The sequence below is a fragment of the Spodoptera frugiperda genome, chromosome 27 (genome assembly GCF_023101765.2).
Source record: "Spodoptera frugiperda isolate SF20-4 chromosome 27, AGI-APGP_CSIRO_Sfru_2.0, whole genome shotgun sequence".
Classification (NCBI taxonomy): Eukaryota; Metazoa; Arthropoda; class Insecta; order Lepidoptera; family Noctuidae; genus Spodoptera; species Spodoptera frugiperda.
In genome coordinates this window covers 12,619,709-12,763,887 of record NC_064238.1, presented here as the reverse complement: position 1 = coordinate 12,763,887, position 144,179 = coordinate 12,619,709, and the positions used below count along the sequence as shown (strand labels likewise).

Genomic DNA, 144,179 nt, shown 5'->3' with positions numbered 1-144,179 from the left:
AGCTCATATACAGTGGGGTACATAAGCAAGTGTAATGTCTAAATGCCAATCACAATTTCAGCAAACTTAATTATTTACATAAACTTAGCATATTTTCTCAAAGAAGGAATCAGACTTAAAACCTCCTATAACTAGAAAATGAAATAATGTATTTATTTGGTAAATTGGCTACAAAAGAACATAGCAAAGAATTATACAGGTAAAACTATTTAAAAAAAATCTAGATGAGGTCGGCATTTCCTAAAAGACTACTCTGAGAAAAAAATCCCGAAAGAAACTCAGACTCAGAGGTCATTGTCCAGTCCAGACAAATATTTTTATTCAGCACTTACACTTCTATCTACTTATCACTAAACCTAAATACAATCTAACCTATATACCAAGTTCTCCCTACATAACCATGTATATAAACTTGATACCCAACGTCCTGACACGGCCGTGTTGCACGCATGCAGGCAGGCGTGCCCGCGTGTACTAGTTATGTTAGAAATGTACCGTGCGATGTTCCCTGTGTGCGACGCGGTGTAATGTGCACGGCTGTACATGACTAGCTGTACAGAGAAGCATTATATAGAGCTTGTACTGCGTATAGAGAATAGGAAGGAAGGAATTAACTGTGTTAATTGTGATTTGTAGAGGTGTTTGTGATGGTTCTTGAGTATGAAGATTTTTTACTAACCTTGTAGTGTTTTATTTTCTTTTCTTTTGTTTTAAAAAATGTTGCCCCACACTAGACTTTTCTCCTAATAAAATACACACGCGTTTACTAACATACAAGTTTATATACATACCCCGCCCAGACAGCAGAAGTAACAAAGAGTTGCTCCGTGTTTTTGAATTGAACCCGCGACACGATGCACGGCCGCCGGCTGTCTAACTACCGTACCAACTGTCCAATCAAACCGTATTAAGTGCGATCATCACGCGATCTACCACTAGTATTTTTTTTTATAGTATAAGCTGCAGACGGTTCCCCTGATAGTAAGCAATCGCCGCCATCCATGGACACCCAAAACACCAGAGGCGTTACAAGTTCGTGTCTGTCTTTTGGAGGTTAGGAATTTAAGGGTTGTTGGGGAATCGGGGATTGACAAGATTTGAAAGGGATAATTGGGCCTCCGGTAACATCACTCACAGACACAAGCGTTGTTTCACATATTTATATTATCTAAAGAAAATATGTTTTCATTTACTTAAAGAACACGTAGAAAAATGCTTCATAATCTTTGAGTTTACAAAGAAAATGTAGTTCCTTGGTTGCAATCTCGAATGGTGGCTGCAGTAACGGATCGAGTGGCCGTCACCTGCATTCAATAGTGATTCTTAACAACTTCATTATAAGACCTGAACCAAGAGTCACGTAGGGAACCTTTATGAAAACACGGCAAAATAAAGTACATATATACATAATATTACCTATACTTATAGCTACTACTAATTAAACTATAGTTGGAAGCACTCCTGTGAGAAATTGAAACACTATCCATATTAAAAAATAACATATATGCAACGTCACGCTTTGTATCCTCGAAGAGGTAGGCAGAGATGCACATTACATTACACGCGTTGTACAATGTACACCCAAGAAAAACACAAAATTATGTTTACGTATTAGACTATTCTGTTACAAAACGGTTTTTAATAAAAACAACTATTTATTTAACTCTGATTAACCATATATAACGATCTAAAAACGTAATGTCATACAAATATCACTAAACTAAATCTTTAAATGAGTCCCCTTCACACTATATCGTTATCACTAAAAAGAAAAATTTGACCAAAACACGTTCGAGTACTTCCATACCCCCTTAATTATCCAACACCAGATGTGTTTATTTTACATATGCAAAAATAAAAATCTGAATTTCAATATTGGGGTTGGGTAGCACCTGTTCGCCTTATATACATACTATCGACATAGATTATACTTTGAAATATGCAGAATTATGAACAAGCTATGTTGAGAATTCGTTGTTTATTTTTACGTAGAGAAAAGTTTATTTTAATATGATTTTTCAGCTTGAAATAAGTATCACAATCATAATTCAAAAGTTTGAAGATCTATGTTTTCTTAAAATTTCATAGAATTCTCTTTTGCCCTAGAATAAATCAAATGCTTAGGTTACGTTTACAGTTAAGCTTAACCGTTCATATTATCTGGCTTTGTTCTATCTATATCAAATTATCAAAACCCCATGGGAACAAAGTCGAGAGCTGTTGTACAGCGTGAAGAATTAAAGAAAATGCTTTTGTTGCCTTCTGGCAAACGATAAATTATTGTAATGCCTCTAGTGTTTCGGTTGTCCATGGGCGGCGGCGGTTGTTTACAATCAGGCGATCCGTCTGCTCATTTACCGGCTTATACTATAAAAAAGCAAAGCTAGTTTTGAGTTACTGTCGGTCTCGAATGCCGCTTTGGAGGCCGAGCTTCGGTCCACCAAGGCTGAGCTTGCTGCTTGCCGTAGAAGCCAGCTCCAACCTCCGGCGCAACCTCAGACGGAGCCCGATATGCTCGGGCTGATGCGAAGGGAGATGGCTGCTTTCCAGCAGCGCTATGACGTTCTGGAAAGTAGGCTCCTCCGTCCCCCGCTAGCGGCCTCGAGCACTTACGCGGCTGTTGCAGCTAGGCCGTCGTCCTCTCCGGGGCAGACTGGCCGTGGTGCTCAACCGCCGGCTAGGACACGAGCGGCCCCCCCAGTGAGGGCCCCAGCGCCTCCTCCGACGCAGGCACCAGCTGTACAGGCGACGAGTGCGTCAGCGGGACGCAGAAAAAGGAGAAGGGGCGCAGCGGCTCAGCAGGCAGCCCCAGCCACAGGTGTGCCTATCCCAACGGCAAGGGGTAGTGAGTGGCAAATAGTAGGCGAGGCGAGGAGGGTCGCCAAAGAAGCAAGGAAGCGCCGCAAGAAAGAGCAGCGGCAGCGGCGGCAGCAGCAGCGCAGAGAAAAGCGCGCTGCGGCCTTGCTTCTCGCCCCTAAGACCGCGGCTGTAGTTATAACGCTACAGCCTGATGCGGTCCAGAGAGGCGTGACGTATGGCGACGTCCTCGCCAAATTAAAGGGGGCGGTGACTCCAGCGGAGTTCGGGGCCCCTGACGGGTTCGCCATGAAGGTGACGGCAACTGGAGCCGTCTACTTGAGGTCCCCGGCGCGACCAGCGGTCCAACCGCTGACGCTCTAGCCGAAAGGATTAGGGCGTGTCTCGGTGCGGACGAGGCTCGCGTGTCCAGGCCCACCAAGTGCCTAGACTTGCGAATATTGGGTCTGGACGACTCCGTGACGGAGCATGAAGTGGTGGCCGCTGTCGCCAGGACGGGAGGGTGCCCTGTTGACCAAGTCAAAACAGGCACCATCCGTCCAGACAACTCGGGGCTGCGCTCGGTGGTAGTAAGCTGCCCCGTCACAGCGGCCAAAAAAATCAAAGAGGGCAAAAGACTCCTGGTGGGTTGGGTCTCGGCGCAGGTCAAGCTGCTCGAGGTCCGGCCTCTGAGGTGCTACCGCTGCCACGTGGGCGACCACGTGAGCGCCAAATGCACCTCGGAGGTTGACCGCAGCGACCGCTGCTTCCGTTGCGGTCAGCCCGGTCATAGGGCCGGCTCGTGCACCGCCCCGCTGCACTGCGACGCATGTGCGGCGGCTGGCAAGCCGGCCAACCATCGGGTCGGAAGCAAGGCCTGCTCCCCGCCTACCAAACCCAGGGGTAAGAGTAGGCCCTCCGCCGCCCCCGTCGTTCCCGCCGCCGCCACCGTGGCAGTCGCCACTGCCACCGCCGCCACGGCCACCGCCGGCTGTAATGCCGCCAGGGGGGAGGTTGTAATGGATTGCCATTAATGCATCCATTCCGCCTCCTCCAGGCGAACATTAACCACTGCGCCGCTGCTCAGGATCTCCTGCTCCAGAGCATGGCGCAGTGGTCGATCAATGTCGCCGTTGTCTCCGAGCCGTATTTCGTCCCGCCCAGGGATCACTGGGTGGCGGACTTAGACGGCTCGGTGACCATCATCTCGTCGGCCGCCGCCGGTACCCCGACTCTCGAGAGCGCTCGAAGAGGCCGGGGTTGTGTCGCAGCACGGTTCGGAGAGATCGCTGTGGTGGGCGTGTATTTCTCTCCGAACCGAACTCTCGCCGAGTTCCACAACTCCCTTAGGGAGTTGGTCGCCGTCGTCGTCGGGTTCCGTTCCCTCCCCGTGCTTGTCCTCGGGGACTTCAATGCCAAAAACTTGGCTTGGGGTTCCCGGTTCACGGACGTTCGGGGTAGGATGGTGGAAGACTGGGCTCTGGAGACAGGCCTAGTCGTCCTTAACCGGGGTTCTGTCCCCACGTGTGTGCGGATGCAGGGCGAATCGGTGGTGGACATCTCGTTTGCCAGCCCCGCTCTGTCACCGCGTGTCGTTGACTGGCGCGTTATGGAGGAGGTGGAGACGTTCTCAGACCACCGGTACATCCGGTTTGACGTCTCCGCCGAGTCCGCGGATCCGCCAGTCAGACAGGCCCCATGTGGCCCGCGTTGGGCGCTAAGACAGCTGGACCGGGAGCTTTTCCTGGAAGCCGCAATCGTGCAGGCCTGGGTGATACCACCAGACAGGCCTGCCGACATCGATGAGGAGGCAAGATGGCTCCAGGACGCCATGTCCAGAATATGTGACGTGGCGATGCCCCGGGTCCGGCCAGGTCAGCGCAAGCGCCAGGTGTACTGGTGGTCGCAAGAGCTGGCTGCTCTGCGCAGTGCGTGTGTTACTGCGCGACGCCAGTACACCAGGCACCGCAGGCTCCGTATCCGCCCTCCAGAGGCGGAGATTAGAGAGGCGGAGTTGTACGAGGGGTACAAGGTGGCGAAGGCCGCCCTCAAGGCGGAGATTTGGCGGGCTAAGGAGGAAGCCCGCCGGGAGATGCTGGAGACTCTGAACAGAGATCCATGGGGGCGCCCCTATCGGATGGTGCGTGATAAGCTCCGCACATGGGCTCCCCCGCTGACTCAGAGTCTCCGGCCAGAAGTCGTAGAGGAAGTAGTCGGCGCCTTGTTCCCCCATCCATGACTCCGCCCCCTGCGGTGCCCAATGCGGGCCACAGCGACGACGACGACGACATCGTTCCGGAGGTGACCGAGGCAGAAATGAGAGCGGCGGTGCGCCGGATGGGCGCCAAGAACACCGCCCCAGGACCCGATGGCCTGCATGGCAAGGCGTGGGTCCTGGCTTCGGAGGCTCTCGGGTCTCGATTAATCGGTCTCTACAGCGCATGCTTGGAGAGGGGCCAGTTCCCACTTCAGTGGAAGACGGGAAAACTGGTCCTCGTGAAGAAGCCGGGGCGCCCTGCGGACTCTCCGTCCGCGTACCGGCCCATTGTGCTGCTCGACGAGGTGGGAAAAGTCTTCGAAAGGATAATTTCGAACCGCCTCGTCGCGCACCTGTCCGGATCTGGGCCGGACCTCGCGGATGGCCAGTTCGGCTTCCGCAGAGGGCGCTCCACGGTGGACGCCATCATGCGCGTAAGAGACCTCACGACGGGGACTGCAGTGTCCAGGGGTAAGGTCGTAGTGGCGGTGTCTCTCGACATCGCCAACGCCTTCAACTCCCTACCCTGGAGCTGCATACTGGAGGCACTCCGGTATCACCGGGTGCCTACCTACCTCCGTCATATAATCGAGGCCTACCTGACAGACAGGTATGTCATATACCCCGGTCACCAGGGCGAATGGAAACGGCGAGAGATGTCGCGCGGTGTTCCACAGGGTTCGGTTTTGGGACCGCTCCTGTGGGATATCGGTTACGACTGGGTGCTGCGCACCGACCTCCCGAACGGCGTCGGCGTAATTTGTTATGCCGACGATACGCTAGTGTTAGCGCACGGGAGGTCGCACCAGGCGGCGGCCAACTTGATGGCGAGAGCGGTTGCGACAGTTGTTGATAGGATCCGGCAATTGGGACTCGAGGTGGCGCTCCACAAGTCCGAGGCCATGTGCTTTCATGGCCGCGGGAACGCGCCACCTCCGGGTGGGTCCCAAATAACGGCGGGAGGAGTTTCCATCGGCGTCGAGACGACGATGAAGTATCTAGGACTCGTCCTCGACAGTCGATGGAACTTCGTGGAACACTTCAGACGTTTGGCTCCAAAGTTGGAACGGACGGGGGCTGCGCTTAAGCGGCTCCTGCCAAACCTCGGGGGGCCAAATGCCTCCTGCCGGAGGTTGTACGCGGGGATCGTGCGGTCCATGGCCCTCTACGGCGCCCCGGTGTGGGCGCCGAACCTGATGCGGCGGCCAGCTCGGGCGCTGCTCACGTCTCAGAGGGTCATGGCCATCCGGGTGATCCGTGGATATCGCACGATCTCCGGGGAGGCGGCGAACCTCCTTGCCGGATTACCGCCGTGGGATTTGGAGGCGAAGGTGCTCGCGCGCGTGTTCAGTTTGCGCGCCGACGCGTGTCGCCGGGGCGAATCTCCACTACCGCGCCAGATCAGTGCGTGGCGGGACGAGCTCCGGCGCGATCTCATGGCGGAATGGCAGCAACGACTGTCGCAACCGAGGGCTGGGCTCGCTGTCATTGCAGCGGTAAGTCCCCTCTTTGAGGAGTGGCTAGAGAGGCGCCACGGCGTCCTCACCTACCGCCTGACGCAGGTGCTTACCGGACATGGGAGTTTCGGTAGGTTCCTGTTCCTTATTGGGCGGGAGGAAACGCCCGGGTGTCATCACTGCGAGGACCGCCCGGAGGACACTGTAGAACATACAGTGGCGGTGTGCCCTGCGTGGGCTGAGCACCGCCAAGTCCTCAGGGATGTGGTCGGCGACGGCGACCTCTCGCGCCCGGCACTGGTTCAAGCCATGGTGCGGAGCGAGAGGGACTGGGATGCCGTCTCCTCCTTCTGCGAAGCAGTCATGCTAGCTAAGGAGGAGGCGGGGCGCGTGAGGGAACAAACCTCCTCACGCCCCAGCCGTCGCGAGAGACACTCTGGGCGTCGGGGATCGCGTGACGATCTCCGGCCACCGTAAGTGCGGGTCTGCGGACGGTGAGCAAGGGTAGCTCATCGCCCGAACAGAACCAGACCCGTGCGTGCGGCGCGTCGCGTTCCGCGCGCGCCTCAAAGAGCCATCAGACCACCACAGATGGGGCCCAGTAGGGCTGATGCCTGATCCGGAGCTGCGGACTACCTAGCGGGTTTACCGGGGCTTCGGCTCGAAAAGCAGGAGAAGGAACGGGGTGGTTTTTAGTCAGTAAGAGTCTGACACTCCCTCTCGCCTCGCCCAAGGCGGGAGAAGTCATTGGATGATTTTCCCCCCTCAAAAAAAAAAAAAAAGTTTTGAGTTACAGAGGGACTCTTCCTCATGAGCAGCATACCTGGACGCGTCAACGTCGCGCCGAAGCGTATAGTAGACTCGAAATTATAAAGAGCTTTTCTCAGTGTATCTGCGTGACTAAACCGTTATTTTCAGTTAATACTCACACTCTCTGACAATCAAATAACTAGGTAAGTAGTGTATGTCACTCAATCAGTTCCTAGTCAAAGTGTCCCAGTATCAAATCAGTGCTTTATTAGTCCAATACACGGTGTAACATCTAAATTGCGTCGTGTTATAACTGGCTTAGCAAACGGCTGTGACTTCGCGGAATACATTAGGCCCGTAAACGGTGGATCGCGTAAGGTATGATACTCACTGTATGAGGAACGAAGTACTATTACATACTTGTACATATTCCTTGATTTATTAATTTTCCTATTCCTTAATTTCCTGACTAATTAGTAACATGCTTTATCCTGTATTTTTATGTGGCAGAATTTGAATCTAAACTAACTAACTCTAGTGACATTCATTTAAAGTTCATTATTAATTATTTTATACTCTACATTATGTTCTAAGTATGGTTCATGCTACATTCCACGTTATTCTAGTTTCGTTTTAACTTTAGATGTTCTCCATCCTTGCATGTGCTATAATCAGGTGCTTATAAGCATCCTATTTACCGAAAACTAGAAGACACTCATTTTATAACCCGCCTGAAAACAAAGATTCAAATTAAATTTTATTTCTTATCCTTATTTTTAAGATATTAATTTTTATCGATACCATAACATTTTCCCATAAAGGAAAGCTATACTGTGCCCACATTGTTGCAATTTTCAGAATTATAGCGATGACTATCTATCTATCTATACATATAATAAAATCGTAGAAAAGTGCTGTCTGTACATTGAAAATAAAAATTAAAAAAATAGCAGGGTTTATTGTTATGTCGATGTCGAACCCAAAAATGTAATTAACTTTTTTTTTGTCTGTTTGTCTGTTTGTCTGTTCGTCTGTGCGCGCTAATCTCAGTAACGGCTGATCCGCGTTTGATGCGGTTTTCACAAATATATTGTGGGATGCTTAAATTTACATTTAGTGTTTGTTTCATGTCAATCGGTTCATAAATAAAAAAGTTATGTCAAATTAAAGAATCACGTCGAACATTCTATGCTTATACCATTAATCTCCGCAACTATTTGACGGATTTGGTTGAAATTTGGTACAGATATAGTTTAGAACCTTAGAAAGGACATAGATATATTTTTATTTCAAAAATCAAAAAATAAAAATAAGAAATAAATTATTTATAAATAATTCTATGTCGATCGTTACACGACTTCGGTTCATGTTATTGTTTTAATTCATCGAAAAAAAGTAAATAAATAGTAAAAAGGTATGAAAAAAATAATATCAATATAATAAAACATTTAGTACAAAGAAAATGCTCTAACGGAGTATAGATAATTCTATGTCGATCGTTACACGACTTCGGTTCATGTTATTGTTTTAATTCATCGAAAAAAGTAAATAAATAGTAAAAAGGTATGAAAAAAATAATATCAATATAATTAAACTTTTAGTACAAAGAAAATGCCCGAACGGAGTATAAATAAATAATCCAAGTTGTCTTTATCCTCGATAGATGGCGTTGGGATCGAAATAGATCGCGCTATGGTTTCGTTACATTCATTTGGTTGGGTATCGGCCGAGCGCTTCGGTACTATCGTAGAAAAAGTGTATTATCAGTCGTATGATTATTTGTCTGTAGTGGTCCTGCTGTTTCGTATATTCTAAATTGGTTTCGTTGTATTTGTCAATTAATAAGTTTATTTGTTGGGTTTTCCTGGTTTTTTGGTTAAACTATTTAACGTAGGTTTAGTTTGATATCGATTATTAGTAGTTACTGTAGTTAGTTTTTTTAATAAAATTGTAAGTCTAATTTATAAATTAATTAGATTAGATTTAAGTCGTTTCTTTTAAATTATTTAGTTTAAGCTTGGTTATTATAGCATAGAGGATAGGTTGTAATATAGTTTTTTTTTAATTGTTATAAATTCGTAATTCGTAGCTTTCTTTAGTTTTAAGTTAGTTTAAGTCCGTTTTTAAACTATTTTTTCAATGCCCTAAGTGAGTATACATCTGATCATCTGTGATTTTTGAAGAGTTCCCTGGAATATCTTCCACATCTCATTTTTGAAGAGATCCCGCGAGATCGGGAACTATGTGGTTAAAACCAAAAATTTGCCGGAAGTCACTATTCCACGCGAACGAAGTCGCGGGCAAAAGCTAGTCTAAATATAAATATACAGTGATCTACCAACGCACAGCCCAAACTACTGAACGAATCGGGCGGAAATTTAGCTGAGACTTTGCATGCGTAAAGCTACTATGACGTAGACAGGTCAAAGGCTAGTTTTCAATAAAATATACAAATGCCCATCTCTGTAACAAAAATAATACAACACTACCCAATAAATCGGTATCCAATCAGAAGATACTCCGTTCCCTGTTACTCTACAATGTACACCCACGCTTACCCGCACACAATATTCATTGGTGACAAACACCAAACACGTCATTCACGAGATTCAATACTCCTGTGAAAATATTTGCTCACACTCACTGTGTAGGGTAAATTAGGGTAATTGTGTTGTTTGTACCCCCTATAGGAAATTCAGGGAATATTACCCTAAGTTCTAAGTAATGGTTCGTTGGTAACACCTCTATTTGTGGATCGTGTAGAATTGAGGATTGTAAAAAAAAGTTAAATAGTCACATTTTATTTCAAAAGTGATATAATCGAATTACTTATTATATGTCATACATATGTATGTATGTATTAGCAAATGGGATAAAATAAATTCTGAAGTTTAAACACTCTATTATGGACTTACTTTTATATAAGAGAAGTAGGTAGGTAGGCAGTTGATCACATTTCGACACCAGCAATTTATACTACGCTAACTCAAAAAGCGTACTTTACAGTAGAGGCGTTTAAAGGGAAAAACGTGATAACTTTTACATTAATTAAGATACTTTTTTGAAATTTGGTATGCTTAATATTTAATTTATTCATTGTAATATCTCATATTTATATTTCCTTAATTATTTCTATTTTTTGATTTAGCGCAAGTTAGCCGTATATAAACGTAATTCATCAAAAAAATGTTACATCTTATACACGTCTAACTAACGTTAGCGTAGTGTAGTACGGGTCGTCATAGTGCATGATCAATCATCTGATGCATATTTCAATATTTTATAAAGAACATGTACTTACTTACAAAAAGAATAGTCAACGTACCATTAATAAACTAATTAATACGTTAACACATAAGTATTTACTATGTAAAAGTCGCTAAGTCGTTCATTTTACAAACGAACAAGTATACACACGAACGCACTAAACTACGCTAACTATGAGTTAGTGCAGTGTTGCACAGACTTTGACCAAAGTGATCCGCGCGCACACTCCGCTAATAATAGTTGGCGTAATATAAATCGAGTGATTTCAAAAAGTACCTTTACTTAGCGTTTTATAAGATTTGTAACTTTCTTATTTTTGCATATTTCTTCTCAATTTTTTTATGACGTATGTAAACACACATTTTAAGCAACTTGGCATAAAAAAAGATTTTTCCAAATTTCGAGTTAGCGTAGTATAAATTGCTGGTGTCGATTTCAGTATTAAAATTGATACTGTAAAATTAGGTTTGTTTGATCCTAAGGGGTCATTTCACCTAAACTTTTAGACTAATGAAATACTAATATACACTTTGTTCTGGAGTCGTGTTGGTCTTAGAATTTGGATTACACAGTTACCCCAGTGAGTCAAAATAACTCGAACTTCCCCGATACGGTTATGACTCACTTAGTTTTCACATAATACAAGAATCAATAAAACAAACCTAAAACTAAATACTAACAACAAAAAACACACATACACCTCACTCATCTATCCAATATAACGTTTAAGATTAATTCGTAACTAAACAACCGATCGACGATAAAATAAGGCGAATAACATTTCTATTCCGTCTATAAAAGTGTTATATGCCCATAGAAAAGAAAAGGGGCGTTAAATAATACAAAAGAAGCGATATAAAGTGATATAGAACCTTGTTCTCAGTTTATGGTGTTCCTCGTAAAATTGTTACGGCGCCAGGTACGATTCTCAAGGGTCGAGACAATAAAAACAGTAAATGTATGCTTTTTATTTGATCATCGACTCATATTTTTTGTTGGCTATTTCATATGTTATAGTGTTCTTTAAATTAATGGCTTTTTTTTCTTTGTTTAATTGTATTGTTATTGGTGATTAGGTTTGGACATCGGACATAATAATTAGCTATTTGACAGTTGTAACAATAAAATATGAAACAAGTTTGATATGATAGCTTTAAGGTAGACAATCACTGTATAATTATTGGTTTGCATTAATATTAATTATAATATTTTATTTTTGAAATTTAAATTTGTGATATTTGAATCTGTGCATTACGAGACCAAAACGCAGCGCGGCCATGATTGTACGTCAAGTGACGTCACATTTTGTTAAACATTACCGCCGTACGTAAACAGTGACAGCAAAACTCCACCACTGTTTTGTGAAATGTGACGTCACGTTATGGAATGTCACGTGACACGCTGTTTTCGCGCGACAATTCAAATGAATGAAGAAAATATGTTATTTTTCTATTAAATAATTATATTTCGAGAAAATAAATTATTGTAAGACGTAAAAAAGAAACATCTGAATATAATACAAAACTTTTTCGAAAACTGTCAAGTAGCCAATTAACATATTATTTTGTAGGTACAATTTAATTCAAGAGTTTTACTCTGTAGTCGCTGGTGTGCAATGATTTTTTATTTATTTAAGTTTTGATTGTTACACAAAGTAAATGTATCTCTTAGGGTTATTTGATTAGGTATCCAGTTTTAATAAATCTTTGAGAAAGAAACCAAAAAAAATGCTTATGTGTCTAAATCTAATGCCTTTTTTCATGGATAAATTCAAAATTCTCAGTATTCATAATTTAGTCTCTGTGTAGAAATAGACCTACAATTACCTAATTTGAAAAGGGAAAATGTTTAATATTATAACATGATACGTGTCTTGAATCGAGATAAATGTTACAAATTCTCAGTAACATCCCTAATTAACTCTATATACATCAACATTTATGGTATAGAAACAACTACACAAAACCTACACACATAAGTCTCCTTGCACAAATACTTTTTAAAACTATTCTATTTTGGATTGTACAGGAACAATTTCACACAGAATACCTGAGTTCACACTCAATCTCAAAATCTGACATCAAAGAATACAATCTTCCGTGATCGTACAATTTTCGTCTATACTTCTATCACATGAGACAATATTCCGAATTGTTTGTAAAATAAACTGGACTGGTGCGAGCAGGGCCGTATTCCGTAAGGCTAACTAGACAAGTGCCTAAGGCGCCAGGTTACAAAGGGGCGCCGTGACACCACGAGACTCGCAAGCATTTTAAGTGTGGGAGAGACATGCTTCGGCACGAATGGGTCGGCTCGACCGGAGTGATACCACGGCCTCACAAAAAACCGACGTGAAACAACGCTTATGTTATGTTTCGTTGTGTGAGTCAGATTACCGGAAGCCCAATTAGCCCCGTTTCCAATCTCCCAATTCCCGAATCCCGAATAATCCTTAAATTCTTAACCCCCAAAAGGCCGGCAGCGCATTTATAACGCCTTTGGTGTTCGGGTGTCCACGTGCGGCGGCAATTGCTTACCATCAGGTGATCTGTCTGCTCATTTATCGATTTATACCATAAAAAAATGCTAATAGAGTGACGGGACGGCAACACCGCATATGAGATGTTTGCCTAGGGCGCTCTCTAGGTTAACTCCGCCTCTGTGTGCAAGGAGAATCTCGGTGTAATCCGAGCGAGCAACAGTCAGTATTCTTGGGAACTGCTAGTTTCAACTGAGATAGTATTTCATATCGCATTTGAAGTGTTAAAGTGCTTTTGTTTTGTTTTAGAATTGAAGGCTGAGTCGGATTTAAAAGTTTCTGGGAAATGCATCGTCGTTATTGTAATGTGTTTCAAATCGATGTGGTTGTTGAAGACATTAGTTGATCTTTGGCGATTTTTGATGGATGGCAATATTAAGTTACTAAACAATGTTAGCTGAGTAAATACGTCTGAAAAACTGGAGCAGTTAATAGGAAAATAGATATTTTTAGAAGAAGGATTCTGATAAAAATAAATTAATAAATTGGGTGGTGTCTAGACACTAGTCTTGTCATTTGTTAACTACTTAGAACTCAATCATAAATAGTAATGTCTACATAACATAAACATGTAAGTGTAAATATTTTATAAAGTGCCTCACTAACCTAATGGTTATATAATGTACCAGTAATGTTAGTTGTAAGAGTTGAAATAAATAAATAAATAAATAACTTTACAACACTCAAAAACCATACCACCAAGATACCAACACAAAGCCAATAAACCCACATCTTGGCACTTACACCAACAAAACGATGCACTCATATCATATCGATGTCCGAAATGACCCACAGGAATGAATAGCACTTAATGTTTGAGAAGCACTTGTGTTCCAATGATACATTACTTTTATTGCCACTCCCTAGACTGGTATCAATTCGTCTGCGGTGTGACTTTTACTGCCTGTATCGCTAAAGTACTTTAGTATAGTAGTTTAGAATTTGTTCGTTGTAGTGCTGATAAGTAAGGACAAAGTTATTTTTTGTTTTTATAGCTGTAAGCTGATCAGCGTCAGTGTAAGTTTCATCATCACACGTGAGCTCCCCATGAGTTTCAACTTGTACAGTCACTTATACTGCTCGGTTGGCGCGGTGGCTAGGTATCTGATGGCGCGCAACGTTTAGCGGGTTCGATTCAGCAGATCTTTGTGTGATCTACAAATTGTTGTTTCGGGTATCGATAAAGGCACCCACGATACAGTAACAAGTCCTAATGTGGCGCAACGATTAAAAAAAAATTACACTGTTATTTTTTTTAATGTGATCATGAATCATATGAACTGCTGAACGCAGACTTTCTCTGGTAAGACAAAGGATAGAAAAAAATATGACAAACAAACGTAGCTAATAAAAATATTAAACTTCCTAACCTCTATAAACTTGTACATTCTATAACAAAGTTACGTTAACAAATACCTCTAAAAACATTGAGTTAGTACCGAAACGTTTACCACACATATACAACACTCAACACACAAGAACTCACGAGTGAAGTATCAAAAACATAAACACTATACGAAACAATATTTGCACATAGAATTTCACCACCTTATAACATAACATATGAAATATGACAGAATATGACTATGACACTGTGGAACGATAATCATAATATTTTATTACAAACCGATAATATAGGGTTACAATGAGAACTGAAAACTTGGAAGGTTGTGGTGTAAAAGTGAACGATCAAGTCACTATTTTCTGTGTTGTATAGTACGCGTGGGACTATGTTGTGTGTAGTCGTGTGTGATAGGTTTTCGGTAATGTTCTGTTGTGTTTTGTTTTTATATTTTAGAGTGTGCTATTACTAGTATTGTTTTACTAGTTTCTATTAACTACTTCGAAAGGGAAACTTTAGATTAGTAGAAAAGAGTGTCAGAAAGGATTAAAATATCATCTTAAATTATAACAATTGACTTATAGAATGAATTTATGATTGATAATTTTAAACCTTTGAAGCTATGACTAATCATTTTAATTCAAGAGCATGTATAAGTATTTCAGCAGTCGACTTAATTTTAACTCTTTAATTGAACCTTGCATCCTCTAAACCGATGTTTATAATGAATCTCTTTTAACATAAACTACGCATTTAACATTTTCTACAACAGCCTAACTAAACTGAATATAATCAATTGACCCCAAACTAGATCCTCGTTTGGCTTTGTACAAAAAAGTGCGTGCAAAATTTTTCTGATACGCGTGAAAGTGATCCGTGGTCACCGAGTTGCGGTAAGCTAGCAGCCAATCAAGCCGAATGTTTTCCGAGGCAGTATAGAGACCCGGGTGGGCCCTTATTTCCTGTACAGTTATCGTGGCCCCTACTACTGGTTGTACTTAAATGTGAGATTTATCTTCGGGTTTTGTAATCGTGTATGTGGAAGTGTTTGTTTGGTCTTGTTATTATAATAATATAGAGAAAGTGAAATAAGTTTTTAAGAGTGTTTGAGTTATGCTTGTGATGGTGTGCAAACTGTATGAGTTTTGGATTCGGTCTTAAAGTCAGAGATTAAGAGGTAATCTATTTCGAAATTCACGGCAGAATCTGTTGTCGTATATACTATGCGTATTTAGTAAAAAAAACCTATTTTTTTCTTTCTTGGTACTCTGAGCTTGTTTCGGCATTTCTTCTCAGAGTAGCCAGTTAGGATATCCCGAAATGTCGGCCTCATCTAGTTATTTTCAAGATTGACGTGTAAAAGTATTGCCTTGTAAAAAAAAATATCATTTATTATTTGAATATATACACAATTCGTAATAGCTATAGAACATCTCTTACATTAATAGGTTATCAACAAAACTTTTGGAAAATTATTTCACACAACCAAACAATAAATCAGTTGAAAAAAATATAGCTTTCCAGACCAATGGTAGCGGCTAGCAGCACGCGGCGCGCCATTCAGTAACCCACGTCATCACCGACATTGTGCCTTACAACGATCCCGTCTCATCTTTGCCGTTCCTATAAAGCGGTTTTGTATTGAGAATTGAATTGATCTGTTCTTTTATCAGTTCTATATGTTTTGCTCCGATGGCCTCGCAGGAAATTGCCAGGATTTTCTCAACCGCCGCGTAATGAGTTCGTCTTATTTTGAAGTAACGCATGAACATCGATTGCTTTTACTTCTGTTTATGTAGGTTATTGGTATTGAATGTGTTTTTGTTTATTTGGATTTCAAGTTATTATTTCTTTTAAAGATTTTTTTAATCATTATAACAGTAGACGTTTCTTGTTTTTGCACTATCATATTATGGAATTTCTTGCTCACTCTTCTCCATTCGAAGGTACACTGTAACGAGCACCTAGATTCACTGACGGACAGCTTGATAGAATATTATTTTATTTCTTTCTTTGTTGACATTTCAAAAGTACCTATATAGCATAATTAGAATAAATTATTTGACTTTTGACTTTGACATAGAAAAGACACAATATATTTTTGCTATTACAATTCCTAATAACTCTTTGCTCCACATCAAGAACTAAAATAGGATCTTCTATATACTGCCATATCAAACTGAAAGAAGTTGCAGTTGCATTTACCCAACAGGACAGTCGTTAGCACCGCAATAAATTCTCAGAGCTAACATCAATCTTACGTTTTGCAAAAAAGCAACCATCTTGGTCCATACCATACATTGCATGACAATGAACTTTAATCGCTAAAGCAATTAGAACAGGCACTGAGCCATCCAATTAGGCCCTCATTAGGACAAAGAGCAAAGCGATCCAATTTACCGATTCAAATCAGTATGGATTGTAGATGAAAGCAATTTAGGTAATCTTGCTTCCCATATATTTTATTTTAATATCCAATCTGTCGACTGATGGTCGCTAACTGGGTATTTGATCTTTAGTTGCCACCCTTAAGCGTTGAGCAATGTTTAAATTGGTGTTAAATAAAAAAAATATTATTTTACATCAAAATAAAGATGTTAGTTAGAAGAGTTTAAATTAACTTTAATAACACGCTTAAACAATAGTGTTTTAAGTTGCCCTTAAAAATATTGTAGGCGTTATATTAATATTATTAAGTTACAATTCGCCACTGCTAGCGAAAACGAAAATAAATATAGCTCTGTAATTTTATTAAATTAGTACCAATTGTTTATTTTAAGGTTCTCTTCTATTAAATATGATTAGCCGTGACAAACCATTGCTGGACTAAGGGCCTCTTCCACATAAATTAAAAAAAAAAATCTTTTTTGAGAGAGGAAAATCATCTAATGATTTCTGCCCCCTAGAGAGGGAGTGTCAGACTTACTGACTAAAAACCACCCTGTTCTTACTCCTGCTCTCGGTTGTCCACTGCTCTGGGTTGGGCATCAGCCCTACTGAGTCCCATCTGTGATGGTCCGATGGCTCTGACACTCAGGGTGCATAGCAAGCGATTGCATTATCGGACTGCAGGATAAACAGATTCAGGTTTATAAAAAAGCGATATTGCTCAGTCTCTGTCAAATGAGTAGTCTATCAACAAGAATAGAAACGGTGGCAATCAATACGTTCTACTCTGTCATTCATTAAGTACCTATCACAGGGCTAAAATCGTCCCAGAAATAAAAGTACTAGAAATATAAGGTCAAGTCAATTTGGATTCTAAGTTCTAACGAATAAGTCAGTAATTCTAATTCTCAAAATCTTAAGTTAAAACAGAGGTAATTATTCCAAAGCGAAGTTACTGAGTGCAGTGTAAACTGACCTCAGTATGACCTCTTTAGGTATTTGAGTTAGGCATCAACAACTTAGTACTCAAAGCTTCAACTTTTCTCATAAACTCATCATCACATAGACTTGGATTGCGTTGAATAATTTGAATTTGTAATTGCATAAAAAGCCTTTAGCGCCTAAACGGTTTTGTGTTTGAATATTGTGCGTATGGAATGAATATTGCTCAATGTTTTTGTGTGTGTGCCTTCAAGGCTTACTAATATTATCAATAGAAAAGTTTGTGAGTTTATCTGTATGTGTGTATGTTTGTTGAAATTAAATATGGAACAGGGGTAGTTTGGGGTATAAAAAAATAATACATAGGATACTTTTTATCCCACGGAAAACGCAAAGCCGCTGGCAGAAACTAGTAATAAAATAATTTGAAATAGTGAAAAGGAAAAATTTTTTTTTTTTTTTCTAGTAAGTATAAACAGGATTTTAAACCAGTCATTAATCATTGAAATAGATAAATTTTAACCGCTATAATATTCAAAATAATACATACCTAATAACCACCTGATTGTGTTATTTAGAACACATTCATTTAACAAAAAAAAACAAAGTAAACCTAACTGTATAAACTAGTTTTTATCAACAACGAACTAACCCCATTTTTACAATTACATAAAAAAAAACAAAATTTACAAATAGATAGACACCGCTTGAATATAGCTAATTTACATAAAGTATTCAGAATTCAAGACGGTTCCACATTTGTGTATTATCCTTTAAATACATACAAATTAGACTTATTTTCCAAATTAAGCATTTAAAATTTTCGAAATTAAAGCGTATATTTTACAATGGTGGTTGTACAAAGAGTTACTATTGAAGACATATTGGCTAAATTCAGTTTGTTAAGTCCTTATTACCTGAAATTGTTCTCCGTGATCATTTTTGCTGCGGCGACGAATGCGTATTATAGTGTCAATTATGTGTTTGCTGCTTCAAATACTAATTACAGGTGGGTATTTTAGATAGAGTACTGATTTTTGTATACAGCTACATCGCCAAGCCGCATTGAGCAGGCGTGCTGCTTGGCATTGGTCATTAATGGTAAACCCATCTTAGTCAGTAGTGTTATACATCAACACCTTATGATTTGTGAAAATGCGAGCAGAGCGGAGATGACAGAAGTACAAGGCTTGGTGTGATCCTCAGCTCAGCAAAATTATAAATTTAAAAATGCTTATCCGTGTACCCTCACATATACCTACTATACTTATAACTGCTGCTGTCATTTACTATAGGTACTTATGACTATGATATTTGTCAACCTTGATTTCTATGCAAAACCAAGAAAATTGATGATAGTCATCGTGGTAGAAGTGAGTTCTTGTAGCTGCTTTAAGAAGTACTAAACACCTTCCATATTTATCTCCACAGATGTAAATACCCACAATGTGAAGATGCAGGACTTCCTAGCACATTGGAGCCTACGCTACAAGAATACAGGTGTTACCAATTACCATTGACATCCAACAATGGCACCTGTTCTTTGAGAAACGTTGACATATCCAGTAAAGAAGATTTAGAAGACTGTGATGAATTTGTTTATGAAGATGCTAATTCTTTTGTGGGAGAAGTATGTATCAGTCCTGTGGTTATCTTTAATATTTCTGACAGTAATTAGGTACTGTTTCTTGGTGTAATAAATTTTATTGTTCTAAATATCTCAATTATCAACTGATTAAATGTTTACCAAATATTCATACTCTATTCATCGCACATTAACAGCACATTATAAGTGACCACTGCTAACCAAATAATATTCTTCTTATCCGGAGAAAATTTGAGCATTAATCAGCACGCTTGCTCAATGCGGTTTGACGATTTCAAACTTATAATTACCTAACTACAAATTATAAGCCCAGGTTTCCTCACAATATTTTACTTCGCCTAAATAATCTTAGAAAGTAGATTCATATAACTCGAAAAAAATCATATTTGTACTTGTCGTTGGTAGGTTTCGAACCATGCATGCATGAGATGCAGACGTCTTTAACCTCCGGGCTACCACAACATACTACATACATACTCTATTAACTTGAGACAAACATCAATATGGCTGAAGGTGTAAAGTACGTTTATTCGTGTAAAATAGATGCTTCGTAATGTTTTTAAGGCTCTGGCATTAAACTGCTCCAGAACAATTACTTACTCCGACACTCATTTTTAGAACAACTTGGCCTGCGCAGACTGGAAGCGCACGTTCCCAGGAATGGTACATGTAGTATATTAGACGGTATGTTAATAATCCGTGATAATTGTATGTGAGGGTGTTTCAATAAAAGTCAGTGTTTAACCAACTTGCGTACGTTTCATTACATGGTGGCAGCGGTGGTGCTTTTTAACAGTATTAAATCGGTTAAAAAGATCCTTACTAATAATAAACTATTATTCGAAGTATCGTGGTGTACAGGAATAATAAAAATGGAACACGCACGTCCTCCAGCGGAATTATCGCTCGACGGTGGTCCGGCCGCGCGGTCCGACGCGTGGCATAAATGGCGGAAACAGTTCGAGGTATTTCTTAAAGCATCTGGAGTGAGCAAAGAGCCTAAGGAAGTTCAGGCTAGTTTGTTGGTTAACCTCATCGGATCAGCTGGTTATGAGGCTTTTACAACTTTTACGTTCGAAGGAGGTGAAAGTGAAGATGACATTCATTGCGTATTGAAGAAGTTCGATAAATATTTCGGCACGAAACCCAATATCACAGTGCGACGGTTTAAATTCTTTTCACGCAATCAAGAAGAGGGTGAAAACATAGATCAATATGTAACCGCATTGAGGGTATTGAGTCAGCAGTGCGAGTTCAGCGAATTGCACGAGAGCCTGTTGCGTGATAGGATTGTGTGTGGTATTGTGAACAATACGGTGAGAGATCGACTTCTTCGCACGGATGAGTTGTCGTTATCCAAAGCGATACAAATCTGCCAGGCGGCAGAGATGTCCAAGGAGGAAAGCAAGTGCATCGACGGTGCATCTGAGGTGGTGCAAGTGGATGCTGTGCAAGGCGGCCGCGGCGCACGAGGCGGGTGGCGCGCTAGAGGATGGTACGGAGCCGGCGGAGCACGAGCGGCGGGCACGCCGGCTACCGCCTGTGAGAAGTGCGGCAGCGTGCGGTGTCTCGGTAGCGAGCGATGTCCGGCGCGTGACGCAAAGTGTTATGTTTGTGAGAAAAAAAGTCATTTTTCGCGAGTGTGTAAACATAAAAAATCGATTCGCAAAGTGTTAAATCTCAGTGTAGAAACCTTAAGTAGTGATAGTGATGAAGACAGTAAGAAACAAAGGTTTTATGTAAACATCTTAGATGATAAGAAAAAACAATGTAAGTCGCCATTGGAATGGACAGAAATTATAAAATGTAAAGGTAAAAACATTTTATTAAAAATAGATACTGGTTCAATGATTAATGTTATCTCTAAAGTGAACTATATAAACTTAGGATTATCTATTACAGACCTTAAACCGTTCACAAAACGTGTATATTCGTTTACCGGCAATCAATTACCAATTATAGGTATTGCTAAGGTGTCTTTTATGTTTAGAAAAACGAGTTATTTGTTATCATTTGTTGTTGTAGATTTGTTTTGTCACAGTGTGCTCGGTTTAGAGGGATGTATTGCGTTAGGATTAATAAGTCAAATAAATACAATCAATATTGATAATTATAATGAATTGTTTCAAGGGTTGGGAAAATTACCTGGCAAATATAGTATCGTTATAGATAAAAACGTACAGCCAGTTATATGTCCAACTAGGAAAATTCCATTGGGCCTTAAGGATAAATTAAAGGAGGAATTATGTAGAATGGAAGGTTTGGGTGTAGTTAGAAAGGTTACTCATCCAACCTCATGGGTAAATGCAATAGTTTTAGTTGCGAAGAAAGATGGCAGCATTCGTGTATGTTTAGATCCGCGACCATTAAACCGTGCGGTGCGACGCGCGCAGTACTCGCTCCCGACGGTGCCGGAGCTGGCCGCGCGCCTGCGTGGTGCTACTGTGTTTAGCGTGCTAGACGCGCGCTGTGGTTTCTGGATGGTTCAAATAGACGACGCGAGCGCGGATCTCTGCACGTTTGGTACACCATTCGGTCGATACCAATTTCTGCGTTTACCGTATGGTATAAACTGTGCGCCAGAGGTGTTTCATGCAAAGCTTAGGCAGCATTTAGAAAATTTAGAAGGAGTTGAATCTTTTATTGATGACATAATTGTATGGGGCTGTACTAAAGACGAGCACGACCAGAGATTGGAGTGTCTTCTGCGACGTGCTAAAGATGTCGGTATAAAATTTAATCGCGAAAAATGTAAGTTTGGTGTATTGGAAATTACTTATTTAGGTCACAAGTTTGACGCCAATGGTATGCGGGCAGACGACTCGAAAGTAAAAGCCATAATGGATATGCCCTATCCTACTGATAGGAAGGCTCTCGAGAGGTTTTTAGGCATGGTAAATTATTTAGCTAAATTTATACCTAATTACTCTGAGAGTGTAAATGTGTTAAGATCGTTATTAAAGAAGGAATCAGAGTGGTCCTGGGAATCTCAACATTCAGAAGCAGTGGATAGGCTAAAGGCAAAGCTAGGTAGTGCACCGGTGCTAGCACTGTACAGCGACAGCGCGCCGCTGGTGGTGTCAGTGGACGCGTCAAGCGTCGCGCTGGGCGCTGTGCTGCTGCAGAATGATCGTCCGGTGGAGTTTGCCTCGCTTACGCTCACCGACACTCAGACGAGGTATGCGCAGATAGAAAAAGAAATGTTGGCTATTGTGTTTGGTGTTGAACGATTCAGGCAGTATATTTATGGCAGATCTGACGTCACCATAAACACCGACCATAAGCCACTGGAAGCATTATTTAACAAATCCCTGGTTTCGGTGCCAGCTAGGCTACAAAGAATGATGTTGAGATTGCAAGGATACGACTTTAAAGTAGTATATACTCCGGGCAAATATATGTATATCGCAGACACATTGTCGAGGGCACCTTTGAAGGAAAAAATGAATGATCAAGTATCCACAGAAGTGGAGATACAAACTTGTTTCATGTTAGAAAATGTACCTTTTAGTCAACCACGATTGGAGGCCATTCAAAAAGAAACGGAGTTAGATAGTGACTGTCGATGGTTGATTAAATACATAACCAAGGGCTGGCCTAAACATAGGCGCGATGTAAATGTGCGAGTGAACGTTTTCTGGCCGTATCGCGAAGAAATGCATTACATAAACGGGATCATTTTTAAAGGCGATTTAGTGTTTATTCCTCGTACTTTACGGGAAGATATGTTGTCACGAGTCCACGAAGGACATTTAGGCATAGAAAGATGTAAAAGGCGCGCACGCGACGTAATGTTTTGGCCGGGAATGTGCGACGACGTGGAACGCATCGTGCGCTCATGTGCGGCTTGCGCACTGCACGCGCCCCGCCCGCGACGTCAACCGCTTCTGCAGCATAGTGTGCCTGCGTTGCCATGGCACAAGCTAGCATCGGACACGTTCGAGTATAAAAAAAAGAGTTACATTGTTTTAGTTGACTACTTTTCTAACTATGTTGAGGTAGGGCAGTTAACGAGTATAAGCTCGAGACAAGTAATTTCTTTCATGAAAGAGCAGTTCGCAAGGCATGGTATACCAGCAGAATTAGTCAGTGATAACGGTCCGGCCTATAGCTCACAAGAATTTAAAAAGTTTATGCGTGAGTGGGAGGTACATCACACAACGTCATCGCCACATTACCCACAATCAAACGGAAAAAGCGAGAGGACAGTGCAAACGGTTAAAAATATGTTAAAGAAGTGTGTAGACTCGGGACAAGATTTCAATTTAGCATTGTTAAATTTTAGAACTACACCGCGGCATGACTTAGACTCACCTGCTCAAATTTTAATGGGTAGAAGGTTAAAAACTAGATTACCGGTCAGTGCTAAATTGTTAACGGAAAGAGTAGATAACGAGAAAAATTATAAAAATATAATGTCAAAGAGAGAGGTAATCAAAACAAATTACAATAAAACGGCAAACACCCTTAAGCGACTATATCAAGGGGACAGGGCAACTTTAGTTTGTAATGGCGAGAGGAAACCGGTGACTGTAGTGGCGCCAGCACCGCAACCACGCTCGTACATTGTAGAAGACGAACGTGGTGGACGGTATCGGCGAACTCGAAGTCAGTTGATAGCGCGTACGACCGGGTCAGCAGAAATAATTAGAGAGACTACGAGACTACCATCTGACACTGGTAGCAAGTCACCAAGTATGACAGCAATGACAGGGTTTCGTAGGCGTAGACGAAAGTTATCCATAGGGTCGCAAAACGCCGTGAGCACGGCGCGGGCGCAGGCAAGCCCAGCCAGCAGCGAGTCCGCTTTGCTCGATGTTAGCGGTGACTATGAGAGTCCAGTCAGCACTCGGGACCAGTCTTGTACGCCGTCACCTCACGAAATACCTATTGAACGGTCTAAAGAAAGAACTGCACGAATGCTGACTCATCTGTTTGACGACAATGAATAGATATAAGTTATAGATGTAAGAAAGGTATAATTAGTTTATAATTTGTTCATTAGAATAACTAGTTTATAAGATTAGATAAGAACAATTGTATTATTGTGTAAGTTAGTAATAAGTATAGCTATAAGTAGTTGTAAGTAATCTTTGGGCATTGCTTTCCGAAAGGGGAAAGATGTAGTATATTAGACGGTATGTTAATAATCCGTGATAATTGTATGTGAGGGTGTTTCAATAAAAGTCAGTGTTTAACCAACTTGCGTACGTTTCATTACAGTACACAGTTTCGGATACATGATTGGACTGCTCATGATGGGACCTCTCGCTGACAAGTAAGAACCTAGTTAGTTCATAACTTTTTCTGTCTGTTTTTAGTATTGAAATAATCGCTTTTTACAACATCTGTATGAAAATACATACGATACATACACCAACATATTTTTTTTTACAAGTTTTGTATGTCTATCTGTCAGAGTCTGTCGATCGCTTTGTTCTGCCTAATCTCCGAAATGGCTATACCAATTTTGAAGGGTCTTCTACCGGCAGCTAGCTGATGTACTGTACTTTTATTAGTTACAAAGTCCCTAATCCACGAAGGCATCAGCTAGTATTCATAATGTTCCCTCTAGAAATAAGTAAGTATCAAAATCTATGGTATAAATCGATATTATGATACTAATATTTTCCAGGATCGGCAGAAAGAAACTGATAATTTTGACGGGCACAATAGCAGCGTTGATGGGCCTTGGCAAGAGTATAGCACAAGCTTATTGGGTGTACTTAATTTTAGAGCTGGTCGAGGCTTTGTTTGGAGACACTTATTCATGCACTTTTATGTTAGGTAAGTAACCACACCAACTTAAGAGCAATTTGACGGCACAAAATGCCAACAGCTTTCTGATTCTATGAATAACCTAAATGCACCTATCTATAATAAATTTCATTTACTTATTTTTAACCGACTTCCCAAAAAGCAGGTACAATGAATTATAGTTTTTTTTAGTTTTTAGTTTAATGGTTTTGTTTTGGTTTTTCACAAGAAAAATAATATAAGATTTTTGAACAAAAAAATCATAATTACAACGCATTCACTAGACTGTAAACAGAATGACATAACATAAAAATCTTATACTTCATAATAAATCTTGAAGAAAAACATTTATTTAAATCATTGCTCCTCAAGAATACTCTTAATCCTCTTGTTTATTTACACGTACATATATAAATATAGGTACACAAGTATCAAGAATTTTAACTTAACATGAATACTTGTGTTGATTCATAAATATTTAAGAACACTTCAGAACGCGAGCTCAAGATTTATGATTTCACTTCAAAGTAAATGACAACGTCTGAAACTACTAAAAGCAAACATTTCTACATCTTTGCAGGTGTAGAAATGGTAACAAAGGCGAATCGAGTTTCATTCATCACGCTAATGACAGCAAGCACGTCGATAGCAGGGATATTGATGGCTCTCATAGCCTGGGCAGTTCCTTACTGGAGATATTTCCTCAGAGTAATTTATGCACCGTCCTTGCTATTTTTATTATTCGCTTTTCTGCTAGATGAGAGTCTCAGATGGTTATTAATCAAAGGGCGGAAGGCAGAAGCTAAGGATGTGATAGTCAAAGCAGCTAACGCATCGAATATTGATCTGAGTGAATTTGATTTAGATAGTATCGAGTGTGAGAAGGAGGTTGAAGCGACGAATTGGATAGATCTTCTTAAAATGACGTTTGGTTCGAAGAAGTTGGTGTTTCGGTTTGCAGCGTGTGTCTGCATGTGGGTCACTGGCCTGTTCAACAAGTACACTTTACTAATAAACTCAGTAGAACTAGAAGGGAATAAGTACATCAACTACGCTCTGACGTCGTTCTCTGAACTTCCAGCCAGTTTTGCTATAGTATTCCTGCTGAACAGATACAAGAGAAGAATACCTTTGATGTTTACTTTTCTGTTGACTGGTGTTTTTTGTATTGCGCAGTCTTTTGTGCCGAAAGGTAATTCTTGTTTTAATGGTAAACAACTATTTTATTTTTAGTGCACATATTTCATTTTGCCTACTCAAGACCAATTTTATTATTGTTGGTTTGCTAATAGAAGCCTATTGCACTCGAAAATATAAAAAAACAAAATCACTTCTCTTACTTTTAATTTGCAACAAAGTTAATATTATGTGAAGTAATTCCAAAAAAATTAGACCCCAGTGCCAATAAACCAACCAATCAGAGCGGCGAACGCACTCTCGTTTCGATTATATTAAACGTAAAGCAAACTCGTACTTAGACTCCAGAACAGTTTAGTTTTATAACTAAACACATAACTAACTAAACTGCTCTTCTCTTCCAGGTAACATAATACTATCAATATCTCTATTCCTGGTGGGACGGTTTATGGCGACTATATCTCTTGCTATCGTCTACCTATACACGTCAGAATTATTCCCCACACACACGAGGAACACGATGCATGCGTTGTGCTCATCATTAGGAAGAACTGCTACCCTCGTGTCTTCACAAACTCCTTTAATGGTAAGTATAACGGTTTGATCTCTAATCACATTAATGTGTAAAGTTTGTTTGCTTGAATATTTGGATGTTTGTCCGTCAATCACGCTGTTACTTCTGAACGGTTTTTGATGAAATTGCATGGTATGCAAACAATATAATAGAAGATTGATTTTTATTAACCGACTTCATAAAAGTAGATTCTCAGTATGAATGTATATATGTATGTATGTTTGAGCGCAATTATCTCGCGTTTGGCTGAACCGATTTGGATGCGGTTTTCAGCATAGTATTTTTCCGATTTAGGAGAATGTTTAAGGGTTTTTTTTTTTAATAAAAGTTATTCTCTTTATGTTACTTGACTTTAATGAAACCCAAACTAAACAAAAATAAGCAAATGCCAGTACTTTATAATACCACATTACAGATGCGACATTTATACGGTCTCCCTTCGATCCTGGTCGGAGGCCTCTCCCTGATGACTGGAATCATCGTCATCACACTACCTGACACAGCTGATGATGTTCTACCTGATACTGTCCGTCAAGCAGAAGCCGCTGGTGCAGCAGAATAAATGAATGATGATCTTTTAAGCTATTTCAATGACGTCGTAATAATAAATGTAAGCCAAAACTGTAAACCGAAGATGCAAACAACGCAACAGGTTACCGGGACTCCATCTCAAAGCAGGAGTAGGAACAGGGTGGTTTTTAGTCAATAAGAGTCTGACACTTCCTCTCGTGTCGCCCAAGGCGGGAGAAGACATTAGATGATTTTCGCCTTTCAAAAAACAAAAGCTAAACTGTAATATACGAGTACCTTATGTGTGTTTAACCTAATTTTAATTTAATAACTTCAAACAAAACAATTTGAATATTTTGGTGTAATTTATGCAACAAAAAAATGAGACCAAAAAGCAACAGCATGAAAATGTGATATTTGTAAAATTCAAATGCTTTAAATGTCACTAAAATAAATAATAGAAAATGTTAACACACACACTCAACCCAAAAGGCTGCTAAATCTATGAATTTGAAAGTCTACGCCTACATAATAAAAACTGGTATAGTTATTCCAAGCTTATTACAAGATATTTTACCGCAAAACAAGTTTGTTATCATCCATAGTAATTCTTCTTTATTTAATTCTCATTTACAAATTAGGCTGATACATAATATTATGAGCTCCACTATCACATAGGTATATTTTTGTAACATTTTTGCGTTTGAAAATTGCGTAAATTTAGCTATAGTTAAAGTGGATTTTTGCATTGTGGATTTTTAAAGCTTTATTCAGAGGTATGTATTTCTTTTCAAAAATATTTTTCTGTTCTTTATCATAATTATGATTTAATTGGAAGAATACTTGAATTTTAAAATGTACTATTTCTGCATCATTGATCACAAACGCTACGGTTGCTATTTCCAACCGGCCTATAAGAAAGTCATTGGGGGAGGCTATTGCAGTAGTGGACGTCTTGTGGTTGATACGATGATGATGATAATGACCTCAAACGATAATGAATAAATGGTACCCCAACCTTTCGCCAATTTTTGAGATAGAATAGGCCCAACCCGTTCAAAACCCCATTCAAACAGTTACAGACATGCAAGAAAACAGACAGACATTTTTGGAGAGAACCAAACCAACTCAAGATGAAGAAATGGCCTTAGAAAACATATTGGCAAAATTCCGTCCTCTAGGACCGTACTATGTGCGATTCATGCCATTTCTGATGTTCGCTTGTTTCACCAACGGATTCTACTGCATGAACTACGTATTTGCTGTGGGTATGGTTGATTATAGGTAAGCTTAGTCTTCAAATTCGACTACAATTAATAATATTTTTATAATATCTATCATGAAACATAGTAAATTACTGAAAATCACGGTTTATTCACGTTAATTAATGGGGAAAAGCTCTACTAGTTTTGAGTCACAGAGGCACTCTTCATCATGAATAGCGTGCGCAGACGCGGCGACGTCGCGCAGCCTACTGGCTATAATAAATTAAACCATAAGAGAATAGGTGCATCCAGAGAATTTCAATGGCAACTGCAAAACTCCTATTAGCTCATACTGTCTTAATATTTCTGGTATTACAAAAGTCATAAAGTATGTTATATGATAGTCATTACCTTTGTTTGATAACTGACTACACCCCACTTACAGCTGCAAATACCCAGAATGTATGAACACCACATCAATGTCAGCAACAGCCCTGAACCTGACACAGGACACGTGTCACAAGTACCAGCTCAGAGATGACAACGGCATATGTTCAGTAAACTGTAGCTTGTCTATTGTGGAGGATTGTGAGGAGTGGGAGTATGATGACCCTACCAGTTTTGTGGCTGAAGTAAGTACCTATACATACCACTTATTTTAAAAAGCAATAATGTAATTTACTGCAACTAAAATAAGACAGAATTAGAATTGCACCTGTTCTTCAATGCCAAAGCAAAATTACCATTAGAAAATCTGACCCTCATAAAACATTCAATATTAATATCACACTCAGACCTCCCTGATAGGTTGACAGATTTTTCTGCTTTCACTCTTTGTATGTATAGTAGCATCAAAATATGAAATGAGCCAATGATCAATAAAGGTAAGCTTCCACAAACCCGCATCGCACGCATCGTACGCATTCCTTTTGACGTCATCGATACGCTTCTCATGTAGGCATTGCCGATGATTCAATCCATACGTTGCGGATTAGTGGACGCAGTTGTATGAGTTTTTATACAAGACAAAGTAAAATCCGTTGCGTGGGATGCGTACGATGCGGGCCTGTGTACGCTTACCTTAACAGGTTACGATTTTACGCTGCATGAATTGGGCCGATTTTGTATGGATTTAAAATTAGCATTTTTATCATCAGTTTCAGCTTGGCTGTCAGGATTGGAAACGAGCCCTAGTTGGAACAGTGCACAGCTTTGGATATATGCTTGGATTACTCTTTTTAGGACCAATCTCTGACAAGTAAGTTTCTTGTAAAACTATAGCAGTAACATCATTTTTGTTTTTCAAGAAAATATTATGTTCAAACATCGTTTAATTTCCATTACAATTAAATAAATATTTTTTCAGGATAGGAAGAAAGAAAATGATAGTCTTTACTGGAGTTATGGGTGGTGTTATGGGTCTCGCCAGGAGTGTCACTGTGTCCTACTGGACTTACGTAGCATTTGAGCTCGTTGAAGCATTCTCTGGAGATACGTACTCCCCGAATTATATGTTGGGTAAAAATATTTCTTTCGTCTAGGCTCTTTTTTTAACAACGTCACGCCTTTCATCCCCGAAGGAGTAGGCAGAGGTGCACATTACGGCACATAATGCCGCTATACAATGTACACCCACTGTTCAACAACTATTTTACAAGTCCCATGTAATAGGGGTGAGCCTATTGCCATATACCGGACACAATTCCAGACTTCGTGCACCTAGTGAGAATTTTTTGAAAAACCCAAAAAAAACCTAGTAATACTTTGCCCGACACGGACCCGAGACCCCTTGCCCGGCAGTCGCAATTGCGACCACTCGACCAACGAGGCAGTCTAGGCTCTTCTAGTTTTATTATTGAGCTTGAGATTAAGGTATGTCGTTCTTTATTTTCCCAGGTGTAGAAATGGTAACCAAAGAAAACCGAGCCTTGTTTGCTCCTTTAATGATAGCATCCATGTCTATCTCAGGAATTATCATGGCATTTGTCGCCTGGTTGGTACCATACTGGAGGCACTTCTTAAGAGTCATCTACACCCCAGCTCTGATTTTCATTCTCTACGCTTTCTTCCTAGATGAAAGCGTTAGATGGCTTCTAATAAAAGGTAGGAAGAAAGAAGCAAAGAGTATTTTGAGGAAAGCTGCCAAGATCAGCCGAGTTCGGATAGAAGAGACTACACTAGACAAAATTGAATGTGAAAAAGGAGATGGCAGTGTGAATTTGATTAGTCTTTTAAAAATGACGTTTTCATCAAAGACTTTATTTCTAAGGTTTCTGGCCTGTGCTTGTGCATGGATTACAGCCACTTTTAACAAATACGGTTTAATGATAAACGCCGTATCTCTAGAAGGAAATAAGTACGTGAATTATGCTCTGACGTCATTCGCAGACCTACCAGCGAGTCTGTTACTTATTGTCATTCTAATAAGGTTCAAAAGGAAAAAGCCTTTGATATTTTCTTTTCTAATGACTGGGTTCTTTTGTGTCGCCCAGTCTTTCGTGCCGAGAGGTGAGTTAAAAATTTGTCACTGTCAAATCAGATCTATATTAAATAATAGAGCTAAAAACATATAATTATTATTATTAGATAGCACATAATATTAAATTATTACGTGTTCTATTAACACCTATTAACCTAGTAACAGATCTTACGCTATCTAACAACAATCTGTTATAGGTAATTACAACCAACTTAAACAATACTATTATTATAACTAGCTATTATAGTAACTGACGCACATTGACATTTATTATTTTTTCCATTAATATGTGGTATATTATCTTCTCTAACTTCTTATTTCTTTTCAGGCTACCCAATAATTTCAACTTCATTATTTTTCGTGGGCAAGTTCACTGCGGCTTTATCAACAGGGACAGTGTACTTGTATACTACTGAGTTGTTCCCGACTTATACTAGAAACACGATGCATGCTTTGTGCTCTTCCATTGGAAGATTTGGTGCTATTCTTGCACCTCAAACAACTTTGTTGGTAAGTAGGTACTTTAAAGTAAAAACTCAATACTTAAACAGTTTTAAAAACTTTATTCGAAATAAACCATAAAAAAACAAGCATCCAGTTTATATGAATCGCTGTTATAACTTTTCGCGCGGGAAAATGTACTCATCTGTCACATTTGACAGCTGACAGTGTCAACATGACAGCTAGTGACGTTCATTTAGTTGATTTTCGTCGTCTAACGGTACTTAGAATACTCCTTTGTTGGCAAAACGATCATGAGGGGTCGAAACCTCAACTTATTATTATTTCTCACATTGTCTTTATCTACGCTTCCAGGATCGATTAACTTAATATTACGAAAATCAAACTGATAATCTCAATCAATAACCAATTCAACACAATCTTCGAGACATACTTCTACTCATTGATTTGCTTGTTCCAGATCCGTTATTGGAAAGGGTTCCCATCACTTATCATCGGAGGCTTGTCACTGACTACCGCCCTGATAGTGATGATGATGCCTGATACTGCGGAAGACGTGTTACCTGATACCGTGCAGCAGGCTGAGGCACTTGGTGCTAGACATATGAAGGAAGATAGGAATGTTTCTGAATCGTTGTTATAAGTTGATCTACAGTTTTTATAATAACTATTATGAGATATACTAAATTAAAAAAAAAAACAGTAAACCGTTGAATTTAGTTAAATATGAGAAAAGATTAACGCGGTGACGTCATGCAGTTCTTCATCATGTCCCTCTGTGACTCGAAATTAGTTGAGCTTTTCTCAATGTAATAAACCGTTGTTTTAGCTTATCTACAGTATATAACTGTTAATGAAAATGAATGTTCTTCTCGACTTGTACATAAAAACTAATACTCTTCTGCTCTCACCTCTTACTGACTAGAAAATCATCCCGTTCCTACTCCTGCTCTTCGACCCGGAGCCCCAGTAACCCGCTAGGTAGTCTGCAGCTCTATATTTATATGAACGTTAGTGAATTCTTAATGAACTCAAGAACATGTTTAACTTTACATTTATGAATCATCAAAGATTATTTTTACATTTCTTCATTCCATTTCCATTCAAATGTTCAATCATATAAAAATATTTTCTAACTTTTCCTCATTAGTCACCATATGGCTGAATATAGCTAAGACAGAATGGCTTAAATAAGAGGATACTGTCGCTTAAGACCTTAAGATTAGAGAAATATGACTTAGTACAACTGTGAATTGAATTGTTATACAAAAATATTTACATATCTAGACGATTATTGCATCTACAATAATTGACATGTTGTCAGTGCCATTAGTACAAGTATGTTTTACGTTTAACGAGAGTGTGTTCGGCGACCCGATTGGTTGGTCCATACGCACTGGCCAATCAGAACACGGTTTTCATTTAAGCAGATTTTCGTTCAACATAAAGCAAACGCGTAATACGGGCACAGTAATAGTTATAAAAACAACAATGTTCAAAACATTAATCTTCTTGTTTGGTATTGTACTAAATATTTCCTAAAAAAAGAACTCCGAAACAAGTATTTGTTTTTAAACTTCATTTTAATTTTAATTTCCCTCTTTCTTCTTTTTTTTATCGAATAGGGGCAAACGATTAGACGCAGACTCTTCACCTGATGGTAAGCGAACAGTGCTGCCCATGGACACCAGCAACACCAGAGGAAAAAAGGGAGCGTTGCCTGCTTTTAAAAAAAAATACGCGTTTTTTTTTAAGGTCAAAATAGAATAGCATTTAATTCTTTTACAAATTGTAAAATAGACACTACACATCTCTTCTTACTAAAATCCCCTCCTAATCTAACTCTTAAAAGGCCTCTCCTAATCTGCGTAAAAAAAATAATAAGCTCTAAATGCTGTCAAGCGATAAAACAATACAGTTTCAACTATGACAAATGGCAACAACCTTATGTATAAGATTAAAAACACGCATACATACATACAGAATTATGTTTAAACAAGTGAAGAAAACACATGTAGGCAATTTAACATGGTTATACTTCGTTCCACTTGAATTCAAGATTATTGTACTACAATAACAGTACAAGAATTTTGTTGAACATTATATTCGCAAAACGTTAAACACAATTCTAGACTCCTTTTAAACCGATCGTTGACTCGTACGTCATTGTGAATCCACAATGAAATGATTAAATGATTCATAGCAACTGGATCAACAGATTGCTTCACTCACAGGTCAACCGTGTACATGACATCACTAAAGGCTTAAACTAAACACTGCCTAATAATAGGAATAAGTGAAAAAAGTGCTAAGTAGTTTATAATGACTCGATAAACTAAACTATTAAATACAAGTGCTCTGTGAAGTGGCAAATTCCTCAAGGTTTTCTAAAATGGTCGTTAAATGATCTTAGTATAGCCTTTGGGACACGTGACTTCAGTAGCAGTATATTATTCAAGTAGCCATAATAAAAACACATACTGTCCTCTATCCAATACACTAAGCGATGTCAAAACAATGAAACGAACTAGTGTCACGCTACCCGCCGCAAAAATAACACTTATAGACGAAACAGTTAATATGAAAAAGAATAAAGAAGAAGAAATAAAATCTAAATATAAAACAGAAGGAAAACATGAAAAAGAAGAAACAAAGTGTAAAGAAGAAAATAAAGATAAACAAACAGAAGAAGGGAAAATGGAATCTTCTGTAAAGGGTGTAAATAATTTAAAAGAAACAGTGGTAGATTTAGAAAGTGTGTTGCGTGAATTTAAAATATTTGGACGGTATCATTTAAAACTAATATTTCTGTTAGGAATGCTTGCTTTTGGTAGTATGTGGCATAGTACGAATTATATATTTGCTGTTGAAAATTATGGATACAGGTAAGTGACCTTGTTTATAGATAAATAAATAATTAATTTATGAAACTGGGTAAACATGTTTCTGGGAGAATTTAACATCACACTTTTACTCCACACGTTTGCTTGTCCCATTTAAATAATAATTAATTATTAATATTGCCAGTCTATATCGATGGTATTTATACTCGTAACTATTCCAATACTATAATGATGATGTCTATATGTTTGGCTAATCATGTTATTATTAATTGGGTGGTTTTCTCAGTGAACAATAAATTATTTCAATACAATACAATATTAAAAAATAATCATACTTTAATTCATAGAGTATCGATCATCGATCATTTAATTTTAAAATGATTTAATCATCTGACAATTTACTTCATTTTCTATATTTTTTCGCTTATTAATAAGTCTGCTATTAATATTTAATGACGTCATAACGCACTACTTTCTACAAAATTCATAAAAATATCGCTTTTGACGTTTCCAAAAGTATTGAATTTGATAACTAGGAAACTTATCTTCCGACCTTATGCATTTCCTATTATACTAACATCATCATCAAGTAATCAAATCACGTACAAATTGAATTCAAACGGAAAATAGCATCTATTTTAAGGTTTCAATACCAATGTCGTGATATGAAGTGGTTACTTTAGAAAGATTAAGATCTTATACTTAGATTGCCATAATGCCTCAGTTAACTGGACATCACATAATCTCATAAGTAAGAATACCAGATGCATTATGTTCTTTCTCACGTAAAACATACGATCCAGCTTTTATGCCTTTTGGATCATTTATATTTTATGGTCATCGTAGGCTTATGTTTACCTCTATGGTGTAATATAGATTGCTAATTTCTGCCAGCAGCTTCGAGCACGTTCCCGTGGGATAAAAATTCTATCACCCAAGTCAGCTTATACCCAGTCTGTGTACCAAACTTCATTAAAATCCGTTCAGTAGTTTCAGCGTGATTGACGGACAAACATACTTTTACATTTTTAATAGGGTAACGTGATTATGTGCCATAATTTATTCTGAGTACAATTCCAGTCAACCGTCCCACTACTGAAACTGTTCGAAAAACCGTTAAATGTCCAACAATACTGTGCTCGACCCGGGAATCGAATCTGAGACCCCTAGCCCGGTAGTCGAACTTGCGACGACTCGACCATTGAGGCAATCGATATGATCATGATGATCATCATATTTGTCAAATCAATATGATCATTTTCTTTTCCAGGTGTAAACATCCAAACTGCGAGTATGCAGATCTAGTTAAATTAGAGCTAAATTCTAGTTTTGATTTCAAATGTCACAAATATAAGGTATACAATGACGATGGGGCGTGTGTTGCCGATAATTTCAATATACAAAATCCTGTTGAATGTAAGGAATGGGTTTATGAAAGGCCAGACAGCTTTGTGGCGGAGGTGAGTGAAATTTTCAAATTTCCCTCTTGAAAAAATTTTGATCCTCACTCTTCCAAAAATTTTGATCGGCGTTGAACCTAGCAGACTTAAATAAAGTCAGCATTTTAATGCAAACAACTAAACAAACCTTCACCAAAGAGAGATCTAAACCCGTTGCACATTGTCAGAATTTTGCGGTGCTTTTCTACCATAGATGTGATATGTAGCTATATAGCCTTATATTACACATCCATAGCATCTATAGCCACATCTTTCTATATAAAAAACATAGCCCAGCTGAGTCGGTTTCCACCAATACTAAGCTGTGTACCAAGTGTACCAATGAATAAGATTAGTGAAAGCCTAACACATTAACAGCAACGAAGCATAGCACATCTCTGGTGGGAAAGCATCCTTAAACTGATTACATTTTAACTGTGAAAGAAATAAAAAAATCATTTTCCAATAAGGTTCCAGCTTACCAACAATATTTGTGAACAAGGTTTTTTATGATTGTCATTCTCATTACAGTTCAATCTTGGATGTGAGAGCTGGAAGAGGACCCTCGTTGGTACGATGCACAGCGTCGGATACATGATAGGACTGTTCCTAGTTGGACCTTTGTCAGACAAGTAATTTATAATTATCTTATCTTATTATCTTTATATATATAATTCTTCTGTAAGTGTGTATGTCACTGAACTTCTCTTAAACGATTGGACCTATTTTGATGAATTTTTTTGGGTGCGTTCAAGGGGATCTGAGAATGGTTTAGATTCACAATTTTGTCCGCTGGACAATGTTCTTTTAATTAATTTTTAATTTATTAGTAGTTGTTGATTTTAGAATGTTTTACATTGGATCCGACAAATTTTCAAATTAAAGACGTGTACTTAGACAGGACAACATCTGTCGGGCCCGCTAGTTTATAAATAACATAGTTGAATAGGGTAGATGACAAATTTTCATTTTAATGTCCATCTTGTAGTGTCCATATTTTAAAATATTAGACACGTATTTTTCATTTTTTTACGGAAACCAAATACTTTCGAAGATATATCGATTTGAAATATCGCGTGACGTCCCTTTTGAGTACGTTTTATACTCAATAGTGACGTAGTTAACCACTCCTAAACTTTGACACGTTTTATGTAAGCATTGTTATCTTATATGACAAAGTAACAAACTTATAACACCCCTCTTTTTGCGTCGGGGGTTAAAAAAATACGTGTGTAATTTTTTTTCGTTACCTAGCTGACGGACTAAATAGATTTTTAATTTTCATACCCTGTCATCATCCCTATTATTAAACAAGTGAGTATTTAGAGGTCATTGTAGTAATAAAATATTGCTCATTTCGAAACAACATTTATTTTCAGACATGGTAGAAAGAACGTAGTAATATTCACAGCAGTAGCGTGCGCTGCGATTGGTCTGGCAAAAAGTGTGGTGTACTCCTATTGGATGTATGTAGCTCTTGAACTCTTGGAACCACTACTCGGAGACTGTTACTCTGCTACGTTCACTTTAGGTAATTATAGGCTATCCTGTAGAACCCAGGACTCATGTTAATTTAACTTCTTTTTCACTGAGTGCTAATGTTTTTGTGACACAAGATTGGGTTCAATTCCCTGCTGTATATGTGTGATAATGTTGTTAATGATGATAAGGATACTGTTGTTTTTTTTTTGAAGGAAATTCTGAAAATATGAAAGGATGATATGAAAATGATCTGAAAATACTGGAATCTATGACCAATACTCATAATATCTCCCTTTTCGGAGCAGTCTGTTAACTAGCTTTTTATACAGTTGTGATGTTATAAATAATTCAAATTTAATTTTCCTTCCAGCCATAGAATCAGTAACAAAAGAACATCGTCCTATAATAATATTCTTACTCAGTCTGTTCACGACATGTGGAGCAGTAGCGCTCGGGATCATCGCCTGGCTAGCACCAAACTGGAGGATCTTCCTTATATCCATATACGCACCAGCATTTCTATACATCCTGTACATATTCTGCTTCGACGAAAGCATAAGATGGCTTCTAAACAAAGGCCAGAAGAAAAAAGCCAACGACATAATAAGAAAAGCAGCTAAAATGAACAACATAACGATAGACGAAAATAAACTATCAAAGCTAAAATGCGAAGAGAATTCAGCCAACGTAAGCCTGACAACGTTAATCAAAATAACGGTTTCATCAAAAAAACTGTTGTTGAGGTTATTATGTTGTATTTGCATGTGGTTTACAGCGTTATTCAACGCTTATTCGTTGTTGATAAACTCTGTGTCGTTGAAGGGCAACAAGTATTTGAATTTTGAACTCGTGGCCCTAACTGGCTTTCCAGCCAGTTTCATCATACTGTTTTTGTTAATGAAATGTTCAAGGAAGAGGCCGTTAGTGTTTTCTTTTTTACTCACTGGAACGTTTTGTACGGCGCATTCTATTCTTCCTACAGGTACGTAAACGAAAATTGTATTATCATTAGGTATATGGAGACGGTGACTTTTAGTAGAAATTGCGGTTAGTGAGAAAAAGTTTTGGTTAATAAGGGATTTTGAACTAAGGAAAAGTTTGGCTGAGAATACTTACATTATAGTAATTTAGTTTAGTATATCATAATGTTGATAACAATTTCACATGCCCTGTTTTTTTATTTATGCCCATAACAATACATTTCACCATTTAAATGACTGCATAGTTGGCACGGTAGTTGGATCATGCTGCTGCTGCGCACGTGTAGCGGGTTCGATTCCTGCACGGAACATCTTCTTTTTCCGGGTCTGGGTATGATGTGTGTGTGAACTTGTATGTTTGTAAACGCCGCCGACACAGGAGAAAATAATAGTGTGGGGGCATGCTTTTAAAAAAAACACCAAAAAGAAACATATGTAAAGAACTTATTCCTATAGCTTACATAGGTTTACATGATTTCATTAAATTCTGTCATCAATGATACTTTCCACCCAAACCAACAACTGGGATTCTGCCATCAATAATAGTTTAACCAACTTAAAACTAGACTCCTCTAACTTCACATCCCCAATTCACACATTCAAGCCCATCTTTCAACCAATCCTATCTTCCACAGGCTACGGCTGGCTCTCCATATTGTTGTACGTTTCGGGCAAGCTTTGTTCCTCAGTATCGATACGTATAGTATACATATACACTTCGGAATTATTTCCTACATACACTCGGAACACAATGCATGCGCTCTGCTCTGCGCTGGGAAGAATCGCTGCCATCGTCGCACCTCAGACGCCTTTATTAGTAAGTGCTTTTGTTTTATAGATTTGCGAGTGCTGTTCAATGATTGGTTCGTTTGTTTGAAGGTAGGCTGTTTGGTATGTAGACGGGGCATATAGATCTTAGATTTATAGAGATAGATCTTATGTGACCACGACACGTCACGTCATGTTCAATTATTGTTTAATGAGACGCATTTTCAAAAATTCAACAGGCATTAATTCTTCAGTTTATGTAGGTAATTGTTTACCAACTGTCTTAGCAATTGGTAAGATTAAGTGTAACTACTTAGGTCTTTATTTACTTACTATTAATGAGATGCAATGTTTGACTACACAGTTGGTGCGTTGGTTGGGCAACTGTCTACCGCCCAACGTGTAGCGAGTTCGATTCTCTCACGGAGTAACTCTTTGTGTGATCCACAAATTGTTATTTCGGGTCTGGATGCCATGTGTATGTGAAATTGTATTTTCTAAACTTACCCGTGACACAGGAGAAAATACTAGTGTGAACAAAATTAAAAAACAAAACATTATATTATGTCTAGGATAAATATGTATAGTATAGTAGACAGTAAAAATATGAATCCAACATAAATGTTGTACGTGTCTATGTTACTTAAACCCTGCCACGAATAAATACGATTTTTTCCCTTTAAGGTTGACCACACAATTTAAAGCCCCATACTAAAACAGTCCTACTCATATCGTATCTAAAACACACTTTACATTGCAGCTTGACTATTGGGAAGGTCTCCCATCTCTAATAATTGGCGTCCTCTCCGTCCTGACAGCGTGTCTGATCACTCTGCTGCCAGACACATCAGATGATGTCTTACCTGACAACGTCTGCCAGGCAGAAGCCGCTGGAAAGAAGGAGAAAGATATATGCAAGTTGGGAAAGAAAGAGAAAGAAATTGATGTATGTTCTAAATTGTAGATAATAAATATTTTAGGTATAAAGTTATTTGGTACATATCGTTTTCTTACCTAGAATATTAGCACTCAAGCTGGTCGAAAATGGGTTGAAAGACTAAGCAACAGATATGATTTAGTAAGTATTTGTAACTCATTCCAATGTCAATTCATGCTCGTATACCCTCACGCCTATCTCCCATGGGAGTAGGTAGAGACAATGGAACGCCAATTGCTACGAATCTTACATACCTCTTCCGTTTCATCAACGTCAAAAGGCATCAGTCTTTTCAAGCAAGTTCGTCGGTTTATGTTACTTTTAATTTGGCCCTTCTTTGATATACCGCCAATCTGGTGTCTACAGGTATTCATACATTTTCTTAAACAAGAATTGATTTGCAACACCATCTACAGCATATATCATCGAAACGCCAGAAATGCAATGCACAAAGATTTCAAAATAAACCCTCATTGAAAATCCAGCTACTACTCCAAAACACGACCCACAAAATTGTATTCCATAACAGGAATAGCATATAGCATAGCAATAGCATTCTCGTCACGTTTGATTCGCGGTTGAAACGAGAACGCGACTATATTGAATCGGTTCAGCATCTCAGTGTCAGCAGTCAGCACACACGAACTGGAGTTCTCTACTTACTATCCTGTGGTTTAGACAGAATTTTAATTTATCTTGTAAGTTAAACTATTGAGGATTGGATGTGTAGATTGTTGTAAGTTTAGTATCCTGTTAGATATCATCGTGAATAGCCCTTAAAGCTACAGCTCGATATTATATCGATAGATACAGCTCGATTTTAGGCCTTCTGTAACTAATCCACACTTGGTAAGCGGGTTGAAGATCGCAGTTTAATAGGTTCTGGTTTATTTTCTTGACTAACTTATTTGTGGGCAGGTAAATATGTAAGTGATAATATCATAACATTATGCACCTCGATGTACCCCTTTCGAAAAAGTTTGACGTTATTTATGTATTATTTTTTTAGAAGTACCTAATGTAAAAACTGATAGAAAATTTCATGCAGAAAAACTACCAAACTAAGTCACCACAGATTGAAATCACAATTCGAAATTCTCCAACAAGCTAATACCTAATCACGATTTCCATAACCACAACCTTCAGAGCTACTAACCGGCTACAGAATATTCTGTACGAAAAGAAAAATAAAGAAAATGCATCATACGTGCTCCTAATACGGATTCTTAGCTGCATGATTCAGATGGTCGCATTGCTCTTGTATTTCGACCAGGCGCCGACGTCAGCATTCGCGTCACGGACGAGCGAAGGCGGCCAATTGAAACTAAGCTATATTGAAACGGTGAATTAGGCGTATCTTGATGTGAAGATGGCTGTGGATGTGATGAGAGATAGACTTTCAATTACTCGGTAATGGTGTTGCAAATGTAATATGGGAAGTTTCACTCTGACTCGTTGATTAGAGATAGCACCACTGGAACTGCCAAGAAGGAGATCTCACAAATCCCCATCTAGTCAAAAATACACCAAAAATTCAAATGTTTTGTTGCATAATATATCCCACAAAAACATTTCATGTTAAATGTTGCCAAGACGAGACCATATAGCTCGCACTGTCAAAAAGTAATCAGATCCCGTGTAGAGCCAAGTTTCTAACCCTATACTTTTGAACTGGCGAGTCGGCCGCACGGACTTTTTGCTATTCGTCATATGGGCTTGAGCTTAAAAATCTATTCAATCTTCTAAACTCTTTCCGTGCGGCCAACTCGCCAGTTCAAAAGTATAGGGTTAGAAACTTGGCTCTACACGGGATCTGATTACTTTTTGACAGTGCGAGCTATATGGTCTCGTCTTGGCAACATTTAACATGAAATGTTTTTGTGGGATTTCATTTCTTTTTGTAGGTTGCTTATGATAGAAAGATAAAATGAGCGACAAATTCACCTACTAAACTACTAAATTTATAAGAAAATTGAAAACGTAATCCTAATACTTTTTATCAATGAAAATTAAAACACTAGTATCTAAACCTTTACCTACTAAACTACTAACAATTAAATATTAGGCAAATGGTTTTTTTCTCCGCGATAGCAAACTTTTAAATCACCGAAATATTCCGAAAACTTTTCATTCAACGAGTCAACCGTCAACGACGTCTGCCCTCGCGCGTCTGCCCGCGTTCGGGTGCCGCGCTCGCTGACGGGCCGATTATTTTTAGCTACTGCGCGGGGACGAGGGGGCAGGCGGCGGGCGTTGGCGCATACTATACTTACGATGCTTATGTTCAAAAGTATAGGTTGATTAATAAACACTTACCGAAGTGAAGTGTAGTAATATTATTCATATCTAAGTACTTATGGGTAGGATAATGTTTTGATTTGATGAAAAGTTTGTGTTCTATGTACTTGTGTATAATTTTCAGATCTCAAGCAGGAAATAGGGAATTAAGTTTCCCTATTTCAGATTTTTACCCCTCCGCGGCCGCATTCAGACCTCTAGCGTCAAAAGTTGCGGAAGTCTCGAACAAACTTTCACCCCTAGTTTAAGGGGTTGGGGGTAAAAGTTCCAAGTTTTAGGATTTTTTTGTTGTTTGGGTACTAATACTAGCTTACATACCAAATTTCAGTTTTCTAGGACTTCAGGAAGTACCTTAAGAATTTTGTTGATCATCAGTGAGTGAGTGAGTGTTTAGGGAACAGAGTGTAAAGTTCCCTAAGAAAAGGAGGATCCTCCGACCAGGCGAGGTGATCAGCCTGGCGGGCTTTCTGCCCAACTGTTGTTCGTTGGGATTTTCTATCCGTCTTAATTCGCATGTAAACTTCATATGTGCGATGCAGGATATTTGTGACGTCATCCGTTGATTTGCTTGTCGATAGTCTATGTGCGACTTCTGTCATCTGTCATTTGTCAGTGTCGCCACATCACTCCCCCCCAAGACCAGAGGTCGATCCTGTTGAGACGGCTGTCGATGCTTGAGATGAGCGGTGCCAGAGCCAGTGTAGAAATTCCCTAGTTCCAGTGAGTCGGAACTGTGCCGCTGAATGCCCAGTGAGTCGGGTGAGCGGTGCAGGGTGATACTCCAGTGAGTCGGAGTAGTGAGGCTCGCAGTGTCCCACGGTGAGTCGGGGAATTGATGCTGCGAGGGTAGGTGCGTAGTGGCTGGCGTCTGCGTTGACGGGAGGAAGACGTCCTCAGACCGTGTGCAGAGTGCTGTGCCTAGACGCTGATGTGGCCGTAGGGAAGAACCAGGCTGCATATCTTCGATGTAGCGTGTGGTGGTCCCTGATGAGGCGATAAGGATGACGGTGCTGATCTGCTCCGTGAAGGTTGGTTTCAATCACGTCGGGGTCACCACTTTAGGGAACAGAGAGTAAAGTTCCCTAAGAAAAGGAGGATCCTCCGACCAGGCGAGGTGATCAGCCTGGCGGGCTTTCTGCCCAACTGTTGTTCGTTGGGATTTTCTATCCGTCTTAATTCGCATGTAAACTTCATATGTGCGATGCAGGATATTTGTGACGTCATCCGTTGATTTGCTTGTCGATAGTCTATGTGCGACTTCTGTCATCTGTCATTTGTCAGTGTCGCCACAAGTGAGTGAGTGAGTGACGAAATCGGGGTATTTTAGATATCAATAAAATCTAAAGTATAAGAGCTATGCAATTGAAACTTTAGAGGTTTATTAAGTCTACCACTGACATTATATCCTGAAAATTTTGTTTATCTGGTATAACCCAAACTCAAGTTATGAAGGTTCAAAAATACGACGAAGCGCTTCGAGAAAAGGTAGGTAGTGCCCTTGCGCTTCGCTTGGCTCGTCTTGGCGGGGGCACTACCGTGCCCCCAGATACTGCTAGCTCGAACAAGTAGAAGAAACTAAATACCAGTAGCCAAATCTGGCCACCAAAAATACCACCCTCTAAATACAAGCGGCTAAACTAATTACTTTTAATTATATCCCAAGCAAACATAATCAAATTAAAATTATATAAATTCTGAACACGCTAAACCTCTTACGTAGGCAGTAGGCACACGAGCGAGAGTATGCACAAAATCCTAATTATTAAAACAACATACAAATATTCATGATCCATTAAAGCAAGACCCTCAAACCTTTGATCCTCGTATAAACCTTTATGCGAATAAAATGAAGTGAAAATGAACTGCAATTAGGTAAATTGCCGAAAGCCCTAACGTGCGATCCCGAAAAAATCCACCCCTAACATTCTCCCGGTGAAACCCCCCCTTCACCCACATCGGACCACTTTGGGTGACAATTTGTGGGAACAGCCGGCTAGGGCTACCAACTGCTTTGTAGAAATTACTTTTCCAAACACTCACTCGTTATTGGGAAAACCATGGCAATATGGTGAAAATGGTTTTGGTAAGATCGAGTTTAATATTCATACGTACTTAGTGAATCCTAAAAGCCTTCCTCATGCGAAGATATACATATACTAAAAAGTGAAAAAGAAAACACGTTTCCCAAAATCCCACAAGGTTTCGATAAAAGCAAACATTTTAAAACACAATATCAGAATTAACTAACCAAAAACTTAGACGCTTATAGGAGCTATTTTTATTTAATTGAAATTTTAAGTTATAGTAAATTATGCATATCGTTTACTATAAATATTGTAATTTTAAATAAAGTATGAATTAACCAAATAATATAATAGTTACCACAATTCTGAGACTCCACAGCCCTACGGACAGCGAAAATGGAGTCGTCCAGTAAAACAGTGGGTACGGTTTGAAATTATTCATGCAAATTTCCACCAATGATAGGGAACGATGCATTTTAGTTCAAAATCTCGATTGGTGACCAAAAATTAAATTCGGTCCGTTTATACAATGAATCCCATTTATATGGCCATCAATTCTGATTGATATATGCTAATATGGCCACTTATTTAATAATTAATCGATTTGCATTACATTTAATACTTTGATGTTGATGTTTTATTTCTCACTGTATTGAGTCTTATGTTTTGTTAAGTAACTAAATGTCTATGCTTTCTGTTGGTAGTTTAGGGTGCTTTTCCACCAGAGATGTGTTGTGAATGCGTTTGGCTTCCACCAATAATTTTCATTGGTGTGTACTAGCTTAGAACTGGTGGAAACGTGCTCAGCTAAGCTATGTTTTTTTTATATTAAAAGATGCGTACTATGGATGCGTATTATATAATACCCTTAATTAATAGGTGCTAACTTTGAAAATTTTTATGCATAAGCGCTCGAATTATCATCGAAATCTCACACATATAGGAGTACGTACTGTTTATTTTTAGCGAATTAATATAGCTAGTTATCATACTACACTATGCTGCCCCTTCCAGGTAATGAAGTTACAATAACGACACAATCACGTATCACCCACATGTCACAATGTTCTACACATTCCAAAAAAACGTATTTCTTTAAAAAAAATCGTCTGAGATTATTAAAATACTTATTAAACAAAAGAGCGTGGCACGAAAAAACTGGGCGTTGTACGTTGTACTGAAAATATTATAATTTCATAGCGGGATGTTTTAAATTCATAAATGTGTGTTGGCGGCGTATGTTTTTAATTAAACTGCTGCGGGTACACCTGGGTACAGGCGTTCTCCAGTGAATTAATACAGGAGTACAGGAGTACAAGAGTACAGGTATATAAGTACATCCATATATAAAGTTACAAGAAAATATCGTATTACGTGGCTTGCATATCGATTATGTGGTACTTAGGCCTATGTGTTATGATACCCAAGTTCTTATTCCCAGTAAGGAATTGTCATAATCATTGAATAAATTTTCGTTTTCTGTCCAGATCTGTTACTAATCTTATATAAAATCAAGGTATATTATTATTTTTTTAATTCACATATTTTTAAACAGCTTATTTTTTTTATGAAATGAGCCAGTTAACGAGCAAACATTTATCGTCTACCACCTGATGGTAAGCAATCGCCGCCGCACATGGACACCCAAAACACCAGAGGCGTTAGGAGGCTTTCGGAGGTTAGGAATGTAAGAGTTGTTGGTGAATCTGGAATTAGGAAGATTGGGACGGGGGGTAATTGGAAGTCCAATAACGTCAGTTACTCAACGAATTACAAAGAATGCGTTATTTCACGTCGATTTTCTGTGAGGCCGTGGTATCACTTCGGTCGAGCTGGAGTATGACTCTTCCACGCATAGATTGACAGTTTCAACTCTTTAGATGTCCAGGTACTGAGAATTTTTAATGTAAAAAATACCTAATTCAGCTTGAAATTCTATACTTTCCACATAGTAAATAAGCAAACACTGCAACAAATTTTCCATTCCATTATACGCATCCCGAATGGGAGGCTCAACTAACACAGCGATATTCAAAGCGTTCCAAAAAAAGATTTCGGGCATGCCATAGATTAAAAATACAAAAAAAACCGTTGCAATGTCATAGGCTTATAAAAAATAGCTATTTGGTCGAATGTAACGTGGATACGTCACCGCGGGCCATATTTGATGGGGTGGTCACATTGTGTTTACGAAAAACAATACAAAAAAAAAGTTTTTTTTCCACTAACTGACACGCCGTATTGAGCTGCGGGCAACTAAACGGGAACAAAATATGTTTTTGATGTTTTTTATACCCTTTGTTCCGCTGATATGGCAATGAAAATATACGTTTATGGCTTTTTTGGTACATCAACTAGCTGTTGTTGTCTAGATAAACTAAGAGGTCAACGGATATGTGCGAACAGTGAATAGTGAAACTAAATAAAATATACGTTTTTGTTCGCAACTTCGTCCCCGGAAAATAAAACATCATAATCCAGATAGGATTGCACATAACCTTCAAAAATATAGCAACCTGTACCAGAGTAAAAAAGCTGTACCTACATTTAGATACTAACATTCCTTTAAAATAGGTACAATGGGGGTATCGTGCGCCTGAATACCACTAAGTTAATCATTGTTTGCACCTGATGAGATTGGCTCTCCCCGCCCTATGACTTTGAATTGACGAATAAAGCGGGGTGATGCTGGCGCCGGCGCAGATTTTAAACGCACCATTGAACGCACGAGTTGCATCACTAAGCTGTGACGTTATTGTTTTTCTATTAGGTGAGATATTTATGGGATTTTATTTAATGTTTTTGCTGGGATCAAGCAACAATATTTTAAAATGATCATGCGTATCTGTCCTCCACTGTACATACAGCAATATAAAGCTAGATTAAAATAAAAAACAGTGGGTACAATAGTATTCCAACAACCGTTTCAAATGCACTATCTCTCCAATAAACTCACTATTATAAGCACCTTTTCCTATATCTCCTTATACAAATTCGAAAACACACACAACACTAAACAAAATAGGATTACGAATTTTCTCTTTTCCAACAAAAAAAGTGGAACTTGATCTCACGGATTTTTCTGACAGTGGTTTTCACTAACCGAGGAAAAACGCCATATGTGTGTGTGTGTGTAACTATGGTATGCAAGGTATGTTATTTTTTCATTCCGTTGTGGAAAAAAATTGTGAAACCAGTCACAAAAATAGGTACAGTGTAGGAACAGTACACCGCATAAGCCCCACTCGCTTTGTTAAATAAAAATATAAACTTTCATGTAAGTTAGTGCTGCACGAAGTTTTTGTTCCAACCTTATTCTTTTTCATGCTTTTCATTACGTGAAAGAGTTGGAATATCAGCCTAACGAACATTACACTAATGGAATGCACAAACAAGATTTTGACAAAATTCAATTCAGGATTCTGAAAAAGATGTACCGAGAAGAAAGACGAGACAATAGACGATCTTCAAATGACAAATGCTTTTTTTTTAAGGGAGAAAATTATTCAATGGCTTCTCTCGCCTTGAGCGAGTCAAGTGGGGTGCCAGACTTACTCGTGCTTTTCGAGCCGGGCCCCGGTAAGCCCGCTATGTAGTCCGCAGCTCCGGATTAGGCATCAGGCTTACTAGGGCCCATCTGTGGTGGCCTGATAGTTCTTTGAGGCGCGTGTGAACGCGACACGCCGTACGCACGGGATATGAAAATGTATACGAGTATTTGTAAATGCACCTACGGTACAGGAGAAAAGCCCAGTGTGGGGCAACGTATTTTAAAAAAACAAAATATTTCGCGTTATGTTATGTTCCCTATCGTTTCTGAAGAAATATTAAGTTAATACAAGTAAGAATGAGATTACCAAAAGCAAATTAATAGAGTAGTTCAAAAACAAAATAGACAACCTTAAAATAATTATAAGAACACACGTTCCCTGTTCCTAAATTCAATTATAAATTAATTCGTAAGATGAAAGCTATCTTATAATTTACTTATTAATTAATCGGTATATCGGTAGTGGACACTGATTATACTTTTAAGCCCATCCTTTATTAAAATGTAAATTTAATTATCCTCCGACATTAAAGCAGCTTTCATTGATCATAGGAAGTGTGGTGGATGTTATTAAATTCGTTGTTACTTATATTGGTTTAAGTAATATTATTACTTTTATTAATTGCCTTCAAAAAAGAAGTTGACTCAGTTTGACTAATATTTTTTTTAACGCTGGCCCACTCTAGGATTTTCTCCTGTGTCGTGGATGCGTTTACAGACATATAATTTCACATACACATTACACCCAGACCCGATGCAGTAATCTGTAGATCTATAAATGTGGATTAAATAATGTATCAGAGAGATTCTATTTTTTTGTTTTTAAAGAATAACGATAGTATTTCTTGCTCGTTCTCCTTCATTGGAAGCTACACTTTGGAACGAATACCTACCTTCACTGACAATCAAACTGACGGAAAGTTTTATTACATAATTACATAATACAAATCAATTGCCTAATTAAGGATTAATTGAAATAACTGCTTTGACTTAAGAAAACATTTTGGGGATCCACTTATAAAGAAACCACTATCTAATAAATGTGAAAAGAGGCCTTATACAAGATACATCTTGTAAAATTTCTAACTAACATGCCAGTAACAATTTGTGGATAGTAACTACACGTGAAAGCTGAAGGCACAGCCCACCCTAATATTATTAGACACAACATTTTAGCCAAAATATACGGCGACTATGTAATTTTATCTAAAATTTAATCGGACAATTTAGCTCTGGCCTACTTTCAAGTTGCTTTCTTACATTCATTTTAGTTTAAACTCTTAGTTTTACTACCTACCTATATTGTAAGTTTTAGATTTTATGACCGTAAATAAAACCTAATTATTTATTAGGTCAATGACCTTTTCCTTATCTGTAGTTTTCTTTACTAGAATTGACAGAAAAGTCTCATGAATTACGTTACTGGTGAAATTACTATAACATAGATAATACACTTTTTAGTAAGAATATAGAATACTCCAAAGAAGCTAAGAATAATAAAATTGTTAATAAAATAAATCCATTAGAGCAAAAGTTCCCAAAGTGGTCTGGACTACGATCTATCTAAATCAAGTTCCTAAACTCAGGGCTCACCTTTAGGGAATCAAACCGTTACCTATATGAAAAATAAAATACAGAACGGTTAGTGGTTAGTATGCCTTTCTATGGACAAAGCCCACTAAAAATTCGGTTGCAATCTTTAGTTTGGGAAACCCAGTATTAGACTCTTAGAGACTATTAAGTTTCCAAATAGTAGATTCCATGTTCTTCCTTTTTAGACAAATACATACCCGGATTCTTCATGAACGACAGCTCCCGTAGAACATATGTTCAAACAATCAAAATACCACGTCATCAGATTCAATAAAGCGCCTTACTTCACCTCAAATTGTAGCCCAAACTCAAATATTTGGACAAACATTCGCTATTGGACAATGCTAAGTAAGCGCCAAGAATCTACGCTCTGTGGGTGTTGGGGCTATACGTATCGCGATGTTTGAATTTTTTTCCTTTTTTTCGTTAAAATCATTTACAAGTTTGTTTTGGAGTCTTAATTAAATAAGTGAGACATAACATACTGCTATGACACAATCAATAACGCATTCACCGAAATCATTTAATAAACACACACTCCACAATCCCCCCCCCCCAATGACTTTGGATACGACCTGCCTCCAATAACTAGTGGGTGAAACTGCTACTTAGCTCCCACCTTGGGCGAGCCGAGAGATAGTGTGAAACTCGTAGTGATTGATAACAACCCTGTTTTGACTCATGCTCTTTGAGCCGGAGCCCCGGTAAACACGCAAGGTAGGTCCGCTATTCCAGTCCTAAGCTACCCTTGCGACGCATCCCACATTACAAAAGACAACACAACAAATAGTTCATTGTACTCTTAAAACAGAACGCCATTTTCGTGGCCTCACTCCAGAAGTACAAACATAGACGCTAGCTTCGTTCTAAATCACACGGAAGCCCGTTTGAGCTGCTGCCAACCTTACTAAACTAAATCGGATTTAAGCCTTTTGAACGCTAACGAATTTTAAATATGGGTAGTTAGCTCCCTGATTTGTTAAAAACGATTCTAATGGATCATATTGATTTAGGTTCTGTCCTGGAGTTTTTGGTGATGACACACTGTGCTGGTCATTAGACGGTCAACTTGTGTTGTGAGAAGTTTGAAAGAGTATTCTTTTTTTTTTGGTGTGCGACTCCTGCTTTTCGAACCAGAGCCCGGTAAAGCAGAGCGTACACACGGATCTGGTTCTGGTAGGGCGGCGAACCACCCTTGCTTGCCGTCCGTAGACCTGAAAGAAGTATTCTTGTGATTATGGTTAAGATATTTCTTTGTTGCCAATATTTTTAAAATTGGACTGCTTGCCCAGGTGATCAGTGTATTCAGCATTATTTTAGACTAAATAACTTACTTAATACGTTTTTGGGTTCCAGAGTCTTACCGTTTCGACAAATGTAACGAAAAGTCACACTCACACGATAATTTTGCGAAATATCGAAAAGGGAATTTCATACAGCAAGCTAATCTCACTTTCAGTCCTTCGACAAAAAATCCGCTTAACCAGCACGAAAGGAACCGTGTCTGCAAAAAGATACAAAATTTAATAAAAGATAAAGACAATAAAGGATTGTGGAGTAAAAAAAAACAAATATCAGAAGTACAATATCGGAGATATCGTTTAGAATAATCGAATTTGGGGGGAAAGTTTGAGGTCCCGAACTCCCGATGCTGGGTTCGAAAATATATGTAAATATGGTAGCCGATAACAGACATAGTTCGACCCCAAAATCAAAGGCCTTTACGAATATAAAAAAGTTAGTATATGTTATAGTTATGTCTTGAGAATTTATTAAGATATGCAGATATGAGTATTTTCCTTTTGTTCTGGACAAAATTTTCGGATGAACAACTTTTATTATAAAACTTTTGCTAAAACTTCAAACATTGAGTGTGGGAGAGCCATGATTCGGCACGAATGGGCCGACTCGAGCGGAGTGATACCACGACCTCACAGAAAACCGACGTGAAACATCGCTTACGTTGTGTTTCGTTGTGTGAGTGAGGTTACCGGAAGCCCAATTACCCCTCTTTCTAATCTTCCCAATCTCCGATTCCCCAACAACCTTTAAATCTCACCCCAAAACGCCACAAACCACTTGTAACGCCTCTAGTGTTTGGGTTGTCCATGGACGGCGGTGATTGCTTACCTTCAGATGATCCTGTCCTGCCTGCTCGTTTACCGGCTTTTACCATAAAAAACACGTAAAAATCATGACGACCTAGTTGAAACATGTTTTTAAATGTACTTACCATTACATTCTCTAGATTCATTTTAATTTCAATTCTTTACACTTTGATGCCTACTTTGCTCTAGTTATTTTGTCCTTTGTTCCACTCTAAGGACAATTTACACAGCCTTGTGCTATTTCTCGAATTCTAAGAACCTAATAATTTGTTCGTCTTTACAGTCTAGAACCCTTTGTTTAACAATAAAAAAAAAAGAAATTAAATAGTTAATTTAGTTTCTTATTTTCGTACACACAGAAGAAGGAAAGAACATAGGTATCTATTGAATGAGGAAGTGGAAAGTTGTAAGGAAACAAAATAATGTGTACCTCTATAGAGTTGCAGGCTCCCGATGTGATAAAGGTGTGATCCATACAAACGTTTTCTAACTTCACCATTAGTGTCGTAAAAGGAGCAAGTTAGTGGCCATCGTGGGGTGTGAACACACCACTAGATAGATATAATACGTAGCTGTTAAGACACGCTTCTTTGAGTTTTTCTATGACGGAATATCATCCAATGGCTTCTCTTTCTCGCCTTGGGCGAGACGCGAGAGTGTCAGACTCTTACTGACTAATAACCACCCAGTCCCTACTCCTACTTTTCGAGCCGGAGCCCCGGTAACCCGCTAGGTAGTCCGAAGGCTTCATTGAGCTGAACTTCATTTTATTGGGTTGTTACGTACTCATACGTGAAACATAATGTATTGTGTATATTGGAATCTAAAAATTAAATAGAAATTGCTACTCTATTAACTATGATGGTAAGGAGACTTTGTGATAAAAATGTCTGATGGAGGAGCTATTTAAAAATAAATAACTTTACATTTCCGTCAAGCCTTTAAAAAACTAAAAGCTACTAATGCTTTGGGTGTCCATACTCCATGTCCATAGTATCGCATCGCCTCCAATACACGCACAACTCGACCTCGCTCAAGGGACGTAGAAAATAGCAACATCAACTGAACCAGTAAAACAACTCAGTTCCCGTGGTTTCGCCCAAAACTTCTTATTTAACCGAATCGAAGAAATTGTTAGAAGACCCCTGGGAATGCAGCCGTAGGTGAAAAACAACTCTTTATTGCTTTTCTTATAGGGTCCTTAAGTGGTTTAGTATAAGGTCTCAATTGCATTGTATTCGAATTGGGAGTTGTTAGCTAGTTCCGTTGATGTATTTATTTGTTTGACCGCCTAAAGGTCGGACTTTGACTGGAGCTAATGTTACAATAACTCAATTAACTAAGCATTATCTATAGATTATATTCTTATAAAGATAATAATGATGACTGCGAGGTGGCTGAACAACCGGCTGACGCATATCGTGTAGCGGGTCCGATTCCCGCACGGAGCAACTCTTTGTGTGATCCACAAATTGTTGTTTCGGGTCTAGATGTCATGTGTATGTTTGTAAACGCACCTACGACAGAGGTGTGTCCTATTGTGTAACCTTTCTTTAAACAGAAATAATTTATTTCTTTAGTTATCATACATATGAGATTCAAAGTTTGAGTGCTGATTTAATAATGCAAGTAACCATATCCATCTCTTGTATTTTTATAGCTTCTGAATATAAGACGATACGGCTTGAAACGTTTTCTAGAAAATGTAAAGTATCATAGCTACATTATCCAGATAAATAGGCCTTCGCTTCTAGACACTCTAGACGGCAAATAGTGCATAGACGATACAGTGAATCAAGTGGAATTCTTGTTATAAATATTGAACAAATTTTGAATGTGTGTGTGAATTTTGTATGTTTATAGAGTCGCAAATTGAATAATGTAACGTTTGCTAAGTTGGTCTGAAAATCAGACGGTAACAAATTTTGGAACAAGATATTTTACTGTTAATTTGGTTGATATGTATAAAAAATCTTAACCTTAGTTTGGCACACACTAAGTTTAATTTCATTGGTGGAAGCCGAACGCATCCACAGCAACGTAGCATAATACCTGTCTTGTAGACCCTTAGGCACGACAGCGAGGAATCACTTCGATTTCCAAAAAAATTACAGCTGTTTATTCCAATCATAAAACTTTATCAATTCAATAAATACTAACCAGAATATATACTCCAGATTCCAGCACCATTCTACTTAGTACCCCACCATAACGATGCGCTAGGGTCCAAAGCCCAAACATTCTGTTATCTGTGTTCCGGGTAAAGTAAACATCTACAAAGTCCAAGTTAAATTATAGTTTGCAGTTGTTTAGGGCGCAAGGTCACGCCCTTATCTGACCTGATCATTAGGCTCGAAGTATGTTCCCAACTTTCATATGACCCTGAATCGGTTTAGATAACGAAATTGTTGACAAATATCTATAGGTAACTTTGCTTATTAATAGTCTTTATTATGATGTTCATGATAACTTCACGATTAATATTTTTTATAATATAAGCCTTTTTAATATAAGGTAAGCAATCGCCTTTGCCCATGGACACCCGAAACACCAAGTGTTATGTAAGAGCCATGCTTCCTCACGAATGGGCCGACTCGACCCGAGTGATACCACGGCCTCATAGAAAACCGACGTGAAACAACGCTTGCGTAGTGTTTCATTAATCAGGTGATCCGTCTGCTCATTTAACGGCTTATGCCATAAAAAAGGAGAACGTTTTTTAAGTGAAATGTTCACGCACTATCGTCAAATGCAGTAACTTTGACAGGCAAATTTTTCATCTTTCTTTCCTCCATGTGACAAAAAATGCTAAGTAATCACCAATTAATCAGACTCTAAAACACCAAACTATAAGAGTAAATAAAAGCATCTAGGATCAAAATCTCAACTCAAACACACGCAGATTACATCACAGTAACATTTTCAATTGATCGTATTGAAACCTGCTCATTTCAATTACATCGAGCGGCTTCCATGAGCTAAAATCGATAACAGTAATCAGACATTAGACCGCTAAACCCTATATTGTACAGAGACGAGCAGGTCAAGGTATACTTCCCTATAAAATTTATTTATTACATTTCCAACTTTAAAATCTTGTGTTAAGGTTTAAAATGTATTGTAGAGATTTGTAAGATTAGTGTTGTTTGATGTGCTGTTGGGTGTATCAATCGGAGAATGAAGCCTAGAGACTTCTGTCAATCTGTCCCACTGATCTAGTGTAGTTTAGACAGTGATTGCTTTACTTTGTACTTATAATAGTCTACATTGACATTTATGATTTCAGAATGATTTAAATCGTATTTTGAGCATGCAAACTTAAAAATAACACCTAAGTTAAGTCTTTTCAATCTAATAGGCAAATAAGATTTCGAGCTGTTTTGTGTCGAAACACTTGGGTCATGGGATCTCAGTGCACATTCTGTTTTTAAAGAAATTGATCGTAAGCGTATTGACTCTTCTCTTTTTTTTCTCCTCTAATAATATCTTCTGATTTATTTCATTGCGGGATCCAAGACAGTCATTCATGTCACTGAGATGCGCCGGACTTCAGTGTTCCGGTGTTGTCATGGTTGTATCTACTGCAGATCCTGGCTTACAGGAGTTGCAGCGGTTTTGGGAGACAGGGGCGGGCTTGTCCCTTCAAAAAATAAATTACTTATTGACTATACGTTACCAGAAGGTTGACTATTTCTTCGATCAGAAAATAAGTATTGCTATTCAACGTGGCTTACTACAATTCACCAGAACTTATTTAAATAAAAAATATTACATATATACCATTTGTATTTCTTTAAAATCCATACTGTGACAATGTGGAATAGAATATCACCCGGTGGTCCCGTAAATAAGGCATTCGTTGTAGAGGTGTGAAGAAAATAGACGCGTGCACCCCTAGGGCACTATTAATGAATTAGACTGCACGTTAGGACAGCCCTATAAATATTGTCGTGGTAAAAACGTCGTTAACGTCCAAGTGTCTTGAATATATTTATGTGTAGAAGGTTTTACAGCTACTCAAGACTTTTTCTTTAAAGAGTCGAGAACAATGATGTTGTTTTTCTCGATACCACAATGTATAAGAGTTCTTACTATAAGAGCATTATCTTTATGAAAGACAAATTGCATTTATTATCAAACCATTTGTAACAAACTGGTGAAGAGATGGATAGAGAGATAAAGAGAAATGTAAAAGGAAATAAAACGATTTTTTCCGAAAATTAAACTAAGAATAAAGAATATGAGTGATTTAAAGATATTATTACATCCCCATAAAAGCCCTCCCCACAAAAACTTAAATATCAATAAGGAAACTTCTAGATGTTATCAGAAGTCAAAACATTTATTTTAGTTAAACCAAGTTAACCAATGTTAAGGCACTTCAGAAATTCAACTTGCATTATTTTTAGTCGTACGCCACAATCAATGGAAACACTTTATATAAACGTAAGTTATTTAATTAGTTCTGGGTTATGAGTGTGATGTATCTGATACACCATAGCATATAAGTAGATGAGTAAGTCCTATAGACATCCGATCACCCCCGGGAGTAGTCGGCACTAAATCGAGTGAAAAATACATTTCCACTGAGTAGAGGGATCGTGTAGCGAGCTAACAAGATATTCGATGCAGTACATAACTGGTTATTTATAGAGTTATGTATATAAGGAGATAAATAAGAACAATAACTTGATAGTTCTACTTAAAGATAGATTGTATGACAACGTGAAACAAAAAAGAGTTAGCAGTAAGGAATGCATCTTATGTCTAGCATCTTATGCATTCCTTACTGCTAACTCTTCGAGAGAGTGCGAATTCGAAACCTACCTACGACAAGTATAAGTGTGATTTTTTCTAAGATATATGTACTGTTTATGCAAGCATAGTGATGAATGCTTAAACCTTCTCCGTGTGAGAAAAGGTATTTAGTCGGCAGAGGTCATTTATAGGCCGTCGATGTGTATGGAATGAAATTAGAAGACATATTGTAGTGTTCTTAAGTACTTCGGGATAAGGGTAGGAAAGAGGAGTAACTTGTGCTTGAAAAATAACGTTTTGTACGTTATGTTTACATCAATGGCTTAATTTTATAAAGAAAACAATATTTTTATAGGAACACATGCCAACCTCGATTTAGGGCTAAAGCGTGTTTCGAGTAACCTTGAAAAGTTCAAATACTAAAAATGTAAACACATAAAATGAATATTCATCAAAGCTGAACTCACTAAATCAGTTCGTTGGGAAACCTACTTAATTAAAAACGTCTCATAAGATATATTCCAAAATAAACAACATTTTCTAAATAACAACATTTAACTTTACCTTTGCATAAAATAAGCGATCTAAATAAATATTAATAACATACGATTTTATATCATAAACAGTAACCCTTAAGGATTCAAATTCCAAATCAAGGATAAAAGAACTATTCAAATATACAGCAGGCTCGAACCTTTTAATGAAATCCTTACAAGTATTACTATACAGGCTGCTGTCAAACGCAGAATTAATTATGAATTAAAATAAAATGTTTGAAGATGAATTAAAAAATCTGCTTTGCTCGAAGAAGTTGAGATCAAAGTGGAATGCTAATAAAGATTGAATAGACGTTATGAAGCTCCAGTAGTTGAGAGTGATTAATGCTTCTTTTGCAAGCCTTGAGACGTATTCCAGATGATTAGGTAGGTTTGTACACTTTTATTTATTAATGCTAGCTGATTTAGCATCAAAGAAACATAGAAAAACAGTTGGTTATTAAATGTACCTACTGTATTTTTTAAAAGAGTAATGAATGGATTTTCTTTATCGTTCTTCTACATTCGAAGCTTCGCTTTGGAACGAGACTAACAGACTATTATTTATTTCTTTATTTGTTGACATTTGAAAAGTACCTATTTATGGTTTAATTGATGGAATAAATGATTTGCGATGGGTTTCGTTGTGTGAGGTTACCGGAGACCCGATTACCCTTCCCAATCTTCCCAATCCTCGATTCCCCAATAACCCTTAAATTCCTAACCCCAAAAGGCCGGCAACGCACTTGTAACGCCTCTGGTGTTTCAAGTGGTCATGGGCGGCGGCGATTGCTTACCATCAGGTGATCCGTCTCGATTACCGGCTTATTCCATAAAAAAACAAAAGGTAAAGAATTTACGAGTAATTTCATAGCTCTATGATCATAGTTTGATAGTACATAATCTAAACAAAGACATAATAAATACATTTAATTTTATTAACAGTTTTAAACATCTAGACTCGGATTCCTACAAGACTCATAAAAGCTAGACCGCACAGAAAATATATTATCAATGAAAACTTTTATTCACTTGGGATTACTCTGGTAGTGTAGGATACAGTTACAAAAACAAATACTATATAGCGCAGTCATTTAGTACAGGACAGGGGTTCAAAACGGGTGGTCCGCAGAAGACAAGACATGGTCTGCAAAATGAAAAATAAAAACACAGTTTAAGGTTGAATTACACTTATGGCAAAGAAGACTATTGTTGCACTGAGACAAGCAACTGATTTCAATAATCCAAGTCACTTATTCAAATCAGTCATTGCACTTATGAAAATTAATCGGGAAATAATTTAGGAATGGACCATATGAAAAAAGCGATCCCTAACCTAACAAGAATTATGTAAAAGTGGTTTTGGACCAAGAAAAGGTTGGTCTAGAACAAAATATCTACGCTAATTATTAAACTCGAGGCACGGATAGCGCAAAAGCTACCTAGTATGGTAGCTAATCAATGAACTTATACTATCACGGCCCATAATCATGTTGACTGCACGGCGCGGTGGCAGGGCAACCGGTTGCCGCACAACGTGTAGCGGGTTTCATTTCCACACGAAGCAACAAAGTCAAAGTCAAAATCATTTATTTCAAATAGACCAGGAAGGCACTTTTGAACGTCAAAGCAAATATAATAATATTAATAACGTCTGTCTGTCGGTCAGTCCTCTAGTGAAGCTATTTGTTCGTTTCAAAGTGTAGAAAGCAACTCTTTCTGTGATCCACAAATAATTGTTTCGGGTCTGGGTCTCATGTGTGTAACTGGTATGATTGTAAACGCACCCACGATGCAGGAAAATATCCTAAAGTGGGGCAACGTTTTAAAAAAAGATCAGGCGGACTTATTGCCGAATGGATTGCAGATTTTCGCTATATTTTTATACCCAGACTTTATCAGATTTTACCAAATATTTTTGCCGATAACCGTAAAAAGTGCACGTGTTATATCGTCCTACACATTTATAAGAAAAAAAGTATTATATTTTTATACAATAGAAGGTCTGTACCCCATAATATACATTAGATAACATATGCGTACATTTTCCTTGTGAAATGAAACGAAATAAGCACAATATGGCAGCTAGGATGAGTATCTCCTTTTTACGTTCCAAGTTATTTCAATTTTAACAGCCTACCGATAACGATATGCACAATTTTATGGCAACATTACACTTCAGATGATCGATGTGAGGGATATCGATACTGGGAATCGATTATTAATTTTGATATTGAGTATCGATATGTGAATATGATTCGATTTATGTGTGCTGATTAGAAGTGTTTTTGAGTTGTTATTTAGGAAAGAAAAGTGTTTTTTTTTATTAACCTACTTCTTTGATATTTAGAATAACATGTTTTCTCATTGGATTGTTAGTTGAACTCAATTAAAACAGTATCTTATACTCCATTCTTTCGAAGCTGCTGGCGACCTAGGGGGCTTACTCGGGCTCCGGTTTCAAGCAAGGGGTAGAAACCGGGCGGTTTTAGTTAGTAAAAGTCTGACACTCCCTCTCACCTCACCCAAAGCGGGAAAAAATAAAGAGTACAGGTCAAAAGCTTGAAACGGACCATGCAGATGACAAAACTATGAAACACCACCGAAAACATGAAATCGTTCATGTTATAGAACACAGTACCCACTTAGGTATTTGTTAAAATGAATTAATCCTTTTCTCTATTGACATAAAAAGCCTTGTTGCTTGTAAAGTTAAAGGCAAACTTAATGGAGCGTTACCGATTTACTGAAGGGAGCTCCTTGGGGTATAATTAAAAGTGCCTTAGCTACTGAACTGTTCCCACATTTGAGCTGTAGCTGTACATGATTCAAAGGATTGAGGTGGAAATAAATACCCAGCATCACAAGTAACTATCAGACAAAGTCTGTTTTTTGTAAACAAATATGTATGCTGTCACCTCCAAGTCCACCAATCATTTGGTTTCTTCCAGAACATAAATCACATTTTCCTCTCAACATGTTACATAATTCTACTTTTCTTGACACCTAGTGCTTAGCTATCGTGCTCGCGACCACTGAACTATTTGCTGTCTGACATCAACTGCTGTAAATAAAATATTTATTTCTATTTGGATATCAACGTTAACGTAAATTCTATTCAAATAAAATTCAGTTTGAATTACCCTGTAGTAGACAAGTTTGCATAACTCTCAATGTGTGCCAACGACAGGTTTACTTTACCAAAAAATTCAATCACTTTTTTCATATCCATTCATTTGAATTTCGAACGATATTCTCTGCATAAAACTATAGAGATGTAACCGTACTTCAACCCAGCCGACCTTAAACAATTCGATTTCAATAACGCATTGTAATCGATTCAAACCACGACCGAACAGTCAATTTGCATGAATGAAATCGATTGGGAATGTCTAAAGTCCTGTCCGATTGATGTCAGAATGAGAATGGCGCGAAAAAGAAACTGTTACATTATGCTACACTTACAGTGGAGGTGCTTGATAGAAAAGAAGAATAGATTTCTTTAAACTACATCTATTTTAATTCAGTAATTCGGTTAAACGATTGTCCCTACCTACCTATCTAATTTTAGTATTATGTTGTCATTAACGTCATTATAGTATTTGGATTGTCATTCGGTCCTTTTTCTTGATACTTCAAAATTAGTCGACAAAATCGAAAACACATAAGAATATCTACCTAAGTGTCAGTTAAGACAACCAAAAGGTAAATCTTAAGAAGTGAGAACATTACAGACGTTGAAAATAAAATGCTGACGATTGCACCGATTAGGAACAAATTGAAATGATTGACATTCAAAACGCCTATTAGATAGCGATCAGAAATAGCATAGTAATTCGGAATTTATTCGAACCCAAAGAAAATTGTACGTACATTTAGGGATGTTTCAAAATTCGTTGCGTTAACCCTCACCCGTCCGATCGTCGGACATTTAGACAGATCCCTGATTGGGTTCTCTGTATTTTCTGCTTTGTACAGACGGACAAAAGCGGTACGAAGAAAACTGGGGCTGCCAGGTATTGGCGTGAAGCGTTTCAATGGAAATTGTGTTTCCATTCTCTCGGGAGTCGCGTACTAATTTCAATGGTTCGTGCCATGTTCCTGCTTACATTGGCAGGAGCGTTTGATGTACATTAGACACAGCATTTTCTATTTAGTATTCTTATTTCAATGTACTCGTTCCAGTAAGTGGCAAGCTTTGTGTGAACCTAGCTTCTGCTGAATGTGTTTTGTAAAAAGGCACTCACTGCTTATTGGAAAGTAGCCTTGTAGAGGTAATTTTTTGTTGTCGATTCTTTCTTTTATTGAATTTGTGTTTGGTATAAGGTTTGAATTTTGGCTACAGGTAAAGTTTAAGCCTACTATTAAATAGCAAGTTAAAGTGAATCATACGTTTTATTATGTCTTTATGAATAACTTTTTAAACGAATAATCCTATGTGTGTTTCTTTCATATCTTACAGCATCATACTAATCTTGACTGCCGAATTTAAACTTAAACACACTAATTGCTTCACCGTTTCAAGGTCATTAGACGTCGAAAAATATTAAAAATAATATACATCCTTGCTACTCTTTCCTCAACAAGACAGACATAATTAAAATGTAAGTCTTTTGTCTAAAAGCAAAGGGTCCTAGTACCTGTCTCTACAAGGGAATGCCACCATTTTTTTACACTCATCCGTCAAGTGACCCGTCAGAAAGCCTCTCTCCCATTTTTAAGGATTATGCCCATTTTCTTTTTCACAAAACAATAGCATTTCTCATACATCACAATGGACCGTAACATTAAAGAAATGAAACTCGTTAATTAAAGGATAATGGAGTGGCCCTTAATTATTAATTAATTATCGGTACACGTCGTTTGCAGAGCTGGGACACAATGGCCCAGTCATTTGTGATGAGTGTTCATTGTTGTTAGTGAAAAGATTTCCGCGACCGAAAGAGAGGGAAATGATTAATAGTGGCCGATAATTGAACTATTCGAGTGGTATCGATTAGGAAGGATCGATTAGCGATTGTTTCCCCGCACTATAGGAACAATTGCAATGAACAATGGATTTTTCACTTTTTGTTCAAAACGTCATGACCCTTGTGGACAATAGTTTTTTAGGTTTTGAAATTTACAGATATTTTCTGTAGAATTATTGCGGTGTAATTATTTTGAACGAATTAGTCGTATTTGTGTAAGAATTTATTTGTGTGTATTTTTCCTCAAGAAAGTTTATTAAGGAAATGATTTGTTTCTGATAAGTCCACTGTTCCGTAGTAAATATAGATAATAATAAAACGGTGAAAGTACGCAGTCGATATTGTTTGGGTAATTTTCTCAACTACAGTCGTAGTTGCTCAGTAGCCACTAAGCCCATGTCTGTAGTGTTAGTAAGCTATTCATACATTATAATAACAAAAAGTTTTCTGCATTAAAACAAACTAAAACACAATTCCATACAAAAACATACTAAGGGAATCAAATAACAGAGACACGTATCCAAAAATAGCATTCAACTTTTCTAATCTACATAAAGATTACCATTCACAGAATCCACGAACAAACTCTGGGGATAATAAACACATACGAACATTCGGGAGCACCAACATTCCGAAATCCGAAATTCGAAATCGAAAACTTCATTCAAATTCGGCAATAATTCAGCCATCATTATAACCGAGTTAGTCACATCCCTCGGAGTGTATCCTGGACCGAAACATTTTACGGGCCAGCACACAGCGTAATGTAAACCCCGAAAACTTATTGAATAGGAAATCAGGGATCCAATAAAATGCTGTCAAACCCAACGTATGTGATGAGACAGGTGTACAAACGTAATCTTTACTTTTCTGTTGGATATGACATGGGTGCGGCTTATGTTAGTATTAGATGTTTTGTCTATGTATAGATTGATTGTCACGTGTCGCCTCGTATCGAAATAGGATCTTAGATTTTAGACGAGCATTAGTAGAGGATCTGTCCTCTCTGTGAAATCTGGAAATACCTATAATTTTATTTTTGCTAATGAATGATATCAGAGAATGGGATATTGAACTTTGTTGCTCTAATTGTATCGTTTATTCTTGCCTTTTTTTAAATGGGTAGATACCTGCAATATCAGAGGGGTTATAAGGGTGGTGCAGATACCTGCAACACCAGAGCCAGAACCTTCGGTAACTTCATGGCGAAACACGACGCAAGCGTTGTTTCACGTCGGTTTATTGTGAGGCCAGCACGTATCCCTCCTATTTTGAGGCCGGCGTAGAAAAAGTGGCCAGTTCTTTACTGAAGCAAATAGAACAAGTAGGTACGGTAGAAAAAGAGGCAGTTCTTTACTCAACTGCGGTAACTTCATGCGCGGTGTCTGGGCAACCGGCTGCCGCACAACGTGTAAAGGGTTCGATCCCTGCACGGAGCAACTCTTTGTGTGGTCCACAAACTATTGTTCCGGGTCTGGGTGTCAATTTCACATACACATGTATGTGAAATTGTATGTGTCACGTACAACACAGAAGAAAATGCAACCGCGAGGCATTTAATAAAAAAACGAAAATCGCGTCTTAAAGTAAAAAGCAATACTTTTTATACATATACAGTTCAATGAAATTCCGCTCTACAGTAAATCCATTTTTATTATACAACCAAGTCTAAAAAGCCAATGTGTCCAAAAAGAAATCACATGACAACCAGCTAAAATCCCCTATCTAAAATCACAATGTTACCCGCAAAATGTATTCAATTTTAAAAATGTATTTTTAGTATTTAAAAAAGCATTTATTTATATAAATTTTGCAGTCATCGTTATTTGATTAATTTTAGCATAATCAAGGTAAAATTAAAATATCAAAACATTTATTTTAATATAAAATGTATTTTTATATTTTTAGTAGATTTAACACAATCGAAGGCTGGCAATGAGCATAAACTGTCAAACATGACAATGTCACTGTCACTGTACTGTCAAAACAAGATCAGCAGGCAAATCTTACGAAGTGGAGCAAACGAAAGTTAAAATGATTGGGTGTCCCGTTAGATCTCGTATTCGTGTCTCAGAAGTGTTTACAATCACAACACGTAGTCCCCGCTGCCATTTATAACACTCGCGTAAATTAAGAACAAATCATGGACGACTACATAAACATTATAGACTTTATTTTCCTAAACCTCGCCTTCGCGGTTACGTTTACCGGTGTTATCATTAATAATTTCGAGAAATATGTTCCTGCTTTTATAATAAAGGGGTACAGGTATGGAAGTTTCGCGTACCAAGGCTCGGACGCGAATTACCTTCAGGTTATTGAGATACCGAAGGCTTATTATAGACATTTTTATTTATTTTCAACAATATTTAGTGCTTCAATGTTGTCCTATATGTTTGTGGTATACTTCTTCGGTGTCACCGTTAGTTTTCCTGTTCATTTCGCGTTGAGAATGCTGCTACAGGAAAATGAGCCTTCTGGTAAGTGGAATTTGTGTCATTATTCTTAACTTTATTTTACGAGGACTTTGTAACATAAGTAGGTTTAGTTTCTAGCTCAATAACTGTGTTTGAAAGTAAACCACACTTGATCCTTTCACTTGTTTACTGTGCCAAGACAAATTATCTCATAAACATAGTTTTTTTTTTTATAATAATGAACTATAATAACACCTACAACCTAAATTGAAGTCTAATACAGGTATTAATACAGTCTAATACAGGAAATACAGCTAGTAATACAGTATAATACAGCTAGATTTTGCAGACACATTGTATGTAAATTAATTACAAAAACCTGTACATTTCAAACTTCACCTTCAAGTGTAATTACTCTTTCGTAATAAATATGCAATTATAATTTTATTTCTAAACATTAACTACTTGTAATACATAACTAGTACCTACTTATAAATCTGGCATTTTTATTTTTATTTTGATGTAATGAGTTAATAAGTATGTACCTAATCCAATCTATAGTTATTATACTTGTCTCTAATAGTCTTTTGTATCTATTTTAAGTATATTTTTTGCATTTTGTAGCTGGTAGAACAGTCATGCTTGTTTCTTTATAGCTAAGTAATATTATTGTTAAAGATCAACTTTACATCCACACTACATCTACACTAATATAAAAAGCTGAAGAGTTTGTTTGTGAAAACGCTAATTTCCAGAATTACTGGTCTGATCTGATTTGAATAATTATTTTTGTATTGTTTACTAGCTACTTCCGCGCAGTTTCACCCGCTCTGCTTGGCTGCTATTGGTCACAGCGTGATGTATTATAGCCTTCCTCGATAAATGCACTATTCAACACAAGAATTATTCAAATCAGACCAGTAGTTCCGGAGATTAGCGCGTTCAAACAAACAAACAATCAAACAAACAAACTCTTCACTTTTATAATATTAGTATAGATTGTATTTATCGAGGGGGGCTATAAAACATCAATATGAGATGAACAGCGGGTTAAACTGCATGGAAGTAGCTATAATATATAAATAAATAACAAATCCAAGGTAGCAAATGTTTATTAGCATGTGTAAGTTGTAGCTAAGACTATTTGTATTCAGTAGCACAATGGCTTGACTATAAAGAGGCTCTCTACTAAAGAGGCACAGTACAGTTGCAAAATGGTTGTGTAATTACACATACCAAGTTTAAATTGCTTAAGAAAGCTATTGTAATACTATATTTTTATTGCTTATGTTTCATTATCATCTACAGCAGTATAATAAAGTTCACTAGTTATTGGACTGTGGGCCTTCTCTACCATAAGAAAGTTAGTCATAATCTCTATACCTGGGAGATGAATTAGAATGTTGGATATTACAGTTTAAATAATAGTTAACTATTTTTGTTTTATTTCACTATTTGTTCTATTACATCACGCAACAAAGGCCCATATTATTACAATAATACTATATACTAAAACATATAAAGTACTATAAATACAAATACATAACACACCTCTGTCTGCCTAGTCCCTTTAGGTTTAATATTCATGATATTATGCTATTGTTGATGTATATCTGCAATGCCATGAATTTAAAAAATAATTTAGTATTTGTATGTCAAGCATGTTAGTGTAAACATAAATATGTACCTGAACATAAAGTAAACAGAATGATGAATACTAAACAGAAACTCATGTATACATCTATTCAATATAAGGAGAATGACTCATACATAAGTTCTAGTTCATACTTATTTGAATATTGTTTATCAAAAAATTGTAAGCCTTTTTAAAAACCTTGTTAGCCCACTTAATCATTTTTGTAAAAATAATAATGCTCAACTAAGATATTCTTACAATATAATTAAAATAAAAAATAATTTTAAATAATAATATCTACTACAACTTTCACATCACCTACTTTGACACCATTCATTTCCATTATTCATTAAAAAAAATACACTAAAACCAAAACTCGTTTGTGTTAATGCTTCAACTTTATAGTAAAGAAATAATAGCTGGAAGTGCAATAAAGAAATTCTTCACTTTAGTTGATGTATAACAATACTTTATACAGGCACATTTTGAATCTTTGTGTTGCTTTTTAATTCATAATTAATTATAATATCAGTCCCTTTTTTTTTAAGGGGGAAAATCATCCAATGACTTCTCTCGCCAGGGCAAAGCGAGAGGGAGTGTCAGACTCTTACTGACTAAAAACCACCCCGTTCCTACTCCTGCTTGTCGAGCCGGAGCCCCGGTAAACCCGCTAGGTAGTCCGCAGCTCCAATATCAGTCCCTAATATTAAGAATTGAAGAGAAATCAAAAAACACTTTTTTTTTTTTTTTTTTTTTTACATTTAATGGGTCGACGTTTGACCGCTATCTCACCTGATGGTAAGTGATGATGCGGCCTACGGTGGAGCACGTCTGCCCATAAGCAACCTATTCACTCGGGCCTTGAAGACACCCAGGTTATACCCATCAGGAAACACAGACTCCGGCAAGGAGTTCCACTCCCTAGCAGTTCGCACAAGGAAGCTTGAAGCGAAGCGCTTCGTGCGAGTTGGTGGGATATCTACCATGAAGCGGTGACGCCTCGCCGATTGTCTTGTGGTTCGATGATGAAAAGGACTAGGGGGAATCAAGTTGTGCAATTCCCCCGCACACTCTCCGAAATGTATCCGGTAAAAAACGGAAAGGCTTGCGACCTTGCGCCTGTGTTCAAGGCTTTGAAGCCGGGCCTCCACAAGCGCATCATCGTTGATGAGCTTCTTGGCACGCCTTTCAATGTGTTCGAGCGCATCTAGCTGGCATTTAGCCGAGCCGTCCCAAAGGTGAGAACAGTACTCCATACATGACCGAACCTGCGCTTGGTACAGGCTCAGCAGTTGTTTCGGTGTGAAGTACCGTCTCACCTTCGAGAGGATACCCAACTTCCTACCAGCCAGATGCGCCTTCGACTCTATAATATAAGAGCCGAAGTTTAGCGTTGGCGATAGAGTTACGCCAAGAAGCTCTAGATGATCCGATATTGGAACGGATACATTTCGGAAAGTAGGAGCCAGCGGAAATTGACTCCGTTTGGCAGAGAATAGACACGCCTGGGTTTTGGTAGCGTTGAACTTGACCAAGTTGGCGTCACCCCAATCGGAGACCGCCTTCAAGGACGAGTTCAACCGTTCGACCATGGATTCTCTTAGAGACTGGATCTGTGTTCCGCTAGTCCGCGCATCGGACACATACCTTTCAACAACTGTGCTGTCATCTGCATACCCAAAGATACCGGGCTTAAGCAGGTCGTTGATGTGCAGCAAAAAGAGCGTTGCTGAAAGTACTGACCCCTGAGGGACTCCGGCGTTGATACCAAATTGGTCAGACGAGCAGCCATCGATGACTACTCGAATTGACCGATCCCTCAGGAAGTCTGCAATCCATCTGCACAGATCAGCGGGAAGTCCATATGCAGGAAGCTTGCCGATAAGGCTGTCGTGCCAAACCCTGTCAAAGGCCTTCGATATATCGAGAGAGACCGCTATTGCCTCCCCTTGCTTCTCGATGGCCTCGCTCCAAATGTGGGTGGCATACGCAAGAAGGTCCCCAGTGGATCGGTTGCGGCGAAACCCATACTGCTGATCGCTGAGGAGGTCGTTACCTTCAAGGTATGCCAGGAGCCTGTTGTTGAGTACACGTTCCATACTCTTACAGAGTATGGACGTGACCGAGATTGGTCGGTAATTGTTAGGGTCGGCACGACTACCTTTTTGGGCACAGGCTGCACGTTGGCCAGCTTCCATGCAACCGGCACTTGACCAGTCTCCAAGGAAAGTCGAAACAGGCGTGTCAGGATTGGAGACAACTCAGGCGCACAGGTTTTTAAAACCACGGCCGGGATTCCGTCGGGGCCACTGGCCTTGTTCACGTCGAGATTACGCAACGTCTTATACACCTCCTTCTGTCGGATGCGAATTTTCGACATTTTCGTCTCGCATACGTTATTTAGAGAAGGAGGTATAGCGCCACCAGTATCAAGACCCCAGTTTCTCTACCGCGGTGTGTGCCAGCGTCCCGTTAGGCCCCAGGAGAGGTGGGAGTGAAGGGCGGCAGAAGTTCGATTCAACCGCCTTGGCCAGGGACCAGAATGCTTTACTACCCGCTGGGTAAGAAGCCAGTTTGTTCCCTATTCGGCCAATGTGGTTGAACCGGGCCATCCGTAATGCCTTTTTGCATGACTTGGCAGCCCTGTTATAGGCTCTCTTCCTCTGAAGAGTGTCGTCAGCCTTACGACGCCTGGCATCCGCCCATGCCAAGTATGCCGCATGCTTTCGCGCTTCAGCACGTCTGCAGTCGGCATCGAACCATGGACGAGTCCCACCGAAAGATGTCGCGTCAGAGAATGGAATGTAGTATTCCATGCCCTGACGCAACACCCCTGTTATGGCATCCGCACAAGCTGACGGGTCTTCAGTAGAGAAGCAGACAGGCCGCCAAGGATAGGATGCAAAAAAGGATCGCATCCCATCCCAATCTGCTGACTTGTACCGCCACATCCGCCGAGATCCTCTGGGACAAGGATCCGGTGGGGAGTACGTGGATACGGATTTCACCAGACAGTGGTCAGAGCTACCCAAGGGTGAAGATACTGACACCGAGTAGCTGTCTGGATCAGTTGTCAGCAGAAGGTCTAGGCAGTTGGCAGTGTGCGAGTCGACATCGGGCACCCTTGTGGCCTCCTGGACCAGCTGGGTCAGGCCAAGCGTTAGCGCAAGCTTACGCATTTCCCTCCCAGCATGGTCAGTGCACTGGTATGGGAACAGCCACTCCTGGTGATGAGCGTTAAAGTCCCCAGTAACACCAACTGGGCCGAAGGGTACCTCTGCCGAGCCGCATCCGCCGTCTCCACAAGGTGTTGAGCTAAACTGGTCGTCTCCAAATCTCCGCTGTGCGACCGGTAGACACAGGCATAGAGGATTTTCTCTATGCCTGTGTCCACCAGTATCCACAAGGTTGAAAAACTGGGGTCCTCAAAGTTTCGGAGACGCCGGTAACAGACGCCGTCTTGGACGTATAGGCATACGCCTGCACGGGGAACGAAGTTGTGCTCCAGAGAAAAGCCTGGGTAGTTCAGGTATGATACGTCCGACGGACATCTGATCTGGGTCTCCGAGAGAAACAAGAGCGTTGGGTTCTCGGTCTCCAGATGGTGATGGACCGCAATGAGATTTGAGTGCAAGCCTCGGATGTTGGAGAGGTGCACTTTGAGGGAGAGGAGTGCAGCCGCTGTTGAACCCTTTTCTTAGCTCTCGTTTTCATAGTCGTAAATAAGTTGCTGAGAGGATGGCAGTGAAATGTTCCTCCTCACAGGCGACCCCAGACGCGCACTGCAGTTAGCCACATCAATGGGAGGCCAGCCTGGAGACTGCGGGGACGCCCGAGCCCCCCCACGTAAATCCATCGGGCCCTCTCTTCCGGTCGCCAACCGGCACGATGGCGTATACGTGGGATTTTTCGCTAGATGGCGGGGCAGCCTTTCACGTGTGGCTAGCACGCTAATTGGGCCCCCAACTATCTGCGGTCGGCCAGCGGTGCACCGTGCCTCGGATCCCGCTACCCTCCGCGACTGGCCACCCGATGCAGCCACACCAGCGCGCGCCAGATCGGTCTACCCATAGTGGAACAAACATTTCGACCCATCCTCTCGTACGGCGTCACCGAGCATCGTGGCGGAACACGGCTAGGCCGCTTGGCGACACGGTTTTGCTCGGTGGGTGGTTATAATGCCGTCGGCCGAAACCTACCACCTGAGTGTCACCTGTTTAGCACCACCCAGAGGCCACGTGTAGGGGTTCAGTTTTTTAAGGGTGCTCTCCTACGGACGAGGGTCACTCAGCCTCCAAAACCTCAATCTTAAAACCACGAACCAAACCAGCATTCCTATTTATGACCATTCAACCAACAATACCACCAACTAATTCAATACCTGTTCCATTTCAGTATCAGTGAGAGCAGCCCTGGTAGCCCTGTCTCTACTCACGGTACAATGCATTAGACGTCTATACGAGACATACTACTTGCAAGTATTTGCCAAGTCCAGCAAGATGAACCTGAGCCACTACCTCGCAGGCATCATTCATTACTTCGCTTGTATCATAGCTGTGGTTGGACAGGCACCTCTGTTTTGTGGTGAGTTTATTAATCACCTTTATAGTTTTTAAATGACGTCGTCCTACACTAGAATTTTCTCCTGTGTCGTGGATGAGTTTACAAAAACAAAATAATGTTATTCACATGCACATTCAGACTTGGAAAAACGATTTGTGGGTCACGTAAAGAATTGTACCATATAGGAATAGAATTTGCAATGCCCACAGAACTCATGTTGCTCAGCAAACAGCCGCTTTACCCACTGATGGATAAACTTTGAAAGGTTAAAAGTAATCATTCTAGCTAGACTAGAACCGAATTTAATCACTTCGAGGGTCATAACTAGTTTGCACACAATTATCTTAGGCGCAGCTCCAACCTGTACATTCGCAAATTTCGCAATAGAATTGCATCAATATTTCTTTACGAAATCAGCTTGCATCTTAGTTGAATTGTCGATATAGTAATTTACCAAAAAGATGATGAAATAGTTAAACCAAGGAATGAAAGTATAAAAAGATAACTATAGTACATATAGCAGTAATAGAAGCACATGTACACCTCTCAAAAGTAGGTACCTATGATGCGCAACGTGGTGTTCAAGTATTATGCTAAGATAAGAAACAGTAAATTGATAATAAAAATCGTGATGAGAAAATTTTATTCGGTAAAGTAACTAATAAAAACGAATCTCGTAAAATCCCTTCACTATTAATTTTGAAAGTAGTTTGTCAAGGGTAAAAATATTATCTCCTTTACTTGATTTGATATATAGTGCATAATGAAAACTATATTATTAATCCCTTCTCTTTATTTTTAGTCGTATTATAATTGCCTTCACCTATTCATATCACTGGTAAACTGAAATCAAATTGCATATTCACAGTTGGGGTGTACTTGAAATCCAATACTTTTCGTCAAGTACCACCGCAAAATCTAAGAACAAAATCTGTCTTTATTAAAAAGAATATTCCTCTATATTACAGGTCAACAAAACAGAGACTCGATAAAATGGAACGACCTTCGCACGACCATACTAGCCGTACCTTGCACAGTCATATTCCTAATTACATGGTACGAACAATTTCAAACGAATATAATCTTCGCGAACTTGCGAAAAGACAAGAAGTCTGGAGAAGTGGTGACGGAGGAACACAAGATCCCTCATGGCAGAATGTTCGAGTATGTTTCGAGTCCGCACCGAATGTGCGAGATCATTCTTTATACTGTTCTACTGATGCTCGTCCCTACTAAGACGTTCTTCTGCATTTATTTATGGGTCTTGGGTAATCAGGTATGTGATTTTAATGTCTTTTCTTGGCTAGTACTTAGTTGTATGGAAAATAAATTCCGCCTAATAGTAAGGCGACTTATACATAACAGCACATCACATCAACAGCCTAAAAGTTACCACTGCTGACCAAAGGCCTCTTCTCGCACGGAGGTTTGAGCATTAATCACCACCATTGCTCAATGCGAGTTGGCAATGTCAACCTTATAATTAGATATTATAAGCATAGGTTCCCTCATGATGTTTTCCTTCACCGTTCGACAGTAGGATACACTATACACACAGTACCTATGCACTAAGCCAGATTAGATTTCACACTGTTTTTTTGGAGAATTTTGTATTATTGAAAATTCTACATTTGACCAACCAGTTTTTTTTTTATTTGAAAGGCAAGGTATTATTGAGGTTTTTCGCAATCCTCCTATTTTTAGATGCAGGAATTCGGTTAATCAAGACATGAATAGTTGGAAGTTATAAATATTATTTATGTTTCCGTTGAAATCGGTTATTGTTTTTGTATTAAGTATTTTTTTTTTTTATAATGATAAAACTGATTTATGAAGAAAGAAGTAGCACATTCAATATGCCTTATAAAGTCAGCAGGCGTTCTGGTAATACAAGGCAATTTGTGTCGATTTTGATTTATGTAACACATCAATAATAAATAGCTTCATTGCAATGGCATCATATTGAAGCCAATTGGCTAACCTTAACATATGTGCGATGCAGGAGACCTCTCTAATATATATTTTTTATTTATTTCAGATTCAAACCGCCATCCAAGCTCACGAGTGGTACAAAAAGTCATTTGAAAAGTACCCCACCAACCGTTACGCAGTTTTCCCGCGCGTATTGTAGTTTCCCGCGCTATTTCGAAAAGAGAAGACTGAGCATTTATTTTTTAAATTATATTTATTGGTGTAGTAACTTAAGATATGAAAACAGATTATATATAATTGTTATATATTGGTATGAAAAGATGTTTAAGAAAAAAAGTAAATTGAGGGTTTGATTTATTGATTGGAGATACACATAAAACGTTATTTATAAAGAAAAATAAAAGTGTATTGTAGATAGTATTGATAAATAAAAAATATTTATTTTTACTAATTGTCTGTGTCGTATTATTTCATATTTTTCCAAGATAGTTTTACAACCTATGTCTTTTATAATAAAGTTGAATATCTATTTGAGTAATTAATAATTTAGTGTCACCGTCGCGATTTTCAGCCTTAGTGAAATAAAAATACGGTATTATAAATAGAAACAAGTTTATTGACCAACCGAGGAACAAAACACGGACACCCATCATTATGAAATAATTATTTATAATTGCACACACACAATCGACATTCGTCGGTCTTATTCACTAGTATTCGAACTCCTTATTTGAATAGGAAGCTGAAAATAAAAAGAAAATTTACATTAATCACTACATAGTATAAAACAAAGTCGCTTTTTCTGTCCCTATTTCCCTTTGTATGCTTAAATCTTCTACACTACGGTACGGATTTTGATGCAGTTTTTTTTAAAAGATAGAGTGATTCATAAGGTAGGTTTATATGTTAATAAATACATAAAACGGTATACAAATAAAATAAATCTGTTGAGAATTTAAGTCGATTTGGAAATTGAACCTTATATCCTAAACTAATAGCTTCTTTTTGAATAATGACTCATGGAGATCAGAGTTATAAAGACAGTGTAGCACAGACGCCAGCTAATTTTCAAATTGGGTCAACAGATTTTAACTTTATTTCTTTGTAATTAAGTCAACAATCTCTTAAGGAATTCTGTGTTTTGTATAACTTGATATACCAACTGTTGCTCCTAACGTAAAGATTCGTATAATATAATAGCTGACCCGGCACACTTGGTACCGCCTCAAACATTTTATCTCGCTTTTTATACCTTCCCTGGTCTTCCACAAATAATTCAATACCAAAATTGGTCCAGTAATTCTCGAGTTTCAGCGAGACTAACGTACAGCAGTTCATTTTTATATAAAGGGAAGAAAGGGTAAGAGCAATAAATACCTGTAAGGATATCCCTGTGTTTTAGCTCTAAACACGGACAACAGTAGTGAGAAGAATACACAGACGAGCACCAAACCCACGACCGATTGGAAGCGACGGCGTTTGCCTTCAGCCTGGGAACGAACCACCTCTGTGTTCTTCACTCCTCCTGCAGCCTCGATCATGAGGATCATGCCTACGACTACTGCACCATCTGATATAGTGGTTCAGGATAATATTGCAACCAAAAACCAACTAATAAAATCAATTAACTAACATTTGGCTAATTTAATAGTAAGCTATAATCGTCGCGCCATGGACACCAGAAATATTAAACAATTTTTGCCAGTTATTCATGGCTGGTAATCCTTGAATAACATTTTCTCTACTAAACACACATAATAGAGTTCCCTCTAGCCATACTTCGGTACTTAAGCCGGCACGACCAGAGTAATACCACGTCCTCACAGACAACCTTGTTTCGTCATGTGAGAAGGAATACTAAAAGTTTTAGCTTCTAGCTAGCTCTAGCTTTTAAATCAAATAAAAATACTTGAAAAAGGATACTCAAAACAGCAACAATGTAGCTCTCAAGGACGAACTGTCCATGAGATCCACCATTGATGTACACAGGTCCATTCTTAGTCCTATGGAAGAATGGCGGCCCTCTGATGTGGTTCCACATCTGACCAGACACGAAGGCAAAGCAGAAGAATACGGCACACACTGCCCACATCTGCTTGTTGTATAGAAACTCCAAGTTATTCCTTCTAAGGTACAGGAAGCCTGCTACTAAGATGAATAGCATTGAGAAGGCCACAGCTCCTGAATAGTTGGGTGGTCTGAATACTCTGATCTGGAAAATTAAGGCATACAAGTTTGATATTATGTTAGTGATACTTGCGACATAGAAAACTGATGAAGAAGTTTTGCCTATGGTGAAAAGCCAAATCGTAAATGACAAAAAAATAACAACGGTATGTTTGAATTTCAACTTTGTCACTTTGTGATAAGGTTGAAAATCTATTGTAACTACATATTTAAATTAGTTCGATTATTAGTCGAGTATTAGTCTTTATAAATAAAAAGTTTTTGTGATAGAACCAGATTTTAAATAATATTCACAACCATTTCTAAAATCTCGAAAATCATTTTCCGATTTGAACGAATAATACAAGCTGCTATTAAAGGAATGCCAATCAAACTAAATTAAGTTTCTGATAACCTCTTCATTATGTTTTAATCTTAATTAAAAGTATAAGGTATATTAACTGTGTTTACGAACCCGCTTTTTCATACAAACTTTCAAGTCAATAACTACTAAATCGATTTTAATGAAACTTGGTGCTCATACAATACACAATACATGAGGTCTAAAAAGTTTAGGTAAGAACATTGTCCAAAAAACAGGAGTTTAAAGCCCGAAAGAAGACAATTCCAGGTTTCCATCTTAAAATCACCTATGTAATCACATGCCCACTACAAAAATGTCTCGAAAATATTCTTACACAACTCTTTAGTCCATGAAATATTGCGTATGAGTACCAAGTCGTATGGAAATCGGTTAAGTAGATTCCATGATTCTCGATTTAAAATTTTGCATGAAAACTCAGGCAGAGTTAACACTCTTAATAACGAACATAATTTTTTTTAAATAAAATATGCGAGTAATAGACTACCTATTACATTAATAGCTACTGCTTAATTCTTATGGAAATATTACACGATTGAATGGATAAAAAAATATTTACTTTTTGAGTTAAATGTATATAATATTGTTGTTCTGACACAACTATGAAGCCTAAGTAGAATTACTCCTGAATAATTTGGATCAATGCTTTGGAATGCAGTTCAGATTTTCCAGACTTTAGAAAAAACAACATGTATGTGCTCCACAAATAATTGTAGTTTTATGATGTATAAATCAAATCGGTGCTAGAGCTTGACTTACATGGCATGTAAAAAATCTTGTTGAAAACTTTTTACATAAAACAAAATATTACCTGAACATCAGTCCTGTCTTGTATCCATTTGGCAATTGCTTCAGCATGTATTCCAGATCTCTCAAAGTCCATGGAATCAGCTGGTTTAGGCTTGCCTTTTGCAGGGAAGTGCATGATCACTGGTGCGGTGTTCAGACGTAGCTGAAAGTAGATAATAATAATTTAGTGACATAGTGGTAACTAGAATAAAATTAGTACCAGTAGTTTAGAGGATAGTTTAAAATAAGATAAATAATTTTAATAATAAATTAATTAAAAATAAGCTCAGTCACGTAAATATATGTATGGATAAAAGCTCTAAGTCTACTAGTTTCGAGTCACAGAGGTGGTGTTCATCATGAGCAGCGTGCGCTGACGTCGCGAAGACGCGTCGCTCAGCCAACTGTTCATGGAGTCTCTATATGACTCGAAATTAGTAGAGCTTTTCTCCATATATTTACAAACAATGATTTTTAATTAAGACAAAAAGTTGTTATCCCAATTGTAATAAGACCTAGTATACAGTAGAAATAAAATGTATGTATCAGTTCTTTAACTGAATCTAGTTGGAGAAAGTATTGAATTGTTCTAAAGCTTTTATTTCTATGGCTAATTAAGGTTAGTAACATTTTTATTTCTTCCACTCATAGCTTAAAGAACACTACTTACCATTTGGAAAATATCAGATCCTTCGTCAAAATCGACAATACCAAAGAATAGCTTATTATTATAAGCTGGTGAGAATCTGAAGGAGTTGGCTACAATCAGGTACTCATCATATACATGCTGGCAGATTGCACAGCGGCGTGCCGGAGCCATGGCGGTGAACATTATGATGAAGGAGTAGTCTCTGGGCGGAGATTTCACATACTCCTTGAATTTATTCAGATTTAGAGATACTATTGACTTCTTAACTGTAAGGTCTGTTAACTGCTGGACTTTTTCTTCAAGCTGGAAATGTAAATTGATTGAGGTTAGTGATTAAATCAAAGTCAAAATTTTTATTGCTATCATGTGTTTAGATTGACCACCTCACTGGTCGAGTGGTGCCGTAATCTGCCTACCCCTTCGGGGATAAAAAGTGTGATGTTGCTTTGGTGTTTGGATTAGGTCCTAAAATATTATGGTAAGTACCACATTAACCTTGCTAGAGCACTATAAGGAATAATTTTAAATAATTTATCTTTTTAAATACTTATAAAAGGTGCCTTTTTATTAGGTCTAATAAGTATATGGCTAATTACCATAGCCTAACACATTTTGTAACATCAAAGAGTGTGACTCATGCATTAGTGACTTTAAATTGTACACTTGATGTTTAATAAACCTCTACCCAATGTTGTTTGTAATGTTTCCTTTGAATTGTTTTGTTTTATGTTGTGAATAATTTACTCAGTGTAACATTGTATGTTGTATCTCTCTTGAACATATGCAAATTATCTACGTATAAGATAAGCTTAGAATATTACTTATCAGACGTAACTTAGGTATGCAAGGTCTAGTTGGAAAATACTTGAAATTTGCAGTAAGTATCACATTATCATACTGAATTCTACTGTCCAGTCGGAAAATACTGTTTGTACTGAGAAATAACTCATATTTCTAATTTAATTAATATATTAAAATTTATTTTACGACGAGTTTCCTTGTGGCTGAATGTTCTTACTACCACTGATAAACATTCCATTTTCCTATTCCATTAAATCGTTATTTCAAGCGATAAAGAGCAATATTACAAAACTATAAAGTAGAAAGTAATATACACAACTGAAATTAATGACCTCATTAACGATATTTGGCTATTTTATGTCTAAAGTTAAGTAGAAAATGCCGGTTTTATATTTGCAAAGTTATACCCAAACTTACCCCTTTTCCACGTGTCTGTGCATATCCTTCATAGTAAGTAAGGATTACTGTTAGGAACAATAACAGTTTGTACTTCATTTTACTACTTTATTTATTAAAATTTGCAATGAAATGCAAATGCTAGAATCAACACTACCCGATTTTGACGTTTGCCACCTCAAATCAAACGTCAGAAATAAATGACGTGTACCTGTACTTCACATTCGCGGAGTCAGTTTCAAATATAAAAATAATGTCTTTTTTTATCAAACCAATCAGAAAATGCTAAGAAATAAATACAATCATGCAGATCTGGAATATATATTGGTCTAAAATCAGCTTGTATTTTGTAGAAGCTTGTGTCTTTCTTATTAATTAGTACTTGCTCCAACATGTACTTTACTATTATAGGTCTTCCTATAGAATTAGTTCAGCGTTGCTATCTATTACAGATACTGATGATGTGGGCATGGAATAGAAAAAAATGTTTTCTGTATTCCGTGGATGTGGTAATTAACTCAAAACAATAACGCAACGCCTTTTTATCCTCGAAGGGTAAGTGCGGATCTTGTCTTCACCAAGATGGTGGTCATAAGGCTAGCATTTTATAAAAAGTTATGTAGCTCCGCAATCCATATGGTATGCCTAGTCAGCTGAAGTCTTATCATCACCATAATAAGCTAGGTATGGGCTTATGCGTAATGGTGGACGTATTGTTCCCCTACAGGTACCTATTATACTTTTGATCCATTGTAGAAACTTATAAAATGTAGTAGCATCTATATTTCTCTCTTTCTTACTTTACCCGGCCCAGGAATCGAACCCGAGACCCCTTACTTGATAGTGGCAAGTCACCCTTACTATCATCCGACTAACAAGGCAGTTTCAATCAGTACTTCACGACAATGAACTCTTGGTTTGGTTGATTTGTGTATCTCTAGATAAGATTGAACTAAATGCCTACTTTTAGTTTTTTTTTCAAATAGCTTCCATAGCTATATCAGTGATCGCCCCTTTCAAGAGACCCACCTGTACTTAGGTAACTACCTACCAGTTTTATGTTGAAACAGCCTCGTGATGTATGTGTGCCGCAACTCGTTCTAATCTTTGATTATATCTATTTCTCCCAAGAGAGAATGATGTTTGGATCAAAATGTACTCATTTTCATAAACAATTCTACCAAGTAGATGATGACCGTATGTTTGTCCGCAAAGTTAACTTTTATCCTCAAAAATGAAGTCCACCCAACTCAAAAATCTCAAAATACTGATCAGTTAAACAACTAATTATAATTTTAATTGCGCTATCGAGAGAAATAGGTAGGTACTGTGAGTTCACATTATAACAAGTTCCTTTGACCTTGGTTAGTTGTAAATTCAGCGCGAAGGTAATTATTTACTCAGCCCCTTTTTTATTATTCTTCTTGCCTTTATTCCAAGTTATATAAGGATCACAAACATCTTGTACTTTTATTTCAGGCCAATTCATGATTCCAGTGCTTATGAAAAGAGTGAAGATCTCTCTTTTCTATTGGCTCTTCACTATGTAATGACTAATTGAATCTATATACTGGTAAATAAATTATATTTTGAAATGCAATGGTGAATGGTCACATGAAAGGAGTGTATTGGTTTCAATTGATAAGTGCATTTCAAAACATAAAAGAATGGACTAGAGTGAAACAATTGATCATAATTTACATTAGTTGTTTTCAAAATATTTTATTAACACAATTCATTCAATAACACCAAAGATTATAACATTCTCTAACATGAAACCTAAAATAAAATACAATTTTACCTATATGTATTTTACTTACCAATTTATAATCATTCAAACATCATTTCGACTATGAGGTATACAGAATAAATATATTTTGAAATACTTTTTTTTTCACATTATAAGTCGTCAGAAATGTAATAATACTATTTAAATATTTAATATTATATAGTAATAACTTGAATGCGATAGTTGCTATATAATGTCATGAAAGCATCCGCCTTCCGAATACTTTATTTATATTGCTCGCATGAAGATCGAAAAGGAAAATAAAACACACAGTATAATCAAGTAGAAACAAAATAATATGGAATGTACAAACCATGTTTATTTACTGATTCCTGGCAATACAATGTTTGTGACTCGCTTTTGAATTTATCAACAGCCACTCGAAAGAGGATAACATTTACAGGCCCATTACAGTACGATAAGGATACATACATCCACTATAACACTGAAAGCTATATAGCATGGTACTTAAGCCAGGTTTTACCTTAACATTCTCAGCGATAGACATTGGTACACAGTACCCTGGGGGTTTAAATGTTTCATAAATTATTAAGATAACTTGTTTGGACTTAAATTTCTACTCTAACTGTACATTAGTTTCGCCTTAACGCTAAAATAATCTAAAAGTGATATCGTCGGATGGTACGATACGAAGATACGTTCGCGAGGGGGTGTTGTTAACGCGCAAAGAAACTTCTGATATGTTGATAGGTGAAACAAATATCTCCTGTCACCGAAAATCAAAATAAAAATGCGGTAATAAATTAGAAATAAATTACGCTGTCATCGCGCGGTAGCGTTTAAATTGTAAAACCATGATTGGGATTCGAAAATAGTGATCGTTATATTTATAAAATTGAAATAGAAAAATTATTTATACAATTCGCGTCTCTGGGCGCGGTGCGGCCGCAGCATCAAGGCTGCACCGGGCCGGAGATATGCGAAAACATATAAATGATTAACGTCCAAGTAACCAACAAGTTCTATACAAGATGTTTAAGGTGCTCCGAGGCCCTATGCGGGTCGTTTCGCTACCGGCGACGACTTCCCTGTGCGCGACTGAGTGACTGAGCAGATTCTGTGGCATAGAAACTCGGAGCACGGGCGACGGGAGTAAGAGTGTGCTTAACGGGTTTACTGTTTCGTGTAAAGGTAGATGGCGACGATGAGACCGTATAGACCCAATACTTCAGCGAAAATGAGGATAAGGATCATTCCGACGAATAACCTGGGCTGTTGCGCGGTACCACGGACACCAGCGTCACCCACGATACCAATGGCGAAGCCGGCCGCTAGACCGGAGAAACCTACGGCGAGACCAGCGCCAAGGTGGATGAAACCCCTGGAAAGAACAAAAAAGGATTGGTTAATAATTTTATCTTTTACATTCCGTAAATGTACATCTCTTATATTCCTATCCACCTAAATAAATTACACAACTATTATAAGTTCCCATGAAGAAATGTTGCAAATACAAATAAATTAACAGACAGCCTAACCATTTAACTTCTACATGTGACAAGTGAACATTACATAAAAACTAGTTTCGAGGTCAATAGCATGAAACATGGTCGCACGAATTATATGTCGACCGCAATTATGAAATGAAAAATGTCCCAAGTAATGTCACTAGTCACTAACTACCATGGATGTAATTATACTCAATCAGTCCTAACAATAACGCGCTGCTATAGTTTTTATGATACAAAGATTACTTTATTGATCAATCTTAATGGAAGTATCACAGAAAATATAGGTTACTGGAATATATTAGGTTCGGCGTCATGTCAGGAAACTAGGTCACTAAGTAATATTAATATGGATTTCTCTCAGCCTCTAGTCACCACTAGCTCTGTGATATTTGACCTAAAATGGAAATGTAATGAATGGAATCCTCTTGTGAATTCCTACTAACTGATAATCCTCCATCTAATACTGATATATTCAGCCTTATCAATTTGATTGAACGCTTCTTATCTAGTCATGTGTGCAGTGAACATTTCCATAATTCTATTAACCCTCAAATTATATAGGAATGCTGTTTAAAGAATCTAAAATAATTTTCTAAATACTTATTCTGATACTTAAAAGAAAAAAACGCAAAAAGCATTACACAGAGAGGACTGGAAGGAGGGTACCTTACAGTGAGATGATGATGACTGAAAACTAAACCTATACTTCTATTATGATAAAAAAATTCTTTCAGTACAACATTTCTACAATGCACAGTTAAAAATTAACTGAACAAAGCATGTACATAGTTTAAAACATAAATGACCAGACAGCTTGACCGATAAACTGCCAGACTTGGAAGCCATCTATTTTACCTATTGCAGACATAAAAGTTACGAGATCTAGAATAAATTGTCGGGAAGTACATCTTGGCTGTATTCCAAGCTATGTAATACTAAAAAATAGGTTACAGACACCAATAAACTCCAGACACAATTTGTTATGATAGAATGGCATGTTATGTTTAGTTGTACTGTGGCTACTGTAGTTATGGATCGATAGTTGCTATACTAATCAATACCTGTGTAAAGTAAACATGTCAAGATGTGAAATTTACCAGGTTTTTAAAGAAAAATCCAGCATCAGATGTTGAAAATATCTAGTCTGTTAAGTCATGTTTGAAAATGCAGTAATATAACAATAGAAGGCTATGAATAGCCTTGCTTATGTAACCTTGTTCAAGTCTAACAGGAAACCAGTGAACCATTGATGCGTAATTGGGACACAGACAAAAAAAAGTAAATTGTGTAAAACTTAAAAGAATGAATAACATTTTAGTCTGCACTGAGAGATTTTAATAATTTCTGTGGTGAAATTGTTTGATAAGATTATATAGTGGTACTGAAGTGGGTGATATCCTGAATAAAGTATGGTCCATTTTGCAATATTGGGGCTTTTAGGAGTTTGCATAATTCAATTAGTTAGATAATCTCATACCACATGATTATCTCTATCTTTCCATACATGAATGGCATGTCATTTTTATCATGATATAGATATAACCACATAGGGAATGCTAAGTGAAATATACTGATGGAGTCTTTGAAATAGTTTTAGTATAAAGAATGTGCACTTACTTGTAAAGGGTGTAGTTGTTGGACGGGGCGTCCAAGGATCCTGCAATCAGGACAGCCACTACCAGACCGTAGATGGCAATGATACCCGCCATGACGACGGGAATGATGGACTTCATGATGAGCTCGGGCCGCATCACCGACATGGCGGCGATACCGGTGCCTGACTTAGCAGTTCCATAGGCAGCTCCCAGCGCTGAAAACATTAAGTTAAAATGTTTAATAACATGCCTTGTGACTTCAATCAAATGTAACAAACCATAACATTTAAATATCATTGTTTCTATTTTGTCTTTGTAGGTAGAAGAAAAACATGTTACATTATGCAGACTTATTTACTTTATTGTCTGTTAACAAAACCTTTGTGATATTCACACAAAGACATTTTAAAGGATATTCACCCTTTGGCAACTGACCTTTTCAGTTACATTCATAATTGCACATTTTATTGGCCACACCCCATATTGCAAACATTACTTAATAGTGAAGATAAACCAGTAATAAGTAGGGCAAACATGTCTCGTATAATAAGAACCACAGCAAATAAAGTCATGTGATTCTTTTGCATGAGACTTAATTGGAATTTTCATTATCTAATTAGATTCTTTACATTCTCATTAATATCAATTTAATGGTCTAACAAGATTCCTATCACATTAAAGTTGTAATATATAAGTATGAAGATAGATAGAGCCTCCAAATTCATTTATGACATAACCTTAATCTTGAGTACACAAGTCAAGTCATGTGATTCAATCATTCATGATTTTACAATCAAAGACTTTCTACTATTGTTTTATAGGCTACCATTATTGCCTTATGATTGCAATTATAAGGCAATCAGTGATTGTATCTCTAATGCTTATCTAAAGAATTCTTATCCATTGTAACTTGTTCCAGTCTTTCAGTCACATGATGACTTGAAATCAAGTTTTTGCAAATTACTTTGTTAAATTATAAAGCTTGTACTTAGGAGAATACTGTATGAGTATGAAATTGTAGCTTATTGTTAGTGTAGTAAAGTTGTAAGTTGAATGAACAGCTGACCAAGTCACATGACTTAAGTTGAGTCATGTGATGAATTAAACCCATCTTTATCCCCATGGATTTCCTTCCCTTTACAACCAGTTCTTTGTGTATTATGTTAAGCTAGCTTGAGAAGAATATTGAACTTGATATTAAGATTACTGGAAGTTCAGCATAATGAACAATTTTAAGACATTACAAGTCAATTGGGGAATACTTAATTTCCATGAATGTTCCGCCTAATGTGGGGTTTTCCCGTCAATGAACATTTTCCTCAAACAGTTATCATAATTCATTCACAAAATATTTTCGGGTAATCATAATTTTTGGGGTATTCAGAGCTTTTTCATTCAATGTATTGTTGCCGATGCAGACATTTAACAGTGCTACCAACATAATCGACAATCAATCAATCACATGACACTAATGATTCACATTTTTGTTCCTGAAAACAACGCCCAGAAAACCACCCCTTTTCCCGCAAAATACGACTTCACCCAAATCATTATCAAATTGGCTCATTTCGTCATGCCTATCTATATATTTATGTAGAGTTAACGTAAAGCACAAGGTGCGGCTACTACTATAATTAGTGCTCCTAAAATAACCAGATTCGAACCGATTAACAAGAGCAAATTCTATCACTGTGTTTACAACATCATTCATCCAGATTGAAAGCTTCGAAAATCTCGCAACCCAATTCGGGAGATCGATAAAACTCAAGACAGCCATTTGTACGTTAATAGACTACAATATTACATACCGCTAAAGATGATAGCAGACGCCGCCCCCATAACTCCAAAGAAGGGTCCGTAGATTGGGTTTTCGGCCATTTTGTAGGTTTATTGAGGGAGTATTTACAGGTCCCAAAAACAGTGATGACTATCTGCACACACTCACTCCACGGAACTACTTTTGCACAGACAAATATGGCCCAAGCTTTGCAGACTCGATAGAATGGGTCATATGACGATTGATGTTCAAGGCAGTGCTCGATATGACCTAAGTTCTGATTGGTTTTGATACGTAACTTCCGAAATGCGCGACCAATCCTGAGCTAAAGATTCCGCTGCGTTATGACGTAGATCATTGATGTGGACCGCTGGCCAGCACTTTTCTTGTGCGCATGTACTATTTTATCGTTTCATTACTTTTAACTTTTGTAATTTCGTTGTCAAGAGATATTCTCTTATTTAATGAATCTTAAAAATAATTAATATAATTATTTTAACGGATTATTTATTAATTTAAGAGCCTTTAGAGGAAAAAATATTAATTGAAAAAGGTAATTATTTTCTTATTGATTAAATGTTAATGTTGCCACGTTATAAAACCTACAAAACGGTAATTTATCGTAAGTATTACAACGTCTATCATAACATATTATTATTATTCTGTATTTCCTAAGAAGGTAGATAGCGATGCTTATTTTATGTAATTCCATTTTTTACCAACTTTTTATGAATTTCAAATATGTCAGAGTAAAGTGTAGCCATTTCAGGTTTCGAATTGCTTTTCTAGAAGACTAGGTACCTAAATCTGTTTTCACTTGTCGCTCGTCGAATTTAAAATCAATTACTACCTATTATATTTGAAACCACTTAAACAAGCATCAATCTTCAATTCCAAGAACCTAATGGCGCGTTTACTTTAGGTTAGGTCAGTTGTAGGTCGGTCACCGAAGGCGGCGGCCGCATTCGGTTTAATAGAAACCGAATTAATACGGTCAAACCGAATACGGCCAAACGAATACCTGTTTATATTAGTTGGTGACCGAATACGGCCTGCAGCCGAATACGGTAATGTAAATGCGCCATAAGTGTGAGAGAGCCATGCTTCGGCACGAATGGGCTGACTCGACCGCAGTGATACCACGGCTTCACAGAAAACCGACGTGAAACCACGCTTGTGTCGTGTTTTGTTCTGTAAGTGAGGTTACAGGAGGATTATAAAGTATTAAAAAAAGACAAATAATGCTATAAAGTAGGTATAAAAAAGAAATTAAGTATAATATTTCCCTTAAGTTCAGCTTAAGTTCAGTTCTATAATAAAATTCCTGAATATAGGTATACAGATCTTAGAGAAAAATAAAAATATGCATCTCTGTATAGCCCCTCGGATAAAATAATGCGTGATGTTATGTCAATTAATTTAGAAGAAAAGTGTTCTACTATTCTGGTATCATTTAATGGCCAACGATTTTTAAAACTTTGCTGTTTGGATACACGACCAAATAGTACCTTTCTTGAAGCCTTATTTTTTGTTGTATCCAAATGTGCGATGAAACGTCAACAGTTGGTCACGTGAAAGATTAACATTTTGTTTATTGATTTTTTTTATAGAATAATGCAAATAATTATGATTTATAACAAAAAAAGGCTTAAAAATACGTTCTTTTCTAAAATTAATGGCTCGAAAAGCCACGGATATTAATTATTTTTGTTTTTTTTTTTTGTTATCTGTTGCTGTCAGCTGATTTGACAACGGTTGCTGTCAAATGTCAATAATGTCAAATCGATGTAAACACGCCGGATCTCGCGTGCGATTCCATGCTTTCCAAAGTTTTGGTTATCGAAAAGTTTGTGTATAAATGGTAATAGAAGATTATGTTTATTTAAAGTGCTGTTGAGCTGATACACGGAAACTATAACTACGATAGTGTTTTTAATAATTCACAATGAAGTTTCATTACAAGGTATGTAATTTATTTATCAGCGTATTCTACTTGTCGTGGTATTTGTTTATTACTGTATTAAAACATATCTCTTCTCATTAAGCCTTATATACTAAATGATATGCACATAATGACTGAAATATATACACAAAGTCTTTTTACTTTATAATATGTTTACTTTCAGTTAACAATTTCAGAAAATAACCTTTTAATGTTTCAGTTTCAAAATTTATTGGGCACAGTGTACCGGAAGGGTGATATTTTATTTACTGGCGATGGAAACTGTGTTATAAGTCCAGTCGGAAACAAAATAACAGTCTACAACTTGAAACAGTAAGTAATTTGTAAAATAAGAATGAATTACTGAATGTACTGCTAAGTACAGATCTCAAGAACAGCTGAACCGATTTCGTTAATTATTTTTTATTGGGTTTGTTATAGTAAGGTGAAACTATTACCTTGTATAAGATTTTATATCAGAGAAAAGTCACAAATAATACATAGAAAAGTATCCCAAGGCAAAACAAAGCTTGCGGGGTCTGCTAGTTAAATAAAAAAAGCATGCATTTGTGGTAATTTTATGGTTCTCAGTAGATCTATGTCTGTAAACCTTATTGCCAACTAGTTAATCACTTACTCCCTAATATACAGGGCTTACCAAAACTAATAATAAATAAATAAATAGTTTATTTCCAAAAACTTAGTCACAATGTACTTAAATATAGCATCTTCCTTAAAATGAACACACATAATATTACAGGGGTAATTTGCCTGAACTAGGTAGTCCTGTGTTTCAGACGAAAAAAGTATGTTCATATTGTATTCATAACTATCTAATATCTATTATTCTACAAAATATGTGACATAATATGTTTGCATCTTCAGTATATTTGTATAATTTTTATGGACTTAGAGGAAAAAATATTTATTCATATGCATTACATAATGTTTTTTATTATCTAAATTCCAGGAACAAAAGTAACACACTTTCATTTGAAAGTTATTACAATTACACAGCCATTGATGTCTCACCAAATGGATCTACTCTATTGGCTGTCAATGAAAGTAAGTAAATCTTATAATTCGTAAAATCACCTCAACTCATATTTATGAAGCTTTAGTGGTGACATACTGATATGTCAAGTCTATTATTGCAATACATAGCAATTTCACTGATTAACCCATAGTATGCCGGGAGCGCAAATCTATGCGAGACATAATGTGTTTTCTATTGTGTCTCATATAATTGAGTGCCATGCAAGTGGTTAAGGGGCAAAGCAAAGTCACCACCAAATTAAACAATAGCCTCTGAACGCTTTTCATAAATTTAATTCACTCTCTATACTCTTCTACATGTCACTGATTAACAGATTTCTTTTAAAAACATTGCCTCACACTAATATTTTCTCCTGTGTTGTGGGGCCATTTACAAATATATAATTTCACATGAACATGATACCCAGACCTGATACAACAATATATGGATTACACAAAGAGTTGCGTCATGCTTGAATCCAGTAAGCCAGACAGCCAGTTGCCCAGCTAGCCAGCAGCGATCTCATAATTATGTATATTGATAACTACCTAATACACTATCTTCCACATTCCAGAGGGCGAAGCTCAAATGATCAGCTTGCTGACATGTACAGTGATACATCGGTACAAGTTCAAACAACAAGTCAATGCTGTGCGGTTCAGTCCTGATGGAAAGTACTTTGCGGCTTGTTGTGATGATACAGGTATTGTGTAATACATAATTACGAAATATTTTAATTTTGGAGGCAAGAAATAACCTAGTAATATCACAGAATAATAAGTTCAGTAATATTACGTTTATATTTTTTCTGATCTGGATAACGAATCTTGAAAAAAAAAACGAGTCTTGAAAAAATAAAAGTTGACATTATAAAATTAAATAGTATAGCTATTTGTAAACAGAAATAGGTAAAATTTAGCTTATTAGTTACTTTAAGAAACTACAAGATTACTTAAAGAACATGCCTTGAAATTAGTACTGGGTTCAAGATATTAAACTGATTTTTGTGATGAAACAATTTAATTTATTTCATAATAAAATTATTTTCAATTCTGTTCCAGTATTCATAATGACAGCACCATGCACATTCACCGGAGAATTCCGTTCCTTCGTCATGAAGCGAGTCTTTAAGAAAGCCAGAGACGAAGTAACCTGCATGGACTGGTCTCCTTGTTCTAAACTCCTTGCTGTGGGATCCAAAGACACTACAACAAAAATATACACCGTAGATTACTTAGACAACCTCAGCATGTATTCATTAAGTGGACATACGGACAAAATAGTGGGAGTTTTCTTTGAGAAGAAAAGTTTGGACTTAATAACTGTCAGTAGGAACGGCCAGGTTTGTTTGTGGGAGTCCAATATTGATATAGATGATCTGGTGGTCTCCGATGTGCAGATATCTCATCGCAAGAAACGTAAAATGGCTAAGGACGAAGAAAGTGAAGATGAGGTTGATGAGAAGGCTGTTATTGAGAAGGATAAGGAATATGTTAGTAGAACATTTCATATTAAATGTAGCTTTTAGGTTCCTGCTAAACAGACTTAAATAAAAACATTATTCAACTCCCAATTGCCCTCAGTCTAAATTAAATGATTTTGAATCTTTAATACAATTACTAGGTATCGTTTTTGTGTTATGAAATAAGTGTAAAATTTGATTATTTTGAAAGTACTTACATGGATGCATGCATGAATATGATCTCTTTGGCGTGGCATATAACGTTCGTGGATAACTGGAATTAAACTAATTGTATCATATCTACAATTTCCAGGAAAGTGAAAATGAAGAAGAGGAAACGGAGAAAGAAATAAAATCTGAAGAGGTTACGAAGTTGTTGTATAAGAAATTGGGCCGACATTACATAGGGGATGATATCAGGAGCAAACATCATAAGGTCAAGTTGACAGCTGCACAGTATCATAGGGAAACCAAGATGTTGGTTACAGGTATATGGAATGTGGATACTTAATAAGGTTTTATCAGGCGAATAGGCTTTTAGGCTAGGCCTTTTTTTTGTTGAGTGGGGAAAATCATCAAAGGACTTCTCCCGAGCCAAATAGGCTGGCTCGACACTTAACATGTGAGTTAAGTTATGGAGACCCACCTAACCCTTCTTCCCATCTCCAATCCCAATCCTTCAATCTCCAATCCTTAAATTTCTAACGTCTCAAAAAATTGTCTGCTCGTTTGCCGCTGCTCTACGAATTTTGTAATAGGTATATTCAGAATCGTACTAATATTTTAAATGCGTAAGGTGGTACGTGACTACGTGTGTTACGCCTTCACGTCAAAACGGCTGAAAGGATTGAGATGAAATTTGAAACAGGGGTATAACGAAATCGGTGGCAGAAGCATTCATAAAAGTTGACGCAATGAGAAATATCGTTTTTTGCTTACCAAAAGACGATAGTTTGTTTTGTTATCATTACTAACTTAGTAGCTATAAATGATAAATTATAAATGATATTTATTTTGCAAATAGGTTACAATGTAACTCTTTTACACGTCAATCTCTAAAATAACTAGATGAGGCCGGCATTTCCTATCGGACTACTCTGAGAAGAAATGCCGAAACAAACTCAGAGGTCATAGTCTCTTTTAAAGTCCAGAAAAAATCAATTAAAGATGTCAGAGCTTTCAATAATAGTATACTAACTATCTACATACCTCTTTCCAGGTTTCTCAACAGGCATATTCTATCTACACGAGATGCCTGATGTGAATCTCATCCACACACTCAGCATATCTGAACACAGGATCAGCAGTATTGCTATCTCATCTCCTGGTGACTGGATAGCTTTCGGATGTCCCAATATTGGCCAGCTTCTTGTTTGGGAGTGGCAAAGTAAGTTATGATAGTTGAATATTAAACTCTGTGTTGTTGGTGTTAAGGTTTAATTTTAATTTTCGATGTTATGGTGTAATTGCAAGCGAATATCAATCTTTTGTCTTTGGTTTTTAAGTTTAATTTTACTTAAATGTTTGTTATGGTGGACCCATTTTAAACTTAATTTTTAATAACAGACATACTCAGATAAGGTTTTGATAAACCAATAATCAGTCTTAACCACTCACTTCAAAGCTCAATTTCCAACACCAGAAACATTTCCGCAACACACTATTCTCAAACAAAAATCACCTTTATAACCCTAAAAATAATGTTCAAAATTGCAGGTGAACAATACGTAATGAAGCAACAAGGCCATTCCTTAGACATGACTTGCCTGGCTTACTCTCCGGACGGTCTATACATAGTGACAGGAGGCTATGACGGGAAGGTCAAAGTATGGAACACTACCAATAGTTTCTGCTTTGTCACCTTCAGTGAACATAAGTCAACGGTCACTAGTATCACTTTTAGTGCCAATAAGAAGTTCTTCGTGTCCGCTAGTCTGGATGGGACGGTGAGGTGCTATGATTTGACTAGGTGAGTTTCTTTTGTTTGAATTTCAACTTTATTTGTGAGTAAACTAAGTTGCTTTTGCATTGTGATAAAAATAATTAGGTCTTCGTTTTGGTTTGTACAATGTTTTTGCATGTTCATGTGTGTGTTCTGTTTAGGTAGGTTCAGTTTCTCTGTGTAGATTGCGGTAGGTTTGAGCTCTATGACACAATACAATTTAGAATTTACCCTCCTTAACAATAAGCTCTACAATTCTTTGTACTGCAACTTGTGCAGAAAGACGCTAGTTCGGAACTGTGTGTTCAATACAAAATAGACTTTGCCTCACTAACAATAAGTCCTACTTTCCCAGGTACCGCAACTTCCGTACACTGACATCGCCGTCTCTGGTACAGTTTAGTTGCGTAGCTCTGGACGCGAGCTCTGAACTGTGTGCTGCAGGAGGACAGGATGTCTTCGAAGTGTTCCTCTGGTCTATCAAGTTTGGGAAGCTTTTGGATGTGAGTAAATAATTATTATATATAGTAATCTATATTTATGCGAAAATTGGAATAGGTGTTGAAATACTTTAAAAGCTGTAGAGATAGCTGTACTTTGAAAGAATTTTATCATTAAGTTTCTACATAAGGTTTTATTGAAAAATTCAAATAAATTATGGAATTGATCTATGTCAACTTCCGTGCGCATTGCTGGAGATATGTTGAAAATGAATTAGTCGCTGCCATTAAAATAAAAGGAAGCGTATATTCATTGTTAAATTTTCTCGTATCACAGACGCATTTACAAATACGATTACATATACATCATATACAGACCCGGAATAACATTTAAAGATCACATCAACAGTTGATCAGAAGTTGCACCAATCGTATTTCAGCCCATTTTTTTTTCTATTATTTAACTCTATAACCTTAATATGTTAAACCTCCAGGTACTAGGAGGCCATGAAGCGCCAGTATCGTGCGTCACCTTCAGCCCGACACTATCGAGCTCTCGCCTCGTATCGGCGAGTTGGGACAAAACCATTCGAATTTGGAACTGCATCGAGACCAGCGCCGACTGCGAGACGGTTCAACTTACGTCAGACGGCTTGCAAGTTGCTTTTAGGCCTGATGGTGAAGAGGTAAGTCTTCGTTGGCTATTATGCTTATTAACACATTGAACGCCGTGGTGGTCACTGGTGACATACGTTAGCGGAGGATTTGCGTTCAACAGTTTTCTATTAGCAGTCAAAGACTTAATAATGTACTGTTTTCTAAAATATCATTAGGAGCGTTTGAAACTAGTTTCTATCAAAAAACTATGTTACTATTTTTTACAAAGGAATTTGAACCATAATTAAATAGAAATAACGTTCAAATTCCTTCAGCATACAACAATATCATCTTTAGAGCCGTCAAAATCGCGACCAATTGCAAAATTTATATATTTTTACAAAGCAATATCATACATACAATACATACATACATAACCTCACGCCTGTCTCTCTTGGGGGTAGGCAGAGACAATGGAACGCCAAAAGAATATAAACCATAACCAAATAAAATTAACGTTCATATTCCTTCAACAGATAGCAGTATCATCATTAGACGGTAATATAACTTTCTTCAATACCACCACGGGAGACCAGACTGGCAGTATTGAAGGGAGAAACGACCTCGGCTCAGGAAGAGCTGATACCGACCTTATAACTCCTGAGAAAATGTTGAAGACCAAGTAAGTTTTATTTTAGACTTTATGTTTTGGGTATTTAGGTTGGTTGTTGTTTGAGGATGAGAATTTGTTTCGGTACTTTTAAAACATAAAGCTCTAGTCTATCAATAGATTTTTGTCTTTACTGTTATGTGATAGAGTCTTAAATTGTTTGGCAGTAAGCTGAAAATTGGTGTGATCCTGTTTAAACTATAAGAAATAATTAAAATCTCAGATTTTTCCGGCATATCACATGAATTAGTTTGCCTTACTTTCCTTTCTGAAGTTATCAATGGCGTCGTCTTATTAGTGACGAATCGAAACGAAACGAGCCGACGTATCAATGGGGTCGACTTACCAGGTTTTTTTATTTAGAATAGCGCTATCATAATATATAGCGGCGCATAATTATTATGTGTTACGATATAAAATATCCAGACAAACATTTCAAACTATTCATTTTACGAAAGGATATTTATTAAAAAGAGCTTAGTTTATACCCAAACTGAAAAATAAAAGCTTGTAATTCTATTTGTACGCAATTCTAATACTCATTGTTATCAATTCCAGAGCATTCACAACAATATGTTACTCGGCGGACGGCTCCTGTATCCTCGGCGCGGGCAACTCGAAGCATGTCTGTTTATACAGCGTGAGGGAAGGCATACTTATTAAAAAGTTTGTCATCACACAGAACCGGTCTTTGGATGCTGTTAATGTGAGTATACTTATAACACAAATATATTATATTGCTTGAGAATATTCTTTAGTTCAATAAACAAAATTCATGAAGTTCTATTCTACGTCTTGAATGAGGTAGATGTATAACAATGCTTGCGTTATGTATCGCCGTGTGAGTGAGGATAACCTCACTCAGGGTGGATGGGAGTTGGGGGGAAGAATTAGTTCTCTGGTAAAGCCCCGCTATGCCCCAACCAATCAATCCCCCAATCCCTCAATCTCCTAATCCCTCAATCCCCCAATCCCCCAAACCAATCACCCCATCCCCAAAAGTAACGCCCTAATGTTTTGTTTTACAAAATATTTTTTCTTATCTTGTATATCACTTTTCAACAATAATAATAATATTGTTTGTTTTACTAGGACTTCATAAACCGCCGCCTGATGACGGAGTTCGGTAACATGGCGCTGGTGGAAGAGCGAGGGGATTTGGAAGGCGGGGACGTCAACGTCAGGCTACCGGGTGTCAGGGACGGGGATATGGCTGATAGGAGAGTTAAACCAGAGGTAAGTTGAAATTTCTGTTTTATTATGTTATTTAATATTGTATTTATTGTAATGACACCATTATAACTGCGCATGTACGCACATTTGTAATTTGGAGACAAGAAAAGTAATCGGAATATGAATACGAGAAAAGCTCTACTCCTTTCAAGTCACGATGGGACTCATATTCATGAGCAATGTGCGCATGTATCAGTAAATCCGTAGCATAATTTTGTAATTAACGCACTGTTACTATATCTGATACCTATATTGTAGCAGGGGGAAATGAAACACTAGTAAATTTAATTCCATGTTGTCTGACCTTTATAGCTACTAAACTACTACTAAACATTGTGTTTTTATCTTTAGGTGCGAGTTCACTGCGTAAGGTTCTCCCCCACCGGCGACAGTTTCGCAGTAGCGGCCACTGAAGGTCTACTCATATACAGCCAGAATGCAGGCATTGATGGCACATTCAGGTATTAAAAGAAGATACATATTCCTTACTTATAAAAAATCTTTTAGTTTCTTGAAAGAAAGATGTACTTGTGTTTTTTCTGCGTTTTACGTACATACATAAATATTACATCGACAAAGACATTGTGGAATAGCCTTGAATAGATCTTGTACATACTATTTTATACAGAAAAAGAAAATGTTTTATTTGAGGTTTAATGATGATTGTTCATCCATGATTGTTATTAAATCCTTGTTTATTATTTATTCTATTTTTCGATAACTGTAAACTTAAGTTAAAATGTTGCAATCAAATTTTAACCTTAATACTAAACCTTTAAGGCACACATTCCCTTATTCACAACCCTATTCTCTTAACCAGGCCATTCCGGTTAGAAGCTGGCTCCACTCCGTATGCAGTGAAGCAACATTTGTCGGAGGAGGCCTGGGGCTCCGCCCTCGTGGCCGCGCTGCAGCTCAACGAGCACTCCGTCATACAACAGTGCGTGGAGGCTGTACCGGCTAATGATAGTAAGTTCATTATTTCATTAAGAAATCAAAGTCAATAGTATAATATCACACTAATATTAAAAATGTGAAAGTTTGTTTATTCCGATGTTCGGATGTTTGTCCGTCAATCAGTGAGCTCAGAAACTACTGAACAGATTTTGATGAAATTTGGTAGATAGACACATAAGCTGACTTCAGTGATAGGATACTTCTTATCCCACGGGAATGTAGGGGAAACCGCGCGCAAAAGCTAGTTATGTAATGTGTTTTATTGTACGTGGTTACTTTAACGTTATGAGAAACACACCTACGTATTCATAACACCATTAGCAGGCGGGTTTTTGAAAATATCTCAGTAGCACGGAGTTTGGAATTGTACCCAGTATATGGCAATAGGCTCATCCCCCTCCTAGGGGAGGGGGATTACATGGGACTTATAACACAAACGGTGAAAAGTGGGTGTACATTGTACAGTAGCATTACGTGTCATAATGTGCACCTCTGCTTACCCCTGCAGGGATAAAAGGCGTGACGATACGACGACAATGTGTGTTTTTATTGTGTCTCATATATCGATATACAAGAGGTTAAATCAAACTAACGTATTGTTCTATTTTCTTCCCACCAGTTACCTTAACAGTAACAAACTTAGATGACGACTACTCAGATCGCCTGCTGAACTCAATAGCTCGTCTCCTGGAAGACAGTCGGCATCTGGAACACTTGCTTCTCTGGGTGAAGGCACTAGTCACTGTCAAGAGGAGGAAGTTCCCCCCCAGCGTACTATTGGCGCTGGAGAAAGTGCTTACTGTGAAATATTCGCAGATTAGTAAGATGTGAGTACTGATTTTTTTTATTCTTTTTTATATTAACTTCTTTAAACACGCAAGAGGCAATATTGGTAGTTTTGTACTAACATTCTGAATGTTAAAACATTAAGTATAATGTTATTTTGTATTTTTATTATAAATCTGGTGTTGCGGATGTCCATGGGCGGTGCTGATCGCTTACCATCAAGTGACCCGTATTTTCGTTTGCTCCCTATTTCATAAAATAATAATGTTTACTGTCCCGGTAAATGTTGGATATATATTTTATCCTACAATGTGACGTTTCTAGTCCGAACCTAAGTTATGTAGGTTAAAAAAATAAATAAAAAATGTTCTGAGTTAAGGCCCTTTACGCTCGGGTTGGCTTGTCTTGGTGAGGGCACTTAGTACTATACCCTAGATAGGAATATTTTTTCTTCGTAACCATCGTATTTTTGGGCATTTTGCTTGGCTTCTGGATTTTTAAACTTATTATGTTTAACAGCACATAGATTACAACAAAGCAGACTTGTATTTCTGAGTCGAATCTCGGACCCTGTTAATATTTAAAATTTTAGACTCATAAATTATTAAGTCATAAATTTTAACGTAAAGTGTTACATAAATCGCTTCTGCAGAAATCATTGTCGTGTATGCTAATTTAATTCGTGTGAACAGTGATTACGTATACAAAGTTTCTGACTCATCGTGAGATTAAAATAGACTACTTGACTCTTTTTTGAAATATGTCTTAAATAATTGGTATATATTCTACTATTGCAAATAACAAAAAATATTACACAATTTTTTTGATGCTTAGAAAGCCGAATAAAAGTTATTTTAATTTTTCTGCTGGGCCTTTAAAGACTGCAACGTGAGCTATGTTGTAAATGATATACGATGTACTTACATAATCGTATTCACAAGAATGTATCTTGACTAATAATTAACAAAAATTCTCGCAATATTTTTTGTTCATTTTTAGTCAAAATTAATTAATCATTTCATTTACAACACTTTTTTCGGATGTTCACCACTTGCTGGTGAAATATGTCAGGACGAGGGCTGTTCAGCGGATTTGAAACATAAGTTTAAAATTAATTTGTTTGATGTTGGCTTTAAACCTAATATTTTGTCACAGCCGTTATAAATGAAATGAAATTTATTTATTTTTGCAAATAGGTTACAATGTAATTCTTTTAAACCTAAATCTATTAAATAACTAGATGAGGCTGGCCGGTATTTATCCAAAGCAGCCATTTTATGTATAAAATAGCAAATAAGATTACCTAGTATTTAAAGAAAATGTAAGTTTTAATTATGTTTAGGGTACTATCGGTATAGCATGGTCTTTGTGTGACCAAAAGACCCTAAATTAATCCATAATATAAAAATAAGTCGGGTTATCCTTCCTGACGCTATAACTTTAGAACGCACGAACCGATTTCCACGGTTTTATTCGTTGGAAAGGTTTCGGGCTATGAAGTTTATAGGAAATTTAGGAAAAAATCAAGAGAAAAGCGTGAAACAGGGACAATCATTGGTCGCAAAACGGAGTTTGCCAGGTTTGCTAGTCATTAATAAAGATAACAAAAAAAAACACATTTTATCCATTAAACGTATATAAGAACTAAACGTAAATCGAGCGAAAATCTTCCCTAAACTCATCAGAACTTAGAACGCCTATCTGTACCTAGATTTCTCGTAACATCGATAAATCACACGCGACAAATCGTGACGGTTGTAAGGTCAAGTGTACGATAGCGTAGTCTTCCTAACTCCTAATATTTGAGAACGACCTTGGCTATTGTCGCGAGCCAACCATTTTTTCCGCCGCTATTGTTTGGAAGAATTGTTGGACTAAAAATAGCATGGAGCTAATTGTTATGGTTGAATCAAAGGTTCTGGTCTTGATTTCTTAGTTGTGCCTAATTGATTGCTTTTTGGCTTTTGTGTAAAGTTAGAATTATTGTCAAAAGGCTGTAATAGTGATTTGCTAGACTGTAGGCTTCCTCTACATAGCAGGTTTTGTTTTTTATGTACCTAATCTCGACGTTTGCCAGGCGTTTTCTTATTATTTTGTATTAATTCGTACGTATCTGATGTAAAATTGGGCCTCCGGTAACCTCACTCGGTTTTCTGTGAGGCTGTGGTATAACATATCTATTGTGGATAAATATATCCAATGTAATTTACCATACTATTCCCATGTACTTACATTTTAAGCAAATAAAGGTTTATTATAATTTTTGCCTCCTACACTTAAAATATCTGGCTGTTGGTCGGTTAGAGCTCATTCTAAAGTGTAGATATCTATAGAAAAAAACTGTGAAGAAAAGTTATTACTTTGTGTTAGTTTGACAACACACAAGTATAGAAGGGGCTGAATGCGACTGATACATGCCGACATTTTGATGAACGTTATCTGTCGATAAGATTGAATATTCCAAAATATCAAGATATTGAGAAGGGTCCACCTTACACAAAATGTCTAGACCTACCTGTATCATAAATCAAACTCATATAACTATTGCTTAGGTTCATGCCTAGAATTTTGTATTTTTTACCTACAAGTGCTAGGTATATTTCAGCCTTTTCATGTTTATGATTCGAAAATAGTGGAAAATTCGAGTATTCCAGTTTCTAAGTTCAAATATTGAACAAAAAGAATATAAAAATCCTTAAATACTCCTGAAATAGTGGAAAATTAAAAAATTCTTATATTCAATTCGTATTTCGTCATATAAAGGTCATTGTCGATCGGTATTCGCGCGTTATAGCACCTCCAGTTTACTGTATCAATTTGCACGTGATACGAATCAGCTGATTGCGTCTCGCGGGTATCTAAACACACCGATTCTCAGCTGATTTTAGTGTTTTAGATATTTGTTAGAGCTCTTTGCTTGAAAATTCTTTTAATGTCTAATTGTATTATATTATTACAGTATTACAGTATTCATTAGGTTCGTATTAGGTTAGGTAGTATGTATTTGGTCCGGATTCGGTCAGGAATATTTAACCTTTAAAAACTTACTTAACTTTAAAAATGAGCACGCGATTTTGTAAAGAAAAGATCGTACTCAATTTGTATACACTCATAAGTCCTCTGTCAAGTGATCTACTCGTTTACCTCATAAAAACGGCAAGATTAGCAATTCTTTATTTCAACTTAACCACTTTTCCTTTCCTGATGATCGTATGACTATTATATTCAGAACAACCCTTTCTGTACAGTGGTGTAGCGTTTACCATATAGTGGCGTTGCGTGTCTTGGCGGGCCCCGTATAAAAAATTGTTTTGGGGAATCATCGAATGACTTTTAGTTACGGACCTTACGCCATGTGTTCCGGGGACCCGGTATAATTGATACGGCAGGTACGGCGTTCCGGGAATTTAAACACAGCAGCATGATTGATACCTAGTCGGTTATCTAACTAGTTAAATATTCATCGTCTGTCGCCATGTTCTATAAATTAGCTAGGTCCCTTGTTGTTAGGCACGAGATCGTGCACAGAGAATAGAACATGATAGTTTTGTTTCTCTCCTAACGACAACGGGTTTTTTTGGTATATTGAAGGCCTATTATGTATAGATCACCACATATAATTAATCTAAATTGATTTTCTTTATACACTTTTTGCTTTATCGTTTTATAATAAGGTTGAAAATGTACTGGCAATGAGATACTTGGGTTAAGGGTGTAGGTATGTTTGTAAACGCACTTACGATACAGGAGAAAATCCTATGTTGGGCAACGTTTTGTAAAAAAAAAGAAAATAGATCCACCTAGAAGATGGGTAGTTAGTTAGATTATTTTTGTGGCAGGTTAGCATAATTAAGTCAATAATTAAAGCTTACAACTGTGGCGACACATTGACAAGTGACAGATGACAGAAGTCGCACATAGACTATCGACGAGCAAATCAATGGATGACGTCATAAATATCCTGCATCGCACATACGAAGTTTACATGCGAATTAACACGGATAGAAAATCCCAACGAACAACAGTTGGGCAGAAAGCCCGCCAGGCACGATCACCTCGCCTGGTCGGAGGATCCTCCTTTTCTTAGGGAACTTTACACGCTGTTGCCTAAAGTGGTGACCCCCGACGTGATTGAAACCAACCTTCACGGAGCAGATCAGCACCGTCATCCTCATCGCCACCCTCTCTCGCCCGCCCGCCCTCACCCCATCACTTCTCCGCTGAGCGGTAATCAAGTCGCAGCCAACCAGCATCCTCGGCCTCATCAGGGACCACCACACGCTACATCGAAGATATGCAGCCTGGTTCTTCCCTACGGCCTCATCAGCGTCTAGGCACAGCACTCTGCACACGGTCTGAGGACGTCTTCCTCCCGTCAACGCAGACGCCAGCCACTACGCACCTACCCTCGCAGCATCTATTCCCCGACTCACCGTGGGACACTGCGAGCTTCACTACTCCGACTCACTGGAGTATCACCCTGCACCGCTCACCCGACTCACTGGGCATTCAGCGGCACAGTTCCGACTCACTGGAACTAGGGAATTTCTACACTGGCTCTGGCACCGCTCATCTCAAGCATCGACAGCCGTCTCAACAGGATCGACCTCCGGTCTTGGGGGGGAGTGATGTGGCGACACATTGACAAGTGACAGATGACAGAAGTCGCACATAGACTATCGACGAGCAAATCAATGGATGACGTCATAAATATCCTGCATCGCACATACGAAGTTTACATGCGAATTAACACGGATAGAAAATCCCAACGAACAACAGTTGGGCAGAAAGCCCGCCAGGCATGATCACCTCGCCTGGTCGGAGGATCCTCCTTTTCTTAGGGAACTTTACTCGCTGTTGCCTAAACAACTAGAAGTTTCTCCAAAGATAGTCTTTTAAAAAAACTTGTAAAGATACTGGCTTTATTTTGTGTTTTTCATTCACTTCATCTTAGTTACCTAATTAAGAAAAGCCGGCAACATCAAGCTTCTTTACTGGCAACTAGCTAGCTTCATTAACGAACCGTCTGACGGACTGTTTTCTACTTTATTTTTGATGTTTCAAATTACCTTTTTGGTCTGGTCTTATTGAAATAAATGATCCGTTAAAACTGCTGTTGTAGAAATATCAACTTTATGTATCACGTATTTAGATTTAAAATCGATAAATGATCCGTTAAAAGCGCTGTTGTAGAATTATCAGCCCTATGCATCATATATTTCGATCTAAAATCGATAAATGACCCGTTAAAACTGCTTTTGTACAAATATCAACGTTATGTATCACATGTTTCGATCTAAAATCGAATTGGTTGGTTTCCATTATGAGATTTTACGTAAGAAACTGAATGATAAGACACATCAGCTGCTTATCGTAATGTGAAAGTACTGTTTCAAGGATATGAGTGACCTAGTGATGTACTTACAATCTGTCATCTCTACTTGTTGATAACGTTCTTACTGGTATGGACGTAGCGTAGCCGAGATTCTATATTTAAGTTATTTATTACAAACAGGCTACATGTTCTCTTCTTTGTTAAACTAAGGCTTATTTCAACTATGTAGGAATAACACTACTAAACTAACTGATAGCAGTTTAAATCAGTTATTTATCCTCAAAGATTGGATTGTAAAAAATACACGAACCTAGTGCTTACCTCCACTTTTTACGTCAGGTAACGCACCGGCGAACCTAGCGCATACCTCAATTTATTTACGTCAGATAATATACCTAAAGCCTTCTCTCAAGTCTGAAAAATACTATCCTGAAAACCGCATTAAAATCGGTTCAGCCAAACGCGAGATAATCGCGCACAAACATTCTTACATACAAGTCAATCTGAGAACCTCCTTTTTATGAAGTCGACTAAAAAATTAATATAAAGTTATACATAATGTTCATATTTTCTCTTTTTCTAGAATTGCAACTTAAAGCGGGATATTTACCATGTTTTTCATTATTTATAAGTTTTAATTCTAGTGTTAGTGACCATGTCAGTTTAAAAACTAATATTTTCTCTTTTTGTTACAGATGTGACTTCAACAAATACACGATACGCTGCATCAGGACAGTCGGGGAAATGGCTCCGAAGATGGAAGTGGACGAGCAGATGGATAGTGACAACGAGTCCAGTGGACGAGGCACCTTCTCTGATACGGACTAGTTAGGCATTTAGGAATAAATTTATTAAAATCTATGTTTTCTGTGTATTATTTTTATAAGTTTAAGATTCCGATGCTGAAAAATCTCGTCTAAATAACTAGAAGTGTCTCGATGACTGAGAATGCTCACTATACTAGCGACGGTTTTCCTTTGATGGTATTAGCTGCATTTAATTACTTTTTTTGAAACTTTGCCCCACACTTTCTCCTGTATCGTGGGTGCGTTTACAAACATACAAGTTTACATGCACATGACACCCAGACCCGAAACAACAAATTGTGGATCACACAGTGTTGTTCGTGCGGGAATCGAATCCGCTGCATGTTGCAGGCCAGCCTGTTATCCAGCCACCATGCCAAACGTGCAGTCAATAATACTAACATCCAGTCAAATCTGATGAGGATTCAGGGCCAACCCTCAAACTGTCTTAAATTACAGAATAGGTAAAAGATGCTGGGTTTAAACTTCAAGTTGAAAAAGAAGCTCTAAAGTCTAAACAATAGACATCAAAATAAAACAAAACACCACCGTCAATTTCCTTTATTCACCTGAGTAACGCTAGGACCTAATATAAAGCTAACTGAGTTACTATTGCGTGGCCACGAGAGCAGCGCGTTCGCTCTCGCGACCGCTACTGCTGACGTCACTACTGCTATGATTGCTACTGTCAGTAGGAACCACCGAGCTACTTCCACGTAGCCTATGAGCTTGTGGGAGTCGCGCAGCTCCTGTTGTATTGACGCTGGTATCGTGGCCCCCTGTAATGAAGAAAATAGTCAATAGTGGTAAGGATTAAACACGGAATAGTTTTTAGGAAAGACCCATTGACTAATATAGCTATTAATATTAACATAGGTCATTAGTCTTTAGCTATCATACTCTGAGCAAAAAGTTTCTCTAGTTTTTTTATGGTATAGAGGACAAACGAACAAAAGGGTCACCTGATGGTAAGCGATTAGCGCTGCCCATGGATACCCACAATACCAGAGGAGACATAGATGCGTTGGCGGCCTTTTAAAAAAGAGTACGTTCTTTTCTAGAATATTTGAAGGTCGTATCGGTTCGGAAATTCCGCCGACGAATAGTTATAATAGTTTCCCACACGAAGAATCAGTAAATTGCAACTCTTGCAGCAGGTAATTATGAATCAAATAAAGTGCTTAAAAGCAGAGGCATTTAAGTTCGACCAGGGGCGCATTAAAAGTAGAGAACAAACTCAGCAAGACTATTTTCTGGTACCGCCCTCGCTCTATCGGTAGTTAGAAACGCGCGTCTCACGACCCCTCTGTAGCCTGGCTCCTGGGGCACTTATGCTTTGCCTTAGGGATAATATAGCCCTGAGTTTAACGCCTAATTAACTGATTTTGTACTTTATTTCATGAAGTTAAGGGTGCATTTTGTAATATATCTGTCATAATGTCACTTTTATACTGACCTGTTGCTGAAAAACATACTTTATCGTTTAGTGATTTCAGTCCATTCCATATCTTTATCTCGTTTGCTTTAGATAGAGATAGTGTTGATAGTGAAGGTACACTCAATGTTACGTTCAAATCTACGTAATATGTAGGTACATATTGTACCTATCTCGTGTCAACACTGCTGTTATGAAATTAATTTATCTAAGAACCTAGGTAGGCACGTAATTATTTATGGCTGTTTCAACCGCGCCCAAACATGTCTTAAATAAGAGTTAGTTACCATGACGTAGCACCCAAATCTAACCCCTTACTTGTATCTACTGTTAAGAGTCACTTGCAGGTCGGTGAAAATCAAAATGTTGTTCAATGTCACCTAACTCAGAAGTTCCTTATTTAGGAAAGATTGGCGAAAACGGGCATTAATGCAACTACCTTATCACTTAAACACGTAACTCATACCTTCCTCTTGCTTGCATCGTACGATAGTTTAGTTCACCAAACTAACAGTACCCTTAGTATGAAGCGAAATGAGAGCGCATTCGGCACTCTGATTGGCCGAATCGAATAGATACCAACCAAATAAAGCGCCGTTTGTACTAAGGGTACAAAAATACATAATTGCGCGAAACTGTAGGTAAACTATCAATTTTAGGGATGTGTTATGGATCGCAGTAATTTTATTCGAATACATATTTCGTTTAAACCTGGTAGGTAAGTGCTAAGTTTTCTATGCAATTTCACCGCGAAGAAAATTCACAATAATCTCTTGAAATGAAACATGAAAGATTTGAGATTTTGCATCAAAAGCAATTCGCTCTTGATCTTCGAATGAAATATTTTTTGTTATAAAACATCTGGTCTGCATTGCGGGATGCATTTTATCATTGGCATCCAGCCAAGAGATTTATTATGAATAAAAGGAGAATAAGAAGATATTTTTTGAATAGGTAACAACTCTGTACTTATGAGATTTTTATATAAAACTTGTCACGTAGATAAGATCTGTTTGAGACAAAGTGATAAGCAAGATGAGTTACCTATGTATTTTTACTAAAGACATACACACATAGGTACTTAGTTATACATATGTAAGTAAATGGAGGATATCATTGAGGATTTGCTATATTTATTTATACTTCATTGCACATACAGTGATTTGACGGGCTTAACGCTCTAACAGTCAACCATTGTGTGATGCAGAATGATAAAACTTAAAAAAATAATGGAACCGCCTCTAAAAGTTCAAGTGCGATCCTACGTTTTCTTAAGTCAGGTATTATGCCTAAAACCTTCTCCTAAGTCTGAAAAATAATATGCTGAAAGCCGCATCAAAATCGGTTCTACCAATAATCGCACACAAACATACATACATATAGGTCAAATTGAGAACCATTTTTTTAAATCATGAGCAGCATTCCGCGACACACGAGGCGACTGGTACTAGATCCTAACGTCGAGTTCCTCTTCGAACAGTTACGTGAGTAAGTCGAATAATAATTAATTTAGTATATCTCACGAAAGTTATAATAAAATTGTATCTTACCTCTTCTAACCACAGCATGGGGAACAATCCAGTCGGTACTCTCTTCAGCTGAGGCACTGTATCAATCTGGCGCAGTTCTATGTTGAACTGAAGCCGCTTCAGACCAGACAGGACCACACCACTCGTCTAAGAACATGCATATAGAATGGATCAAGATTAAAGAGGATTTAAGGAAAAGAATTATAAAACTCTGGAGTTGTAAAAGTGCACAATGTTATGAAAACAAAATATATATTTTTTTAATGCTCAAAGGAAACTTATTTGACCAATATGTGTCAGTGTTCTTTACGTTACTGTAAACGCTTTTGCTTTTATCTCGTTTTGGTTTTCCGTGTTAAAAGCAAATAGTAACTTAGCAAACTTATAAAATAATTAAGTATAAACCGATAAACGAGCAGACGGATTACCTGATGGTAAGCAATCGCCGTTGTCCATGGATACCCGAAATATCAGAGGCGTTACAAGTGCGTTGCCAGCCTTTTGGGGGTTAAGGGTTGTTGAGGAATTTGAGGATTAAGGAGGAGGATAAGGAAGGGTAATTGGGGGGTGTTTCGTGGTAACGAACACCTAAAATCTATACTAATAAGTCTTACCGGGTCAATATAAACGTAAGTGTTATGCTTCTCCTTGTCTGGCTTGATGCCTGCTCCGAAGTACTCCAGCAGTTCCTCGGAGCCAAGGAAGAAGTGAGGTAGAGAGGCGATGGCTGGGGCGCCCTGACACGGCATCAAGTTCAGCAGACCCATCAGAAGGCAGCCGTCGTGGTTTGCACTCCAGTTCCTAATGAAAGCATATTGTGTTATAGTCCTTGGGATATTGAGTATGGTAATTTTACTCAAACGATAGAAGATACTTTCTTTTTTCGGTTTTTAGAAAATAACTCAGTAGTAGCACGGAGTCTGAAATTGTGTCCAGAATATGGCAATAGGCTCACCCCCTATTACATTGGACTTATAATACTTTTAGGAATCAGAAGTTTGGATATTTAAAAAAAAAACGCAACACACAACCAAAATTATACAACTCTTTATTTTTTTATTTAGGAACAAAATAACAAACACGAAAAGTAACCTTATCTACCGCAAATCACTACACATTGAATTAGCACATAAATTATCAAAGAAATAATAAGAAAGTACATAAGAATACAAAAATATAAGTCTCACGATCCTTGAGCGATGTAACCTCTTCGACGACTCTCGAGCAAATGGGCTTGAGAACGGTGTGAAGTTTGCTTTTATAGACTATTAAAAGCTGTTATTCCTTGACTTCTAACACGGCCTCTCCTGACAGCAAGTCGTCCTCGACTTGAACTTCTTGGGATGCGCCTGCACTGGGATGCTGTTCTGTTCCCACCTCCTCATCTAAGCTCGGCATGGATAACCCAATCGAAGCTGGTGCCGGGTTGTCGCCTTCCAAGTGATCTGACCTATTTTCAGCCTCGTCAGTATCGTCATCTGAAAGAGCTTGCTATGGTTATTCACAAAATTAACACAAGTATACTGATCGCTTAATAATTACATAAATAGGAAAATGGCTAACGATATAAGATAGTAGGCGTCCCAACCATTTCATATCATTGCCTTATACGTTACCACAGCGACTGACGCTACATGGGTGACGATCACCGACGTTGGGCGACACACGCCTTCGCAGTGGGGCGTATCCCATGGTTAGGCGACACACGCCTCTGGGGCGTCCGTCTATATGCGATTAACACCATTGATGGGGAACACATCCCATTGTTGGGCGACTAACGCCATTGGGACTAACCCGGTGGGACTAACCCGGTGGGACTAACCCGGTGGGACTAACCCGGTGGGACTAACCCGGTGGGACTAACCCGGTGGGACTAACCCAGTGGGACTAACCCGGTGGGACTAACCCGTATGTTCGGCGACTAACGCCGTTGGGACTAACCCGTATGTTTGGCGACAAACGCCATTGGTGACGTCCCATTGTAGGGCGACTAACGCCCTAGGGACTAACACTTCTGAAACCAAAAAAAAAACAACAGGATCAGTTCATCATACTCACTTTCAAAGAAAGCGGCACAACTTTCTGGGCACCATTCTCCTTTCCAAGGCACCATGTATTGGGAGGCTGCTTGAGTGGTTTTCCCGCAGCTTCCGCTGAGAAGTTTAAGTTCATAGCGCCCATTAGGTAAGACTTTGGTCACTCTATATGGTCCTCGCATTCCAGGGTCTAATTTTCCCGTTGATTGCGAGTACTTTATTACAAAAACTAGGTCATCCACCTTGTATTCGCGCGGTGGACGTCTAAACTGGTTGGCTGAAGCATCTTGCTGTTCCTGGTTCTTTTTCATCAGTTCGCTAGCGCGACTTCGACGCATCTCCCGCAGAGCTTCTCTGTTGGTATCTGGAGTACTTGTAGCTAGGTCCCGTATCAACGATCGTATAGCTGGGGTAGAGGCGTCCGTACCAATCATTAAATTTATGGCTGAGGATTGGGTAGTTTTCTGCTTGCTGATATTTAGTACCAGTTGTAACTTCCAAAGTGTGGTCGACCAGGAGGCGTTCTTATGTCCCACTTCGATACGAAGCATGTTAAGAACGGTTCTTATATACCGTTCCACTTGCCCGTTCGCGCCGTGCATTTCAGGAGTTATATAGTGCAGGTCTGAACCAAGTTCGGATATCCACTGCACGAAGTCCGTAGACTCAAACATCCTACCCCTGTCAGTAACTAACAGTCTGGGAACTCCAAATAAAGAAATGGCTTGAGACATGACGCGTTTCAACTCACTGGTGTCTTGGCGGTAAATAGGGTACAACATACAAAACTTTGTAAAAGCATCAACTAGTATTAAGATAAATTTGTAACCCTCCGATTCTGGCAGTGGTCCCAGGGCATCGACATGAACGGTGTCGAAAGGGGTTTCGGGTTTTGACCAGGATGAGATATTCTGAAGCGGTGCCCGGGGCACTCGCTTTTTAGAAATACATACTAAACAATGGGAGATGTATTTAGACACAAATTGGCGGAGCCCGGGGAACCAGAAATGTTTTAGGATGAGATGTAGAGTTTTATCAGCACCCACGTGCTCATGCTCATCGTGGAAAATTCGTAAAAGACTGAGTCGATGGCCCTTGGGTATAAAACAAAGAAGGCGTGCTTCTTCACCGACTGGCGTGTATTTGTAATGCAATAGGTCATTTTTCAAGACATAACGACTAGAGTCGAGCTGACCTTCTGAGAGTTTCTGTATAAGGTCTTTAGTTTCATGGTCCGCGTTTTGCGCTATTTGCGCCCAGTTACGAGGTCTCGTTATTTGATTTATGGTGGTAACGGGGTTTCTACTGAGGTAGTCGGCATGCGGAAGCATAACCCCTTTTCTGTACTCGAGAGAAAAATTAAAATCCTGGAGGTAAATCCACCATCGAGCTACGCGAGGAAGCAGATCTTTTTTACGTTCCGTAGACTTGAGAGCGTTGCAGTCTGTGACGACCTTGAATTGCAAGCCCACCAAATAATGGCGAAAATGCTGCAAGGCCTTCACGACCGCTAACGTCTCCAATTCGTAGCTATGGTATTTGCTTTCTGCTCCTTGCGTAACCTTACTGAAGTATGCCACCACATGCCTTCCACCATCAGTGTCCATTTGTAAAAGCACTGCCCCATAACCGGCAGAGCTCGCATCTGTGTGAACTTCGGTTTTTAGCTCAGGGTTGAAAATGGTGAGGACAGGCTCACTAGTCAAGCATTGTATTAAATCTTGCCGAACTTGTTCCTGTTCCTGACCCCAATGAAAATCTACCCCCTTTCGAGTTAAATGGGCGATGCACGCGGTCTTGGTTGCGTAGTTTTTAATATATTTGCGGAAGTATCCTGCCAGTCCTAATAATTGACGGACCTGCCTGACATTTTTGGGAGCTGGGGAGTTTTTTAACGCCGCTATTTTCCTAGAGCTCGGTCGTACCTGACCAAAACTTATCGACCTACCCAAGTATTCGACTTCGGTTGTCAAGAAAGAGCATTTCTTTAAATTTATCGAAAAGCCTGATTTAGTGAGTGTTTGCAGGACTCTCTCGAGCAAAGCGATGCCATCCTCTGCGGTATTACTTAGCAAGAGGACGTCATCGATATAAACTAGCGCGTTTCCGGCGTCGATAAATTCGCGAAGGGTGTGATTTATTATCCGTTGGTATACGATCGGGGAGTTCGTCAAACCATACGGCATTTTCAGGAATTCGTAGTGCCCTTCTGGTGTGACGAATCCCGTCACGTGAACGGAGCTCTCTTTGATTCGAATCTGGTGGAAACCAGTAGCCATGTCTAAGCTGCTGAAGAAGGTGTAGCGACCCAACCGATCAATGTGGTCGTCTATCAGGGGAGAGGATATCTCTCCTTTTCAGTGATACGATTGAGCGCCCTGTAGTCGACACACATTCGGTCGGACCCATCCTTCTTCTTCACCAGTATTATGGGGCTGGCGTACTCTGATCGTGATTCCCTGATGATGCCTTTATCCAATAAATCTCTAATTATTTCGCGTACTACGAGTTTCTCGTTATAAGAGAGCTTGTACGGTCGGTATACGATGGGAGTGGTATTAGTTAGTTTGATCTCCATGTAACCAGTTGTAACTGTACTCGTCGCGGTACCAGTGATAAGAAAGTTTGAAAATTTGTTAATCACAGACATCAGAGAATCACGCAGAGCGCCTTGCAAAGGGGTATTGACCAACGTTTGGTCAAGACGTAGAACTTCGTTCACACAAGCAGGAGTATCGCTAGCTCGAGTGATGTACTGTCTGTCTTTGGTGCGTACGTACGTTACCCCGTCGCGGTTAAGGACGTCTGTTCCAATAATAAGAGAAGTGTTCATACATGACTTTGGCACTACCACTAGGTCAGTTTCTATAGAAATGTCACTAAGCTCAATAGTTGCCGTAATGAACGAAGAAGCTACGATTTCCCGCTCGCTTATACCCTTGAGAACGCAGTGTGTTGGTTTAACTTGGCAAGAAAGGTGCTTCAGAACATCTGAAGAAATCAGCGACACGTTTTGGGCTCCACTATCTATGAGCGCGTCCATGGGGATACCCTGGACAACGGCCGTTACAATATCTGTCTTGTTATTTGCGTGACTCGCGCACAAATTAACATTTCGCTGGTTCCTTTGTTCTGAGCGGTTCTTGGCGAAGCACTTTTCTTCTGTGTGCCCCCTTTTCTTACAAAACGAGCATAGCAATTCGGATTTGCTAGCAGCAGTGGTATCGTTAACAGAGCCTTGTGTCCCAGATTTTACGGTAGACCTATCACTGGATTCTTTGCGAGTCTTTTTAATACAATTGCGACCCACATGTCCACGCTGGTTGCATATGTAACACTTGGGTCCGCGATCAAAAGATGAGTTCGAAGACGAATGTTTATTTGTCGCGGTACCACGAGAATCAGGTTTAGCGCGGTTCGGTTTCACGTAAATTGAAAGGAACGAGACTATATCTTCGGTTGCTAGGTTTGCATTCGCCGCGGCCGCTCTAATTTGTGGGTTATCAATACCACGTATGACGATAAGAGTTCGTAACTCATCGCTAAGACCCTTAACTATCCTTAAGCGTAACAAAGTACGGCGAGCGTATTCCGCATATGTCGTGTATTTGTCGGATGTCGTGTTCATTGCTTCGAATAAAATATTTGCGTAATCTAACTTCCGTGGACAAAGGGGTTTAAACTCAAGCTTAAAATTTGACCATGTTCGATCATTGGTGACCCATTCGTTGAGCCAAACTTTAGCATCGCCTTTAAGGCAGGAAGCTACTCGCGACAAACATTCATGGTCCCTCCAAGCGTTCGCGATCGCGGCTCGGTCCACTTCCTCGCACCATGCGTCAATATCGTGTATGTTCGGATCGAAATTAGATACGTAATAATTGTGCGACCTAGTAGGCTGCAAAGATCTCAAGGCTTCCGCGAGCATGGTCACAGTGGACACGGCTTCGGATCCGCGAGCGCTTGAGTTGTCCGCATGAACTGTCGTTGAAGAACCCTCGGAATTATTAATGCGGACTTGTTGCGGAACATCGCTCAAGACGTCGAGACTACGCGAACGCGAAGCGGCTTCACGAACCGGATCCTGCAGGTTTCCTTCAGTGTGAGAATTTGGCAAATCATTAGGCGTGGATATCGCGTTCGCACCGTTATGCTCGATAGCATCAAGCCTTGTCATAATATTACTGAGAGTGTCTTGTAACGAGTTATTAGTACGTGGAGTCACTGACGGGTACCTTGCACGCGGGGGTGTATGTGGAGATCGAGATCTAGAATGGCGGTGGTCCCGAGCCTCGCGGCGGCGACAATACGTGCTTTCCTCGGAGTCGCTACGCTCCCGACGACGGTTCCGTCGTGATCTACGGCGCGACCTACATTCGGTTTCACTGCTAGGGGACTCGTCTCGCGAAACGCGTTGAGATCGACCTCGTGAACGACGACGTTCATGGCTTCCCGGCATGATGAGCACAAAGATTCGGTATTAAATCACAATCACACACGTAAAATATCAAAATGATAAGCGAAAACCAAAAGTGAAATTTGCGGGTAGAAAAATATTTTGATATTTTGTTCCTTGAATGTTTTTACTGGTAATCTAGTGGGCAATTAAAGCTGTTCTTTATCCCACTTCTGATTTTAGGAATCAGAAGTTTGGATATTTAAAAAAAAACGCAACACACAACCAAAATTATACAACTCTTTATTTTTTTATTTAGGAACAAAATAACAAACACGAAAAGTAACCTTATCTACCGCAAATCACTACACATTGAATTAGCACATAAATTATCAAAGAAATAATAAGAAAGTACATAAGAATACAAAAATATAAGTCTCACGATCCTTGAGCGATGTAACCTCTTCGACGACTCTCGAGCAAATGGGCTTGAGAACGGTGTGAAGTTTGCTTTTATAGACTATTAAAAGCTGTTATTCCTTGACTTCTAACAATACATATAGTAAAAGTGGGTGTACATTGCATTGCTGTAATGTGCACCTCTGCCTACTCCTTCGGGGATAAAAGGCGTGATGTTGACGATTGAAGATGAATTTCGATAAGTTTCTGGTTGAAACTTTTTTGGCTTTTATCTTAATCTTTATATTAACGTAGTCATTAATCAAATTGGACAAAGGACGTTTCTTGGAGATTTTGAACTTAAAACTCAAGTAGATGCTAACTAAGTATTAAAAGTTACAAACTTTTTACAAAAACATCTGTTGTTCGGATTGGCACTCTTAGCTGCAAACGCTGACTCCGATATCTCGTAGTAATACGAGCTGATGTTGAAGATTTCTTTCTTGCCAACGAGATCCACATAGACGGACCTGCAGAACAATGAAATGAGGGTCAAAATACATTTAAATGTCTTTTACAGCGTAATTTTGGACTGCTTAAATAGTATAAAGCAAGATTTTGTACTAAGAACCTCACTTGGGGATAAAATGGAAGAAGAAATTAGGTAATTTAAAGCGGTAATGATCTTGGTCGGATGCGTCTTTAGGGTGTAATGGCGGTTCGTGAGACGTAATTTGCAGAAAGAGTTTGTACAGAATATGTAAAAGACCAAAACAAGGTCTTTTACATATTCTGTATCTTCGTTACATACATGTGTGATTAGGTTTAAAATAGCCAAAGGAATATTTAATAGTAATATGATTCATTTTTATAATAACTATTGTGAGACAAACTAAATTAACTAAAAAATGCGACGTCACCCCTTCTGCATACGCTGCTCATAATGAAAATATCCTTTGTGACTCTTAATTTTACATGCGAATAAACATGGATAGAAAATCCCAACAAACAACAGTTGGGCAGAAAGCCCGAAAGACAGGCACGATCACATCGCCTAGTCGGAGGATCCCCCTTTTCTTTACTTTACTGTCTTTTCTGTAAAAATAATCACAATGTGCAATGTTTACTGAAGTTGTCAGCTGTTGCTCTTGACACACAATTACGCTTTTCCTTCCTAGTGCAGATTCCTGTACCCATAAATTATTATAGACCTTTCCTTCCCAATAGAGTTTCCTGTACCTATATAATAGAAGGCTTACCTGCAAATATCAGGTTCAAAAGTATACAACTTCTTCGGCACACTGCCCTCTTTAATCGGAGGGAAGATAGAGGAGTCTGATCCGTTGATCTGTCCGCAGTATTTGTCTCCCCACATGGGCATGACCTTCTGTCCTTTATAGGAGACGATGTTGCCAAGCTCGTACACGTTTTCACGTCCACGTATCATCTCGTAAGGACCTGTCTCTGAACGGTTCATCTGGAAATGAGATGTGGAAGTTGAGGAAAACGTTTATTGGTTTAGTTGTACTTTTGAAAAATAGAGTATGATGGAGTTTTGGGTTCTAGGTACAAATCTATGTATAAAAAATCAATTGCCGTTTGTTAGTCTCGCTAAAACTTGAAAATGGCCCTTTATCCCCGAAGGGGTAGGCAGAATTAGCATTATGGCATGTAATGGCAGGGCTGGATCGATTTGGCAAATTTTAGTCTTGAATTATTTGTGGAAGTCCAGGGATGGTTTAAAAGACAAACATGTTTGAGGCGGTACGAAGTTTGCCGGGTTAGCTAGTTAATAATTGGTTTTTAAAGTGCTCCAGAACTGAACAGAAACTACATTAATAATTCTGTTCCTATCTTTGTATCTGTTCACCGTCAGGTAACATGAAATGAAACTACCTAGGTACTTAAGTTGTTCTTTAGTGCAAGTAATGGAAATACAATTTCAGTAGCTTGACGCTTAGTACGAGTTCCTACTACAAAACATCGAGCAAGTAACACCAATGCTAACATTTTATTTGTCGTTTAATTTTGTAGCTACATTAGTAAATCATGTGCTGAAAATTAATAACTTACATGTGAAAACATAGAGAAATAGAATCCGTTGGCTCCTTCAGCTGGTCGCATAGTGGGAGGTGTGTCACTCTTTATTTTACCGCAAACTAGACCTAGAATAAAAAGAAAATAGAATTTAAAATTACATAACGAAGATTCCACAGTGATACGTCTGTTCAGAAAGACGAACATGAAGCAGCTTAAATTAAATTCTATTTTCGAAGTAATAAAGTTGGAAGTGTCTTGAAGACTCATTAATATCCTTAGTTCCTACGAGTTTGCTTTAAGTTGAACGAAAACGAAACGAGAGCACGTTCGCTCTGATTGGCCGATGCGAATAAACCAACCAATCACAGCGCAGAACGCGCTCTCGTTTCGTTATCATTCAACGTAAAGCAAACTCGTGCTAAGGGTACAGATAGGGGTTACTCAGTGTTCAGACGTCAGTTCATTGAACTTAAATCAATCTTACTAGTTCAGTCCAGATGTTTTTCGGTGAGCCCGAAGGAAAAATCGTGTCTATAACACTGAATATTTCACTTTTACCGAACAATTTCAAAGGAAACCTTTCGTGAATTTGAATGAGTTACAAAAAACTTGTGAACCGTACCGTACCATCTAGGTTTATTTACTTAGGTATCTAATCTACATTTTGGTACAAAAATACTGCGTCTATTTTAGAATTAAGGCTACAAATATTTTTAGTAACTTATTATAACTTTTAATAATATTTTCTTTTTCAAAGGACTGAAAAGGTATTGTTTTTGTATTTCTCTTTAGTGTAATACCCAGGAGTCTAAACTTATTTTTGAAATCTTTGCTCTAAATAGGTACAGACAACCTTCACTCTAATTTTTGTAGTTAGGGTGCTTTTCCACCAGAGATCTGCTAAAAAGGTGTAATAGCTATGCTATTAAACTATGTGATCGTTTCCACTGATACTAAGCTATGTAGCTGCACGAGGAAGATGCAGCTCGATGCGATGCTTACGTATATGCGATGTATCGATAATAGGGAAGCTATCCATAGCATGCATATTTTCATATTAAAACCTGGCTTAGCTAAGTTCGTTTTCGCCAGTGCTAACTTATGTGTACCAATGAATATGATTGGTGGAAGCCAAATGCTTCCGTAGCAACGTAGCATAGCACATCTCAGCCACGGGCACAACGGGCCACTGACCACAACCACCGGTGATTATCAGGTGCTTCGGCTATTTTTGTAACAGTGTCAGAAGCGAGCGAGAGCTACCGATGTTCGGATAAAGTTCTGTCAACATTTATAGTCCATCGCGAGTTATGTGATAAGTCTTTTAGGGAACAGAGAGTATTATATAAAAGAGGCAAGCTTATTGCCACAGGCCGGTAACCATTCCCTGTTAAGAGTAGATATCCCTGTTTGAATAAATCATACTTTCTTATGTGATATATCGTCTCACCTTTTATCCCCGAAGTAGTAGGCACATTACGGCACGTAATTTCACCACAAATGGTGAAATGTAGGTGTACATTGTACAGATGTACACCCACTTTGTTACATGTTATACGTCTCATATAATAAAGGGTGAGCATATTGCCATATTACCCACAATTCTAGGCTCGGTGCGACTATTTTAATTTTCGAATTGCGCTTTCTAAGTGCTGCAGTGTGCAGCTCTTTTTAAGTGTGGGAGAGCCATGCTTCGGCACGAATGGGCCGGCTCGACCGGAGTGATACCACGGCCTCACAGAAAACCGACGTGAAACAACGCTTGCGTTGTGTTTCATTGTGTGAGTGAGGTTACCGGAGGCCCAATTCCCCCTTCCCAATCTTCCCCATCCCCGATTCCCGAACAATAACCCTTAAATTCCTAACTCCCAAAAAGCCGGCAACGCACTTGTAACGCCTCTGGTGTTTCAAGTGTCCATGGGCGGCGGCGATTGCTTACCATCAGGTAATGTGTCTGCTCGATTACCGGCTTGTTTCATAAAAAAAGCTATACTATGCTAAACCCCTAGCCAGGCAGTCACTCGACCAATGAGCCAGGCAGTAATTTCTTATGTGGTTTGAACCTTACTTAATGCAGCGTTATCGCCATCACAGCTCAGGTAGATGCCATCGAAGAACAGGTCTCTCACTTTGACCCTCAGGAAGGCATCCTCGAGGGTTGGGAAGAACTGCTCCAACGCTTTGTTGACCATTCCTACGAAACTCGGCATCAAGTCGTGGACTGTTAGCAAGGCAGCCTGGAAGAGATTAAATTGAAATTCACTTTACATATAACATACACACTACATATAAAGAGCTTTTAAAGTACTTTAATGGGAGGTAGTGTTGTGTTTGCAGATTACAATAGTAAATATGAATTACATATAATATAATATAACCTCACGCCTGTCTCCCATAGGGGTAGACAGAGACAATGGAACGCAAATTGCCACGGTTTTCAACAGTCATCAGTCTTTTCATGCATGCTCGTCGGTTAAATATAAATTATTGATACCTACTAGTACTTATCATTAAAGCCGTGGCAGATAATTGTAGAACAACTTCCTTATATTTAGATATATTTTTCGAAGGTCTACCCTAGGTCTTAGGTAATGCATTTACCCTATCATTCTGTTTTACGTGTAGGTACCTAGTCGCGGTTACTCACCTAACCATAGGTAAAACATCATAAAAATTAAGATGACTCATGAGACTATTTTCGTGTGGGAATCATTATTTCATTAATACACAATACAATACAATAAAATAGTGGTACATAAGGCGGACTTAATTCCATATATTACTAGAGTACCAGAGTGTACTTTCCAAATCAATATCCACGAGTAAAAACCCATCTGATTCTTATTTGTCCCAGTTTCAAACGATAAAAATAATTATAAAAGTCACGCTGTTAACAATCTTTAAATTATAAATTGACTATTATTCAGTAAAGTAGCAATTTATTTCAGTCTTGAATATTGGAATCCAGAATTAATTCAAGGATCAGTCTTCCGAAAACAATTAGGTACTTAATTACCCTATTTTTTAGTATCTAATTAAATTCCCTTTTCTAGAAAGTTCCGACGGCTAAGATTAATGAAGTAATCAGGAAGGCGAATATCGATCTAGTTCTAATTATTATTGGAAGAAACGTAGGTTAATGACCTTACGTATTTGCTCTTCTCTTCTTATTTTAAGTGTGGGAGAGCCATGCTTTGGCACGAATGGGCCAGTGCGACCGGAGTGATACCACGGCTTTACAGAAAACCGACGTGAAATAGCGCCTGCGTTGTGTCTTATTGTGTAAGAGAGTATTATATTATCTAATGGAAATCCCTGATAAATTTCATACGGCAAAGAATTTGTTTAAGAGGAATACTTTTAAATATTTAAAAGGAGCAAATCGTTCGAATGTTTACTGTTATTATCATTGAATTTTTAATATTTTTCCAAAGTAATTATGTGAAATTAATGTTTTCATTGCACAAAATATTATAACAAGAAACTACTTACAAATGAATGATCATGTGTAATTCATTTTTTACTTATTTATTTATCTTATTTGTTTAGAACATTTTTAAACATATAATAAAAAAGAAAAATCATTTAAAAATATAAAAAGCACCACCAGTAATGGGAGAAATCCAAGCTCAATAATTTATCCTTATTTTACCTAAGCAAAAAGTTTTCAATATTCAACTTTCAAAAAATAAATCGTTCTTACCAAGTATGAGAAGTTGATGACGGTAACTTCATCGTCCTCTGTGAGACCCCCTGAGGCCACGGGATCGAACTCGAACCGTTTACGTAGCATGTATTTGATCGTGTCATTTGGGCCGTAGTCTAGGATCGTTCTCTCTCGATATTGCCTGGAAAAGACAAAATAACTTGTAGTGATTTCTGCAGGACATGCTTTTAAACATAATATACCTTTCAATCTGAATAAAGTCGATCATCTCATCTCATTTCATCATCAGGCCTCTCCAATAACAAATCTATATAGGTGTTTATATCGAATCAATAGAAAGAATCGATTTATCTCTTTTGTGCAACACTACACTAGTTTCGCTCAAAATCTATTTGTTTTGTGTTCTCTAAACTCCTATTAGTTTCTTAGTATCATAATATTCGATCAGCATCTTATTCGATATACCCCGATAAAATCATACCTTTATATGAATAGTGATTCACACCCTGTATCGTTTGCCACTCAATCAATTAAGGAACATTTTTGTATTAAAAACATGATTGAAAGTAGGGAATATTCGCTACAAGATACAGGAAAATGTCGTGTCGCTAAGATTGATTAATTTAATATAGACCAATGACCAAACTGAACATCGTAAAGACAGAGTTGATTGATGGGCAATCAGGTCTATGTTTTATTAGGATTGTAGGAAAGATAGGTCTGATTTAAGGACTTCTATCCATTACTAATGTCAGTCGTTTAGTCTAGAGTTTTCTGGAAATAAGGTTTCATTGGATGAATACTGATGTTTTAGGGTTTATTTTGTGCTAAGTTACTTGTAAATGGTTACTTCTTTAGTAGCTACTAACGTTTAATCAGTGGTCGAATGGTCTTTCCATAAAACTATTCGTATAGGGAATTAGGGGGCTAGGTTTGATGAAGCTTATAATTAGTACAGTAGTTTTATTGGCCACATCGGTAAATTGGTGTATTATTGTAGGATGCCATTTAGATGTATTGAAATTTAAAAAAAAAGTTGTATGTTGCAGGTGACAACGTGGCATTAGAATACAGGGTTTGATGTGCTTGAAATTGGTTTGGATAAGGTGCAAATTCAAAGTCAAAGTCAAAATTATTTATTTCACTTTTGTAGTTTGTAAGGCACTTTTGAACGACAAAACAAATATTAAAAATGTCTGTCTGTCCGTCAGTCCTCTAGTGAAGCTATTTGCTTGTTTCAAAGTGTAGATTCCTATGGAGAAGAATGAGCAAGAAACTCCATAGGTTAATCTTTTTCTATCAGGATCACAATACAAAACTTGGTTATATTATTTCGTTGGTTACAAACAAGCGGACGGGTCGCCTGATGCAAATGTGATCAGACTACCCATAGCTCGAAATACTAAAAGGGTTACAAATGCGATTCTACCCTTCCCATATGTATAATATTTTAGGGAACAGAGAGTAGAATTCCCTAAGAAAAGGAGGATCCTATGACCAGGCGATGTGATAGTCCCAGGCGGGCTTTCTGCCCAACTATTGTCCGTTGGGATTTTCTATCCATGTTTATTCGCATGTAAACTTCATTAATGCGATGCAGGATTTATGACGTCATCCGTTAATTTGTTCGTCGATCGTCTCTCGTCTATGTGCGACTTCTGTCATCTGTCACTTGTCTTGTATCGCCACAATATTTTATATTATGTATTTTCATTATGTGGTATACCAAACCCTTTTGCCCACGTACATATATGTATGTATCTTGATATATGGTAAAACATTTTGATGCATATTAAATTCCTAGAGCAGTCTAGACAGTATGATAGTACAATTTGTATGCATTGGAAGGAAAAGGCAACCATATTTAAATGTCTGACTTGATATACATTTTTTTAATATTTAAAATGCTCTTTGATTTATCTGGGTTTTAGATGGTGTCTGGTAGTGTTGTTAGGGGTGTTATTTTTATAAGAGAATCTTCGACTGATTTTTAGTTATAATGACAAATGAAAATCTTAGTGAGAGGCAACGTTGCCCCACACGAGTATTTTCTCTTGTGTCGTGGGTATGTTTACAACCATAACAACGATATGTGGATCACACAAAGTGTTGCTCCGTACGGGAATAGGAAGCGTTACACGTTGCATGGAAGCCAGTTGCCCAGGCACTGAGCCAACCGTGTAGTCAAGTTTTAACTTCAGTATTGACATATAGCTCATTTCTGAGTATCTATTAAAATAAGATCACGAACTCAAGTCATTAACTTCATCAATTATGATGATTTATGCTTGGTATGATAAGCTCATCATTGCCTTATTGCAAAAATGATAAAAAATATTTTTTACACGAGTGTCACCTTTGTTAAAGAACTCTGTTGAACCCAAAAAATCTAAAAAATGTTTTAATAGTCCTATTATTATTTGCCTACCTAAATTATACCTCTCTATAATAAAGAGTATATTATTCTTACCTACCTGCTGTACTCAGATACCTATATTTAATGATTATTTAAACTATTTCTTAGTAACGATTTTGTTCCGAAAACAATTGCTAAGAATATTTTTTTTTAAGGGCGGAAAATCATCTAATGACTTCTTCCCGCCCTGGGCGAGTCGAGAGGGAGTGTCAGACTGTTACTGACTAAAAACCTCCCCGTTCTTACTCCTGCTTTTTGAGCTGGAGTTCCGATAACCCGCTAGGTAGTCCGCAGCTCCGGATCAGAAATCAGCCCTACTGGGCCTCAGTAATCATTAAATGATTCTGAGTACCGCGGTAAAACTAGTTTCGAATTCAGTAATTTAGAGGTGAACAAAATAAATTACTATTTACAAGCAGCAATTTTAGCAGGTACTTGATATATAAACTGTTTAATGATGTTATTGTATGCTAATCAGAAAAGGTTTTAATAAAATAATTACAAGGTAGGTAGAACTTCTTTTACAATGTCAAAGTACCAAATCATGATCACGCTTTTAATTATCTATTTTTGTTATTGGTTCAAAGAGACCTTTATATTTTTAGTAGGTATTACGAAGTTAAATACTTTACCTAGCTATCGCATCAGAGACCTTGTGGTGGTAGGTGCACATGAATAGACACAGTATCTATTAATTAAGTAGGTATTTTTTATTGGTCTAAAGTATAAACATTTCAAGGGCATAGCTAGCGCTGTATCTCCCGTATCAATTATACAGCAACGTGCTTAGGCAAATATAAAAACTTTCCAAACGTCAATAACAGTCTGACACTCTATCTCGCCTCACATTCGGCGAGAAAAGTCGTTGGATGATTTTTACCCCCTAAAAAGGTTTTATACTAGGCACGCTACTCCACTGAAAAATTTGGAGTTGTTGGTGTAAATCCAAACACATTGAAGCTTTTTTAGCAAACGGAAATTTTGGATCGACAATCTCAATAGGTACAGTACTTTTCTGAATAAAACACATGTTTGTTTGAGCTTTTATTCACTATTAAGTGAGAAGGAAACCATAATGACAACAATTCTTAATATGTATTTCTTTTTTAATTTCTCTATAATAGATTTACTCTATATTAGATACTCTTGAAATCGTCGATATTATATAGAATTAATCATAAAACTAGTGGTTTAATGTTATACACGTATATTTAGTGAGCTCTATTTCGTCTGCTAGGGGATAAAAGCATGCTATGTAACATATAAAATTACGAGGCGATAAGAGCATGCTATGTAACATATAAAATAAATCATAGGTGCGCTTCGAGGAATAGAAAAATAATATTTTTAATAGTTCCTCGAAGCGCTACTAACAGGTGCGCTTGAAGGAATAATATAATTGCGCTTCAAAACAGTTGCCCTTGGAGAAATACCTCTAAATTACACGTTCCAAATTCAAATTCTTTATTGTTTTCCTTAATGAGATAGTTCTTAAATTAATAATATGTGGGCTACAATTGAGTACCGTACCCTGACGGGCCCACAACTTATTGATTAATGACTTATGTTAAATATTGTTGTTAATTACTACATACCTAGGGATATTATTTTAGGGTGTCAAACGTAGCTTTACTTACTTGTAAACATAAGGTCCAATTTCATTAAGTATAGGTTTCTCCCCTCGATTCACCTCGTCCACGTTGGTTACATTGAAGATGTACACTTTGAAGTCCAACGGCATCGGCAGCTTCAGCCATTTGTCGAACATCATTGAATTATTCTCTAGTTGCACATTCTGGAATGAAAAAAGAAATAAAATGAAATTAAGCATTATAAGAATACATTAAGCTATTGATTGTACTTCTTTTTTTTGGTCCAGCATGCCTATAAGAACTCTCTCATCTTGCTAAAGTTGGGCAAAGGAATGTCAGGGGTTTTCGAACATTCTCAGTAGTAGAACGGAGTTTGGTGTAATAGTGTACAAATAGGGTCATCTACCGTTATCGATTCATAATATCAGTGCTTATTATACGTCGGTTTATTATTTATTTATTTAATACCAATTAATTAGTTTTGAAAAGGTTCCTTCTTTCATCTATAGCAGAAAAGATAAAAGCCGTAAAAGGACTAGGTAACGCGATTTTCTTCGCAAATATATAGAAACAAGGAAATGTACTAAAACCCTGTCGTAAAACCTATTGTTTTCGATAACATCAACCTAATGACATTATACTTAAGGGTGCAAACGTTAAGTTGTTACAGTTTACGATGTTTCCCATCGAACCGTAAATAAACCCATAAATATTATACTATCGATGATTAAAACTTTATGACAATCAATATAATCAATTTGTTTAGTATTCCTGTCATCAGCATTCAATAGAAGCTTTAGTTTATTTTTGGTAGAATTGCTAGCTGGATTTTTTTCAAAAGCATTGTGAGGATTTTCTCATTTGTCGTGGGTGTGTTTACAAACATACAATTTCACATAGATGACACCCAGTTCCGGAACAACAATCTGTGGATCAGAATTGTTCCGTCCGAGAATTTAACATTTGATACGTTGCACGGCAGCCAGTAGCCCAGCAACAACTTCAATAGTGCAGTCATATTGTGCTCTGTGTATGGCAATAGGAGTTGTGAAAAGTTTGGGTAAATCTGCCTACCTCTTCAAGGGTTAAAGGCGTGATGTTTAGTTTATGTTGTGAGTAAGTAGAGTTACTTTATGTGAGGATTTTCACCTTAAATGAACAATTCATAGCGTATCGTTGAGGATTCAATTTTGTTGCTTTAAAACTGAGATAATTAAAAAAATGCGCTTTAAAAACTGACTTCAAAATACCAAAAAATAAAAAAGACGAAAAGTAAAAACTAAACAGCAATAAACAACTATTATAAGTACTGATAGGTTACAAATATATTTAAAGGATATTCCGAGATCAAACTAGTGTTGTGTATGCAAAAACCGATATCCACTACTAACCTAACCTAAAGACACAGTTTTCCGAAATGAAACAGACTGAGACACCCGTTATGAATGACTCCAAAACAAGTATTTCTTCAAAAAGAAATAGACGCTAATGTATGCAAACTGTCATAAATTAAAATACAAATAAATGATTGACATGTAACCAAAACAAAACCTTATTGATTTTTGTCAATTTTTGCTTAAGGTATTTAGGTAAGGACAATTGAGGTTGTTAACTCATAATAAGGACAAAACTGTTTCAAAGTTATTTTGTTATTTACATACGAAGATTTAAGGATAGGTTAGGCTTTTAGCAGGTTTTAAGTACCTTGTTTAACACGGTCATTAGTTATTGATATCTGAACAAAATTAATTGATGTTGATATACCTAAATGAATATTTAATCATAATATAATTATGTGTAAACAGGGGACTTAAAAGGTTTTGTACGATACTTGTGTAGTATTAATACCATATTATGCAGTGTGGAATAAATTTGCTGCAACGTCGCTTTTATCCCCGAAGGGGTAGGCAGAGGTGCACATTACGGCACGTCAACCCACTGTACAATGTAGGTACACGCACTTATCACCATTTGTGTTGTAAGGCCCGTGTAATAGGGGGTGAGCCCATTGCCATATACGATATTTCCAGACTCCGTGCTACTACTGAGACATTTTCGAAAAACCGAAATAGACCCAGTAATGCTTTGTCCGACCAGGGATTCGAACCCGAGACCTTTTACCAAGCAATCGCACTTGCGACCATTCGGTTAACGAGGCAGTCTCATATCATGTCCATATAGGCCAGAAGTGGACAGCCACCGACTGTTGATGGGTCTTGATGTTGATACAAAGAGATTTTTATCTCATCATCGTAAAATTGTAGTGCAGTATATTTTTCGATGTAGGTAGTATGTGTAAGTTGTATTTGAAAGAATTATCTGCAAAAAATGAGACGAATTCTAGACAGGTTCTTTCTTATCGAGACACATTAGAGATATCCGGCTTTTTAGGACCCGTTTTTTAATTAACGTGATCTTTATTAAAGAGCTAATACCAGTTATACTGGAATATAATCTGCACTCTACTGGACTCTATATGGATATGGGTTGATTGCTGATTTCGTTTGTTTAATTTAAGATTATTTAAATCGAAGTAAAATGGCAGTGACTGTGAGGCATACGATATGATGCCTAGTAGAACAAATAAAGATATTTTTTGGCTGTATGAAAATTAAATACAAACCATATAACTTTATACATTATACCGAATAAAATAAACAAAAAACAACTATGGTTGAACCTTGAAATTCGGCAAAACTCGACCAAAAGAAAAAATCCTTATCCTGACACAGTTTTCCAATTGACAGAAAAAAATCAAACAATTGTTTGATTAACAAATAACAATAGCCCATTAGGTGTCGACCGAAAGGGTCATAAGATCAAAACCTGTCAATCGACAAACAAAACAAAATCCTGCTTGAAAAATAACACTTTTTCAATATTCTATTCTCTTAGGGCTTGTAAAAACATTTCACATTTATTTGTTAAATGGCGACATTATTCTTGTGTAGAAGCGATATAAAAATGGGTAAGCTACCGATCTTAGAGTGCAACGACCTTTATTGTTTACATTTCAATGTTAACTTTTAACGCATTGTTTATAATCTTGACAAAAAGTTCGGTGGATACCACTATATCCGTGAGTAGGTCAGGATTTTAGGATGTTAATTCTAAAATAATAACTATTCTTTTACTAATTTCCTTTAATATTTGAATTGTTGTTATTGTTCTAACAGTATTGCCATCTACATGGTAGGTAGTGTTGTTGTTTGAAGATTCAATTGACTCTCTCTGTCGTATCATCACTGAAAACAAAGCAAAGCATAGTGTTTTTGTGAACAACTTTATGCAGAGCAGATTCAATGTTAATTTAACTTCTTTCTGTTCTCAAATCGAATTAAATGAAAAGAGATTTCTTCACTATTGTAATCTTCAAACACGTGGCAGATAATTTTAGGACACCTTATATTATATTCTGGTACTTAGTCCTTTGCTCAACAGCTATTTCACTCTTTTATTTTATTTAAGTTTAATTTGCTAATAAATAAAATAAAGAATATGAGATAAAGTTTATAACTTGATAAAAAAATAACTAAGCAAATCATTGTGATTGTAATATAACTTAAGGTTATTTTTTACGATACACGATGTGTGCGAGCTACCTCCTTCTCAAAGTTAATCATAAACTGTACAGCATTTCAGGGTTATATAGCAACCTCATTTCTGTCACCTAACATTGAACAGGATTCTGTCTAGTTCTTAACAAGATTTTTACGCTTTTTGTACATTTACTTTTTTATTTGTACACAAACAGAGTTGTAATAAAAAGTTAATACTTAGCATGTAAATAAAACGTTTGGTTTTTTAGCCAGAGCCAAGGTACGTAGTAATTGTAAACACTTTATTGTTAGTGTTTGAGCCAAAGAAACGTAACGTTGTAAGGCTATATAGCCCTCGTAAATAGAACCTAAAGATGAGCTCATATTGGTCATGTGATTTTGTCTTTAATTTCTAGCTAACTATAAGAAGGGCTCCGGAGCTGCGGACTACCTAACGGGTTTACCGGGGCTCCGGCTCGAAGAGCAGGAGTAGGAACGGGGTGGTTTTTAGACAGTAAGAATCTGACACTCCCTCTTGCCTCGCCCAAGGTGGTAGAAGTCACAGGATGACATTCGCCACTCAAAAAAAGAAGAACTGTAGGTCGGGCATTGTATCATATGATGTCCTACCTTTTGTCTGCCGATATATGAGACACAATAGAAAACATATTGTGTCTCGCATGCATCTACGTTCCGACATACCAAGGATTAACGTAGGACAAGCAGAGCAGAGTAAACTTAATAACTAGGTAGGTACTTAAGGATTTTGTATGAAAATGCGGAAAAATATGCCGGACGTTTTTGTTAAAATAATAAAAATAGATTAAACAGAAAACATTCTAATGAACTTCCACTCCTCTCTGTTTTCATTTTAAGATTAGATAAATATTTAAATTGTAATTATAGTTTACTAGCTTCTGCCAGTGGTAAAAATTAGCCTAAGAGTGATTTCAGACCATAATCGTTTGGACGTGATTGAGTAACAAACAAACACACAAACTGACAATCGTATTTATCCCTCTGGATACAGCGGGTCCTTTTTTATGTAGATAGTAGATAAAAAGATTATATATTTCACGCTGTCATAACATGATTATGTGCTATTATGTATAGTATGCCATTTGAACGTGACCTAACGCTCTGGTTAGATGTTTCTCGTTCAAGGCTGTCCAGTGACACAGCATCATACCGTATGAAGTAAGTACCTTTCAATCTTTATGTCCAATACACTTTGATTGCGCTTGTAACATATATATCGTGTTTATTTTATGTGTGGGAGAGCCTTGTTTTGTCACGAATTGGCCGGATTGACCGGAGTGATACCACGACCTCACAGTTATAGAAACAAATGTGAAACAACGTCTCTGTTGTGTTTTGTAGTGTGTGTAAGGTTACCGGAGCCCCAGTTACCAACCTTCCCAATCCCAACTCCCCAAGCATCTCTTAATTCCTAACTCCTCAAAAGGAAAACGCACTTGTAACGCCTCTGATGTTTCGGGTCAGGTAACCCGTCGTCAGTTATATGCTTAAATGTACTTTCTAAGATTATTTAGACACCATTGACAAATGGTGAAGGAAAACATCGTGAGGAAACTTGGGCTTATAATATTTAATTATAAGTTTGAAATCGCCAACCTTCTCCGTGCGAAAAGAGGCCTTTGGTCAGCAGTGGCCACTTATAGGCTGTTGATGTGTGACGTCAAGATTTAATGTAACTCTTTGAGAGGTATTAAGAACTGTCATCACAATACAAGTAGGTACAATGAACTAAACTCAAGGTAAACTTAGTAAATAAGGATATAAAGAAACCTTTGCACTCAATGTTGACCGATGGACTTGCAATTATAGAGGATTTATTACATAAATTATGTAGATCTAGTAAAACATGTTCGTACATATCACGAATCTTGGAATAGTGACTTAAAACATAGTGACATTACGTGGTACAAGTTGTTGAGTGGTAGCGAGTGGGAAACACTATGCTCCCTGATAATATGCAACCAGGGAGGTTGGGTAAAATATTATTACGGTTTTGAGTCAGCATTTCAATAATGTCATTATAATGACTGTCCCGTTGCCCGAATGATTGCAAGTGCGTTTATGGTTCGATTCGCATCGTGCAAGGGAATACTGGGATGATTTCAGTTTTTGAAAAATTTGCAGTAGTAGCACGGAGACCCCCTATTACATGGGACTTATAACATAAGTTGTGAAAAGTGGGTGTACATTGGACAGTGATATTACATGCCATTATGTGCAAGTCTGCCTACCTATTCGGGGATAAAAGTCGAGACGATATTCATTTTTTATTTCTATTTATAAAAGACACTAACAAAAATGAAATACATTAAAGAATTTACAATCGAAATAAAAACTGATTTACTAAAAATACCACAAGGGAAAACAATTTAAAATTGTTCATTCATAAATTGCACACGTACTTTTATTACTTGTAATAAATCATCAATACGTTTTATAGTTACATGCGCACTACACACACAACATACATGTGTACAGGTGTGTATGAGTGTGTTTGTTGGGAGTACACAAACATTTCTTCACTTAAATGTATGTGTGTACAAGTAACGATAATAACAATGTTGTATTTTAAATTATTTGTGTTATATTATAATTTTATTTCATGCAAGTTTAGAGACACCTGCATTAATATGTGTTAAAGTTATTCTGTTATTTGTACAATTGTTGCACCATTAAAATGTGTTAAGTTTTGTTCATAATAGTATCTGCCGGCAGCTTCACTCGCGTTCCCAGGTTAAAAAGGACCCCAAATTTTTTGAAGGAGGAAAATCATAATTCCATGACTACTCCCGCCTTGGGCGAGGCGAGAGGGATCATCTGACTCTTACTGATTGTAAACCACCCCGTTCCTATTTCTGCTTTTCAAGGTGCAGCCCCCGTAAATCCGCTAGGCAGTCCGCAGCTCCGGAAAATGTACACCATGTGTTATTCAGGACTATAATTTAATTTATATTTCCGATTAAAATTTATTTGATATCTTTTCAGTAGTTTTTGTGTGAAAGAGCAATAAACACGCTCACCAGTAGAATACAAAACCATAGTGATGTCGAAACACAAAAATTGTAATAATAAATTAATTCGGTTGGAAGTCATTGGTGAAGGAATATTCAAGCGGACGCCTTGTGGTTGATATGGTGATGACGATGGTTATTAAGATTTCTGTTTGTCAGAGTAGGTACTAATTTTAACACTAGTTGGGGATTTCGTAATTATAAGAATTAAGGAAGACCTTTAAAATGCAGTAGGTAGACCTCGGCTAAAGGTGAATCATCATGATGAACACACATGCCTAAAATAACTGAAATTTCTTTTGTTGGAAAGGTTTTGAGTCATCATCAACAGATTTTCCTACTAGGAAATTATTGGCAACAATTGTCACTAGCCATACTATACTCATATGTTTTTTTTGTTAGCCATCAAGAAATTATGTTTTCTATAAAAATAATTGGTCATGTTTGATAACTATTGAACCATCAATGTTAAATAACAATTATTAGATCGACCATTTATGCGGGCCTAGGACATTATATTTTTTGTTACGACATCAAGAATTCAAGATTGTTTAATATGTTTTCTATAAAATAATTGGTCAAAAGGGGAAATAAATATGTTGAGCTAACCCCAAAATAATTGTGATTCGAGCTGATACATAACAATGTTACAATAATGACGATTATTATTATAATTATGATAGATCATAATTATGCAAATTGGGGGCAAAGTGAGGACATTAAAATGAAAAATAATGACGACCATAAAACTAATATTTAGTAAAAAAAAAACACTTTACAAATAAAACAATGGTAAGACTGTGTGACCAACCAATGAGAGACGAGCTGCAGTATCCTTTAGAAGTTTAGATGTTTGGATGTTTGTCCGTCAATTACGCTGAAACTACTGAGCGGATTTTGATGAAATTTGGTATACAGACAAGGTATGAACTGATTAGGGTGATAGGATCCCACCGAAACGTGGCGAAGCTACTGGCAGAAGCTAGTTTCTCATATAGGTAATTCAGAAAACCTATTACTTCTGTTCTACACTCCAAAAAGAGCCTACATGTAATATTTTAGCCTTCTGTAATCAGCTGTCTACAAGCCAATCATAGGCAACGGTAAAGTCTTATAATACTGATAGACAGACTAACAAAATCATTAAGTTAAATTGAGTTGGCATCTTATATCTTCAATACTAGAAAAAAATTATGCTGCTATGCGCAAATCTCGCGAACAGCTGAACCAATTTCGCTGGGTTTTTTATTGGGTTAGTTATAGTTAGGAGCAGGTTCTTATGTAAGAAAAAGAACAACAAATATGCAACATACGAAGTTCGTGTGTACCGCTATAATTTAGTGCTTGCAAAGGTCTTTAACCTGTCTGTGATGGATAGATAGTTTTATCACCGATACTCAGACATTACGTTGAAAATATAATAGTTTTGTGACTCAACTATTTAATGTTTATGATTGAGCTTAATATGGATCGGGTATGTAGATTGATTTATGAAATTTAATTTTGGTCCAGAGCTGCGGACTACCTAGCAGGTTTATCGGGGCTCCGGCTCAAAAAGCAGGAGTAGGAATGGGGTGGTTTTTAGTCAGTAAGAATCTGACACTCCCTCTCGCTTCGCTTAAGATGAGAGAAGACATTAGATGATTGTCCCCCCTTAAGAAAAAGGGTTGTTAAAATGTATTGAAGAATAATAAGAATATTGTCTTGCCTGACGATGTTTAACGGGTGGATCGTAATTCTTTAGAAATATCGAGGTAAAAAGGCTCGTGTAAGTGCTTGAAATCTATCTATGGAGCCTTTTATGTAAACAAACAAACACGTCTTTCCTCTTTATTATACTACATAGTAGGTACATAATATAAATCTTGGTAGATTGTATAATATATTTTATGTAAAACACTTACATGCCGTGGAAATTGGTTAGGATTCAGTATTGATTTCAAAATTAATAGAAAAATATAACCATATATATAGGTTTAACTTTTAACTGAAAGATTTTAAGTTTAAAATTAATATTCTCGTTTTAAAACTGTTTAGTAAAATGTGTAATGTAGCAATATTGTGAACATAGTAATTACTGATTAAAGTATATGAGCATTTGCGATAAAAACTCATTCAATAAATAGTACTTAGAAATTATACACTGGTGTGTATATTTTATGAGATAAACGTGTGATTATTTGGTACTATTTATTTCACAGTTTCTATTAAGAATTGTTTGTGAGACTGATTTGTTTCAATATTTGGTTAGTGCAGTGTAATTTGTAGTGTTTTGTGGTGAAAATGTTACAATATTTTTAATTCTTTAATATCTAGTAGTAAGTGTGAGACTTAGAATAGATTGTACGATTGGAATTAAAGTATGAATAACACCATTTTTATAACCATTCTTTGCCCAACCTTCTGAATCTGAGTATTTAGTGTTTAGTTATAGAATTAAATATAAAAAAAACCACTCACATTTTGTATTTGTTTATCAACAATTTTCTGAAAGCCCCAAGCAGCCATTATTACAGCGACCACTAAAAATCCCATGGACACAGTGAAAATCAACTTGGAATGTTTGCCCAACATTTTGTTCACTTTTTAGTTTGACACTTTTTACTTTAGTTTAACTGTTTCTTTATATATTTTATTTTAGTTTTTAGTGTTTTAGCTCCAGCGACATGTCCGCCAACTTCACCATCAGAACTATAATTGTCAAAGGATTATATTCGCCCGCTGTTTTCCTTGTGACGAGTTTTTTTTATTAATATCTTAAGAAAACAAGTTTTAGTTCTTAAACGGAGATAGATTTGTTACAACTTAGCTCGCTCTAGACATCTTCTTTGTAATTTAAATTCTATATTAATCGGTTTCTTGGATATTTCAGTTTTTTTATTAAACTTTGTAACACGCAAAGGATGGTGTTAAATTATTGTGATTAGCGTTTTGTGTTTTGACCTTGAATTCATTATTTTTAGTTTTGGGAACGCTTATTCATATTTTTTTTTGTTTTATTAACAATGGTTAATCAAAAATTAATTGCTTGAAATTATTGCCAAACATTAATTTGAGTTTATTTTTTATACTGGACAAACTTGTCGCATGCAAAAAACTTAGGTACCTATAATTAAATTATAATAGTAATAAATCATGTTTATAATCATATTATTAGATTATCGCGATCATAAAACGTAAGGTCAAGAAACTTGAGTGTTTGTTTTTATGTTTAGATTTCTAGTTTTATTTTCCTTGTGATAATTTAAATTAAGTTCCTGATTTCAGAAAAAGTTCAAGTGTTTGAAGATATATTGAATTATCGAAGGTGAATCTTTTTAAGTGTTTATTTATTAAATAAAATGGCAATGCTTGGGTATTATTCCTAGGTCGTCCGCAGCTTTGGAATGCAACTGGAACTGCGTACAACGATGATTTACCGAGGCTCTGACTTAAAACAAAATTAGGAACGGGGTGGTTGTTAGTCAGTTAGAGTCTGACACTCTCGCATCACCCAAGGCCGGAGCAGTCATTGGATGATTTTTCCCCTTAATTAAAAAAACGGGTTGTATCACAACATTGAATTTTAACACATATTCTATGGAAGTGTACGTCAAAATCTTATTTCTAGTAAGCAAATCTATAGAGTAAGAGACTAACTATCCATCTTGTTTTACCCAGAAGGGTATTTGATGTTTAGAGGCATTCGATGATTTTCTTCTCTCAAAAAATTAGTGATACGAATTAACAGTTTCTATCTAAAAATCAGTAGTTTGTAACGAGATAACTATGGGAATCTTCAGAGATATAGGAAGGATAAATTTAATTATACTAATGACATTTAAATAATAGTCGCAAAAAGCTCTATAATGTATGTATTGTAATTTGCATTGTCTTGTCTTGACAGACAAGTTATTTTTCCCGTCATTACTTGTTAAATGGTAGTAATTATACATGAGGTCTTTTTTTAGCAAAGAATATATTTTTTTAACTGTTTGTTTAAATTTGTCGATTTGAAGATAGTTTTTTTTTTATAATTATAATAATTGTTGTGATATTTTTTTTATATAATTCCTAATGTAAATTATAATTTTGTAAATCAGGTGATTTTTTTTATGTGTCGAATTTCATTATGATAGTTTGTTGATTGTAATTGTCTTAGTTTTTAAATATTTTTATAATCTAATAAGGTACGTTTATAATTTATTATAACTATAAAACAAATATTTTTCCGTGAAGAATAATTACCAGGAAGATTTTATAATCGTAGTAGGTATATCTATCTAGATCGACTATCGGTTGAATTGCGACAAGTTTACGAAATAGTCTATTGTCTTTTTTATGGTTACTCGTATAAACAGCTGGTCTCATGGTTGGCGTAATTTACAAATTGAATAAATTATTTTAGATTATTTTTATTTAATTTTTACTTTTAATTACAAATTATAAGAGTTATATATCTAATGCAGTATTTTATTTAAATTTTATTTAATTTTTAAATTTATATTATCTACAACTTACAAGAGTTAAATTTTAGTAAACTTGTTTTCTTATTTCATGAATGGCGATTTTATTTCCAATTTCAAGAAACAAAAAAAAATATAAAAAATTTAACATTTATTATTGAAGTATAAAACTTCACTTTTAAAATGTATACGTCTATTTTCAAAGTTTAAAATTTTATTTAATTTTACTGTTTTTACACAATCACAACACCGTACAAAAGGACCACGTTTTTTGTAAGGAAAGGACCAAACACTACTATGTATGGATAACTACTGAACAATAAACTACAATACACGCGATTGTCACACATAATTGCAAACACACACAACTACACATTTAAGTTATTAGTGATGTACACACATGTCACGGATATTAGTCGGATAATTCCGACTCATTTCGGATATTTTAACGAATATTGCTGTGCTTTATCTAATTGTTATATCAGTTTTTTTTATTTCGTTCTTATGTTACGTCCTTTGGATGAATGATGATGAATTTTTAAAGGTCAATGTTGATGAAATTGAGTAACTTAAGTGGAACTTTACGATATAATATGATTAAAAATTGCGTGAATATGTTTTTCAGCTTACTCTGACTAACGTAACTGTTTGACGAGGAACTCGACTAGTTTTAAGCTACTTCAATAATCATATTCATGAACAGCATTCCATCACACAAGCCTTGGAGTAGCTTGAGTTGAGTTCCTCGCTGAAAAACAAAATAATTAATTTAATTCCTCTCGGAACGCTGACTGCAGTAGCTGTAAGTAACCGTAGTAACGGGAGAAATCCATTCTCCCATTAGTGAATTTAATATGATTCATGAGAGTTATAAAACAAATCAATTCTTTAGTGATTGAATAATGATCCTGACATATGTAGCCTAAGATTACACTGTGGATGATACGATGCTTGTGCTGAGAGGGGTTTAACCATTAAGTTAGATATAGGTGTTCCATTAAAACGCTGCTTGGTATTGTGGTTTTACTTACATCATGAATATATGAATTTACAGATGTTTTAGAAGATAGTATGATAAGCAATGAACGGCTTGTGGCTGATATATTATGATGGTGAACTGATATTGAATGAATGTTTTATTTTCGCAGATGAAGGAGAAAAGCTGATTACACCCAGACTGTAGGAATTCGTTCGCCAGACATATTAAATTTTATCACAATTCAATCAGTAAAGGGAGTATGGTTAACGGTGGCGTTACAAAGTAATCAAGAAACTCTATTTCTTGTTCATATTATAACTTTGTATTAGTAGAATCGAGATTATGTTCTATTATATCGGTGCCTCGAAATATCCTAATATTATTATAGCAAAGACTATATTTTTATCGTAAACGATCATGTTTACGATACGATTGTTATAAAAACGTTTATTTCTTTTGTCGTATTAGCGTAATAAGTCATAAATATGTGATGTAATAATTTGTTTATTATACAATAGAACCTATTTTGTATAATATGTCTAATTTCTATACCTGTCTTTGTCCTAGGTTAGGGTTGTTTAGGATGGTAATGGCTGTCATATTTATTGGTATTCTAATCGGCAATTTATTTATAATTTTGTTTTTATTGTTATTCTATATCTATGTGACCTTGTAGGCATATTTATTTAGAAGGTTTTGCGGACTCTAGAGAAATAGTCGTTTACTCAGAATGAAGATCTGTCCTTACGACACTATAGAATACATTTGATGACGTGGATCAAAAGCCACCTGGGACTTGATCCACTCTGTTATAAAGCCAGATGTAAGAAATAATAATAATCATTATAAGAAATAGCAGAAATATTTTATTATTGGGTTTATTAGAACCCAGTGAATGGAACCACGAAGCCTTAAGATTTTCCTTGTTAGCTTTAGAAATAAATAAATAGCCTCTAGAGGTCATAGGCAATACAGATTTATTATTGGATTTACTTTTAGCATTGGAATGGCTTTCAATCAAAAATGGAACTGGTGGGGTTCAACTGCTAGCAGAATACACTGATAGATTTTCCTCCATACTAGACACTTTATAATTATAATAGACTTACTTTTCGCTCGATGTAATCGTCATCAAGAGCTTCTTATTACATAAGAGTTTTTCATAGTTTCCACATTTGGAGAATCTGTTGGAACGTCCTGACCTGGTTGTGATCAAGTGTGCCTGGTGTAAGGCTCGATTTGTGATATTTTAAGTGTTAAATAAATAATTAGTTTATTTTTCACCACAAATAAACAGTTTGACAAACATACCATCTAATTATCTCTGTCACTTGAGCCTCACCTCATTTTTAGTGAATCGAGACTTAGGGCTCTGCTTATTGATATTAGAAATATGATCGGGTGAATTATAGCGAAGATTATAAAATATATATTTTTTTTTATTGTGGCTGAAATTATTTTTTTGGGTTATGACAATAAATTTTTGGCTTGTTCAGACGATTTCAAATACTGACGTGGAGAAGTAACAAAGTAGAGTATGTAAGGATTGTAAAAATATATTAAGGAATTTTATAAGTGGTACCTTCTGGTTATGCTATTCAAACCGAAGTCAATTCAATAATAATTGAGATACTTTCATTTATACTTCTTGATAATAAAAAACACAACACAGCGTTACGGAAAGAGTAAAATAGGTACACATTACGGCACGTTATGCCGCTATACGATGTACATCCACTTTGCACCATTTACGTTATAAGTCCCATGTAGGTGATGAGCTACCATATTATTATACTGGGCACAATTTCAGACTCCGTGCTACTACTGAGAAAATTTCTAAAATCCGAAAATCCGAATGTCCGACACGGGAATCGAACCCGAGACTCCTGGTGCGGCAGTTGCACTTACGAAAACTTGACCAACGAGGCAGACTAAAAAAAATATTAAGAATTTTTTTTAGAAGAATGGCACTTGGACGCATAGAGATCAAATTATATTATCATGAAAAAAGCTAAATTAATTTTCCAAAAGCCTGATGATTATTATTATCAACATATTCAAAATATGCATAATTATAGTCATTAAAGTGATCATTCCGTTTTACATCTAATGACAAAATTGTCCAATCAGCCATGGATCAAATGACAATCGGATTACTTCCTGTAATATTTTGATCTATGACAAAAAATATCAGCATAGTAAATATTTCAGTCATAGTTTTTAAACGGTTTCAGGAATTGTATGAAATACCGCTTATTGTGTAGTTGATGTAGGAAAATGTTCGAGAAAATTGTTTTCTTAAATATTACGTGTACACACACATATCGGAGGTTAAATACATATTCAACAAATTTAACGAAAATAAAAGATTTCATAACAAGGAGATATTTTTACAGTGTTTCTTGGTGGAGATAAACACGAGAACGTTTTAAAGTTTATTCATATTTTTGTGTAGGTCCTATAACTTTTTTTCATAAATGCATTTCTCATTATAGAGCGTGTCATTTAACTGATCGATACTATAACGTGTGAAAGGCAAGTAATTAACATGCTACATGTTTTTGTATTTAACGGTAGTTCTGCAATTTATACAATTAAACTTGATCGTATCGTTTTAACTTTATTTTCATATAGTATCATTCTACTAATGAAAACTTTAAATTTGAACACCTTGCAATACTTTGCATGTCACGAAATTGAACTTGAGATTCCTTGTTCAGCAACTTGCATAGCACTGGCAACCATACTCTTGTAAACAAGAATAAGAGACATATCTCATAACTATCTCTGTCTTACTGGGATTGGAAAATCAAAAAGGTTTGATAACATTTTACCTTTAATCAACCTGAGAATCAAACCCCATAGTCTTTGCCCGGTAGTTGCAGCTAGGACCACTGAACCAACCAGGCAATTTTTTAATGGCGTGGATTTAATAACTAACTAATATGAAGTATTCGTGAGCAAAATTGTTTTAAATGATATTTATATGGACATTCAGAAATTAGTGTTACAATCAGATAGCACTGTTAATTATCAGGTAAATGTACAACAGCACATCAACACATACCAATCTATAACATTTTTTCAAACCACTTTCGACCATAAAATCATTTAGCAATAAGGTTGAGAATCAAATAAAGACAATTTTCAGTTTTAATATAGCTTGATGTGCATTTGTGTCTATTGATTGCAACTTTAATGTCAAGGTAATAACAATTATAATAGGTATTGAAATAGGATTTATCGCTTTTTGATTTTGTCTGATTGTTTTATTTGGTCTTTCGGGACGGATTAACTTTTTCGAAATGCGCCCCTTAGGACCACGGGTGGAGGTTAAAGGTTTCAAGGTAATTGATTGTTTGTGTGGGTAGATTGTGGTTTGATTGATATATTTTGATCATTAGTAACATTTTTATAAATAGTGGAAAGTTTTTGTAGGTACTAGTCCAGAGTTTGGGGTTGAAAAGTTAAATATTGTGGTATATGGAGAAAGCAAAGGATAAAAGTTTCATCGTCATACATTTTTTTGTTTTAAAAGCTTCTTTATATCATTTATTATCCCTACATATTATTTTTATAATCTTTAAACTAAGTGAAGAGTCAGGAAGAGAACATGTTTGTATTGAACCTACTTAAAATATTGTTATTCTTAAAGAATTTGGTCCTTGCCCTTTTGCCCTAAACGTCCATATAATTTCTGTACTATGTGTAATAAAATGTATAAATAAACAAATAAGCAACTAATTAATTGCCTTACATCATTTATTACAATACATACACCGAATTGAAATTACGTAATTCTATTATACGAAAATCTTAGTAATATTTGTTCATACAATAAATTATAATTGGATATCTAATGAAAAGGACTTTGATATTATTTTATAACTTAAGTTTCTTTACAACGATATATGAATGTCTTATGTTTGCAAAGAACATAATAGATGCTAATTGAATAAATTATGATGACGTCACACTTATTAAATGGCCGCTTCAGATTACATAATGTTGAAGGAAAATTACATGGTGTCGTTGAAGGTTAGGACGAAAAGCATTAGTTGACATTGTCTTTGTTATAGGTACTGGCTATGTTAATGATAAAAATTTACTTTAAGTTTTGTGTATCAAAGTTCAAAATGTCATGCTTAATGTTTTTATTACATACAACACATGTTATGTAATGTTGTATTTTCTTATGTCAACATTATCCTTATATCAGCTATAAGACGTCTCCTTCAGCGTATAAGAAAATATGTTTTAAATATTTTAATAAACTAATCCTGTCGTAGTTATATTCTTTTTTTATTTAACTTTAATAAGAAAAAGATCAAAGGACCAATTGGTCACTTTAAAACTTTTAATAAACGGGTTACTGAACTAAAACTTCAAAAGCAAAAAAAATTAAAATGAATAAACATTGAAGGTTACTATAATCTAGTCTCGTGGTATGATTTATTAGGAAATATAGGAAAACGTGTCACAGATGATACCGTCCTTGCTACTACAAGAGATACATACGAGAAATGAGGGCAAAACCGTTTCAATGTATTATTCATGAATTTTGCATTCCACCGCATGGCATGTGAGTAGTAACTTAGTAATATATCTAGGTATTTACTCTAACATATCACTTGCATAACAGATTTATAATTGTTAAACTTTTAATAAGTAATTTTTGGGATATTTCGATGCGTAAGGTACCCGTATCATACAAATGTATATGTACAATTACATGTATATGTAATGTATATGTACATACAATTACAATACAATATACAAATGTATATGTCCTATTTAAGATATTGCATCAAAATACTTGTAATTTAAAATGAAATTTAGATTAAATGTCATTATAAACGTAGATAGAAATCGATCCTAGTACTCAACGTTTGGCTCTAGAATTTTATCTAAGATCTTGATGATATTTGGCACTGAGGTAGATTGTAATCGGGACTCCGCACACGCTGCTCATTAAGAAGATTCCCCATGTGGCTCGAAACTTTTTCTCGGTACCCATATTTAGGCGACTGTTATTTTAGTTAGTTACCACATAGGCTTCTCTTTATCTCATTAAAACGGGAGAAGCCATTGGCAAAAGCTAAATGAATACCTAGTTACATACTATGTAGTTTAGAACCAATTAATATTTATTTATGGCTTAGAGATAAATTATTGTCATACTTTACTATATCACATTACGACTAGTTATGCCCCAGCTCTGATTTAATTAAACAATAAAACGTTTTAATGGATAATAAATATATGGAATAAAAAAATCAATAAGTACATGACTAGAAGCTGTGTATTTATTTTATCTAGCATATAATAAAAATACCTGTATTTGTGATATCGTCGAGGTTGTGTAAGAACTATTCCATTACAAAGGTTTCTAGGTTTGAGGCCCTGGTTGCCTTCTTGATCTAGGTTTTAAACGGTTTTAGTTTGACCGGTTTAATTATTTGGGACAAATTTAGTAATTGGCATTTAACCCCCTAACTGACGTTCAATCAGTCTCATATTTGGTACAAGCTCTAATCTTGATGAGCATACAATAGAAGCCCATAAAGATCGTTTAACATAAAACATATTGTTATGTATTATTTTATTGATCAAGTGGTGTTAAGATCCACTAAGAACTAGAATCCTCTTGAGAGCCCGCCACTGGGGTGGATTTTGTTAAAAAAAATATATTTTCGCTTTCTTCTGAGGATTATGGTGAATACAGGTCCTGTTATGGTATATTTGATAAAATATGTAAAATGTCAGTGTTATGGAGGTGGTGGGAGTTTGTTACGTTTAAATTACACGTGAAATTAACACAACAAAAGTTTTCAATATTTTTTAAACGCCACAAGCGCAGTCACAGTAGCTACGATGGTAAATGACTTGGTACCACTTTTTAAAACTATTACACGTATTACATATTTTAACAAACATGTGGATTATAAATAAGCAACTTGCATCGCATATTGTGTTACACAATACTTATTATAATATACCTTTGCCATCATATTATGCTTTATAGTTTAGTGCTACAGCATATAATAAAGTGTACCAAAGGACCAGATTGTCTTGGTCCTTACTTCATTCTCGTCTCGAAGGACCAGAGGGGTCTACATGGATTGGTTTTGAAATAAGATTGATGGGTTGTTCTTGTACAAACAGCTACACATCGATCTAAACAAAACCATTTTATCATGGTCTCACTTTGTATGATCTTTCCGCAATAGCAAATGTCAGGTTATACTGGTTGTTTATACCTTGATATGTAGCTCTGGTACGATGGTGTATATTGTAACAGCTGTTGTGGCATTATTTAATGTCAGGTTTCCTTAGTTATCTCTTAGGATGAAACATTCTGTTTATTTATTGGCGTATTTGTATGTAAAATGGGATCACATCAGCAGCCCGTGGTAGTCTAATGCTAGTGAGAGGGGTTTGCCAGGCTTAGCAGGCAGTTTAGATTCAGGTTTATCAGAGATAAACTCTGTGAGTGAGCACGCTTATGTCCAGTCTCTGTCAATGAATCTTCACGAAGAGAAGATGTGATACATACAGTAATTATTTCGATATTTAAAGTTTAATTCTTACTTATTTGATACAAGATCTACTGATCAAAATACTTATTAGCTTCACTAGAGGACTGACTGAAAGACAGACATTGTTAATATTATAAATTATAATATTTGCTTTTGACGTTCAAAAATGCCTTCTTGGTCTATTTCAAATGTATAATGTTTGACGTTGACTTTGATTATATTATACGAATTGTATTATTGGGAACCTGTCTGTACAAACTTCAAATATCACTTAGCTCAGAGCCATAAGCAATAAGGTTTATCTAATCTCGCATACGACATTAGGTTGTGGCGGCATTCATTAGAATGACGTCACTCAAGGAAAGAGAGTAACATTGAAATTTCTCGCACCCGGATTTAGGATGCTATACGTGATCACAGCCGTAAATTACTTGCAGTGAATGCGTCACATCAGATCTAAGGAGGTGCGCACACTTGCGATTGGTTATAAAATTACATTGTCAAATCCATTCAATCTTTGAAGGGCAAGAAGGAATCCATCAGACCACCACAGATGGGACCCAGTAGGGCTAATGCCTGATCCGGAGCTGCGGACTACCTAGCGGATTTACCGGGGCACCGGCTTGAAAAGCAGGAGTAGGAACTGTGTGGTTTGCACAATCGTTCATGCCTATTAAATCTGTCTTTTGTTTAATATTCAAACGGATTATTCTTTTAGATGAGTTTGTGGGAGTGTCCCTAACATATTAAAAAAAAAATCTTTAATACGTTAACTGCCACGTAGGTCACCGATGACCTGCGTTAGTGGAGGATTTGCCTTCAACGGTTTTCTGATGACAGTTAAAGGCTTAAAAAGAAAACTAGATTGATCTAAACGTCTTGCGAGTGCGACTAACTTCACTTACCTATTTAAACTAGGTGTTACTCTTATTACGTATGCAAGTCATGCTGGCCATTCGTCGATCGACAAATGTTTTCCATTATTTATTAGTGTAACGGGATCTCCTTTTGTTCCTTGAACGCACACTTGCGACTAATTTGTCGAGAAAAGTGAATGAAGGATCATCGGTATCGCGTTTTGAAGACCGGCGTCTATCATTATTACATCAACACGTGACTTTATCTATATAGAACAATGAAATCAAATCATCATGCTAGTGAAGTTGACTCGTGGATTAGATCAAATATATGTATATTTAAATTCAAAACACAAAGCATGATCGCTTAGCTAGATCGAGGATCCTCCCTTTTCTGATATGGAACATCATACGTTGTTTTCTGCTTATAACGTCCGCCTTTCAACAGTTGCGTTTTGAGTCCTATCACACATGTTAACGCTAAATTTATCGCTTATCCCTGCGTTAAATAGTACTTGAGCCGATCCGGGATTGAATACACCGTCTCATTCTATTCAACTTTCAAGGGCACCTTGATGGACGACAGTTTCTATTGGGTATACATTAGCGATTAATCGATGCGATTAGTAGCAAGTGTACACCGAACTATAGACCCAGTACATTAGTCGGAGCACATACACTAGCTAAAGCCCCGAAGGTTACCACTTCTGACGACCACTCGTGTTATGACAGAAAAATTCAATGAAACTATGTGGGTGCTTTGTATACCGTTTTAACAGATAATAAGCGTCCCATATAAAACGCAGAGTGAATAGTTAGCCCTTATTTTGTGAAAAATAAACGAAGCAAGAACAATGTTCAGTTTGAGTATAGTTCCAGTTTTTGTTTTGGTTTTGTTAAACCCAGGTGAGTGAAGGATATATATTTTTGGAAAAAAACACGGTGGACACGTATACCTATGTTCACGAAAGTTGAATTTGCTGTCTATTAAATATTTTGACCGAAACATTCATGTTCATCATCTTATTATATACATATGTATAAGTTTGATTAGATTAAAAAACATTGTTTATTTTCCAGTATCCCCATTCGACTTCCCAAACTTTGTCTTCCCAAACGTGCCAACTGTCGAAGATATACTGTACGGTCCCGTGCCTTTCGACAATCGGATCGTTGGAGGCGAGAATGCGACCATAGAAGAACATCCTTACCAAGTGTCGTTTGTTGTGAACAATTCCTACTTTTGTGGAGGGTTCATTGTGAGTGAGAATTATATCCTGACTGCAGCCCATTGTGCTCAAAAGTAAGCATCTATACCCAAGATACTAAGTACAATAAAGTATATCTATATATTAATACGTGATGCAAAAACTTTGGACCCCTTTTTTACGAAAATTGCGTGTATTTGACAAAACGTCAAAATCGACAGACATTGCGATGATATTCTCACGTCTCATATGAATAGAGTTTTCCTGTTCATGATGCGCCGGAATATATTAATTTGAATTTTAAAAAACTAATAGCAATTCGTTAAATAAAAATTATCCTTGAACGTATGTTAAGTGGTATTGTAAATTAAATCGTATATGGTCGAATTTCGACCACTAGGCGACCACTAGTATAAATAAATAAGTGCATATCGTCGTCACCGCATGCGGTCATACTACCATCCTCTTTATTACTCTCTTTGGTGACAGTTATGAGACCAAGCAAAACGTAACTATTGATTGATGATGAAAAACATGTAAAGTACGTAATGTACCTATCTAATTGTACATACAATATTAATCAAATAATCTTTTAACCAAACAGTGTAGACCCATCGTCAGTCGTCCTTAGAGCTGGGAGTACTTGGAGAAAAAATGGCACAATAATACCCATTGCTGAAGTGATTGCTCACCCAGAGTATAACAACCCAGCCTTCGATAAGGATGTAGCGGTGATGAAGACAGCGGAACCAATCACTTTCACTGACACCATACAAAGCATTGCATTGCCGAAAAAGGGAGAGTATTTGAAAGGGAATTCTGTGATCATGGTCAGTGGATGGGGGAAAACTAATGTAAGTTAAACGTTTCTTTATTTTTGTTGTCGTAGGGTCTATATTCGGTTAAGTAGTTGCGGATCTGCAGAGACCGTCTCAAAGAGCCGTTAGACTATCACAGATGGGTATCTCCCTAAGTTCTGGACCTACCGGAGTCACGGGGGCCTCTAGCCATTTATCGTGGCTTAAGGCCGAAGTTGGAATGGGTAGTTTTATGATTTTTTATCCTTACAACAAGTGGTTAGGTAATTGTGAAGACTATATTGATATTGTTAGTTTTGGGTCCAAATGTTTTGGACGAACCAGTGAAAAGTGGGCGCCAACAATGAAATGGATATTTTTGCCAATATTGTACGAAATAAGCTACATATCTGACGACCTGCAACCAGCCGTAATGGGTCGCCGCATTTTCTAAAACATACTGGTGACCAAACAACAATCCCCAAGCCGCCTGCCTTTCGTTTAGCAAACGTTATAGTGAACACTTATAACGTGACCGACTAAGGAGCCGAAAAGAAGCCCTTACTTCTTTCAGCAGTGGTTGTCTTTCGGCTGACAATGATGATGAAATATTGTATGGAAATTTCAGCAAGCAGCCAATACAATACCGGAGAATCTGATGCACGTGGAGATCCCTGTGGTGCCTCACTGGCAGTGCTTTGTGGTGTACGCCACGGTGCTCACGGACAACATGTGGTGTGGAGGCAACTTCGTGCTTGGTGGAAAAGGAACCTGTCAGGTAAAGAACTTTGACTTTGAATTGATAGCACGATTTGTGCGGTGGCTGGGCAACTGGTAGCCACGTTACGAGTACCGGATTCGATTCCCGCACGGAACAACTCTTTGTTGTTTGAGTTTGTGGTCCACAAAGTGTGGTTTCGAGTCTGGGTGTCATGTATATGTTTGTAAATGCACCCACGACATAGGAGAAAACCCTTCCATCTATGAAGTTCTGTACTTTGACTGCACACTTGGTTGCACTACGTGTAGCGGGTTCGGAGCAACTCTTTGTGTGATCCACAAATTGTTGTTTCGGATCTGGGTGTCATGTGTTTATGAACTTGTATGTTTGTAAACGCACCCACGACACTGGAGAAAATAGGACTGTGGGCCAACGTTTTTCTTTTTAAAAAAGTACTTTTAAGGGAAAATAAGGTCGATGGTGTTATTTTGGGCTTACTTTTACTACTACAAACAAATGATTTTAAGTAAAGAATGTTGTTATAGTGTGGCAGTTGGAGTGGCGGTTAATTGACTTGTAGTTTATGTTTGCGTTAAAATCCTTTGGTCCTTTTATACGAGACAAAGGTTTCGTGTTTTTGTTAGCAATAACCGAACATAAGGTTTGTTATTTTTTGAGAAAGTTTTCATTAAGGGATAGTGCGATTTAATTTTATTATATTACTTACTAGCTTCTATCATAATCTATCTCTGTTTCAAATTTCATCTCGATCGGATTACGTTTCAAACACTATACACAAACTCGACTTTGCTTGCTAATCTAATCCATGCTTGTTCTTCATCTCGATCACATCAACCGTTTTGACTTGAATATTAGTAGGATTTATGGCTTTGCGATGATTTTATATAACGCAACGCAATGTCACGTCTTTTATCCCCGAAGGGGTAGGCAGAGGTGCACATTACAGCACGTAATGCCGTTATATAATGTATACCAACTTTTCACAATTTGTGTTATAAGTCCCATGTAATAGGTGGTAAGCCATATTGCCATATACTGGGACAATTCTTCACAATTCCAGACTCCATGCTACTACTGAGAAATTTTTCGAAAAACCGAAAAAAGCCCAGTAGTATTTTGCCCCCTTGTCTGGCAGTCGCACCTACGACCACTCGACCAACGAGAGCAATCAGTAGAATATTAGTAGGAC

At 37.4% G+C, this 144,179-nt stretch overlaps 9 protein-coding genes across 11 annotated transcripts in view; 6 read left to right on the top strand and 3 right to left on the bottom strand.

Moving 5' to 3' along the window:
• Positions 1 to 18,490: 18,490 nt before the first annotated feature.
• Positions 18,491 to 27,885, top strand: LOC118263733 (organic cation transporter protein-like). Its single transcript, XM_050705578.1, has 8 exons — positions 18,491 to 18,747; positions 19,170 to 19,368; positions 19,963 to 20,012; positions 24,572 to 24,622; positions 24,980 to 25,131; positions 25,682 to 26,293; positions 26,643 to 26,824; positions 27,228 to 27,885. The coding sequence occupies exons 1-8, from the start codon at positions 18,587 to 18,589 to the stop codon at positions 27,372 to 27,374; spliced, it is 1,554 nt and encodes a 517-aa protein (XP_050561535.1). The 5' UTR covers positions 18,491 to 18,586; the 3' UTR covers positions 27,375 to 27,885.
• Positions 27,886 to 28,206: 321 nt separating this feature from the next.
• LOC118263734 (organic cation transporter protein-like) lies at positions 28,207 to 33,443 on the top strand. Its single transcript, XM_050705574.1, has 7 exons — positions 28,207 to 28,606; positions 28,973 to 29,159; positions 29,685 to 29,785; positions 29,894 to 30,045; positions 30,424 to 31,035; positions 31,335 to 31,516; positions 31,929 to 33,443. The coding sequence occupies exons 1-7, from the start codon at positions 28,407 to 28,409 to the stop codon at positions 32,109 to 32,111; spliced, it is 1,617 nt and encodes a 538-aa protein (XP_050561531.1). The 5' UTR covers positions 28,207 to 28,406; the 3' UTR covers positions 32,112 to 33,443.
• A 167-nt stretch (positions 33,444 to 33,610) lies between these two features.
• Positions 33,611 to 39,971, top strand: LOC118281997 (solute carrier family 22 member 3). Its single transcript, XM_050705573.1, has 7 exons — positions 33,611 to 34,353; positions 35,582 to 35,771; positions 36,282 to 36,382; positions 37,130 to 37,281; positions 37,603 to 38,214; positions 38,848 to 39,029; positions 39,741 to 39,971. The coding sequence occupies exons 1-7, from the start codon at positions 33,986 to 33,988 to the stop codon at positions 39,942 to 39,944; spliced, it is 1,809 nt and encodes a 602-aa protein (XP_050561530.1). The 5' UTR covers positions 33,611 to 33,985; the 3' UTR covers positions 39,945 to 39,971.
• A 23,754-nt stretch (positions 39,972 to 63,725) lies between these two features.
• Positions 63,726 to 72,753, top strand: LOC118263865 (polyprenol reductase). Its single transcript, XM_050705596.1, has 4 exons — positions 63,726 to 64,234; positions 70,203 to 70,391; positions 71,339 to 71,646; positions 72,409 to 72,753. Exons 1-4 carry the CDS (start codon positions 63,898 to 63,900, stop codon positions 72,499 to 72,501), a joined length of 927 nt encoding a protein of 308 aa, XP_050561553.1. The 5' UTR covers positions 63,726 to 63,897; the 3' UTR covers positions 72,502 to 72,753.
• A 144-nt stretch (positions 72,754 to 72,897) lies between these two features.
• On the bottom strand, positions 72,898 to 77,680 carry LOC118263300 (tumor suppressor candidate 3). The gene is made up of 6 exons (XM_035575196.2): positions 77,507 to 77,680; positions 76,310 to 76,591; positions 75,662 to 75,802; positions 74,226 to 74,514; positions 73,680 to 73,872; positions 72,898 to 73,044 (listed from the first exon to the last, which is right to left on the bottom strand). Exons 1-6 carry the CDS (start codon positions 77,582 to 77,584, stop codon positions 73,029 to 73,031), a joined length of 999 nt encoding a protein of 332 aa, XP_035431089.2. The 5' UTR covers positions 77,585 to 77,680; the 3' UTR covers positions 72,898 to 73,028.
• A 1,869-nt stretch (positions 77,681 to 79,549) lies between these two features.
• LOC118281994 (V-type proton ATPase 16 kDa proteolipid subunit c) lies at positions 79,550 to 84,409 on the bottom strand. Its single transcript, XM_035602849.2, has 3 exons — positions 84,150 to 84,409; positions 82,364 to 82,556; positions 79,550 to 80,616 (listed from the first exon to the last, which is right to left on the bottom strand). The coding sequence occupies exons 1-3, from the start codon at positions 84,217 to 84,219 to the stop codon at positions 80,409 to 80,411; spliced, it is 471 nt and encodes a 156-aa protein (XP_035458742.1). The 5' UTR covers positions 84,220 to 84,409; the 3' UTR covers positions 79,550 to 80,408.
• A 1,490-nt stretch (positions 84,410 to 85,899) lies between these two features.
• LOC118263836 (periodic tryptophan protein 2 homolog) lies at positions 85,900 to 101,379 on the top strand. Its single transcript, XM_050705565.1, has 17 exons — positions 85,900 to 86,081; positions 86,281 to 86,393; positions 87,031 to 87,125; positions 87,671 to 87,799; positions 88,158 to 88,588; positions 88,872 to 89,046; positions 89,778 to 89,945; positions 90,275 to 90,527; positions 90,856 to 91,003; positions 91,435 to 91,626; positions 92,074 to 92,219; positions 92,766 to 92,913; positions 93,300 to 93,443; positions 93,792 to 93,901; positions 94,261 to 94,409; positions 95,017 to 95,224; positions 101,214 to 101,379. Exons 1-17 carry the CDS (start codon positions 86,064 to 86,066, stop codon positions 101,344 to 101,346), a joined length of 2,760 nt encoding a protein of 919 aa, XP_050561522.1. The 5' UTR covers positions 85,900 to 86,063; the 3' UTR covers positions 101,347 to 101,379.
• Positions 101,380 to 101,870: 491 nt separating this feature from the next.
• On the bottom strand, positions 101,871 to 132,227 carry LOC118263803 (sensory neuron membrane protein 2). 3 transcript variants are annotated; one of them, XM_050705575.1, is made up of 11 exons: positions 132,106 to 132,227; positions 129,884 to 130,114; positions 120,880 to 121,037; positions 116,863 to 117,007; positions 115,228 to 115,396; positions 113,193 to 113,284; positions 112,379 to 112,596; positions 111,524 to 111,649; positions 104,903 to 105,089; positions 104,310 to 104,435; positions 101,871 to 102,103 (listed from the first exon to the last, which is right to left on the bottom strand). In XM_050705575.1, the coding sequence occupies exons 2-11, from the start codon at positions 129,995 to 129,997 to the stop codon at positions 101,876 to 101,878; spliced, it is 1,563 nt and encodes a 520-aa protein (XP_050561532.1). In that variant the 5' UTR covers positions 129,998 to 130,114; positions 132,106 to 132,227; the 3' UTR covers positions 101,871 to 101,875. The 3 variants fall into 3 exon arrangements, with proteins under 3 accessions (XP_050561532.1, XP_050561534.1, XP_050561533.1); XM_050705577.1 differs by having other exon boundaries at positions 132,124 to 132,203; XM_050705576.1 differs by having other exon boundaries at positions 132,097 to 132,114.
• An 8,639-nt stretch (positions 132,228 to 140,866) lies between these two features.
• Positions 140,867 to 144,179, top strand: part of LOC118263562 (trypsin-3) — a 3,638-nt gene continuing 325 nt past the window's right edge. Inside the window, exons 1-4 of the mRNA XM_035575630.2 lie at positions 140,867 to 141,149; positions 141,324 to 141,546; positions 142,056 to 142,305; positions 142,877 to 143,026. Of these exons, the coding sequence (XP_035431523.2) occupies positions 141,098 to 141,149; positions 141,324 to 141,546; positions 142,056 to 142,305; positions 142,877 to 143,026 (675 nt within the window). The 5' untranslated portion in view covers positions 140,867 to 141,097. The remainder of the gene's footprint in view (positions 141,150 to 141,323; positions 141,547 to 142,055; positions 142,306 to 142,876; positions 143,027 to 144,179) is intronic.

Coding starts and splice junctions, on each gene's coding strand:
- LOC118263733 (XM_050705578.1), top strand. CDS start 18,587: ATGGTGGTTGTACAAAGAGTTACTATTGAAGACATATTGGCTAAATTC. Junction 20,013..24,571: donor ACGTTCCCAGGAATGGTACA/TGTAGTATATTA, acceptor CATTACAGTACA/CAGTTTCGGATACATGATTG. Junction 26,294..26,642: donor GCAGTCTTTTGTGCCGAAAG/GTAATTCTTGTT, acceptor CTTCTCTTCCAG/GTAACATAATACTATCAATA.
- LOC118263734 (XM_050705574.1), top strand. CDS start 28,407: ATGCAAGAAAACAGACAGACATTTTTGGAGAGAACCAAACCAACTCAA. Junction 28,607..28,972: donor GTGGGTATGGTTGATTATAG/GTAAGCTTAGTC, acceptor CCCCACTTACAG/CTGCAAATACCCAGAATGTA. Junction 30,046..30,423: donor CTCCCCGAATTATATGTTGG/GTAAAAATATTT, acceptor TTATTTTCCCAG/GTGTAGAAATGGTAACCAAA.
- LOC118281997 (XM_050705573.1), top strand. CDS start 33,986: ATGAAACGAACTAGTGTCACGCTACCCGCCGCAAAAATAACACTTATA. Junction 36,383..37,129: donor GTTGGACCTTTGTCAGACAA/GTAATTTATAAT, acceptor ATTTATTTTCAG/ACATGGTAGAAAGAACGTAG. Junction 39,030..39,740: donor CACCTCAGACGCCTTTATTA/GTAAGTGCTTTT, acceptor TTTACATTGCAG/CTTGACTATTGGGAAGGTCT.
- LOC118263865 (XM_050705596.1), top strand. CDS start 63,898: ATGGACGACTACATAAACATTATAGACTTTATTTTCCTAAACCTCGCC. Junction 64,235..70,202: donor ACAGGAAAATGAGCCTTCTG/GTAAGTGGAATT, acceptor GTTCCATTTCAG/TATCAGTGAGAGCAGCCCTG. Junction 70,392..71,338: donor ACAGGCACCTCTGTTTTGTG/GTGAGTTTATTA, acceptor TCTATATTACAG/GTCAACAAAACAGAGACTCG.
- LOC118263300 (XM_035575196.2), bottom strand. CDS start 77,584: ATGAAGTACAAACTGTTATTGTTCCTAACAGTAATCCTTACTTACTAT. Junction 75,803..76,309: donor GATCTGATATTTTCCAAATG/GTAAGTAGTGTT, acceptor ATCTACTTTCAG/CTACGTCTGAACACCGCACC. Junction 74,515..75,661: donor AAGACAGGACTGATGTTCAG/GTAATATTTTGT, acceptor TTAATTTTCCAG/ATCAGAGTATTCAGACCACC.
- LOC118281994 (XM_035602849.2), bottom strand. CDS start 84,219: ATGGCCGAAAACCCAATCTACGGACCCTTCTTTGGAGTTATGGGGGCG. Junction 82,557..84,149: donor GTCTGCTATCATCTTTAGCG/GTATGTAATATT, acceptor TAATGTTTTCAG/CGCTGGGAGCTGCCTATGGA. Junction 80,617..82,363: donor AACAACTACACCCTTTACAA/GTAAGTGCACAT, acceptor TGTTCTTTCCAG/GGGTTTCATCCACCTTGGCG.
- LOC118263836 (XM_050705565.1), top strand. Junction 92,220..92,765: donor GAGAAAATGTTGAAGACCAA/GTAAGTTTTATT, acceptor TATCAATTCCAG/AGCATTCACAACAATATGTT. Junction 95,225..101,213: donor TATTCGCAGATTAGTAAGAT/GTGAGTACTGAT, acceptor TTTTTGTTACAG/ATGTGACTTCAACAAATACA.
- LOC118263803 (XM_050705575.1), bottom strand. CDS start 129,997: ATGTTGGGCAAACATTCCAAGTTGATTTTCACTGTGTCCATGGGATTT. Junction 105,090..111,523: donor AACAGATGTTTTTGTAAAAA/GTTTGTAACTTT, acceptor TGCTTTCATTAG/GAACTGGAGTGCAAACCACG. Junction 104,436..104,902: donor CTTACGTTTATATTGACCCG/GTAAGACTTATT, acceptor GCATGTTCTTAG/ACGAGTGGTGTGGTCCTGTC.